The 144179-nt window shown below is 42.1% G+C and overlaps 3 protein-coding genes across 5 annotated transcripts; 2 read left to right on the top strand and 1 right to left on the bottom strand.

The window, feature by feature from the left end:
- Positions 1 to 1561: 1561 nt before the first annotated feature.
- On the bottom strand, positions 1562 to 40481 carry slc25a23b (solute carrier family 25 member 23b). 3 transcript variants are annotated; one of them, XM_063471088.1, is made up of 10 exons: positions 39777 to 40481; positions 35031 to 35154; positions 34825 to 34912; positions 31825 to 31936; positions 31380 to 31538; positions 9283 to 9435; positions 8971 to 9084; positions 6307 to 6474; positions 5286 to 5436; positions 1562 to 5158 (listed from the first exon to the last, which is right to left on the bottom strand). In XM_063471088.1, the coding sequence occupies exons 1-10, from the start codon at positions 39987 to 39989 to the stop codon at positions 4977 to 4979; spliced, it is 1464 nt and encodes a 487-aa protein (XP_063327158.1). In that variant the 5' UTR covers positions 39990 to 40481; the 3' UTR covers positions 1562 to 4976. The 3 variants fall into 3 exon arrangements, with proteins under 3 accessions (XP_063327158.1, XP_065326570.1, XP_063327159.1); XM_065470498.1 differs by having other exon boundaries at positions 39889 to 39994; XM_063471089.1 differs by lacking the exons at positions 31825 to 31936; positions 39777 to 40481 and having other exon boundaries at positions 35031 to 35053.
- Positions 40482 to 53040: 12559 nt separating this feature from the next.
- Positions 53041 to 65828, top strand: gps1 (G protein pathway suppressor 1). The gene is made up of 14 exons (XM_063471090.1): positions 53041 to 53179; positions 57014 to 57106; positions 57360 to 57541; positions 57874 to 58038; positions 58289 to 58424; positions 58963 to 59040; positions 59162 to 59222; positions 59351 to 59436; positions 59704 to 59798; positions 59897 to 60002; positions 63376 to 63456; positions 64206 to 64343; positions 64429 to 64563; positions 65299 to 65828. Exons 1-14 carry the CDS (start codon positions 53147 to 53149, stop codon positions 65371 to 65373), a joined length of 1464 nt encoding a protein of 487 aa, XP_063327160.1. The 5' UTR covers positions 53041 to 53146; the 3' UTR covers positions 65374 to 65828.
- An 8643-nt stretch (positions 65829 to 74471) lies between these two features.
- On the top strand, positions 74472 to 115997 carry LOC134625796 (TANK-binding kinase 1-binding protein 1-like). Its single transcript, XM_063471091.1, has 13 exons — positions 74472 to 74563; positions 100145 to 100385; positions 100497 to 100628; positions 102916 to 103020; positions 103140 to 103290; positions 105470 to 105663; positions 106030 to 106097; positions 106189 to 106295; positions 107344 to 107516; positions 107617 to 107898; positions 108512 to 108592; positions 108686 to 108913; positions 113119 to 115997. Exons 2-13 carry the CDS (start codon positions 100152 to 100154, stop codon positions 113245 to 113247), a joined length of 1884 nt encoding a protein of 627 aa, XP_063327161.1. The 5' UTR covers positions 74472 to 74563; positions 100145 to 100151; the 3' UTR covers positions 113248 to 115997.
- The last annotated feature ends 28182 nt before the right edge of the window (positions 115998 to 144179 follow it).

Consider the following 144179-nt stretch of genomic DNA (forward strand, 5'->3'; position numbering starts at 1 on the left):
TTATTTGAAGAATTTCAGTCAGGTTTAAGAACTCATCACAACACAGAAACAGCTTTAGTGAAGGTGATGTTCTTAAGGCCTTTGTCATTAGGTCATTTGATTGTTGGGGTTTCCTCTCTGTTATTGTAGGGTCTTTACCATGTAATATAAAGTGTCTTAAGGGAACTGTTGTTATGATTTGGTGCTATACAAAGAAAACTGAATTAACTAGTTCAATAACCAACAAAGCCCAGTACATTGCAAAATATGTAAGAAAACTGTTCTCCCTAATAGTGGAAACAAACTTGTTTTACCACTTGAGTCAATAACATGGTTGAGTACAAAAACAGATGTGTACTACAACGTGATATTCATATCTCAGTGAGCTGCGTCAAGCTTAAAACCTGCATTTTCTGTTTCACGACAGTGGCTCTCTTAGCTAAACCACCGTGGTAACTAACTAACCATAACATGGTTGAGAGCAAGTAAAGTTTTATTTGTATAGCACATTTCAAGATAAGCATCTCTAAGTGTTTCACACTAAAATGCTAGAAGATAAAAGCAAAAGTTAACAAAAAGCAAGTGAAAAAAGATGACTTTTTGGGTGTTTTTATGAAAGAGACCACAAGATCCACAGATCTCAAGCTCAGAAGGAGAAAGTTCCAAAGTCTGGGGGCCACTGTTGCAAAAGCTCTGTCTCCTTTAGTTTTCAGCCTCATGTGATGCACAGTCAGCAGGCCCTGATGCCTCAGGGACCTGTATGTGACAAGAAGGATTTAAAATTTGAGTCTAAATTTACCAGGAAGCAAATAAAGAGAAGACAATATAAATCTTAAAGCTTTTAGATCATCCCGATAATAAAGAATAGCAGTAGTCCAGCCTAGAAGTAATAAATACATAAACTAGGAGCCTCATTTCACTTCTCACTTCTGCTTAGCCCTAGGTGCCCAGGTGAGGCCGTCTTCTGGCTATTAACCACAGGCTAATGGACAAACAGGGTCAGTCAGGAGCGGAAGCAGCACTTCAGTGTGTAATAGCCACTAACCCTGCTTCTTAGTGCAGTGTGCAGGTAATTCTTTGATATGATCAGGTTATAAACCACAGTGGTTTTAGTTTATTCAACTCACAAAACCCTGACAGAAAAAAATGTAACCGTTGGCTGGATACACACTTAATAAAACCTAGCCAAAAAATCCAAATAGCCACTCAAAGATGCCCTTACTGAGGGAACAATTAGTTTTCTTAACCAGCTTGTTGGCTGTGGGGCAATAACAATAGCGAAGTCTTACAGCCAGATGACTGAGGTGGAGGATTCCTGAAACAAACCTAACTTGTGACAGTAAAGATGGGGATGTCCTGGAAGAAAGGAACTTGGAGGACTTAACCTCGTAATATTCAACACTATACCAGCCAATCACTTAGGGCCAAGGTTACGGTTAGAATGCATCACAGTCAGACATCAAGACTCTGAATCATGACTGTAAAGATATACTGTTTTTTGATTAATCTGATATGCCTTAAAAAACCCTAATTCCAAAAAAGTTGGGATGCTGTAAAATGTAAATAAATCAGAATGCAAGGATTTTCAAAACTAATGAACCCATTTTTATTCACATATAGAAAATCTATTTATTCAAAACAGAAACTGAAAACATTAAATGTTATAACTGAGAAAATGCACCATATTAAGAAAAATATTAGCTCATTTTAAATTTGATGTCAGAACACATCTCAAATGTTGGGACAGATCTGGGAACTGATGGAAGAAGTTTCTGGACTTTTGGGAAAGTCCAGCAACTTTTAAAATGTATTCCACTACAGATTACAGATTACATGCCCCAAAATGTATTTTGTAACGTATTCCGTTACGTTACTCAATGGAGAGTAATATATTATCATGCTTTTTACAACTACATGAATGTACTATTGCTGTGTGATTTATTACTATTACTGAAGGTTACTCTCCATACCAATACCAACTAGATGTTTAAACCTTAATATAAATGAGTAACAGTAGGTGGACATTAGGTAAGGCTGCACTTTTTGCAGCGATCTCGTATAGAAAACTATTCCGCGCCTATGTAAAACAGGTCCGCAGCTCCGAACCGTAGTAAAGGGACCTCTGGCTAATACGTCGGGTTCGTGTCGGGCTCGTAGCTGAAAACTAGCTTTACTTTGTTGTCTGGGTCAACTTTGCTAGCGAGAGACAGAGAGAGGCGTTGAAAGGCTGCTCCAACGGAACTTATTGTTTCGGAGGAAAACACGAACACGGTGTACAGTCGAGTCTTAATAGCTTACATACAACTGGGCTACACTGCCCATCAGGCTACATTCTTTAGAGATATGCCTGAAACACTCTTCCTATTGCCTTCATATTAAATCATTTTTTGAACAATAATTTTTAAAAATATTTCTTCACGTCATTATGCGGGCCACAAGCAGAGGTAACATGGGCCGTGAGATTGAGACACAGGCATTAGAGCCTCTTAATGCCTGTTTTGTTTGGGTTTCCACCGGCGTGGAATTACCAAAAATAGAGAGGGCATAACATATGAAACAGGAAAAGACCGCCGTGTAATCCATTTATTTCAACAAAGTAACTGTATTCTGAATATCACCTTTTTAAATGGTAACTGTAATGGAATACAGTTACTCATATTTTGTATTTTAAATAAGTAACGCCAGTACATGTATTCCGTTACTCCCCAACACTGCCTTTATATACCTTTTGCAATTGATGACGCCTTTCCAGATATGCAAGCTACCAAATCCACAGGTGCTAATATACCTCCATGCTATCAGATATGCATGCTTTTGACATGTGTGCTGATAACAATCTGTATGATCCATCTCCTCTTTGGTCTGGAGGATGCTTTCTCCATGTTTTCCAAAAAGAATTTCAGATTTTGATTTGTCTGACTACAGAATGGTTTTCTGGTTTGTCAGTCTATTTAGTCCATTTTAAATGAATTTGGTCCAGAAGATGATGCTCATATATGGGGGCTTCTTTACATGACAACATTTTAATCTGCACAACAGACGGTCTTCACAAACAATGATTTCTGAAAGCACTCCCGAACCCCTATCAGTTTTCCATTACAGAATCAGTTTTTGTTTGTTTTTTATAGGCCTGAATATCACAAGCATTCAATATAGATTTTTGGTCTTGTTCCTTGTATACAGAGATTTCTCAAGATTTCTAGACTCTTCTGATGTTATTATGTACTGTAGATGACGAGATATTTCAACTCATTTTATGTCCTGCAACAAAATGTTTCCATGAAATCTTTCCACAATTTGTAGTCATAGTGTTTTTGCAGACTGGTGAACCTCTTCCCAACATTGCTTTATGTTTTATATTATTTATATTTTATATTTTTTAAAAGTCATGTTGCAGACCTGTTGCTAGTTTGTCAAGCTATTACTTTTTAGTACCACTTACATTTTCAGCCATCTGTTGTCCCCACCCAAATCTTTTGAGATGTGTTGCTTATATTAAATTTAAAATAAGCTAATATTTTCTTAAAATGGTACATTTCCTAAGTTCAGACATTTCATAGGTTTTCTATTTTGAAGCATATCCCGTCTGTCATAGGTCAAGAGATGGCCTATAGTCCTTTTAAGATTACAGCCAGGTTTGTTTAAGCTAAGATTTTTTTTCCTCATCCTGTTCCTTTTGGAAACTTGCAGGAAGGTACACTGTTGAAAAAAATGGAGCATAAACTCTTCATATCAAGCCAAGTTTTGTGTTCACATCCACATTTTCACTACATGCAAGAAATCCATCTTCTCCATTTATTTCAATGTAGTTTCCAGCAATAGCTAGCAGCAAAACAGTTAAAGGTTTCAAAGGTTTACAGCAATGCACAGCTAAGTCATGCTGCAGCTCACATGCACACACTGCTTCTATATTATTTTATAACTTGAACAAGCAAACCCAGCTGTTTACCTCACGTTTGTTTCGACAAAATTATGAGAAGTCCTCCTTTTTGGAATCTGATAACCTGTTGTTGGAATCTCATGTATTTTGTGACCTTTCCTAAATCATTATCAGATATTGATATACTACATATTGATACCTTTAAACCAACCCAAAATGTCGCTTACATCAGCGGTCCCCAACCTTTTTTGCGCCACGGACCGGTTTATGCCCGACAATATTTTCACGGACCGGCCTTTAAGGTGTCGCGGATAAATACAACAAAATAAAACTAGTACCGGTACCGAAAAAAAGAAGATTTATTCATAACACACGTGAAAAGACCCAGGAAAACCGAGTTAACGATAAAAACGACAACAAAATAACGCTGAAAACCGATAAAAACCCTGAAAACCATACATTTCACACCTGAGCCTCAACTCTCGCGGCCCGGTACCAAACGACTCATGGACCGGTACCGGTCCGAGGCCCGGGGGTTGGGGAACGCTGGCTTACATGACAAAAATTCTGGGATTCAACTCTTGCTTGTATGAGACGTTATCCAAACATTCTGGAAAAAGGGCCATGGAAAAAAGTGAGAAACAAGATCAGGAGAATCCTTGTCCTTTTTTTGTGACATGTACTGTGCACTATAAATTTATGACAATGTAAATGTGGAGTTCTACTGAAATGTGCTGAGACATTGGATGGAGAAGGAGAACACAAAAAATAGCAGCCGCAAGTGAGTCCATCTGGATAAGGGTGAGGAGAATAGGGTAAGAATTTTCATTCCTAAGAACTTTTTGATGATTCCTCAAGCATAACATATTAGTGTTAGAGTGGGCATCATTAGCCTCATTCTCCTCTCCAAGATCAATAAATTTATCCTGCTGACCTAGTACCTGCACTTTAAAAAGGTTGGAAGTTGATGGTGTCCACAGATGTTTTATGGCATCGGTGCACTGATCCTTCATCTTCTCTCTTCAGAGGCCCGAGAAGCTTAATTCTCCACTTCTGCTTCTTCTAACAAGCAAAATGTGTTTCTGCCTCCACAGTTCTTTGTGTTTGTCGCATCAGTCTAGTAAACCACTCCAAGGACCTTCTTCATGTGCTCGTAGACCACATAGGAGATGCTGACAGCAGGAATAACTTTGAGGAAGTTGGGCGTGATGCCTCGGTACAGACCTGGCACACCTTCATGAGATATGATGTATTTGAACTGACCCACCATGGTCAGCTTGGGTTTACCCTCAGTAATGGCTGAAAGTAAAAATGAGAACAATGTAAGCTACAGAGAGTAATCTATGGGACAGACTTATTGCTAAATCGTTCCAATGTTTTGGTTAATGTAAACTGCCTACAATCTATCATTTACATCATATCGCACCCTGTGCCTGCATGCGAGTCCGGATGAGAGCGAGGGGATATGACGCTAGCTGGCCACAGGTGCTGGAGACAGTACCACAGCCCAGCAGGACCAAAACTCCTGGGTCTGCTGAGTTGACACAGTACCTCTGGAGCCAGGCATTCTTCAGGGTCTTAAAGCATGAGCAGTGAAAAATGTTAACACACTAATAAAGGAGAGCAGTTAAAAGTTAAAAGAAAGAGGAAGAGAAAAAGGAAGGGGAAAGAAATGAACTGAAACGTATACACTGACAACCACTTTGTTAGATAGTCTGTTTAGCTGCTCAATAATGCAAATATGTAATCAGCCAAATATATGTCAGGAACACATGGTCAAGATGACCTGTTGAAATTCAGAATGGGGCAGAATGGTGAATTAAGTACTGAATGTGGCATGGTTGTTAGTGCAAGATGGGATGGGATGGGTTTTTTTAGAACCTACTGGGATTTTTCTGCACAAACAATCTCTAGGGTTTACAGAGAAGTAAAGTGAGTAAGTGTTACTTCTCTGGGCAAAAATACAATCTGTCTGCCAGAAGTCAAACAAGAATGAGTAGATCAGAAGACAACAATAACTCAAATGACCACCTGTTATATCTACATTATGCGTGCGTGGGAGTACAGTGTTCAGGTGTGGAGGTAATCCAAATGCAAGTGGTGCGTATGAGAGATCGAATGGAAAATATTAGGAGTAGAAGGAGAACACGGGTTAGCAATGCATGAAAACAGCAAAACATAGACAACTGAGGTGGCCTGTACTAACAGAGGTTAGCAGAAGAACCGGGTAAGGACAGCTGACAATGCTGGCTTTAAACCACTGGCTGATTGCTTCAAATCACGAACAGGTGCGGATGTCAGGTGAGCTGATGAGGAATCTGCCCAGAGGCGGTGCCATAACCACACATGGCGAGACTCAGCTGGCCCATGAAAGGAACAAACATGCTAATGCTTCTGATCTGAAGTAACTCTTTATACACAGAGAGTGTACAGAAAGCAGTACATACCTCATACACAGCCAAGTCAATGCCAGCATATGGAATGATGCCCATTGTATTGGGCAGGTATCCTCTGTAGAATGCTCGGATACCCTCAGTCTTCAGAATCTGTCTGGCACAGTCAGCCATACCTGAGTACTGTCCGGTCTTCCTTAATGTAAGGCGAGTTTTCAGCACCTATCCAGCATAGGGAATAGAAGAAAAAAACACATACAAATCCAAAATTAACACAGGAGTGAGTAGAAACAGTAGCAAGAGGTTCTTCTTCAATGAGTCAAAGAAGGTAGAACTGGTCTATGGTTTCTTTAAACGCCTATTTTCTAATTCTTCCACTAATACAGTTGTGCTTTACGGTAGCATTTCTTCAGTTTAACTAAAGAAGCCTCTTAAATGAGAGGTGAAACGTCTTTTACCAAACATTTTTCTTCTTACTCTGAGCAGAAGCCAGATTTCCTATGCCATGCCTCCCCAGCTGCAAACAAAATACAGAGCTAGCCACCGCTACCACCTTTAAGAGGGTTTGACTCCTTTTAACTACTTATGTCCAAACAATAATTTATAAGGGCTAAATGTGTGCTCTCTCCATTAGCCAGGATCAACCATGGCAAACCCTCCTCGCAGTCTCCCACATTTGATTGCATTTAGTGGGAGTTCCGTGTTTGATGGAAACACCCCGAAGCTCCCCTGACTTTGAGCATGATAGGCTGAAGCCCTGTTAAGCTTGATGTTAAGTTGTTTAAGAATTTGGGAGAACAGATTAAAGAAAAAGTTTGAACGATTTTTGGTATATTAAAAATGGAAATAAACTGAGTAAGCCCACACATGTGCCCCTGCAGCACCATTACTCCAAATTCATGTAATGCCCTAAACTGTCAAATTTGGATGGACTACAACCTTTAATTGACCCTGAAAGAGGCTTCATGCCTATCCCTAAGACAGGGCCAGAGGATCCTGTGAAACTCTCCTGTGACTAAACTGAAGCTCAAAGGAAACATTAATGTTGATATCACTTGATAGTACATCAGGCATCTGAGACTGAAGGGCTTCAAAAACAAAAAACGTCTTCAAAGGCCTCCTTAAATACCCACAGAACTGACCATTTGGACTTTGCAACAGAGCACCAAACATGGGACCAGTGGTGGTTTTTGATATGGGCAACACGGGCAGCTGCCCAGGGCAGCATCGTGGTGGGGGCGGCATCATGGCATTGGGGAAAAAAAGATTGCTCGCACTCATGCTGCCCCAACATCATGCTAGCGAATTTTAGGGATTGCATAGGCACCGAATGGTTTTCTATTGCCCATTTGCGAGGAGTAAGGGCACCTCGTAAATGGAGGAGAGGGGCGGGACAGCAGGGGATTCTCTGGCTGGCTGGAGCAGCATCTAATAACAAGCTCACAAAATAAAAATAAATAAATATTTAAAAAAATAATAATAATAATCATTCGTAATATTGTCAATCCAAGCCCACTATGTATGAATTATTTTTCCTGGGTTGTGTGAAATCCAAAAAAAACCCCTATAGAAACTGAATCTGTGCATAAGGTGTCTATTAGTGTATGTTGTGGGGTTGGTTGTTGATACTGGAGTGCAAAATTACTGATGGAAGATTGACAAGAAAAGGTCAGAGCCATCAGGTCCTCAGTTTAGAAAAAAAGAGAAAAGAAGAGGAGAAACAAACAAAAGACAATGGCAGGTATTATGTATCCTGAAACAAGATAACATTCATTAGTAGGTATTGGGAAAACTTCTGGTTGCCTTTGTTAGCCACTTGGCTATGATAGTAAACAGACAGTAGACACTGATGTGGCTTACTCAATCTTTTGGACCGTGTTCAGTACAATATTAATTAGCCATTAACTGGAAGAGCTGTATTGTTGATTTGTCTGCTATTCTCAATGTAAAATTCAGGATGGTTCTGACAACAGTTTTCACAATAAAATATGTTAAGTTACAATCTTTAATATGTTTAGTGTGTGTGACTCTGTGTCGGGTGGGGTGGGGGAAGAAAGTTTTATTCTGTGATGAGAAAAAATGTAACCTTGATGGTCCTGATGGTTTCCAATGTTACCGGCATAACAAGCAGATCCCACCTGAGATGTTCTCCACGCTCCACAGTGGAGGGGGCGCCATAATGGTCTGGGGTGCTACAATGCTACAGTACACAATGCCTGCAGGACAAGGGACTTCTTCCAGGAGAATAACATCACTCTTCTGGACCATCCTGCGTGTTCCCCTGATCTAAATCCAACTGAGAACCTTTGGGGATGGATGGCAAGGGAAGTTTACAAAAATGGACAACAGATCCAGACAGTAGATTCCTTTCAGGTGGCCGTCTTTACCACTTGGAGAAATGTTCCCACTCACCTCATGGAAAAGCTTCCATCAAGCATGCCGCAACGAAATTTTGAAGTGATCAACAATAATAGTGGAGCTACTCATTACTGAGCTCATGTTTGGGACATTGAACCTCTATCTATCTATCTATCTATCTATCTATCTATCTATCTATCTATCTATCTATCTATGTATCTATCTATCTATCTATCTATCTATCTATCTATCTATCTATCTATCTATCTATCTATCTATCTATCTATCTATCTATCTATCTATCTATCTAAAAAAAACATATCTTCAAGAGGAAATGACTGACACAAATTTTAAACTCACCTCCATGGGATAGATGATAGTCTGGGCAGTAGCTCCTGCAAGCGACCCAGCAATGAACCTCTCTTGTACCCTTAAACTGCCCCCCTCTTTATTACCTCGGATCAGCCACTTGATCTGGAGTAGGAAGAGTGAGGAGCAGGAGGAGGGGAAACCACAAGCAATGAAAGATTTCAAAAGGACACAGTAGAGTGGACTATTATTTTTTTCCCACTGTAAACTAATATACAGTTACTACTTTTTCTACCACGAGTTAAGTAAACACTTAAGAGAACAGAAGACATAGTTCCACTTCCTCACTGTTTGTCCACTGACCTGTTCGTAGGCCATAAACTTAATGGCGGATTCAGGGGCAATTTTGAGGACGTTGATGCCATTTCCCCTCCAGAGTGAAAGCACACCTCCCTCCTGGACCATCCCCCTCAGGCCAAACCACAGATTAATCTCTCGAGCTGTGGAGCCATGTACCTAAAAATCCAAATAATGACAGTAAAGCTGATTTTTCTTTTTTACAATCTGTACTATGTTTTAAAAATACACTGTTGGACACCAACCAAATATGTTAGCGTGCTAATCCAACCCTAGTTGGGTATATGCGAAAAAGCAGAATACAAAGGTAAATATCTTCCTTATTAAGGCCATATAGATGTAAATGTTGCACACCAAAGATTCATTTTTGTTTGGATCACAGTCAGCAGACGGAAAAAACAGCTTTCTCCACTTAGGATGGTTTGTACCAATTTGTCACACTTTTAATCAGCTTGTTTGGAGCCCCTGTCACTTTCCAGCACTTCATGGACTGGGTGCTGAGTCCACATCCTGTCAGAGTGGGAAGCCTGGTACAGTGCTGTTGAGAAGAAGCACCTGGCAATCAGGTGGGCGGTTGACTCTCCCCGTGACTACGAAAGAGGAGAGCGGTATGTGTGGTGTGCTGAGCAGCTAAGATAGCTGGAAAGCTGCACAGACAAAAAGCACAAAGAAACCTTGCAAATAAACATTTGCAACACCAGGCGCATCACGTCCTTTTGTGTCACACAGACATGTACCATACCATACCATTTGGCAATCACCAAACCCAGACTAGTCCATCGGAATGCCCAGACGGATACCCTGTTATTCAACTAATCTAAAGGTCATATGAAGTTTGGAACTCTGTACCAATTGCAGACAGTTGGCAAGCTCTGCGGATGATGTGACTCAGCATCTACTGACCCAGCTCTGTGATTTTATATTGCCTACCAGTTGCTGTCGTTCCCAATTGATTTCACTTTCTTATAATACCGTGAATCGCTACCTTATCGTGGTGGAGGGGTTTGTGTGTCCCAGGGATCCCAGGGGCTATGTTGTCTGGGGGCTTTTGCCCCCTGGTAGGGTCTCCCATGGCAAATTGGTCCTGGGTGAGGGACCAGACAAAGAGCGATTCAGACGACCCTTATGAGAAAAACATCGAGGGAACAGTTTACCCTGCCCGGGATAAGGTTACCGGGGTCCCGCCCTGGAGCCAGGCCCGGGGAGGGTGCCCAAGGGCGAGCGTCTGGTGGCCGGGCCTTAGTCCATGGGGCCCGGCCGGGCTTAGCCCGAAAAGGAGACATGGGCCCATCCTCCCGCAGGCCCACCACCCGCAGGAGGCGCTGTAGGGGTCGGGTGCATTGTGTGCCGGGTGGCGGCCAGGAGCGGAGGCCCTGGCGGACTGATCCCCGGCTACCAAGACTGGCAATTGGGACATGGAATGTCACCTCTCTGGTAGGGAAGGAGCCTGAGTTAGTGCGTGAGGTTGAGAGGTACCGGCTAGATATAGTCGGGCTCACCTCTACGCATGGCTTGGGCTCTGGAACCAGTCTCCTGGAGAGGGGCTGGACTCTGTCTCAGTCTGGAGTTGCCCATGGTGAGAGGCGGCGGGCTGGGGTGGGTATTCTAATATCCCCTCGGCTTGCTGCCGGTACGTTGGGGTTCTTCCCGGTGGATGAGAGGGTTTGTTCCCTGTGCCTTAGGGTCGGGGAACGGGTCCTGACTGTCATCTGCGCTTATGCGCTGAGTGGCAGTTCAGAGTACCCAGCCTTCTTAGAGTCCCTGGGTGGGGTGCTGGAAGGTGCTCCACCTGGAGACTCTGTAGTCCTACTGGGAGACTCCAATGCTCATGTGGGTAACGACAGCGAGACCAGGAGGGGCGTGATTGGGAGGAACGGCCTCCCTGATCTGAACCCGAGCGGTGTTTTGTTATTGGACTTCTGTGCAAATCACAGTTTGGCCATAACAAACACCTTGTTCAAACATAAGAGTGTCCATAGGTGCACGTGGCACCAGGACGCTCTAGGACGCAGGTCGATGATCGATTTTGTAATCGTATCACCAGACCTGCGACCATATGTTCTGGACACTCGGGTAAAGAGAGGGGCTGAGCTGTCAACTGATCACCACCTGGTGGTGAGTTGGATCAGGTGGCGGGGGAGGACGCTGGACAGACCCGGTGCACCTAAACGCGTAGTGAGGGTGTGCTGGGAACGCCTAGCAGAGGCCCCAGTCCGCGAGATCTTCAACGCACACCTCCGGCAGAGCTTCAACAGCATTCCGAGGGAGACTGGGGACACTGAGTACGAATGGACCATGTTAAGCATCTCCATTGCCGAAGCTGCTGCATTGAGCTATGGCCGCAAGGTGGTTGGTGCCTGCCGTGGTGGTAATCCCCGAACCAAATGGTGGACACCAGAGGTGAAGGGAGCCACCAGGCTGAAGAAGGAGTCCTATCGGGCTTGGTTAGCCTGTGGGACTTCGGAGGCAGCCGACAGGTACCGACAGGCCAAGCGGAATGCTGCTCGGGCAGTGGCTGAAGCAAAAACCCGGGTGTGGGAGGAGTTCGGAGAGGCCATGGAAAAAGACTTTCGGACTGCCTCGAAGAGATTCTGGCAAACTGTCAGGCGTCTCAGGAGGGGAAAGTGGTGCTCTACCTGCACTGTGTATAGTGCTGGCGGAGCGCTGCTGACTTCGACTGAGAAAATTGTCGGACGGTGGAAGGAATACTTCAAGGACCTCCTTAATCCCACTGACACGTCTTCTGAGGAGGAAGCAGAGTCTGGGGATGACGGGGGTGACCCGCCAATTTCCGGGGGCGAGGTCACTGAGGCAGTTAAACAACTCCTTGGTGGCAGAGCCCCTGGTGTGGATGAGGTCCGCCCCGAGTTCCTGAAGGCTCTGGATGTTGTAGGGCTGTCCTGGTTGACACGCCTCTACAATGTTGCGTGGAGAAGGGAGGCAGTACCCCTGGACTGGCAGACCGGGGTGGTGGTCCCCATCTTTAAGAAGGGGTGTGTTCCAACTATAGGGGGATCACACTCCTCAGCCAGTCTATGCCAGGGTGCTGGAAAGGAGAGTTCGTCCGCTAGTTGAGCCTCAGATACAGGAGGAACAATGCGGTTTTCGTCCTGGTCGTGGAACACTGGACCAGCTCTTTATCCTCTCAAGGATACTTGAGGGTGCATGGGAGTTTGCCCAACCAGTCTATATGTGTTTTGTGGACTTGGAGAAGGCATTCGACCGTGTCCCTCGGGGTGTCCTGTGGGAGGTGCTGCGGGAGTATGGGGTGTCTGGCCCATTCGATCCCTGTACAACCGTTGCAAGAGCTTGGTTCGCATTGCCGGCAATAAGTCGGACTCGTTCCCGGTGGGTGATGGGCTCCACCAGGGCTGCCCTTTGTCACCGATTCTGTTCATAATTTTTATGGACAGGATTTCTAGGCTGTTAGATTTGTGTTCTCACGAGTAAATATATTAATTTATCTTATGTTGTAAAAGACATTTTCTGATTGTCATTTTATTTTGGAAATGATTTTATTTTGGTGATTATAGGTGACTTCACGTCCTGTTCCGTATGTTGTTGTGAAGCGCGAACTGCTAAAATGAATGTATGGTTTTCCCTCCGGTGTTGCTGTCAATAAAAGAAACGGGAAAAGTAAGCAACAAACAAAGGGTGTGCATTATTGAGAGAACATGGCCGAAGAAGAAGAAAACTCTTCGAGCTCAACAGGTTATGGGCCCAGACGTGACACAACAGGAGGAAGATGGCAGAGGTTAGTGTTCAACGGAGACGAAAACAGTTACGAACTTTGGGAGGCAAAGTTTCTCGGCCACATGCGGATCATTGGTCTAAAGGACACTATATTATCAGCCACTAACCCAGATGCAGAGAAGAATGCTGAATGCTACGCTGAACTGATTCAGTTTCTCGATGATAAAAGCCTTTCACTGGTAATGAGAGATGCGACTGACGACGGAAGAAAAGCTTTAAAAATACTATGTGACCACTACGATAGTAAAGGAAAGCCCAGAATCATCGCACTGTACACAGAGCTGACGTCTTTACAGAAGAAACCAGATGAGACAGTGACAGATTATATTATCCGGGCTGAAAAAGCAGTGACCTCCCTAAGAAATGCAAAAGAAGTCATCAGTGATGGACTTATTATCGCTATGATTTTAAAGGGGCTTCCTGAAGCTTACAAGCCATTTGCTATTCACACAACTCAAAGCAGTGAAGATTTAACATTCACACAATTCAAAAGCAACCTACGAAGTTACGAGGAAACAGAGAAATTTGATAACAAAGTAAAAGCGGATAATGTGATGAAGGTTGATTTAACATCAATCACCTGTCATGGATGCGGAAACCGAGGACATTTTGTAAAAGATTGTCGTCAAAAGGGAACACCTAAGTGGTGTAGCTACCATAGAAGCTCGACACACAGTGATGAGACATGTAGAAGAAAAACCAAGTACAGAGATGATGCGAAACTAACTGTAGAAAAACAAGAGGACAAGAAAGAAGAGCAGACTTTTGTAGTCAGTTAGTCAAAGTTAGTCAAAGACTTCTGCCTACTGACATAATAAGAGAAGGACTAATGGTGGACTGTGGTGCTACTTCACACATCACTACAGAGAAGAACAAGTTCATAAAGTTTGATGAGACTTTTGATCCTGAGAAACACTACATGGAGCTCGCTGATGGATCCAGGACAAACAACGTCGCACTCAAGAGGGGAGATGCCAACGTCTCTCTACGGGACATACAAGGACACTGTACCACCATCACACTGAGAGATGCTCTGTTCATCCCTTCCTACCCTCAGAGCATATTCTCAGTGAAGGCAGCTATAACCTATGGAGCACAGGTGGTCTTCAAGAAGGGACAGAATGAACTAGTGAACAAAGATGGGACAGTCTTCTCCATCGAAGAATACAACAGACTCTACTATTTGAAAACGGTAAACAATGAAACATCATTCAATGACATGATGTCCTGTGTCACTGTTAATCTCACTTGTGATGTGAAAACATGGCACGAAATTTTAGGACATTGTAATGTTAGCGATGTGTTAAAGCTACCTGATGTTGTAGATGGCATGAAAATCACAGGCTGTTAGATTGTAATGTGTGCACAGAAGGGAAATTCACTAACAACAGAAACAGACAAAGCGACCCAAAAGCGAGTGAGCCATTACAGTTGGTGCACACTGATCTAGCCGGCCCCATTGAACCAAGTGGCCAAAGTGGTCATAAATACGCTATATTATTTACGGATGATTTTTCAGGGGCAGTATCAGTTTACTTTCTAAAACAGAAAAGTGACACCACAGAGGCCACAGCAAAGTTTCTAGCTGACTGTGCACCATACGGCAGTGTTAAGTGCATTAGATAAGACAATGGCACCGAGTTCACAAGCAGTTCCTTCCAGTCTCTTTTACGGGAAAAGGGCATAAAGCATGAGACATCTGCACCATATTCTCCCCATCAGAATGGCACAGCTGAGAGGCAATGGAGAACTCTCTTTGAAATGGGGAGGTGTCTTTTACTAGAAAAAGGGCTGCCAAAAGAATTATGGCCTTATGCCATTCAAAATGCAGCACACACCCGCAACAGATGCTACAGTAACAGGACTAAAAGTACACCATATCAGATGTTAACAGGGAAAAGACCAGATCTCTCAAAACTGTGGATATTTGGGTCACACTGTTATGCATACATACATGATCACAAGAAACTTGATCCCAGATGTGAAAAAGGAATATTTGTGGGTTATAGTAAAAATAGCCCAGCATACCTGGTTTATAACGCCCACACAGGAAAAGTGTCAAAACACAGACTCGTGAGATTTATCAAAAAGAACACTGTTGAACAACAAACACAGACTGATGAATATGACACAGAAATTCAGACTTATGAGCATGTAGTGCCTTCAAAAGAAAGTACAGAACAACAAAATGAAAATGCAGCAGAGAACAGACCTCCTAGGGAAGAGGAAACCAACACAAATGAACCAAACCCTGACTTAGAAAGAAATGAGGGTGATGAGCAAAACCAAACTGAACGCTACCCTAACAGAGAAAGGAAACCTCCTAAATATTTAGAGGATTACACATCTAACTGCAAAGAGGTAGCTAATGTAACCTCTGTAAGTGTTGATTATTGTTACAAAGCAACCTGTGGAATTCCCCAAACCTATAAAGAGGCGCTGATGTCACCAGAGGCACCAAGGTGGAAACAGGCAATGGCAGAAGAAATCAACTCTCTGAAAGAGAATGACACATTCGAACTGGCTACTTTACCTACTGGTAGAAATACCATTGGAGGAAAATGGGTCTACGCCCTCAAAGAAAATGAACAAGGACAAATATTCAAAGCCAGGTTTGTAGCAAAAGGTTACAACCAGACACAAGGAATAGACTACCAAGAGACATTTGCACCAACAGCAAACACGACATCTGTGCGAACCCTAATGCAAATAGCATTCCAGAATGATCTTATTATCCACCAAATGGATGTTAAAAATGCATATTTGCATGCTCCCATTGAGGAAGAAATATACATGGACTAACCAGAAGGTTTTGAGCAAACAGAGTCAGGAGAAAATTTGGTGTACAAATTAAAGAAATCCCTTTACGGGTTAAAACAATCAGGTAGAAACTGGTACAAACTCTTGAACGACTACGTTGAACAAAATGACTTTGAAAGAAACCTTTCTGATCACTGTGTATACAGGAAGGACATTGAACATGAAACTCTACTGGTTATCATCTGGGTAGATGACTTGATCATTGCGGCTAGCAATACTAACTTGTTAAATACATTCAAAGAAACAATGAGGTCAAAGTTTAACATGAAAGACCTGGGGAAAATATCCAGTTTTCTTGGGATACAGTTTATACAAAAACAGAGTGAAATCAGGATGAATCAGAAGAGGTACATTCAAAGAATGTTGGAACGCTTTGGGATGTCAGAATGCAAACCCAGATCCACACCGTGTGAACTAAAAACTGATACTACTACATGTGGAGGAAGTGATGCAAATGAGACAGTTAACTCAAGAGAGTACAGAGAAATAGTGGGCAGTCTGATATATGCCATGACGTGTACAAGACCAGATATAAGCTGGGTTGTTAGCAGACTATCTCAAACACTAGCTCAACCCACGACAGAGGACTTAGTAACGGCAAAACAAGTCCTCAGGTACCTAAAAGGCACAAATGACTTTGAACTGATCTTTAGGAAAAGCAGTGAGGATCTAGATCTAATCGCTTACAGTGACTCTGACTGGGCATCCTCTGTAAAAGACAGACGCAGTACAACAGGCTACTGTTTTGCACTTACTAAAGAGGGACCAGTAATATCTTGGAAAACAAAGAAACAGCCTACAGTGGCACTCTCAACATGCGAAGCTGAATACATTGGTCTTGCAACCACTACTCAGGAAAGCATGTATTTAAGCCAACTGTTAAATGGCATGGACAGAAAAAGGTACACCTGTACTAAACTGTTTGGGGATAACCAAGGGGCCATTGCTTTGAGTAAAAACCCAGTGAACAGACAGAGGTCAAAGCATATTGATGTGAAATATCACTTCATTCGTGAAGCGGTAAATGAAAGGAAAATCCATATTGAACACTGTCCATCAGAAGAAATGGCTGCAGACATACTGACAAAACCAGTTGCAAGAGGGAGACTCAGAAAGTTTCAAAAATGGTTCTTTGGAAATGCATAAGATGCTATGGGTTAACAGCATGAGAACGGGGGGGGGGGGGGGGGGGGTGTTAGATTTGTGTTCTCACGAGTAAATATATTAATTTATCTTATGTTGTAAAAGACGTTTTCTGATTGTCATTTTATTTTGGAAATGATTTTATTTTGGTGATTATAGGTGACTTCACTTCCTGTTCCGTATGTTGTTGTGAAGCGCGAACTGCTAAAATGAATGTATGGTTTTCCCTCCGGTGTTGCTGTCAATAAAAGAAACGGGAAAAGTAAGCAACAAACAAAGGGTGTGTATTATTGAGAGAACATGGCCGAAGAAGAAGAAAACTCTTCGAGCTCAACATAGGCGTAGCCAAGTGGCGGAGGGCTTTCACTTCGGTGGCCTCAGAATCTCATCTCTGCTCTTTGCGGATGATGTGGTTCTGTTGGCTTCATCGGGTGATGGCCTCCAGCTCGCACTGGAACGGTTCGCAGCCGAGTGTGAAGCAGCGGGAATGAGGATCAGCACCTCCAAATCTGAGGCCATGGTTCTCAGTCGGAAAAGGGTGGAGTGCCCACTCCGGGTCGGGGATGAGTTCCTGCCCAAAGTGGAAGAGTTCAAGTATCTCGGGGTCTTGTTCGCGAGTGATGGGAGAAGGGAGCCGGAGATCGACAGACGGATTGGTGAAGTCATGGTGAAGAGGGAGCTGAGTGTAAAAGCGAAGCTCTCAATTTACCGGTCGATCTACGTCCCTACCCTCACCTATGGCCACGAGCTGTGGGTAGTGGCCAAAAGAACGAGATCGAGGATACAAGCGGCGGAAATGAGCTTTCTCCGAAGGGTGGCTGGCCTCTCCCTTAGAGATAGGGTGAGAAGCTCAGCCATCCGGGAGGGGCTCAGAGTAGAGCCGCTGCTCCTCCACATCGAAAGGAGCCAGCTGAGGTGGTTCGGGCATCTGACAAGGATGCCTCCTGGGCCACACCCCTGCCACATTGTGGTTACAGTGATTGCCATAATCAAGCAGCTCATGCATCTGCTACAAATCTGCAGATTGTAGTCACTGTGACTGGACTCACAGTGAAATAATGCTTACATGAAGACATGAGGGCAACGAGGACAGATTTAAACCTGGATAAATACCCACTGTTACCTAAGTGACTAAAATATTTCCAGCTCTCACCACATACTTGGCTCTGTGTCTTTTTTGCTGTGAACAGCCCAACCACCCACTCAAACTACCCACCATGTGGTTTGCTTCATTTCTGTTAGTGAATATCAGTGCAGCCTATGGATGTTAGTGTGCTATTCACTTAACAGCCATTAATAATCAAGAGCATTTCTTGCTATCAATAAACAGTATATTTTTGCCATATTTAATAGATTATATGGTAGAGCTGTTCACAGCCTTTTTGATACTTTTCCTCTTTCCATCATTCTGGCACAAGGAAATCTTTCTTATGTCCAAATATTGTTTTCTTTTTCACAATTGAGAAGGCTCTTTTCGATGCTTTTCTGGAACAGTCTACTCTGCTCTACCTGTTCTTGAGTCCTTGTTTGGACCTTTTGTATTTACATTCATGAACGAGGCTCTTGATTGCAAACTCTGACAATGATATGCCTCGAGTGTGTTCTCGGCAGAGCCAGATGTTATGAAAGTATAACCTCTCTTTCGGTGTTCTTCTACATGTTTGTTGGGGTCTTTCAGGCCTTTTGGTGTTGCTGAGCTAGCCAGTGCATTACTTCTCTTTAAGAATATGCTGCTTTGTTGATTTTTGTCTCCTTTTCACTTTGTTTCTCTTCTTTTCTCTCTCTCTCTGGTTTTCTTGTCATCTTTGTCTTATCTTTAAGGTTCTACACCCCAGTGTTGCTTTGTTTTGCTGTTCTGTTTTGTTTTATTGTGTATCTGACTCAGAGGAAACTCTGCTCACTACAACAGACTCTTCAAATCGCTTAGAAATAACTTCAAATGTTATTAATGTAGACATAGATACACTGGTGCTGCACTGAGCAGGTTGGTGATATGTCAGCACATTAATCACTTTAAACTAATATTAATAAACTGGCTGAAATTCATAGTGCTTTTCTTGCAAATTTAATGCATCTCAATTACACATTCACTGATATGTATAGGAAAACTGATAAGCACCAAAATGAACTTTCTCTGATAATTATAAATATAAAAATATTTTTAGTGATTTATATAAATTTATGAATTATATGAATTTAACTTCTAACAGCAACATTTGAGCAAAAAAAGAAAGTTGTAGATTCTTGTTTTATTGCATATTATAAAATTTGATGGTTAAAAAGGTAAAACAAAAAAAGCCTGTGATCCTTAACCTGCTGAGATAATAAGCTGGCCAAAGGAAGTGATAGAAACCACTGACATCAAGACAAGGAAGCTCCTGAGCATGCATGGAGGGTTTCACCCTAAGTCCAGCACCCTGAGGCTGTATGCTAAGTGGAAGGAGGCCGGGGACTGGTGTGAGCATCAGCACCATAGTCCAGGATGAGACAACGAACATCCACGAATACATCAGGAAGATGGCCCCAATCAACCGGGTCCTCAGTGAATACCTCAGGCAACAGAAACCCAAGAAAGAGGAGAAAGAGGAAGAACCATCATGGAAGGACAGGCCCCAGCACGGTATGTACCACCGGCAGATAGCAGAGGTCGCTGACATCCAGAAATCCTACCAGTGGCTGGATAAAGCTGGACTGAAAGACAGCACAGAGGCACTAATCATGGCCGCACAGGAACAAACTCTGAGCACAAGATCTATAGAGGCTGGGGTCTATAACACCAGGCAAGACCCCAGGTGCAGGCTGTGTAAAGATGCCCCTGAGACAATCCAGCACATAACAGCAGGGTGCAAGATGCTAGCAGGCAGGGCAGACATGGAACGCCCCCAAGGGTGGTGGAGAATGACCGAGCTAAGATCCTGTGGGACTTCCAGATACAGACGGACAAAATGGTGATGGCTAACCAACCAGACACTGTAGTGGTGGACAACCAGAGGAATAAAGTCACTAAAAGACCAAACAAAGTGTTCTTTGCCCTTCACATTTCTCTTCTTGCTTTCAAGACTCTCCACGCCATCTATAAATCTGAATCTGACTCTCAGATTGTCAGGTGACAAAGGCAGGGCATAAGAATTTAATATTTGTCCATTTTCAGCATAGTGTGACATTGACTAAAAACTCCTCCCCTTTGAAGATGAGAAGACTAAAGAAATAGCTCCATATCTCATACTGACTGAAATTATGAAAAGTTCATTGGCAGCATGGATGATGGGCTACCGGAAAACTCTTACCCTTTAGAGCTACTTCCCACTGCTTTTGCAGCCCTTTATCTTTGGGAAACTTATGTAGTATCAGAACTAAGCAAGGAAGTTAACTAAGCAACTAACAACAATCAGAGTAACTTGATCAGGGAAATTTAGTCAAAGACTGACTTTGCCATTGTTCAGAGGCTTGCTTCAACGTGGGAATTCATAATACCATGCAAAGGACTTCATAGCATTATGCACTTCAGCAAATGTTGTTTTGAAAATGTTAAAATGACCACATACACAAAAAAAACGACTGCTCAGTCGTCCCTGTGAAAGGTAATCCCATGTGATCTGGTCTTGACAGTAAAACAGTTCGAACAACTCCACGAAGCACAACAGTGAGGCATCACTACAGTGGCACAGGTACGGTGGCCCTGAGAGGCCAAACGGACTGCAACTTCAGAAAACACTTGCAAAAAGAAAAATGCTACAAAAAGAAAAACGCTGCAAAAAGAAAAACGCTGCACTGCAACTTCAGAAAACACCTGCAAAAAGAAAAATGCTGCAAAAAGAAAAACGCTGCAAAAAGAAAAACACTGCAAAAAGAAAAACACCTGCAAAAAGAAAAACGCTGCAAAAAGAAAAACACCTGCAAAAAGAAAAACACCTGCAAAAAGAAAAACGCTGCCAAAAGAAAAACGCTGCAAAAAGAAAACACCTGCAAAAAGAAAACACCTGCAAAAAGAAAAACGCTGCAAAAGCACACAAAACACAACGGAAATGTTTCTGGGGAGACAATAACCCAATGGACCAGTTGCACAAACCAAAACATGCTAACAAGTGCACTGGGACTGGGAGACACTTCAAAGAAGTGGAGGAGAGATCATTTTGCCGAAAAAACGGTGGAAGCGGGGCAGCCAAAGAGTAAACTTTCAAAAGTAAGTACTGAATATTATGTCACTTATGTATGTGCAAATGTTTAATAATGAGGAACATTAAAACATACTGTTGGCCACATGTCGGCAAAGTTATTTGCCATTAGCGATGTTTGTACTTTCAGCGTTTACTTGGTTTTAAAGCCTTTAAAATATAATAATACAATAGCTGACTTTAATCTTACAGAGAATGTGATGATTTTATGGATAATAAAGTCAGTCATATATCCACAAACACAACAAGCTGAAAGTCAGTGATGCTGCTCGGTTTGCAGTCCTGAATATCACGGCACAAGCAGGATTCACTGCACTGTTAATGTTAGCTATGTTATATTGCTGCCTCTGTTCGGTGGTGTCGAGCCAAACGGACTTTAACGTGTGTTTGAACGAGCTGACGGTTCACTCGTTAAGCTGAAAGAAAGATGCTTTAATCACAGGAGTCACACATGTGTCCACTGTACCATCTGGGAACTCTTCTTGTTTAGCACTCGTAATAACACAAACACTAAATCCTCCTTCTCTTGTGCTGTTTTGTAGCAGTGTGTACACCTGAGACTGTCACCTGTCTGTCTGTCCTGCACTCTCTCTCTGTTTCTTTCTCTCTGATTGTGGAATAAAAGTATGAACATGTGTTTATAAGTTACACTTGTGTTTGAATCCTGCAGCTTATCACACATTTGATTTCCATGTGTGACGACTGCAAGTGTCCAGAGTGAGGACAGACTGAGGGACCCACTGCTGCACATCATCTGTGAGGCTTTGCACCCCTGATGATCCACCAGGACAAACTCAGCAGTGTGTGAGGAAGAGGAGGAGGAAGAGCCAGCAGCAGCTGACAGATGGAGAGAATAGACAGACTGTTCCCTGTTTGTGAAGGACTGCTAGGAAAGTTTAAAATCACTAATTGTCTGTCCTGAATCAGTCTTATTAGGTAATGTTCAAATAATGTTATCATTCCAGTGTTTTCAGTGTGGGAGAAAGTACTCAGGGCCTTCAAGTTACACACTATGAAAGGCAGCAACAAGTTTAATATTCAGAAACCTAAAGTATGTATCAGCAGCAGAATGGAGCTAAAAATAAATGTTTGTTTCAGTTCTATGAAGCTTTGAGTATTTTGGATTAGTAGCACTGCTGTGTTTGTTGCATCACATTGCTGTAATTGTTTATATGCTTTATATATTCTGAGGTAAGTTGATCTATAGTGTTACATCATATTCTATAAGGATGTTATGTGTTTGTTTACTTTCTGCCCAGTTTGACCCATTTAGCAGAAGTCAGCCTGTTTAAGGCTCTGATATCTATTCTGTATGACTTAAAGCAGTTATGACATGGTCTGATTTTCTCACCCAATAAAGGAATATTTAATATATCAGTCTACTCTTCATTCTATCAGAAACAGTTATCACAGCTCGTACATTTTCTTTTTACACATATATGTAAGCATTGAGCCAAATTTAGTAATGTCAACATATTAAAAGAACAATATTAGTCTCTTATATATAATACATCTATATATACACTGTCAAAGATACTTGTCTTTGAGTGAAGATTTAAGGTGATAGGAAATATAAATAAATGCAACTTGAATCTTTACTGAAGCTCGGTATTTGACACGGAGTTCAAACTCACTGCTGTAATTACTAATAATGATTAATATAATACTAACTTTAATATTGGCCATATTATATTTACATTACCAAAGTGAGATGACTTTAGTTTCATGAACAACATTAACTAATTGTTATTTACTAGCTAATCTTAAAATGACTGTTCAGTACAGAAATGAAGCCCAACAATCATGTTTTACAGTCCTGTGGTCTCAGCCTCAGATACTCAATTAATCACACAGAGCTCGTGTAGAAACAAATGAACAAAATATGTTCTCCTTCATTTCTGTCAAACAAAGCTGTATGAAACGTTTCCAGCTGTTAGTATCATGGTTGCTAGGCAACCTGGGCAGCGCGACGGCGGCTAGACCGTCCCATTTCACAAGCCTACAAGCCTCGCACTTCCGGCCTTAGCGGTCTTTGAGTACGCGGCCCTTGAGGACCATTAAGGCTGCGTACTTTAAGGCTGCAGACCCTGAATTGGGATACAGCCATACATACATGTTTTGGTTTGTGCAACTGGTCCGTCGGGTTATTGTCTCCCCAGAAACATTTCCGTTGTGTTTTGTGTGCTTTTACAGCGTTTTTCTTTTTGCAGCGTTTTTCTTTTTGCAGCATTTTTCTTTTTGCAGCGTTTTTCTTTTTGCAGGTGTTTTTCTTTTTGCAGCGTTTTTCTTTTTGCAGGTGTTTTTCTTTTTGCAGGTGTTTTCTGAAGTTGCAGTGCAGCGTTTTTCTTGAAGTTGCAGTGCAGCGTTTTTCTTTTTGCAGCGTTTTTCTTTTTGCAGCATTTTTCTTTTTGCAAGTGTTCTGAAGTTGCAGTCCGTTTGGCCTCTCAGGGCCACCGTACACAGGCATCTCTATGTCTATATTTGTCACATCAGGTATGGTGGTAACACTGATGTACAGTTTAGCTCCAAATGTGGCACATACATATTTATGTCTATGGCTATGAATGTTAGCTTTTTTTTTTTTTTTTAAACCTGTCCCGTTTGGTTCTTTTGCCATCAGAATTATTGTCTAAAGGCGAAGAAAGATGCCCAACGGATTTAGTTTACCAAATGGACCATCCCAGCCTTGCCGTAATGGTCCATTTGATTTACCTTTTATTGTTTATTTCATTTTATTTTATTTTATTTTATTTTTTTTACTTGCTAGATACGGGACAGGGGAAAAGAAAAGGGAGAAAGAAAGAGGGGGGAAAAAACAAAACAAAACAAAACAAAAAAGAAACAGCGGGGAAGAGGGACGGGGATAAAGGGCAAAAAACAAAAACCAACAAAATAAGCAGACAAAAAATACATATATCGATCACCTGGATCACCTGTTGAGAAAGAAATGAATGTTAGCTTAAAACATAATACCATATTGCGTTCAAACAAAATCATTGTTGATTTAAAAATGCTACAGCTTGCTACATTATATAATAATCTTAGTACCTTAGCTAAGCTAACATGTAAAAACTGGACTGGAACTAGTAACTTCATCACATCCAAGTCAACTTTGTTGTCATTATGATACTCAAGCATACACTATATGTGCCCTTCTCTCAGCTGTTATAAAAGATATGTGACATATGTATAACTAGGGGTGGATTATTTAGCCCATAGCCTCAAAATTATATCCAGATCGTTCTATTAAAATATGATGCATGCAGCTTGCAGGCAGCAGCATTTATAAGTAACTAAATAAATCCTGTTCCGATGAGCTATTGTCATAATGACAGACTTTGTAGTGTGAAGTATGTACAACATATAACAGTATAACAATAGTGCAGGACAGTCTCATGTTGTGTCATCACTGCTTTGGCTGATGCTCAGCTGCCACACAGTACAAGCATAAGATATGTGCATACAAGAGCAATACAATCCTGACTACTGTTTACCTGAATGTCTCAATAAATACCACTTCCAGACAAATAAATGATAGTCATAAGTTAATGTATATTTAAAGTTTCAGCCCAAAATACCACACAGATCATTTTTTGTACTATTAATGTTAACCCCTAGTTTGGACCTCTTTTTCTAAATCAAATTAGAATGTCTGCATCTCTGTCTTTCAGGAAGAGCCCTGTGACTGACGGAGAGGTATTTCTCTTAAACCCACCAGATTCAACTTACAGGAACAAAAACGAAACCAAACTCTAACTTTATCTTGGAGGACACAAGGTTACTGTGTGACTGTTTAACAAAGCCGATTTTAGAATTACTGTGTTAAAACATCAGTCACCCAAAAAATGATCGAGGCAACAACAGGTTATTTGCATCGCAGGTAAAATTGTCATTTTTTCCAGTGGAGTCTGGTGGCTTTGACTAAAAGTGTCTTCAGTTTCTTAACACAAGCAGCTGTCCAACAGCAGCTTAAGCCTATCTATAGCAGGACGAATGGGATGTGCAGCAGGCTATGACACTCTGCAAAGCACACAGGCAGAGTTGAGCAGCAATGTGGTGTGATATGGTTAAATCTTTTATTGAACCAGAACCAGAATCCATAAAACAATGCTGGGAAAATACTGGGAGCTAGGAAACTAAGGTGAACACAGGAAACGTACACAACAATAAACAGGATGATAAATATATAATAAACTATAGAAGATGAGGGCTATAAACACACACAAGGTAATTAGGGAGATGGGAACACCAGGGAACTGCAACTAATTAGGAAAACTAGATAACAAATCCAAATACAATATACATTAGATTAGATAAGATATTAAAAAATGAAACAGGAAGAACTTCTTAAGGGAACATCAGGAGCATAGAAGTAAGTGGAATAAATGCACAAAGCTGCAAAACACAAGGGCAAACTAAGGAAAAAATTCAGATAACCAGTAGTCAACAGAACTTAGAAGTGCCCCCCAAAAATGTCCAGAACCATAACAGTGAGTACATTATTACAATGCAATATTAAATATCAAGTAAAACTTCACCTTTTATAAGTGTGTATGCAGTGCTATGAGATTTAATAATATAAACTGAAACATGTAATTGAAAAAGACTTCAGTGACTGAAGTGGCTGATGGAGTCTCACACACATGAATTTGAACTTGAAATACATTTATACTGGATGCGGAAAAGGCCTTTGACCGGGTAGATTGGGACTTCCTGCCACAGACTCTCAGGCACATGGGCATCAATGACACTTTTATTTCATGGGTCCAAACATTATATAAAAATCCCAAGTCTCGGGTAAGGGTTAATGGCCACTGACTTCTTCTCTCTAGGCCATGGCACTAGGCAGGGTGAAATGTTATCGCCGTCCTTATTTGCTCTCAGTATTGAACCGTTAGCTGAACTGATCAGATCCAACCCTCTCATACAAGGAATTAGAGATGAAACCAATACACAATATAAGCTGTCACTTTTCGCAGATGATATTTTGCTATTTTTAGAGAATCCGGTCACCTCTGTCCCAGCCCTTCTGAGCAACCTTAAAGATTATGGTACAGTGTCAGGTTATAAAATAAATACAAACAAATCTGAGGCGTTAATGATTGTTGGAAACTGGCCCACACAGCTAGATCATCTTGTATCTTTTAGACACTCTAAACAGGGTTTCAGATACTTGGGGGTAATTATTACTCCTAAAACCAATCAGTTACTTGCGCTCAATTATGATCGGTTATTCAAGGAGGGACTTGGACAGATGGAACCTACTCCCACTCACTCTTATGGGGAGGATTGAATGTATAAGGATGAATATTCTTCCACGCCTATTATTCCTATTTCAGAACCTACCCATTTTGATCCCACAGTCTGCATTCAAATTATTAGAAAGCATTACATCTAAATTTATCTGGCAGAATAAACAACCAAGGGTCAGACTCAACCATGTCTCGAGCTGTTCCCGTAAATGGAAATGTTGAGTTCCTTCCATCATTGTCAGATCGGAGTTTTGAGAGGTGGGCGGAGAAAGGTTAAATTAAGATTTTAGAACTCCACTGAAAACCTTTCTTTCCAAAAGTAGTGTCAGTGATAAGCAGTGTTGGTCAAGTTACTTGAAAAAAGTAATTAGTAACTAATTACTGATTACTTCCCCCAAAAGTAATCCCGTTACTTTACTGATTACTTATTTCCAAAAGTAATTAGTTACTTAGTTACTTTTTAAAAACATGATTTACAACCTGAATAGGTAATAAAGCAATAGATCTTTCAGCCCAATTCTATTTTTTCTGCATAATCCATCATACAAAATGTAATCAAATGGAAAAAGTCTCTTTTTAAAACTTGTTTTATTAGTTTTAATCTTTTAACTTTATGCATCAAGCAAAAATTTAATTATATGCAACATTCTCTGACTGGAAGAAATTTGTTTAACATTTAAACCTATTTTCTGCACATTGCAGCACATAAAATAAAATATTTTTTTGTGTTTACACTCACTCTTTCAAATAAATGTGTCAGGGTTTCTGGGTCGTTGACCCAGCAGTTTCAGTTCACGTTCACTGTTTATCTACTACCTGTTCCACTTCCTGTTTTATTGTGTTAACCTTGGTCTGTGTGCATTATGTTCAGTCCTCTTCCCATTTATCATTAGTTCATTATGTTCAGCTGTTCACTCACCTGTCACCTATCAGTCATTATTCAGCCAGTATACTTAAGTCCTCAGCTCTCTCCTGGTCTTTGTCGTGTCATTGATGTTATGTTGTCGTTCCCGTTAGTGCTCAGTTATTCAGCCAGCCTCTCAGTCTTTCAGTCAGCTAGTCAGTCCTACCATTCCTGCTTTGTTCATTCACCCGCTCCAATAAAGCCTCATCATTTCTGCACCGTGAGTCCTGCGTTTGGGTCATCTCTTCCACGCCTCCACACACAACCCCTGACAGAATGACACGACCTGCTTTTGACCCAGCGGACTCGGACCTTTTCGAGCGGCAGGAGGCAGCGCTCTCCATTTGGGCGGAGAAGCTTAAGGAGAAACAGCGGCTCTTCGCGGAGCGAGAGCACATCTTTGAGGGAACTCGCCTGGCTCTGGGCGGGCCTCGGAGACACCACGTTCTCCCACCTGCTGCCCCACCTGCACCGGAGCATCTGCCGCGGAGAGTGGGCGTTTCGCGCCGCGCTTCGGCGGCTCCCTCTCTCGCGGGTCCGCTCCTCGCTCACACGCCATCTGCCTCATTCACCGGACCTTCAACCTCGCCACGGCACAGCGGCTCCGCCTCCCACCTCGGCTCAACAGAGGCTCCCGCGCCAGAGGCTCGGATGTGTACCCCGCCCGCTTCCTCTTCCCGGAGAAAGCGGCGCACACGCCGCCATAAAATGGACTATTTCCAGCAATTCCCGGTGGTGAGTTCCAGTGACTGTTTTCCACCCTCATTTGATTCTCCACTTAAAACCACTAATAAACCCATCTCTGATTCATGGGATGTTTCCCTCCTGGAGGATTCTGTGGACTGGGAAGATTTGTTCTGCCCTGCTCCCCCAAAGACTGTAAATAGTGGTGGCAGAAAGACCAGAACAATTCCTGATAAACCCGCCAGTATCACACACCCAGTCACTATTTCCACACCCATCACTCAGCCATTTCCTGCCAGCATGGCGGCCCAGATTCAGCCTTGCTCTTCCACCGTTTCACCTTCTCAGGTGAAGACAGCTAAGGCTCAGCCTGTCCCTAGAACACCACCTCAGATGGCTAGGGCCCAGCCAGCAACCACTCCTGTTCCAGCTCCCAGGACGAGGGCAGCTGTGACCCAGTCTACCCCCACACCCACTCCTGTTTCTCAGGTGGGGGTGACTGGTGTCCAGCCACCTCCCGTGCCTGTCCCAGCGCCCAGGCTGAGGGCAGCCAGAACCCAGCCTGACCTCCCTAGAGGCGCGGAAGAGCTAGCCTCTCCACCTGTCAGTTCACCTCTTCATCCACCTCCTGATCCAGCCTTTCACGCCCTCGCACTATCCCTGGTTAGGCTAGCTGAGGTGTCCCCTGCTCAGGCACCAGCTTTACTAGCCCAGGCTGTAGCTCTATCTCCTTCACTAGCTCAGTCGGTAGCTCAGCCATCAGCCACACCAACCTCAGCTCACTCCTTAGCCTCGCCAACCTCTGTTCATCCCTTAGCATCCCCAGTCCAGTCAGTTCACTCACCGGCTGTTCAGCTTCCACTCCAGTCAGTTAATTTGTCCGCTGTTCAGCCTCCACTCCAGTCAGTTAATTCGCTTGCTGTTCAGCCTCCAGTCCAGTCTCCTCCAGCCCAGTCTCCTGTAGCTCAGTCACCTGCTCTCCAGTCTGCTCCTGTCCAGTCAGTCCAGTCTGCTCCAGTCCAGTCAGTCCAGTCTGCTCCAGTCCAGCCGCCTCTCGTCCAGTCTGCTCCAGTCCAGCCGCCTCTCGTCCAGTCTGTGGTCCAGCCGCCTCCTGTCCAGTCAGTCCAGCCGCCTCCTGTCCAGTCAGTCCAGCCGCCTCCTGTCCAGTCAGTCCAGCCGCCTCCTGTCCAGTCAGTCCAGCCGCCTCCTGTCCAGTCAGTCCAGCCGCTTCCTGTCCAGTCAGTCCAGCCGCTTCCTGTCCAGTCAGTCCAGTCGCCTCCTGTCCAGTCAGTCCAGTCCCCTCCTGTCCAGTCCCCTGTAGCCCAGTCTCCTCCTGTCCTCCAGTTCCCTGTAGCCCAGTGTCCTGTTCCTCAGGCCCCTATAGCTCAGTCTCCTGTCCTCCAGTCTCGTCCTCTCCAGTCTTCTCCTGTCCCCCAGTCGCCCGTCCTCCAGCCTGTCCAGTCTGTCATCCAGTCTTCTGTAGTCCAGTCAGTTCAGTCTGTCATCCAGCATCCTGTAGTTCAGTCGCCCGTTGTCCAATCTCCTAATCAGTCTCTGGCCCAGTCACTCATCCACCATCCTGCTCAGTTCCCGGACCTGCAGCCACAGCATCCAGAGCCAGCTGTGAGCTCTCCCGCTCCTCAGCCAGGGGTTTCCGCGCCCGCTGGCCCGGCCGCTCCTCAGCCAGGGGTTTCCGCGCCCGCTGGCCCGGCCGCTCCTCAGCCAGGGGTTTCCGCGCCCGCTGGCCCGACCGCTCCTCAGCCAGGGGTTTCCGCGCCCGCTGGCCCTGCCTGTCTCCAGCCAGAGGCTTCCGCGCCCGCTGGCGGACCTGCTCAGTGGCCGCCGCCGTCTTCCTCGCGGCCGCCCACCGGACCTGCTCAGTGGTCGCCGCCGTCTTCCTTGCGGCCGCCCACCGGACCTTCTCAGTGGCCGCCGCCGTCTTCCTCGCGGCCGCCCACCAGAACTGTCTCGTCTCGGCCACCGGCCACGTGGCCGCCCACCAGAACTGTCTCGGCTCGGCCACCGGCCACGTGGCCGCCCACCAGAACTGTCTCGGCTCGGCCACCGGCCACGTGGCCGCCCACCAGAACTGTTTCGGCTCGGCCACTGGCCACGTGGCCGCCCACCTGAACTGTCTTTGTTTTGGACTCCGTCCCTCTGTCCTGGACCCCCTCCGCCCACCCTGTCTTGGTTTTTCTTTCTTTCGGCCATCGGGTGCCGGCCTTTGAAGGGGGGGGGGTACTGTCAGGGTTTCTGGGTCGTTGACCCAGCAGTTTCAGTTCACATTCACTGTTTATCTACTACCTGTTCCACTTCCTGTTTTATTGTGTTAACCTTGGTCTGTGTGCACGTTCTTTGATTTAGTGTTTCTATTATTTAGTTTTGTATTTCTAGCTCCCCTAGTTATATTTAGTATTCCTGATGTGTAGTTCTTAGTTTTGTTATGGTGCCTTCCCTGTGTTCTTGTGTCTCGTTGTCTCACTTATGTTTTCACGTCTGTTATTTTCCGGTCTCGTCTGTGTGTGTGTATGTCAGTTTGTGTTCCCATTACTTCCATGTGGGCCATGTTCTGTTTTGCTTCACTTACTTTGAAGGTTCCTCGTCTCACGTCTCAAGCTCAGCTTTGCGTCCTCTGTCTCATTGTGTGTTGTTAGCCCCAGCTGTGTTCCCCGTGTATTTAAGCCCTTTGTTTCGTCTATCCTCCGTTGCGTTCTCCCTCATACCTCACTGTGTGTTCTGTCTGTCTAGGTTATTTTGTACTCCTCAGTTTAGTTAGTTTTCCTTGTGTCCAGCAATAAAGCTGTTTTGGAGTTCACTTTTTGCCTCAGAGAGACTGTATTTGGGTCGTCCATTCCTGCCTGCCGCACACAGCCAATGACAAAAGTGACCAATCTTGGTGTTCATATGGGTCAGCCTCTCCAAAGAACACTCCTTTGCACCTTCGCTGTATCGTATTTTGGTCTTTTGAACTTCTAGTGGATCATCTAGTGTTTTTTTTCTCAATGTTTATTAATGTTTTTCTTCCTTCTTACCTGTTGGCATCTGTCTTTGTTTTAGTTTTGTGTGAACAACCACATGGAGGCATCTACTCAGAATGCACATACAAAGACGGGGAAGTAATTGCTAGAAGGTAATCTTGTTGCTGAAGGGGCTGTAAGAAGGCTTCAAATGTTCAAAACTCATACTTTGGAAAAAAAACCTCTTCACAGAGGTGGAGTTTCACAATATGTGTCCGTTAAGGACTGGGTGTAGCAATAACAACAATCACTGGAAATTACACAGAGCATGAAGTCGACTGTCTTTGGCTCTTTTCAGGTCAGTATATAGTAAACTAAATGTGTGTATCAGTGGCAGGACAGTGTGAATACCCACTTGCAGGAAGACCTTGAGACGGTCCAGTGGAGCCGTTCCTGTCCGGGACACTGCCCCTGCCATGGCTCCAGCAACCAGCTGCCTCCATACCAAACCTGATTGCCGCTCCCGCTCTGAAAACTCATCAGGCACTGTCAGGTGTTCCCCGATGTCAAACATCTAAAACAACATTAGAAAGGTAGAAACTGTGTTTGTGTTTGCTCGTTCTTCGCCACTGCATCTTGCCAACACATGCTAACTGTTACATAATCTACATCTGTATGAGGTATGAATGTGTAGTGTAGTTCACAGTTCAACTTGATTATGTTTTGCCAAATACTACCAAATATTTTCATCCTAATAACCCATTAGCATGAAAATATAAATACTGTCAGGATGTTAACATTTATTAATCATTTATAACATTTATTAAAAGTGAAAAACAAAACAAAAAAAACACTCCTACATGGGAGTGCTTCCAGTGGTGGACAATTTCCTCCATGTTGTGCAAAGGGTTGAACAGGAAGTGATCGCGCCATTCATTCCAGTCAATAGTCATAGTCCCATCTCTGTCCATACTGGGAGAAAGAGAGAAGGTTAGGGCCGGTTTACGCTCACTGTTTCTCGCCCTCATTAACTGGATGACAAAGTGACATCACATCTTCTGACATTTGTATAACAGATGTATTCAGGAGCACAAGGGTCCCAGATGGCCATGGACAAAAGCGCCATACGGGCAAGCATGCAGTGCTGTGAAAGAGTATTTGCCCCCTTTATGCCATCTCCCTTGATGCCGGGTTTAAAAAATAGCAGTTTTGATTTTGGCGAATAAGACGCTCTCGTGACTCGTGGCCAATTGGTGCCATGCATTTTAGTACGTGCTCAAATTGCTTTAAAACCCCTTCTGAGCACATACTATTTTAGTACCTGGTACCAGGTATTATTACAGTATCACCTAATGGAAAACCCTGAAAACTGTGGTGAGTCGATCTGAGTAGGTACTAATGGAAAAGGGGTTTAAATTAAAGCTCCAGACCCTTGGCTGCATCAGTTCCAGGGTCCTGAAGTCCTGTGATGCCCAACCATCTGCCCCCTGCAGTATCTCTTCAACCTAAGTTTGTTGCTGTAAAAGGTGAAGACATTATACTATGGAAGACGTTATGTTTAGTACTGGTACCGAAGAAAGCCATCCCTTCTGGCCTTAATGACTTCAGACCAGTTGCCTTGATGTCACATGTCATGAAGGTGCTAGAGAGTGGTTCTTGCCCATCATATCTTGCAGGTGAAACATGCCCTTGACCCCTTTCAGTTTGCTTACCACCCTCTTGTGGAGGTGATTATCTACCTGTTTCAGTATGCTCACTCTTAACAGGATGGTACTGGTGGCATTTTTAGAATCATGTTTTTTTTTTCCAGTGCCTTTAATACCATCCACCCACTTCTGCTAAATAATCAGCTGCTCAGGATGGGCCTCACCACTTCTATTGTCTCCTGGATTGCTGACTATCTGTCAGAGAGCCCTTAATTTGTAACACAATTTGTACCACTGTTTGATGTGGTGGTTAGTAATACTAGGGCACCACAGGGGACAGTCCTGTCTCCATTCCTGTCCACCTCAAATTTCCATTACAAGACTGAAACATGCCACCTGCAGAAGTTCTCTTATGACACTGCAGTGCTTGGATGTATTAAGAAGAAAGAAGAAATCACCTCCTTCTGAATTGAAAATGAAATGACATGTTGGCTGACTTTCGGAGGAAAAAAACACTGCGACTAGGCCCATCAACATGGTGGGTGAAGAGTTGGAAAACGGGGACGGCTACAGGTACTTCACCTGACTGGAGGAACCAACAGTGTACGAGATGCTGTACAAGATGAGGATGAGCAGACTTTACTTTCTAAGGATGCTCAGATCCAATAACGTGAGGCAAGTTGTTGGAGGTGCCATCTGTTTGACATCATTCCCTCTCACCTGTTTAAAACAAGTCTTTCATGTAATTCGGCCATCAGGATTATAAATACTTGTTTCAAGACGGGGACTGTGCCACCCTACATTAAGCAGGCTATGGGCAGAAGACCGGGAGTCATCTGCCTTTGGTTCCACCTTCTCCTTCTTTCAGGAGAAAAAAGGCCTCCCGCTGCCGCCACGTCTCCTAGCCAGAGGCAGCTTCTCTGCCCACATCTGCGAATGGCAGATGGACTGGTTCCTATATGGTGGTTTTCTACTCTGAGCACTCAAAGCGCTCCAAAGCAATCCAAGGCTTGCCAAATTACACCTTCACTCCGGTGGTATAGGAGGCCAGTTGACCCTGATCAACCCGAGCCTTTCAGTTCAACACAGGCCTCTTTTTAATAGATTTTTCCCATGGCTTTCCACACTTTCAGATGACACTGTGAAAAACAGGCCAGCCCCAAGCCTCAGGTGAATCTGACTGGCAGCAGCCCAGGAGTGAAGCTCCCAAAGACCTGCTTCTCTCCAAAGCCGACAAAGTAGTACAAAGAAACCAGGTCTTTTCCCCCGCTTCCTCTGACGAAGCCTCCTAAGCAAAGGCGAAGTGCTCAAGCAGCGCTGGAAAAACAACCTCGTTTTGTTGACTCTGAAAATTATCCATAGCAGATTTTATCGGATGCATCATATATTCAAAGGGAGATGACACCGGGCAAAACTGTACCAAAAATACTTGCACAATATGTAAAATAAACAAACACATAGACAGAGGCAGCGGCACAGCCAAACACAGGTGCCATCTTGCAACCCAAGTCCATTAATATTATTTTCTTTTATTGTGCACTTCTTTTTCACTGTTAGTAATATTTTGATATTAACACTTCATCATCCTCTGATTACAGCAGTCAAGTAGCTGCTTTTCTAAATCCTTACTATTACGTGCACTTCTTGTGTCCTAAATCCCCTCACGTGCTAACCAGCTGTATGCCAGCCTTGTCCCTGGGCCCTTCTCCAGTTGGAAACTCACCTGAAAGTTCAGTTCTATCACTAACTGCTACTGATTGTTTAAGATGCGGCCTTCACAAATCCCACTGCCACAAAATCTTTGGCTTTGTAAATAAACTCCCTTAATCCTTTAGTGCCTCAAAGCTAATCCTCCGACTTAGCCAGTTGAGTTTAAATCATTTATGTAGTTTTAACCTTTTTTAGACTGGAAAGTAGGGTGAGCACAAGGGAGATAGAATCAAACCCAGGCACCTGTAGACTTTTGGCATATGGATCACCTGCTCAACCAAGTCAGCTACAATGGCACATGGTGTAAAATCTGACTCATATTTGAACTATGTGCTAGGAAATGTATTAAATTAAAGATCAAATTAAATTAGATCAAATAATTAAGATTTTTTTGTTTTGAATATTTTATACATTGTAGCACATTTGTTTTATTTCCTTGAGTGTAATAGATCACTGTGTAAAAAAAATACAAACAAAATCAAATTTCCATTTCAGACATGGTACCTCTGCAGTATTTTGGAGGCCTGTTCCATGGTAACCTCCACTCCAAGCTTTTGTAGTGAGTGCTGGATCTCCCCCACATCAATTTGCCCTACCAAACACATCAGTACAAACAGCATTGAAAATTGGGGCCAGTAAAGATGATATTTATGGGCGGGGTAACTGACAGAATAACTGGCGCATTTACTGTGTGTTAAGCATGCACACACCGTCATTGTTGCGGTCCAGTCTGTGGAACATGAGCCAGAGTCTTTTCTCGTGAGTCTGGAGGTACTGAGAGAACTCCTGGAAATCCAGCAGACCATCATGGTTGGTGTCGCTCTCAAGGACTATCTGTAAGTCCAGAGAAAGAGAGAAAGCACAGAATAAACAGGGAATTAAAGCCAAAAAAAGGTTCAAATTAGGATGTGTTCACAATGTAAATGACATGGGGCAAACGGTGGGATGAGGGAGTGTAAATAGTGAGGAGAAGAGAGTTGAAGTCAGCCAGTCCATTTCCATTGTCCTGTCTACCATGCTGGATTCACAACCACAGAGCACAGGGAGCCACGGTGAGTTTATTTCAAAACTTTGTTCAGTACATTAACAAAATCAATGCAGACACAGAAATTCCTCATTAGGAGCAGCAGCAAGAATCAGAGTGAATGACCATTTTAGCTAACGTAGCTAACCGTAAAAGTGCTAGCTAACTAGCTATCCAGGAAATACACACTAATCAGTGTACTGCCCTGACATTAGTGCTGGTAACTAGCAAATTTCACTACTGGACTAAATCAGCAAAAATGATTTAAACACAAAAAAAGACAAAGAAAGAACAACATATTATTCTCAACTGCAACAAGTAAAACAGTAAAATCTAGATTATTAAACCTTAAATCTCTCTTTTCTAAGCGCCTGTTAGCACATCAATTAATAATTGATTAACAAATCTTACAGAAACCTGGTTACAGCATGATGATTATGTTAGTTTAAATGAATCAGCACCCCTGAGTTATACTAAATGCCAGAATCTATAAACCACAGGCAAAGGGAGGATATGGTAGCAAGCTTTGAACCTCAGCTTTTTAATCAACCACAGACCCAGGGAGTTTCAATTCATTTGAAAGCCTGATGCTTAGCCTTGTCCACCCAAGAAAACTCAAAAATAGTTTTATTTGTTGATATCTGTTGTCCACCATGCCTTACTCAAGGTTTCTGTCTGATTTCTCACTCTTATCAAATTTAGTGCTCAACACAAATAAAATAAGTATTGTGGGTGATTTTAACGTCAATGTAGATGCTAAAAATGGTGGCTGTGGCTCAGGTGGTAGAGCAGATCAGCCACTGATTGGAAGGTTGGTGGTTTGATTCCTGGCTCCCCAAGTCTGCATGCCAAATATCCTTGGGCAAGATATTAACCCCAAATTGCCCTCCGACGCGTTCATCGGAGTGTGAATGTATATGAATGTTTATTAGTTGCACTTGAGTTTAGAAGTGCTTGTATGAATGGGTGAGTGAGGCATGTTGTATACAGCGCTTTGAGTACTCCGGGAGAGTAGAAAAGCGCTATATAAGAATCAGTCCATTTACCATTTAAAAATACTTAACACGGCATTGTTATGATTTATTATTAGACTCAATTAACTTCTTTCAAAATGTAGAAGAACCCACCCACTACTTTTCTCACACTCTAGATCTTGCTCTGACATATGGCCTAGAAACTGAACATTTCACAGTGTTTCCTGAAAACTTTCCTGAAAACAAATTTAAAATGCTGCTCCTCACATACAAGGTCCCATCTTATCTTAATGACCCTTGTAGTACCATATCACCTATTAGAGCACTTCGCTCTCACACTGCAGGCTTACTTGTTGTTCCTAGAGTATTTAAAAGTAGAATGGGAGGCAGAGCCTTCAGTTTTCAGGCCCCTCTTCTGTGGAACCAGTTGCTATCAGTGTGTGAAGAGTGGGAGAAGAGGGTTGCATTGACAATCCAACACAATGGGCAGCACATTGAACACATTTTATAAGTGGTCAGAAACTTGTAAATAACTCATGAAAGAATAAAGTTACGTTGAAACCAAGCACACCATTGTTTTTCTTGTGACATTACCAATAAGTTTGATGTGTCACATGGCCCTCTTCCTATTGAAAAAACAAAAGTTGTATCCAAGATGACCGACTTCTAAATGGCCACCATGGTCACCACCCATCTTGAGGAGTTTGCCCCCTCACATATACTAATGTGCCACAAACAGGACTTTAATATCACCAACCATTCCCATGTTATTACGGTGTATCCATATAAATGGCCCACCCTGTAGTTAGGGCTGGACCAGGTGACCCTGAATCCTCCCTTAGTTATGCTGCAATAGGTAAAGGCTGCTGCGGGATTTTCCATGATGCACTGAGTATTTCTTCTTCAGTCACTTTTCTCACTCAGTATGTTTAGACACCTCTCTGCATTTAATTATTAGTTATCATAAATTTCTGGCTCTCTTTCACAGCGTGTCTTTATCCTTCACCACCAACTGGTCGCGGCAGATGGCCACACCTCCCTGAGCCTGGTTCTGCTGAAGGCTTCCTCGTGTTAAAAGGGACTTTTTCCTTCCCACTGTCATCAAAGCTCATAGTAGGTCATATAATTGTTGGGATTTTCTTTCTTTTCTTTGTACTTTTGGTCTTCACTTTAAAATATAAAGCGCCTTGAGGCGACAAGAAGCAAAGAAAACTAACTCAGGAGCACTGAGAAATAATACCACACTCAAAGGACTAAATATAACAATTGAACATAAATCATGTCTCAAAACCCCAAAAATACATCATGATCCAGGAAAAAGATCAAAACCCTGTGTCCAAGACCCAGGGACCATGACAAAAATATATTTTACCTTTACGATCTGTAATGTAAATATCTAAATAATTTGTAAAATTACACTGAACTTAACTGAACGTCTCCCATGTTTAAGTTCAAGTTATTTTTAGTTATATAGCACATTTTATTACAACAGAAACATTGACCAAAGTGCTGTACAGAAGTACAAAATAGCTCGTACCAAATAACTTGTAACTTATAACATTAGTACCAAATAATTTTCATACTGTGTTAAAAAGATAATTTTATTTAAGAGATCTAGAGGGTGCATAAGGCTGCAAGAGGTTAGACAAATACCCAGGATCCTGTCCATTCCAGGGTTTGTAAGTCAACAATAAAATTTTAAAATCAATCAACCAATTCAGAAGTGAACAGAGAGCCAGTGACAAGAGGCAAGCACCGGGGAAATATGTTCACGTGGAGCCGCCACTCCACCACCACGCCGTCATCCTCGGCACGTTAAAATATTCACAGTCAGAAGGTAAAGGTTCAGTAAAACAGCTGGACTCACTGGCAGTCTACAGTGCAGAGTACAGAGGTACAGTAAGTAAGGTAAGTAAAGCCCAGCTTCAGTACCTGAGCTATGTCTTGAGGCAAACATAACTAAACTTTCTTAAAGAGTAAGAAAATGTGTGCATGCTCTCTTGTTTCTTGTTGTAACATTACTTGGCAATAAATCTTATACTGGAAAGCCTGTTATTTCCCTTTAAATGGTGCCACATTTGTAAGGAAAATATATCTGTGGGTTGAACAGCAGAGTTGAGTATGTGGGATGAGTCCATGAAAAACTTACCAAATCTTCTCTGCCAATACTAAAAACCTTAGTCTGCTATTGACTCTTGCTTTGACAACATGTTCACTGGAAGCTGAAAATGTGAAGGAACCTTATGTGAGTCCAGATTCTGCCTATGGCAGTTGGATCATAGGATCACAGCGTGGAGAAGATGCAGAGAATGCTATGTTAATTGGTAACAGCTTTTGCTGGAGACAGTGTGATTGTGTTCAGCGGCATCTCCCTCACTGTAAAAACAAGATATATCATCATTGGAGGCCATCTCTATGGCAATCCCATATCTCAACAGTCTGGGACTGAACTGTGACAATGCTCACCCCCACAGAGTGGAGTTTATTAGACACTACCACCAGAATTTGGAGAGGATGCTATCGCTTACCTGCAGTCCTGATCTCAACCACATTGAACACTTGTGGGATCAGCTTGGACATGTTGCTCAAGCCAGAATGACTAACACAATCACACAGGCTGACTTGCAAAAAAGCTGGTTGAAGAATGGAATGCCATCCCACAGCAGTGTGTGACCAAGCTGGTGACCAGCATGAGGGGGAGGTGGCAGGCTGTATAGTTCTTCCACATGATACCGAGGCCCTTGCTTATTAAATTAACAAATTCTTTATTTGCCAATATGTCTTCAATTATCCAACTCAATAAACAGCACCCAACAAGAGTCAGTAGCAGAATAAGTTTTGGCACTGGCAGAGAAGATTGGCAAGGTTTTCATGGGTATAACCCACATGCATTTTGTAGATCTTCAGAAGTCCATATATAAAGCGTATAGCATCCCCTGTATTATTTGAATGGCTAATGAAGCAAAAGTTCATTTACTGAGTCAAAGAAAAACTGAGCGATGTCATTAAACTTGGACTTACTGCTAAATGTGTGACAAAGTTGATTTATTTCAACAGACTGTTGCCATTTCTGACATTGGTTTAAAATGGGGATGCAGCTGTTAGACTCCCCAGCATAAAGTAGCTCAATCCCTTATATTATTTTTCTTTAAGTACTCCACGATCAGGATTTTTTAAGTTAGTTCTTTTCTTCTATTCATTCTTCTGTTCAGAGACATAACTGGAGGACACACCATGTTGACGTCGAGTGCACTCCTCAGTAAGACATCACAAACACACAAAGATAAACTTGATTAAATAAAAACCTAAAATATAGAAGAAACCATTTCCACACTTTTTACCCTTAAGATAAGTTTACAATTTTTTCTGTCATTTTTTACAAACACTATAAACTAGTTCACGTACGGCGTGCGCGTGCGTCTGCCTCAACCTGTGCCGCATTAAAAACACCTGCTCACCTTCTCAGCCTCTCGGAGTTGTATACCACGAGTTGCCAGTCCGGTCTTCAGTTCATTGATGTCAACCCTGCCATCTTTATTCAAGTCCAGTTGCTCGAACAGCTCCGCATACCTCTTTTCTCTTTCTGGGTCCAGAGCGGCTCCGCTCTTTCCGTTCTCTGCATTTCCTCCGCGGCGTGAAGGGGCGCTGGAGCACTCCTCGTCTTCGCCCATATGAAATGGAGAAAACCGGGTTTTGTTGCTGATCGACTGATTGTTTCACAGCCAAGCATCAGAAACTAAGCAACCGCGCGTGTTTCTGCAGAGGAACTGGTACCACTGTCTTACATAGTAACGGATGAATGGAGGAGAACGGAGTCTGCAGAGACTAACGTTCCTTCCAGATGGATGGATGCTGTTTGGACGAGCTTCGTTAATCCCTGTGTCAGTTACATAGCCAGTCCTCCCCAGCACGCGCTAATCCATAAAGTCATTCAGCTGAATTTAAGTTTCCGTCATAGTAGAAGGTCGTAAATGAGTCGCTCATTCTACCGCAGTGTAGGCTTTTAGAAACACATCTGTGTGCGCGCCAGGAGCTTAACATCACCTCCTACTTGCACTTAAAAAATGGTACGAAAACCTCAAACCCACTTGAAGGGAGAGTGAGTAAAACGCAGTCTACCTCCGCAAATTCATCGTCCCCTGGGACTGACGGCACGCGCTCCTACTGCCTCAGCGTACGCGCGCGCTAACAGCAGTGCACGAGAGAAGTTCACCGAGTTCACGCATTGTATTAGGTTTGCGATATTTTACAGGGAGCCAAATCAAATCAACAGCCAGCTTTCTTACAGTCTAGCGCGCTTCCATGTTTTACTGGGTGGTACAGAGGACCACGCTGTAACGGGAAGGATATATACAGGAGAGCCGCACTAAAGCACAAAATATAGTCTGGTTTTGACTGCTGTTTAGCACTACCAATCAGCACAATAAAACATGATTATAATATTCAACACATCCTTTAAGTTTTAGGGAACACTGGGGATGGTTGTAAAAAGGGAGATGGCAGAAAAAGCATCACTGTCACTAAGAAGGAATTACATAAGAATCATGTAATCAGCTCAGTGTTCATTACAGGTTTATTCCAGACTATGCATATGACAATGTGTGAAGAAGCATTCAAAATCTCTAACTTTCATCTAGGATAGTTGTTTGTTTGTTTTTTTAAATATTAGGTGTTTTAATAAGTACTGATTATTAAGAGGTTTGTATTCAAGGAAAATGAGAGGTAACGAATGAGCTTTTATTGCCTGCGACATGCAGTTACTAGCATTGTAACCCTCTACTGCAAAAAAAACATCACGGAGGATCCCCTGCCCCTCCTCACATACCAACAAATTGATTATACATACTAACATAAGGATTGTTGTGGTATCAAAGTGGCACTACTGAAGTAGAACCATTTTGATTTTTTTTTTTTCAAACCAAGAATAAATTCTTATTTACACATGATTTATTTACAGGTCCACTCTCCATGGTTTGAAAACTGCTCAGCCTGATCTACACTGTGGACCCCAGTGTAATAAACTGGTGTACAGCTCAGTGTAAGTGTGTTGAATGTTCACACACTACAGTCCCTGTCACTTTGGTGCTGGTCAACCACATCTGTTTCCCAGGTGGATGGTAGCAGAGCTCATGCATATGCTGGCACTTATTGACTCATTTCTGATTTGCATTCCTGCTCTCTTTCTGACTTGCACTGACAGCAGCACTGTCAGGAAACGATAGGTTGAGCAGAGATTGTAAGGTTGGCACAGTGGAATGAAGCGGGTGCCCCATAAAGAATTGACCTGGGCTGAAGCCATTCTGAAGGGTATCCCAACAAGGCAATAGATCTGTGGCCTTTTTGTGGAGTTTTTTTCTGTACCTGCTCATTTAAGATTAGATAAGATAAGATAACCTTTATTAGTCCCACACGTGGGAGATTTGTTTTGTCACATCAGAAAGTGGACAGTGCAAAGTTATATAGCAAAAACTGGAGAACACTGGAATACAATTAGAATAATATACTGTACACAGCTGTACAGAATAGAATAGAATAAAATAAAATACTATATACAATAGAATAAAATAAAATATACAATAGGATAAAAATAGAATACAAATGCTATATACAACTGAGTAAAAATACAACTTTGTCAGAAAAAGAGTATTGCACTTAGTCTTATTGCACATGTGTGGGTTTGTGTGTGTTTGATCAGCTGCAAAAGTCTTTGTTGTGGAGTCTGACAGCAGTTGGAAGGAAAGACCTGCAGAGTCTCTCCGTCCCACACCGTGGGTGCCGCAGTCTCCCACTGAAGGAGCTGCTCAGTGCTGTCACAGTCTCATGCATGGGGTGGGAGATGTTGTCCAACAGGGATGACAGCTTAGCCACCATTCTCCTGTCACTCACCACCTCCACTGGGTCCAGAGGGCATCCTAGAACAGAGCTGGCCCTGCGGATCAGCCTGTTCAGTCTCTTCCTGTCCCCCGCAGGGATGCTGCCGCCCCAGCAGACCACACCGTAAAAGATGGCTGAGGCCACCACAGAGTCATAGAAGGTCTTCAGGAGTGGGCCCTCCACTCCAAAAGACCTGAGTCTCCGCAGCAGGTACAGCCTGCTCTGCCCTTTCCTGTAGAGGGCGTCTGAGTTATGAGTCCAGTCCAGTTTGTTGTTCAGATGAACACCAAGGTACCTGTAGCTGGTGTTTAGCCTCTTAATGGCCTTGTGTGTCCAGTGGACTGCCTGCTGTATATTTGTTGACAGTGTACCAGAATTGATCCGTTATGACAACAGTGGAAATAAAAGGAAGTTAGCTTGGACAAAAGTGTCTGACAAAGATCTCAGGCAGTACAACTTACTGACGGATAGAAGTCTGAACAATATTAATGTACAAAGGGATGTTCTTTTGTGTCATAAGGTTAATTGTTATGATATATGGTATGAGTTGTGTAACATGTATCGGAAAATTATGAGCTGTTTGGATAATGACAGCAAGTCTTTCTTTCAAAAAGGTCAATGAATCATGTGTCAACATCAGCTTGGTCAGAATATGCCTCTGAATTGCATGCTGAGTCCAGGGCAGCCTATACGGCCCGGGTTGCTGCTGGAACGAGCCATGCCGAGAGTTGGAATTGAATTTGAACATAAAAAAACTGCTAACGCTAAATTTAAGAACAGTGTCTGTTTCATTAAAAGGAATGTTTGCATGATGAGGGCAAATTCTATGGCAAAAAAGAGCTTCAGCACAATAAGGTGTATGCTTTTTGGAAAGAAATAGATTTTACTAACAGTAGTACAGTTGGTTTCAATAATGGCAAAATTATTCAACCTGAAGAAGTACAACTTGTTATTGAGAGGATGCCTCTAAAAAAAGCATGTAGTTTAGACCACTGGGAAGATATCTAGTAGTGTCTGAACAAGGTGGAATATTGTCTCCTGCTCTATTCAGTCTGTATCTTAATGATCTTTCTGTCAAGTTAAATGCATGTAAGACTGGGTGTATTGTGGGTAACGTTATTGTTATTAATGTATGCTGATGATTTGGTCATTTTGTTTCCCTACAGTGCTGGTTTGCAGCACTTACTTGGAGTTTGTGCTAGGTATGGTGCCCAGTATTGCTTTTAATCCTAAAAAGAGTGTTATTGTGATTGCTCCAACTAAGGAGGATCACAAGCTAAATATTCAATTTTTTTATTTAACCGACCAAGTATTGAATGTGGGGAGCAAAGTGAAATACTTGGGTCATATCTTAAGAAATGATCTTTATGTTGATGATGATGTCTGTGAAGGTTCTCAGTCATCCAGGTCATCGTAGTCTAAGGAGCTTGGAAAGAAAAGCGTCTGGACTTCTTAAAGTTGCTTGAAGACGTTTCACCTCTCATCCGAGAAGCTTCTTCAGTTCTAAGGTCAAATGGCCGAGAGTCCCAGATTTAAACCCAGTGGGAGTATCCCCCCAAAGAGGGACAAAGGACCCCCTGGTGATCCTCTAATCACATGAGCCAAGGTGTGAAAGCGGGTGTGGGACCTAATCAGCCAGGGTTTCGGGTGAGCTCATTGTGAAACCTGGCCCCACCCTATCATGTGAATTCCTGAGGTCAGATGGCCCAGGATGTGAGTGGGCGTTAAGGCGTCTGGGAAGGGATCTCAAAACTGGATTATAGATGGCAGACAATTGGTGTCGTAAACCACCGCCTCTGTTCAAAGATGGTCGCTCACAGTGGACATAGATGGCCTCTTTCACTCCTCTTTCAAACCATCTGTCCTCTCTGTCCAAAATGTGAACATTGGCATCCTCGAAAGAGTGACCTTTGACCTTTAGATGCAGATGGACTGCTGAGTCTTGTCCTGTGGAGGTGGCTCTTCTATGTTGTGCCATGCGCTTGTGAAGTGGCTGTTTGGTCTCTCCAATGTAGAGGTCTGGGCATTCCTCGCTGCACTGTACAGCATACACCACGTTGTTAAGTCTGTGTTTTGGAGTTTTGTCTTTCGGGTGAACCAGTTTCTGTCTGAGTGTGTTGCTGGGTCTGAAGTACACTGGGATGTCGTGCTTGGAGAAAACTCTCCTGAGTTTCTCTGATACACCGGCTACATAGGGGATGACAACGTTGTTGCGTCTGTCTTTCTTATCCTCCCTCGCTGGTGTCTGATCTTCTTTTCTGTGCATCTTTGCTGACTTCATGAACGCCCAGTTGGGATAACCGCATGTTTTGAGTGCTTCCTTTACATGTGTGTTTCACATGATAGGGTGGGGCCAGGTTTAACAATGAGCTCACCCGAAACCCTGGCTGATTAGGTCCCACACCCGCTTTCACACCTTGGCTCATGTGATTAGAGGATCACCAGGGGGTCCTTTGTCCCTCTTTGGGGGGATACTCCCACTGGGTTTAAATCTGGGACTCTCGGCCACTTGACCTTAGAACTGAAGAAGCTTCTCGGATGAGAGGTGAAACGTCTTCAAGCAACTTTAAGAAGTCCAGACGCTTTTCTTTCCAAGCTCCTTAGACTGTTGATGATGATGTGAAACGGCAGTGCTGTAAGCTGTACATGCAAGCTAATGTATTGGCACCTTCACAACATCTGCTTTCTGGTCATTCGCCCTGACAAGGACTTCGAGGACATGAAGCGCACGATGTGTGCTTCAGTCGAAGAGAACTGTCCTCTCTGAGATGTTCTCTTTGACTGTCCAGACAGGAAGTCCATTCTTTGCTCCACCTTTGCAGTAGAACTTCACTGAACTATGCAGTTCAGTCTTGTTAGTCGGTCAGGCATTTCTCTGGTTGCTGCTGTCTTGCCTGGGTATGGCTTAACCCCAGTTTCTGGGAAAATGTTACCGAGGAATTTAACTTCCTTTGATGATATCTTACATTTTTCTATGCTTGGGAATACTGTATCCAGGTGAGAATCATGTTGTTTCTGTGAGAACCCCCAGATCAACACATTATCAATATAATAATAATAGATTGCATTTATATAGCGCTTTTTGAGACCCTCAAAGCGCTCTACAGTTCCACTATTCATTCACTCTCACATTCACACACTGGTGGAGGCAGCTACAGTTGTAGCCACAGCTGCCCTGGGACAGGCTGACAGAAGTAAGGCTGCCATATCGCGCCATCGGCCCCTCTGGCCATCACCAGTAGGCAATGGATGAAGTGTCTTGCCCAAGGACACAACGACCGAGACTGTCCGAGCCGGGGCTCGAACCGGCAACCTTCCAATTACAAGATGAACTGCCAACGCTTGAGCCACGATCGCCCCATCTAGACCTTCAACAACAACTATCCTTTTATGGAAATGTGATGGAAAGTTGAAAGGTGATGAATTATCCTGAATGTCAGCCTATAAAAATGATGGTAGCAAAATGGTTGTTAGTTTAGCAGACTCTTCTGCTAAATGGACTGATTCTTATATAGCGCTTAATACAACATGCCACATTCACCCAAGTACTTTCTTGTATGCTTTAAGTGCTTTCTAGCTAACATTCACACACATTCATACTCCAATGCAACTTTGTGGCAACATCTACTAACTTGGGTTAGTATCTTGCCCAAAGCCATTTGGCATGTAGACTGGGGGAGCCAGGGATCAGTAGATCTATAGATGACCTGTTCTACCTCTCGAGCCACCCTTGTGTTATAACCTTAGTTTAAGTTGGACTCAAGCACAGGGCTCTGAAGAAAAGTTCAAAGTTTTATTTACAATGCAGATTAATACAGAGGCTTAAGGCAAAAGACTTCTGTTTAATAAAAGGACTGATTCTTGTGTCACACTTCTCTACTCAATCTACTCATTCATATAAGCTCTTTTTTCTATGCCTAAGTGCTCTCATATAACATTCATACTCAAACAGATGTCTTATTATGAAGCCAAGGAATGTGCAGTCTTGTTCTTCTTGCACCTCATGCACAGCGTTTAAGTAATGATGCTACTCCTCACATCAAAAGGAGCCAGTTGAGGTGTTTTGCCTAACCAGAAGGAGACTCGAGGTAGAGTAAGGATACAATTGAGGCTGGATTCCTCAACTAGGCATTTGCTGGGAAAAAATAGGTCTGAGGATCTCTGCTTTGCCTCTGCCTCTTCAGTGTGTACTATAGAAGTGAGATTAATCATTGAAGCAGCATTTAGTCATGATAAAGAGTAGATTAATCAAAAATAGGGCTGTTTAGTAATTGACTCAATGAAAGAGTTGCTTCTTTAAAAAAAATTACTCAAGAGACAAGTCCAGTGTCTTAGGGCGAGCTAAAATATACCAGCATTTCATAGTGGATAATGGGCAAATAATCCCCTTTACTAATGATTGAAACTGTAGTATATAAACTTAAGATTTTGCTGTTTATGCTTTTGAAATAATAATAATTAAGTGACATTGCTGTACAGTTATGAACACTTGAACCTCTGTGTGTTGTAAAGCATAACTAATGCTTTACAACACACAGCATAATTAATAATCATAATATAGCTAAAATCCATCACTGGTGGTGAAGTTGTGTCAGCAGGCCTATAGATGACTTGTGAATGAACAATTAATAGCTTATTGGCTATTAATAGGGTGCGGATTTTGAGCAGTGACGTACAGCAGAAGATAGTGAAGTGCACTGATCAGCATCCACAGGATTAGACACAGAGAGGGAGAGATTAAAATGGTCAGTGTCACTGTTTCTCTTTGTGATGGACTGCAGCCGTCATGAGCAGATACGATTTGTAATTTCCACCTGTACAGGCACTTTTTTGTCCATCTGTGCTTTAATAGCTTCAGACTCAACAATTCAGAGCAACTCACAAAATAATTGATTAAATAAACAGCCGATCATGCGGCAGCAACTCAGTGCATTTAGGCACGTAGACATGATTGATACAACCTGCTGAAGTTTAATACAAGCATCAGAATGGGAAAGAGAGGTTTTTTAAGTGACTTTTGAATGGTTGCATGGTTGTTGCCACAAAGTTACCAAATCTTCTCTGTCGATGCCAGACCAATACTTACCAATACTGCACTGATAGAGTAACAGCTTTTGATGGAGGCATTGTGATATGTCCAGGGGCATCTTCCTCACTGGAAAAATAAGGCTATAGTGATGCCACTGTGGGCCCCAGACTGGATGAGCCTGGACCCCTGCTCTTGGTGGATTTTGGAGAACAGGGGTGTCCATGGGGGCCAGCAGGGGGAGCTGGATCCAGGTACTTTCCGACTGTCCCAATCATTTCCCCTCCATCCCTAATTGCTTCCCTCTTCCTGCTTCATCACGCCACCACACATGCAGGACCTTGAGGTAAAGGTGCATCACTGAGTTGCAGGGGAGGTATTCCTCCTCTGTCCCTTCCTGGCCACCGATGCCTCAGTTTTATTCCTTAACAGGCACTTCTACATTACTTACAGTCTCATCACATACACAAATAGGGCCTTGGGGTGGGTACACTGAATGGCACCCTGAGGACAGTCTGTTTAAGCAGCCTCCCCTCTGGTGCCAGTGCCCACTTCCCAATTTTAAATCGCATGTGTGTTTCTTGAAACAAAAGCTGTAATGGTCCACTTGGGAAAATAAATCTGTTGGGCATTTTGTTTGACCTTCAGACAATAATTCTGATTGCTACACTGCCAAACAGGACAGGCAAAAAAGAAGGAAAAACAAGGCTTGTGATTATTGGAAGCAATCTCAATACAGAGAGATATGGATAAGATACAAGTGGCAATCCCATATCTCGATAGTCTGGGCCCAAATTCTGTACTCCAAGATGGCAAGACTTGCCCCCACACAGACTACCTCCAGAATTTGGGAATGAAGAGAATGGAATGGCATGCCGGCAGTCCTGACCTCAACCCCACTGAACACTCGTGGGATAAACTTAGATGTGCCAAGCTACCTGGTATTTTCATGCAATAACACAACATCTGAATATTTGTTTTGACTGTTAAAATGATAAACAAATTGATTTTCCAGTTTTATCAAGCATGTAATGGAATTTCAGCCAAATGAGGATTGATAACACCAACATACATAATTTACATTTCTTTTTTAATGCTTTTTAAATTATGCAGTTGACCAGTTTCACATAAAACAAAGTGAAAGGTTACATGAAATTCACATTTTAAACTCATCAACAGGGTAATGTCACAACAACCCTGCAAAGGCAAAGACCTCTTCCTCCCTTAGAAAGTAGATTTTACAATAAATGTTAACTGAAATCTTGTTGCCTTGTATGTAATAATTAATTTCCCTAATGCATTTCTGCGTGGACCTGTGAAAAGAAATATATCTAAAGAGAGATAACTGAAGAAAATGTTCACATTTGCATTTTATTTATAAAGAAGTAGAAATGGATGATTTCCCAACATTAGTATTTTTTCTTCTGGCTGTTCCTCCTGATTTTATTTTACGTAACAATCGTGCATGCAATATAGTATATTTTTACAGATGGAAATGACTTTATCACATCAAAGAGACAATACTTTTTTTTTCTTTTAATATAACATGTTTATACCAACAAATATCAGCAGAGCCAAAGACTGAATTGTGTAAGAAAAACTAATAAAAAACAAACAAACAAAGCATCTACAATCAAGACAGCATGTTGTGCTCGCCTTTGAGTGCATTGTTGCATTGTTAGCTGCAGCGACAACTGCTGGATTTAAACAATGATTGCAGCCAGTGTTTATAAAGAGTGTGGAGAAGGACTGAACTTTGCTCAATCATTCTGATATCTAGACACCAAATGAGTGATGAACGGTCCTGTTTACATAACCAGCTGATGGTAAAGTGCTAACTGAATGAAAGATAACTCTATATTCCAATTAATTTAATTATAACAAAACGATATAATAGACTAATATAGTTTGTCAAATGCAGCATTTACAAAAATACTTTTTACAAGGATGTATAAGTAAAGAACAGGAAATCAAAGTTAATGTTTTGTTTAGTTTTGCTTTAGGATATATACACGCTCATAACAGTCGGAGTGATTGTGCATGTGACGGGTGGAGGCAGTGTTAAATGACCCCAGACTGGAGAAAATTTCCTTTTCCTCGGCGGTTCCGGTGATGATGACCCTAAAACGTAAAGTCACAAACAGCACCAAAGATAGTCTCCTCCTCTTCTACTCTCAGCACGAATTTGCTCTTAAACACAGTTTCATACCTCATCGCTGTACAACCAATGACTTTATAAAAATCGTTGTGTACGAAACGACAGCTGTCACGTGATTTTTTCTTACAGCAATACACATGCTGATACGGGGCTTCACTCGTTGTGCTTTGATACACCCACCGACAGTCCTTTATCGTTTGACCCATCACTAATGAAAGTCAAAGTGCTACAGTTTAGAGCTGCCTGACCACTCTTTATCAACTGTCTCTCAGTCAAATGTGCTGAAAAGAAGCATCATATGGCATATTTTTTACTTAAGTAACGATACATATGGTGCATATTTATATTGTGCGCATATGTGAAACCCAAGGGTTAAGGTGGGCTGGAAAGATCTGGAACAGCATTCAGTACTAATTTCAAACAACAATCACATAAACTATTCCTACACAGTTTCCCAGAAAACGTGTCTGTAAGCTAAACGTACAGTTGTCTTATCCACAGAGTGAAACACATTAATGTACGACACTGAGAAAAACTGTAAAAGAAGAGAAAACTGTAAGGAGGGCCAGGAGTGACAAAATGAATTAATTAAATACATCATTAAATAATTAATTAAATGCCCTTTCATTTCATTTAAAACATTTAATAAATTATTTATTTATTTCCAATTTTATTTAATTAATGACACATTTAATTAATTATTTATTTATTTATTGTTTTTATTTAACTATTGACACATTTAATTAATTATTTAATGATGTATTTATTTCATTAATTTTGGCACTCTTGGCCCTCCGGCTGTTTTCAATTTTATCTGTCAGTCTCACCCATCAAAGTCAGGGGGCGGGGTTAACGCCTGGTGGCCATTCTGTTAGTGAGTGTTTCTCAGCACCAACAATGAAAATGTGGAAACAAACTGAACTGTACTTTGAAATCACCTGTTTCTGTGTCACCAAACACACTTTTAATATTTTTTAGCCAAGGATGTAGTGGTTTAATCTTCAGGTATCTGGTCGGTTTGTCAAGATAGAGCCTATTTGCCAAAGTGCTTTGATGATTTCAGAGATGTCTGCCCACCCTAGTATCACCCTAGTGTTTGCTCTTTATTCAGTGATTTTACTACAGCCGGCTGCACGCTGCTCATATAAAGCATATTCCTCCATCATATCACCACTTAAAACATGCTGTAAATAAAAGACAGAATGAAAACGTGGTGCTTCCAGCTGATTTATAAGTTAAATTGGATAATTAATAGTTTAGAAGTATCTGACTTTATTTTTATTTTATTAAACTCTGAAAAATCTAACAGACAGCTGGTGCTTAGAATACAGTTGAATAAATATTAAAAACACTTAATGTAATCATTTCTGGACAGGCTGGAGTCCTCATGATCAGCATGCTGGTTCAGATGCGTCTCTTCCCAGTGCAAATGCGCCTTCTCTTTCCTCCTTGTATAAAAATGATTTTTAATATTAGTTTTAATTCAAAATGAAAAAAAAAAACAACCAAAAACCCAACACATAAGAACAGCAGATAATAAAGAAAAGCGAATGGTTGAGTCTAACCTGCGCTCCAGTGAGACATTAAACTTCAGTAAAACTACGCAGTTATGAAACGTAACTTTAATCTGAGCCAAACAAATGTGAGCAGCTCTAGGCTGAGGAAACACACTAAATTTACTAATTTTGTGCAGAATATTGCTGTGACATTATGTTATGTTGAGCACCATCTGCTCACCTCCAAAAACATTGGATCACTTCTGTTCTATGTTGACAACCAGACCAGATATGTGAAGATTACGCCACTACATTTGCGGGTAAAACAATATTAAAAGTGTAATTGGTAACGGAAAAACGGGGTATTTTAAAACTTCACTTACAGAGCGCCATCCCCATTGCCGCTTGTGTTTTGAAATGCATTCTGGGATACCTGGCTGCCCCAGGTCTACACTACCACCGGTTGATTATCTGGGATCGACCTGTCTTGACTAACTTTGCACAGGAACCAATCAGATGTTAGACAAGCTGTAGCGGCAGCATTAACGCCGCCCCCTAAATTTGATGGGTGAGGCTGACAGATAAAATTAATTCAAGAACACATCCGCAGGGCCAGGAGTGCCAAAAGGAATTCAATAAAAACATCATAAAATAATTAATTAAATGTGCTAATAATGAATTAAAAGTGAAAATAATGAAATGTTTTAAATGAAATGAATGGGCATTTAATAAATTCTAAGGAGCTTGGAAAGAAAAGCGTCTGGACTTCTTTAAGTTGGTTGAAGACGTTTCACCTCTCATCCGAGAAGCTTCTTCAGTTCTACGGTCGAATCTTAAAACTGGATTATAGATGGCAGACAGTTGGTGTCGTAAACCACCGACTCTGTTCAAAGATGGCCGATATACAGTGGACATAAATGGCTTAGAACAGACACCAGCTAGGGAGGCTAAGAAAGACAAACGTTCACGGGCTATTTAATAAATTATTGATATATTTACTGAATCAATTAATTAAACATTGAATTAATTATTTAATAGTGTATTTAATTAATTCATTTTGTTGTTCAGTTTCACTCCTGGCCCTCCATAGAGCTGTGGACTGCTCAGCATTTGAAATTTTATGGACTCTAAATTTAAAGCTTACGTCTATGCCTTATTTCATTGTAAACATTTAAATCAGATATTGAATCTATAAATCACGTTTTCGTGCTTGTTTTTCTGAAACTTCTTGGAAAACAAGCTGGCATATACAAATGTTGTGTTATTTACAACCAGGCATTTTAGTGCAACATAAACTGGTTCGTTTGCAAAACTTTGATAAAGCTTGGAGTGAGCCATAATGATGGACTGGCTAAATCTAGAGGTTAGTAGACATTTTTTCATCTTAATGATAATGGTTAGATTGACTCACTAATTTCCACCTTTTATAGCAGCTTTATAGAAGGGATTGGAAAATCAGCTATTTAACCCACATAGTATATTTAATTCTTGTTGGTATGGGATCAGAATGATGCCACCTTGAAATGAAACCGAAAAAAATATTGAAACTGAAAAAAATATTGTGACTAAAATAAATGTACTGAAAAATCTTGTATTGAAACTGAAAAAAAATTGATAGTGAAAAACAATTAATTGAAACTGTAAATTTTTTGTTTTCGCTTACAACTTTTTTTTTTTCAGTTTCAATCCATTTTTTCAGCTTCAATCCATTTTTCAGTTTAATTAACTCGTAACATCCATTACAAAGTTGTTCAGTAAAGGTGGTTAGCTAATTGTCTGCTGGATGCAAATTATATGCAAATTACCGTCAAGACTCAGCAGAAGCCCCGCCTTTCGTCCCCTCCCACACTGGCCAAAACATAGACACATGATTGAAAACAGTCATTGATTAAACTGAAAAACAGATAGAAAAAAGCAACAAAAAAAAAAAACAATTGTGAAAGTAAAAAGAAAAAATAACTGCAAATGTAAGACAACAGAAATAAAACACAAATTTGTGTTTATTAAATGTCAGCCTTTCCTTTTTCAGTTTCATTTTTTTTCAATCTCAATATTATTCTATACCAATGTTTTCTTTTTCAGTTTCCTTGTTCTGATTTCATACAATAGCTCTTAATTAATTTGTTACAGTTGCAGTTCCCACCTCCCACCAGTAGTTGGAGATCCAACCCAGTCCGGCTTGGCTGCTGAACTGTCCGCCAGACATTTATGTCTTCATGCTACAATCCCACCTCCCCCTCAAAGACACCAATTCTTAAGTGAGACAAACATAAGATGCCTTTGCCCGTGCAAGTGTTTAACTTTCAGGTGAGTTTAAAATGCTGTTTAAAATGTTTTTTGTTTTTTTATGTAGCAAAGGCTGCTGGAAACTCTGCCACCTTAGCTAGCGTTTAGCAGGCTAGGTTAGCTTTGAATTTGTAGTTACGGTTGTCATGGTTAAAAATCACAATTACAGACCACTTACGCAGTAGTTGTTTATTGTGTTTAATAGGCATGTACTAGGCACCATAAGTGTGTAAAACACAATCCATTTATCTCTTTTACATGTTAAAGGAGTTACAGCGAAGGAACAGCTAATGTGTAAGACATCTAGAGGTAATTTCTGATTAGTGCAATGCCATATGCCGAAATGAGGAGTGGCCCTTAAAATGTCACGAAGCATCTTAAAATGCACATTCCCTGCAGCCATTCTACGTAAAACTGATATGAAGCTTTATGAAGTGGAGCAGAACTCAAGGATTACAATTGACTGAAGGCCTCGGTTAGCTAACAACATTTACAGGGCTGGTGTTAAAGCACCTAAATGATAAAACGACGCGTGACGCTCGCGGTTGGCTTTCAAAGTGAGCCACAGACATGGCAAGTTTCAGTCTTTGTATAACACAGCACTTGGAGTACACTGAAGAACCACTTGTGTTTATGGTCGTAGCCTTAAGCTAACGGAAGTATACCTAATATCCTGTTGTTGGCAGCTTGTCATGCTCGTTCGCTCCGGATAGCAGTTACTAGCACCATAAGTAGACAACACAATTATTACATATGTAAGAAGTATCCGTTGTCAAGAATAGCTTAATTTCAACGTCAATAAACTCCAGAATATACCCTCTTTCAGTGTGTCACTTTGCTAGCGCCAAGCTAATGGTAAATGCCTGTTGTTTACATCAGGAACCCGTCCATGCTAGGCATGATTTTTGTGTCTCGTTCTCTGCCAGGCCCATGTAAGCTTGTTTATGGCAATGGAAAAAACGACAAAACCACAAAACAAATCATTTGCTATTCATAACTCATAATGTTGAACTGGGTATTTCAGAATATTCAGTTAATAAGTCAGGATTTCTAGAAAATGGCACAATTGTAAGAAAATAGCTTAAAATTTTAATTTGGGTATCTCAAATTTTCGAGTTACTAAGTTGAGGTTTAGAGTTAGCTCTGTCAATCAGGAAGCTATATGAAGGTACATTATTTCTTTGCTTACCGGAAAGAGAAGGCATCAGCTGTCCAACAGCTGGACATGAATACATTGTTTCAATAGCTTTTATGCAGTTATCTTTGTGAGAAGGCATTCACAGCTGAAGCTCAATAATAAAAACCTTTTACTGAGCCATAGCCAAACCACTGATGTGCATTGACGTGTTGTAATGTTGTAATGCTCAAAGCTTGTAAAATCAAGTTAAGCTCAGCAAGTGTTTGAGTGGTCACTTGAGAAAGCGTCATGCCAAAAACAAAAGAAAACAGTTTACATTTGAGAAAAATAGTTGTTGGTGCTCACGAAGCAGGAGATGGATATACAACATCATCAGTGTTTTCGAGTGTCAAAAACTTAAGTGAGAAATACCATCAAGTAATTCAAAGTTGGCTACAAAGTTCAGAACAAGAATAGCAGAGGTGGTAGGAAGCCAAAGATTTAAAAGACTGCGGAAAGAAAATGATTGTCTAAGAATATCAGTGAATGATTTAGCCAAGTCCGGAATTGTAGTCTCAAAGAAAACAATCACTAGAACACTCCAAAGAAATGAACTTTAAGGTTGCAGACCAAGAAAAATGTCACTTCTACAGACGAAACATCTTCAAGCCAGATTGAATTATGCTCAACAAAGACTACGCATACTGGAAGCTAGGGGTTGTTGGGATACTAGGATTTTATACTTGATGCTGATATGCAGGAAAATACTTAATCCTCGGTACCATTTTGGTTACCACAGGGAAGATTTTGACCCCACCCTGCAACAATAAAAGTAATCGCAAACAAGTCAAAATCTTGACTTGTTAAATCTCATCTAATTTTCTCTGACTGGCCTGCACAAATTTTTGACTTTAATGTCACTGAAAATCTGCTGGAGGCACTTAAGAGAATTGCCATTGAACAATGGTCTGGGATTGCTTGGGAGGTGTGTTGAAAACAAATGACTGCAGGCTGTTATCCAGCAAAAAGGATTCACAATTAGATGTTAGCATCAGGGAGTTATAAAGTTTGGCCCTACTGTTTTCTGTGAATAATCATGTTTCTGTGTGCAAAGTCAAATACTCTAAGCAGCCAAAGTAAAACTAAGATGTTTGGAAACGTTGCCACGATGATCTTGCTCTGTTTAACAGCACTTAAGAAAAAAGAAAGAAACTCATAGGGAGACTAATAATTGTCCTGTTCTGTAATATAATTTGACAAGCATAAAATTGTAGTTTTGCAAATACAGTGTGTTTCCCAAAGAGTTACTAGCCAAAATTTGGCTTATTTTGGAATGCTGCTTAGACAACAGATATGGCTGGCATAAAAACTACCTACAGGAGATGAACATTGTGTGAAAGTCATGTCCTCAAGAAATGGGAATAAATCCAGCAAAGACCTGATACAGGATTTGAGAGATACAGCTGCTGCATTTCAGTGAGTGGTATTTGATTCGACCAAAGTTGTTATAATTATGAATGCAGAAAGTCAGATTTTCAACCATGCAAGACCTTTTTAGAAAACATAAGATTGGCGAAAAATGTAGCTGTAACTGAAAAATGTACACTTACAAACTGGACTGGTCATACAACATGCAACACCTGTATAAAAAAGGCCAAAGCAGACTGTATTTCCTCAGGAGGCTGATGTTCTACCTGTCGGTGGTTGCCTGTGTACTCTTCTATGCTGTGGTGTGCTGGTGGAGCAGCACAGCAAAGAGGGACTCATCCAGGCTGGACAAACTAATAAGGAAGGCTGGCTCTGTGGTTGGCATGAAGCTGGACACTCTGGTGACAGTGGCAGAGAAGAGGACACTAAAAACACTGCTAAACATTATGGACGGTGTTGGGCATCCTCTGCATGGTCATAAATAACCAAAGGAGTCTGCTCAGCGTCAGGTTGCTTCTCCCCATGTCTAGGACTTAAAAACTCCTTTTTCCCACACGCCATCAAACTGTTTACCTCCGCCTTGGGAGGAGGGGGCGGGAAAACAGGAGGACAAAGGAGGGTGGGGACAAATAAGCAGTAGTGTTTGCACAAATAAACACTAAATAACAACTAATCATTGTTCAATAGACTGACAATAGTCGAAATACTGTGCAATAGGTGTTTTGGCTGCTACATTGCTTATGTATATATATGTTTTATTTATGCTTATGTTTATATTCTTTTTTTCCCTTTAATTTTTATTCTAAATTTTTTTACTATTCAAATTTCTGTCAGTTTAATAATCCGAGTGATTAATAAAGTTCTATTTATCTATCTTACTGCCAATGCAGTAAAATCATACCTTAGTCATCCCACTGTGTTTTCCTGTCATGTAGGGGTTGTCCTCTCCAAAGCTCAACATTATTAAAGCAGTGTGGTATCATCTCGACAGAGAATGGAACAAAAGACGGCTGCCATCCAAGAAAAGCTTATGTTTCCATATGTTTCAAAACATCACTGCGCTTGTTTTCCATTTTCAACATAAAGGCATAAAAGCATTAAGAAACATATTGCGTATCCATTATAGGACATTGTTTCCTGTACAGTTACTCTGACATAGTAAACTACCAGTACGAGTTTAAGCACCAGTGAACTACTGATGAAAAGTCCTTTGAAGAGAGGGCTTCCTGATGTAAATTACGCATTATCTAGTCCCAAGATCAGGTCTGTTGTTGAACCTAACAAAACTATGTATCTGATCTATTTCTAAGGGGTCTGTGGAGCCCATGCAGATTGATGCAGATCCCCAGGAGGACCAGCAGAATGCTCCAGACACCAACTATATTGTGGAGAACCCCACACTGGTATTGTCTCACAAACTGTTACATATATCCCAATATCTCTTATTTTATTTGTAATGTTTCATGTGACGCAGATTCCTGCTGCTAATTGATTCTTGTTTCTGTTAACTGTTCTGGGTGTGAATGAACGAAAAGTTAGCTAAAATCCTTGTACATGCGGAGCTATATCATCCACTGATGAAAGTGTTACCTGACTGTTTAATCGGAGCAGTTCTGACATGTTTTTGAACAGATGTTTCACTCCTTGTCTGTGCAGGATCTGGAGCAGTATGCGACCAGTTATAGTGGATTAATGCGCATTGAGAGACTGCAGTTCATTGCTGAGCACTGCCCTCAGCTCCGAGTGGAGGCCCTGAAGATGGCGCTCACCTTTGTTCAGAGGACCTTCAATGTTGACACTTACGAAGAGATTCACCGCAAACTCACAGAGGCCACACGGTATTCTTTCTAGTCCTCTCCCAGCAATTGGGTGCTTCCTTTTGGACAGAGCTGCTTTTTTTAACAAGACATTCCCAAATCCTTAAATCCTTAAATCCTGCGTTGTAGCACAGGTTGGTGTAGCAAAGAACAGCATGATTCAAACAGTACAAACAAAGACTTAGGTGTTGTATATCACATGTGCTTCGTTATGAATAAGCAAAACAGCATTGCTGCATTTAAAATTAGGCTTGGAAAGTCTTAACTCCCAGCCTGCAAATTGTTCAATTTCCAGATTTGTAAATATTTCTGTGTGATTTTTTTTCTTTCTTTCTCCTGGGCTCCACCTATAGGGAAGTGCAGGGTGTGCCAGACACAGTTCCTGAAGGAGGGGTTGTTCCTCCTCCCCTGGACTCAGCTTGGGCTGAATCGACCAGAAAAAAGGCTCTGCTTAAACTGGAGAAACTAGATACTGATCTTAAGAACTACAAGGGCAACTCCATCAAAGAGAGCATCAGGTGTGGTTGCAGAAGCATTACTGTTAATCTAAAGTTTAAGCTTAAGACCAACTGAACATTGAATAAGATCAGTAATCCAGCTAAGAAGCAGAAGGAGAGGTGCTGTCTCAGTCTTTTTTGCTGGAACAATAATAAATATATACAAAACTAGTGAGGGTCAAAGTTTTTTGATGAGCAGATTGGTCATTTTCAGATAACATTGTTTTTGTGGATGTGTGCCGTCTCCTCACCTTCCATCCCTTCTCCCCAGGAGAGGCCATGATGACCTGGGGGACCATTATCTGGACTGTGGTGACCTCAGTAATGCTCTGAAGTGCTACTCTCGAGCCAGAGACTACTGCACCAGTGCTAAGCATGTCATTAACATGTGTCTGAATGTCATCAAGGTACAGCAGGAAGGAAGCACAGTGCTCTGCTGCTGCAGTCACTGTTTGCATTGACACAATTGTCCAGGGATTATTAGCCTTATCACAATTCTTATTACAATTGAGAGATGAAGTTTATATTGAACTTAGAAACCTGGTTCTGGCAAAACTCTGCACATCAGAAAAGTATATGAGTATTTGCCCAAGATGTTTCACTTTACTGAAATCTGTGTGCACGTCAGCACTTCCAGACTTTCTCCCAGCTATAGTACCCAGTACACAGACCTATATGTACTGGGAACTATATAACTTAGACTGAATTGTGCCAAGACACTTTCAATGTCACTGTAGTGTTCTACAGATAGCACTTCACAGCCAATTAACAGAATTCAAAAACCTGGAAAAGTTGTTACACACAACAGAATCTTTTGGGTTATTTTTGCTTGTTTGTTTGTTGTTTGTTTGTTTGTTTGTTTGTTTGTTTTTTACAGACACTTGAGTTGTCTGATTAAGCATGTGAGTAAACAAAGTCTTTGTGACGTAAATTGTGTGTCCACAGGTTAGTGTTTACCTCCAGAACTGGTCGCACGTGCTGAGCTACGTCAATAAGGCAGAGTCCACACCAGAAATTGCAGAGGTGAACACAGTTTACATCCTTCAGCATCTCTTTTATTCTATATATTGTGTCCAGCCTTTTATGAAGAGTAATAAAATATTTATAGTAAATTTCTTCTTTTTGCTCTCCTCCCCCCTAAAAGCAAAGAGGAGAGCGAGATAGTCAAAATCAAGCTGTCCTCACCAAATTAAAGTGTGCTGCAGGTGAGTGTGTATGTGTGATTTTGAAGAGGTTGCTTTCTGTTAACCAAGATTGGTCTTGTATTTATGAAGTTTGGAAAAATGTGACCTGATTTCCAGTATATTGTTCATCTTGCTTGTTGGTGCATCAGGATTGGCGGAGTTGGCCTCTCGAAAATACAAGCCAGCTGCCAAGTGCTTCCTGCAGGCTTCCTTTGACCACTGTGACTGTCCAGAGGTGAGCTCGTACATGAAAACTGAAGATGTAACATGCAACATTGCACTGGGTGTTGCACTAAAGCATTAGCATCTCAGATTTTAAAAAAAGGAATATCACCCACATGTCTTGTATCCTCTTTCATTTGTAACCATGTATTAGTAACTTACATGGTTACATGTACACCTCAACCAGTGTGTTTGGATCCTAAACATGTAGCACATAATATGAGCATCTATGCATGAGTCTAATTGCTGGGAGAAATATCATTATGTGTATTCCCTGCAGCTCCTGTCGCCCAGTAATGTAGCTGTGTATGGGGGCTTGTGTGCTTTGGCCACGTTTGACAGACAGGAGCTTCAGCGCAACGTCATCTCCAGCAGGTAGGCTGGTGTACAAATATTTCTTGGATAGAAATCAGTTCTAGTGGTGGACAGCAATCCATGCTAATACTTTGTATCTATGTTTTTTTTCTTCCTAGCTCCTTTAAGTTATTTCTAGAGTTGGAACCTCAAATTCGTGACATTATCTTCAAGTTCTACGAGTCTAAATATGCATCCTGTCTCAAGCTACTGGATGAAATGAAGGTTAGTGCATGAAAAGTTTTTAAACTAACAAAAAACTGGCCATTGTTTGGGTCCTGGGCCACATCTGGTCCTTTAGTTGTCCCTTACTGGCCCTTAAGAGGTCAGTGGGTTAGAATTCAAATGTATAAAGGTATACATCATGCAAGTTCTGGTAGCACAAATTACTGCGCTTAAGGATTGAACTTTGAGTCTCCATTACAAGACTAAACATACAGAGAAATACAAGAACTTCACTCACTAGGAATGGAAAGCTGAACCTTTGTTAGCAGGTAGTGTTGTTATGTCTGACACTGAAGCCCTGAGGCCTGTGTAGAGCCGAGGAAGCCTGTGTCATGACCCGTATCTTTCTTCAGAATATCACTTGACCAAAGATAAACGAGGCCCTGTTTGAGCTGATGAAAAGACATGGGAAGTACCTTTTTGTATGAACTGGATCTGAGGTGATTCTGAGGATCATAATGAGCTTGGAAGGAGATTGTAAGCACATTATGGAGCCACCAAAAAGGCGAAAAATATCAGCAGTTTGGGAGCATTTTGATATGCTATTGCTCAATAATAACAGAGATCTTCTCACAGATGGTTAGAGGTGTATGTGTGTATATTATACAGCACTTCATATAGCTATTCTACAACTGACACATCATTAGGTTTGCATATCCACTGGGCCACATCTATTATCACAGCAGGGCTGCTGTACATCAAATGACCAGCAGATGTCAGTACTTCCAAATAAGCAGTTGAATGGTGTGATCTGCCTGTAGGCAAATACCGTATTTTCACGACCATAAGACGCACTGGACTAAAAGGCGCAGTCACAGTTATGTGTGCCATTACTGTATTGAACACACACATAAGGCGCACTGGGTTATAGGGCGCATACAAGTACCGTATGCTCAGGTTTACTCCCGCTTAAAAATAAAGCGGGAGTAAACCTGAGTTTGGTACTCACATTTCTATTACCGGTAATCGTCGTCATCAACAACACACAAGCATACAAGCGTGCATATTTAAAAATAAAGCAGGAGCAAAACTGAGTTTGGTACTCACATTTTTATCATCAATCAAACCCATCGAAGTCCTCATCCTCTGTGTCTGAATTGAACAGCTGCGCTAAATCTCCATCAAACATTCCAGGTTCACTTTCACTTTCACTTTCTTCACTGTCAGAGTCACTTTCCGTGCCGTGCGGCTCCTCGGAAATGATGCCGGCTTTTGCGAAAGCTCGAACAACAGTGCCAGCAGACATGTTAGCCCAAGCATTTACAATCCATTCGCAAATTGTGGCGTAACTCGCCCGGCGCTGCCTTCCACTCTTGGTGAAACTGTGGTCTCCATCGGTTATCCATCACTCCCACGCCGCTCACAGCCTTACTTTGAACGGGCGGTTCACACCGATGTCCAGCGGTTGGAGTTCCTTTGTCAGGCCTCCCGGAATGACAGCAAGCTCACAGTTCATTTGTTTCACTAGTTTTAGTTTCATTTTACTAGCACAACAGTAAAAGAAGACTTTTCATACCCCGTTGTGCGTATCGCTACCGTGCTGGTCCCCTTCTTCTCCACAGTGTGACTCACCGGGATGTCGAAAGTGAGCGGCACCTCGTCCATGTTTGTGATGTGGCTGGGCTGGATGTTTTTGTCGCCGATGTGTTTGCTGCAGTAGGAGCGGAAGATGGCCAGCTTTTCATTATAATCCGCTGGAAGTTGCTGCGCTACCGTAGTCCTGGTCCGGATGGAAAAATGGCACCGTTTCATAAAACGAAAGCACCAAGACGGGCCTCCTTGGAAATGTTCAATTTTCATTTCTTCAGCTAGTGAAACTGCTTTTAGCCGAATGGTGACCGTCGAAACGCTTCTCCCGCTCGTTCTTTGCTCGATGATCCACCGCTCGAGTCTTTCTTCCAACTCGGGCCAACTCAGCTGTGTTTTCTTGACCTGCTGCAGCTCGTTTTTCAGCTTCCTCCACTTGCGAACCATCGATTCATTAATCTTAAATTCTCTCGCGGCTGCTCGATTTCCATGTTCCCCCGCGTAGCTGATGGCCTTCAGTTTAAACTGTGCTTCGTAAGCGTGTCTCTTTGCCATTTTCAGGGTTGTTAAAACAACGATGTTCTGCATATAACTCACATACCTGTTCTTTTATACAGGTATGTGCGATCGTATATACCGCTACAGTCAACGCCCACACTTCACCCTTTAGCGTTCTCATGGTGTTCTCTACTACGTCCTCATTACAACACACAGGGCGCACTGCACTATAGGGCGCGCCGTACTTTTTGAAGAATATCTAAGACTTTAAAGTGCGCCTTATGGTCGTGAAAATACAGTAACTGTCCAGAAAGGTTCAACAGACTGAAAGGGCTTCATCACACTATCACTACAAACACACAACACTAACTCATTCTCTGAATTTATCAAAGTGTGTTTGGAAGAATATGAGAATGGGCCCCTCTCCAAGATAGACTGAGGACAGTGCAGGAAATCTGGAGCTGCGGTTGAAAAACAAAGCAGACCCTAGTTCTGGACGAGAACTGTGATATTTATGCAACAGGCCAGTTACTCAGTTTTGTTAATGAACTTTAAAATGAACTTGGAGCTGAAAATAATTTGAGTTTTGCACTGTATAAAACAACAGGATGTGTTGTGTATATCAGTGCTAAAAATGAACCATGTTGTTGATGAGGAACTGTAGCTCATGAGGTGAAGCAGGTCGTCTAAACATGCTACTAATCCTGTAATCACTGGTTGCTTCTGTCTGCATACCAAATATCTTTGTACAGGATATTAACCCCCAAGTCGCTCTCCGATGCATCTATCGCACGGTGAATGTTAGAAAGCACTTGAGTGGGTGAATGAGGCATGTGTCATAAAGCGCTTTGAGTACTCAGGTAGGGTAGAAAACCGCTAAGAACCAGTCCATTTCAAATAGTTAACTTTATCAGGGTATAAGCACTGAGTCACAGACATGTAACGCATGGTGATGTAGGCTACTACACAGCTATCAGCTGGCTTTGCCTGTGCAAAGTACTAAAGGGTAGGAACCTAAGAACCAAAATTGAGTCTTCTGAAGAGAGAGGCGAGGATATTTCAGAGCTCTCAGATGCAGAATGGAAGGCTCAGACATTGTACCTGACTTTAATGCATTTGTTCAAGCCCAAAAAAAAAAGAGAAACATAAATTAATAGTGACCAGAACTGAGTTCAGCTTGTTGATGTGGCCTCCTCACTTTCTAATGTGGCCAGTAGAGAAAATGAACTGCCCACCCCTCAAGTAACACTACACATGCATCAAAGGAGAGTGTGTGCTCCCGTTGTCGCATAATGTGAGCGCGCACACACACAGAAAGTGCAGTATATGATTGTGCTGTTTCTTGCAGGATAACCTCCTGTTGGACATGTACCTGGCACCACATGTCAAGACACTGTACAGCCAGATCAGGAACAGAGCCCTGATTCAGGTGAGAGATACTGCATACACACTGACCGTGCATAGCATAATCAAGTTGCTGCTGATTCTTTGGGGGGGAAAACAAAACAGGGTGTATAAATAGTAGCCGTGGCAGGATGAAGCCCCCTCCATAAGATAGATCTGCCCCCTGCATTGGTGTAGTGCTGCCACCTTTATCCAATAGTAACACATTACATCCTACCATCACTGGCTTCAAAAAGACAAAGCAAAAACAAGGGAATATGTATATTTCAGACAACAAATAGTCACATAAAATATTAGGTATTTGAAAGTTTTACTAGTTTCACTTGTCTGTCATAATGACTGTTAATGGATTTACGCAGTTTTTGAATATCTGAGTACTGGATGAATATTAGGGGGAATCTGTTTCATCTGCAGTTATTGTGACTTGATGGTGGCAGTGTTGTCTCACAGTTTGATTGCCTAAATCCAGTCAGCAGTACTGTACTATGCTGTGTGTGTTTGGCTTGTGGTAACACGATGGCACTGCAGCTGCTGACAGGTTTAGTGAAGTGTTGTGATCTGTAAATGAAGATGATAGTGTTGGTTACAAGGAAGCATCTCATATACATGTAATACTGTTCAACATGCACAGGCATTTCTGAGAAAGATGATTGACCAAACTAATGTAAATCACTATAAATCTTTGTACTTTGTACTAACTTTTTCAAATGTCATCTTTTTGAGCACTGATATTTTTCTTGTGTGTGGGTTTTCTGTTTTTTTTCCTCCTCCCAGTATTTCAGCCCCTACGTGTCAGCAGACATGACCAAGATGGCTCAGGCGTTCAACACAACAGTAACAGCTCTGGAGGACGAGCTCACCCAGCTCATACTGGAGGGTCTCATTAATGCACGTATCGACTCCCACAGCAAGGTGAAAACACTGCACACATCAAACTGTTGCCACAGGTACTTTGTTGTTTGAACCCTGACAAACTGGGGCTCTGACCTGCTCGTAGATTCTCTATGCGAGGGACGTCGACCAAAGGAGCACCACATTTGAGAAGTCTCTTCATATGGGCAAAGAGTTCCAGAGACGAGCCAAAGCCATGATTCTCCGAGCTGCTGTGCTGCGCAACCAGATTCACGTCAAGGTAGAGACATTTTCTTCTCTTCACATTGTAATGAATAACTTTTCTTTTCTTTTTCAGCTGTTCATAATGTTCTTTGTGTAGAGATAGAGGTTATTATCAAGTCTGACTACAGTAAATTTCGTGTGATTTGGTGATTGAGCTTCTTTTTAATGGCATATCTAAAATGTATTTGATGGTAAATTAATGAACGATACAGATTACAGTATTAATATTAACAGAGGGGGGTTTCTAAAATTGGATTGGGTGACTCAGGAGGAGAAACCAGTTCTCTACTGGCATGATACATATTGCGGGTGGAGTGCTACTGACTTAAACTAAGGATAGAGGTGGTTGGTGAAGGAATACTTAATCCCACTGACACGCCTTCCACAATGGAATCACTGAGGTAGTTAAACAACTCCTTAATGGCAGGGAACCTGGGGCGGATGGGACTTGCTCTGAGTTCGTTAAGGCCCTTGGAGTATCCTTTTAGGGGGTGCTTCAGGAGTACGGGGTATCTGGCTCATTGCCACCAGCCATTCGGTTCCTCGACAACATTTGCAAGAACTTGGTCAACATTGCTGGCAGTAACTAAGCCTAGCTCCTGATGGTTGTTGGACTCGGGGGTTTTAATATTCTGTTAAAATTTTATAGTCTTCTTTCTTTTTTGAACCTCATCTGTTATTCAAGGTTACAGAGTTTATAGCTATGCTGTTGAACAAGAGTAGTGCCTTACTTGTTTCCTCCTCTTCTCAGTCTCCACCCAGAGAAGGCAGCCAGGGTGAACTCACACCAGCCAACAGTCAGACCAGGATGAGCACCAACATGTGAGGAAGAAGTGAACAGCTGTAGCGCAAAGGGGAAGGTTCACTGTTCTGCAACACACACCACCCCACCCACCGTCTGTGAGCTGAACGCAGAAACGAGATGCAAAATAAAGACAGATATTCTGAAACCATTTCTCTTCTTCTGTCAGGTGACAGGGAGCAAACTTTTTGTTTGTCTGACATGGAGATTCAGACGGAATGAAAATGTGTTTTGAATGAAAGCTCAGCACTTAGGCTGTAAGTTACTGGTAGGAGATGCACTTTGCTCTGCTTACACTTTGAGACCTCATTAATAGAAAGTTTTAAAAATAAAAAAACACCTATCCAAACCCATCCAATCTCTGTTTATTTGTGCCCCTTTCTGTTTTTGTCAAAGAATTATCCAACCAACAGCTGGAGCTAGTATCTGTTTTCCACCAGTACTGTGCTGGTGAGGACACAGTTGTCTTTTGGGCCTTTTTTGGGGTGGGGTGGGGTGGGGGTGGGGGTGGGGGGGTGTAAACCTGGTACATGGGAATATATTTATGTTGGTTTTTACTGCTATTTCAATGACAGTATATGAGCTCTGAATTAGCTTGAGACAGTTTGCTGAAACAAAGTGAAAAAATAAAACAAAAATACAACTTTGGTTCCTGTTTTTTCTAATATGCACACCAGTTTTATCTGAATTTAGTCAGAATTGTGTCTCTTAAGAACTAATTGCCATATGTCCTTGGGCTTCAGTGACAGATGGAGCTGGCGATAGTGTACATAGCAATGAAAATGTATGCTATGTTTTCTAATAGTACTGCCTAAGTGAAACCAAATTGGTCCTAGCACAGAACCCTGTGAAGCTCCACAATTAGTTTTGTGTGTGAAGAGGACTCTGTTTACATGAACAAATTATATTCTGTTAGGTATGGTTCAAATGACTGCAGTGCTGTACCTTTACCTCCCATGGCATGCTCTGATCTCTGTAATAAAATAATACTGTCAACAGTATTCAGTGTTGTACTGAGGTCTACAGGACGAGCACTGTCAGAGGCAACATGAAGATCTTCTGTAACTTTCACTAATGACGTTTCTGTTCTGTGATGAGTTCTGAAACCTGACTGAAACTCTTTGAATAAACCATTCCTCTGCAGATGATCAGTTAGCTGTTTTACCACTACTCTTTCAAGAATTAGAGATAGAAGGAAGGTTAGAGATTGGCCTACAGTTAGCTAAGACTAAGGTTATAGCCATGGTCTTTTAAGCAACGGTCTAAATACTGCCACCTTAAATACCTGTAGCATGCAGCCCATTAATAAGAAATAGACTGCAGTGAAGCCCCACCAACCCTGACTTCACAATCCAAGTTAATGTAAACATTAGTGAAATTTGTAACACAGGTCTGCAAAAAACATTTTTCAGCTGCATGGGATAGTTTTTGTAAATTCTGTGGTTTTTTTTGAGTGCTGAATCCAAAAAAGATCTCCATTTCCCTCCATCACGTACACTTTTTTTTCTTTTTTTGCAAAACATGAGTTTACATTAAAAAAAGCACAACAGCAATGAAGCAAGTCAATATTTTATTACAATTAACTATGCATAATTTTTCTGAGATTCCTTACCTTTCACTATGAGCAAAATAAACCTGTTGGCACATGATCATCTGAGCTCCTCACAGCACCAAACCCAACGTGTGCAAATCTACTGTTTACAGGTTGGGGAAACCTGCAGTCAGCTGAGACTGTAGAAGTCACTTGGATGAGTGACGAAAACGCTGCATCCAGATGAACCAACCTTTTGGGATTTACTTACCTACATGATTAAGCATGCATCCACACACAGAACACAGGGCACACATCAGGAATACCTGTTCAGTCAATCAAATTAATTAATCAACTTGATGCTTCGTTCAGTGCGTGGCTCTGTAGCCCACAGATGTGCTAAATGATATAAATGCAAGCGTTTCACCCACATTTGCGACAACACTCCTAATACAGCAGCAGCAGTGATGATGACTCTGGCACAATTAAATGCACTCGGAGTCTGTTTACACACTGCGAAGAGCAAAGAGGCAGCCAATAAAAATGTACATGGGCCATTAAACTACTAGCCACAGACCTGAGGGTTGTTAGGTTGGACACCGAATTATTAATATTAATTAATGTCTGCTCCATCATAACATTTGTTTTCAGTAGCACTAAAACTCGGCCCCTATTAACACCACAAAGCCTTCGAGGGAGACAGAGGAAAGAGCATTTTATTATGCTATAGATTTCATATATATCTTATTTTATTTAACTTTGACTGTACTTGAGATTATTTATATATTTTTTGCATTTCAGAAATTATTCAAAAAAGAAATTTCAATATGGCATGTAGGGTTTAGTTGGGTTTTTTTGACTGCATGTTTAACTGAATGTTGTATGCAGTTAAACAGTTTTTTTTTCCTTTTTTGAATATTTATTATTTCTCATTAATAAGACAAAATTATTTATATTATTTCTTATTCAATGAATCGTTTGATTACTCAGTTACTAAAATAATCGATAGCTGCAGCTCTACTGTTAAATATTGAATCAGTAAATTTACATTTCAAAATGTAACACTTTGATTAGCGGGCACTGATTCTTATAATAAAAGCACAGCTGCTTAAGACTGAATTTCTTTTGTGTTTGAACTTTAATCGATGAGTTCTGTGAATCATTTATGATTCACTGAACCCGTTTGTCGTTTTTGGGTGCCATAACTGCAAATGACCTCTGGTATGATCTGTCTTTGAGGCTTTGAAGAAGCCTCAAATGCTTCATATGGCTTCATCCACTCATCTCTACATGCATGGGTCACCAGGCAAGTTTTAACAGGTATGCTTGAATCTATAAGACATTTTTATGGTTTTAATTTAGATTTTATTTTATTTTATTTTTTTTTATCTATGAATTGAAATGTTTTCATTTTCAATAATTGGGTCCTTTCATTTGAAATCATCAATTTCTTTGATTATTTTCTATTAAACCTGCCCCAATTTGTAAAATAAATAATGTTTCATTGGTTTAAACATGTATAATGTTTAAATCAATGAAACATGCTAACCAAAGCTGAAATTTCAGCTTTGGTTAGCAAATATTTTCTAGATCTATATTTACAAAAAACCACAGTTGACCCACTTTCAGGGCATTTTCTTTCTGCACACATCGTGCCCCACACATCTATTCTAGTTAAAATTATTTTGTTCAATAGATTTGCTCCTTAATGTAGTTTAACCTGAATTATCAGACTCTTCCAGGGCACTAGGTCTCAGAATGGTAGGCAGAACAGGCCTTAAAGGGGAAAACTAGCACATACAGCAGGTAAAATAAATATCGAAAACATCAGTAACTTTCTAAGTAAATATATTTATATAAGTGCTACTGACGTGAAATTCTCACCAGACGTCATCCAATCCACACATGCAAAGAAATCCAACCATAGATGTCCATGTGTGTGTAATAATCAGAAATGATACAGGGAAAAAGTATTGAACACACTTACTGAAATATATTTACTACTTTGTACAAATACTTTACTTTGTACTTTGTATAAAAGCCTTTGTTGGTGATGACAGCTTCGAGATGCCTCCTGTATGGATAAACTAGTTGCATGTATTACTCACATGAGATTTTGTCCCATTTTTCCACACAAACAATATTCAAATCCTGAAGATTCCCTTCTTTAAATTCAAAGCTTTAGTTCTTTCCACAACATTTCACTTGCATTTAGGTCACGTGATTGGCTGGGCCAGTTTGAACATTGTCTTCATCATCAGAACACTTTTTTAATCCCTGAGAAAATTATGTGCTCAATGTTGCTCTAAGGTAGTAAGAACAGTAACTAACTAAAACAAATGAAATAATGGAACACATTACAAAGTTACAAAATATAATGAAATAGCTCTAATAGCTACAAATAGCTCCAGTTATAAATATCCCAGTAGTACACAACTTTGAGGTGGCCCTCTGTATGTGCTGTCCTCGCCCTGAGTTTTCTAGTTTTCACCAGCTAGACAACAAGATAACTATGCTCCACTAAACAGACTTATTTTCCTTTTTCGTGCTGATTTATTGAAGAATGTCCTCGACTGTTGCCTTCTCTTTGACCATCGTAAAACTGAAAGCATACAAAATATTGTATTACCTAACTAACATTGCAAACAAGCTTGTTACAAAATTTCTGGTAGCTGAAAAGATAAAACGTTCATAACTCCCTTAAATGTACAAATCATCATACCATTTTTAAAGAAAACAAAGAGACCCAGACTCTGGAACAGTCTTCCTCTTAATCTTAGATCTGCAAAAACACGTGAACTTTTTAAATCGTTACTAAAGACACATTTTGATGGTCTGGCTTTTAACATACATTGACCTAAACCTTAGTTGTTGTTTTAGTTGTTTTATTGACTTATTTTTGTTTTTCTATATTTTACTGCATCATTGTTTTGCATTTTATTTATTTTAATGGGATTTTACATTGTTAAGCACTTTGTGCAGCATGGACTGTTTGGAAATGTGCTCTGTAAATAAACTTGACCTTGACCTTATCGTCACTCATACTTATGGACAAATCTCGACCAAAGCAACAATATTTTAAGGTCCATATCAGCTTAAAACAGTAATACAAGATGGCATTATGTTCAGCCATCTTGGATTTTCCGCTTCCTTTATTTGTCTTTTTCCAAAGTAATCAAAACAATATTACAAAGCAGCCACCAGAGGGAACTCTGGCAGTTTATAAAACTGTATAGTCCAGTGTAATTTATAAAAGGCAGAACACTGTACTTTGTTATTTTCTCGGTAGAAGATGTGCAGATAGTAAGGGTGTGCAACTACCACACAGTGGAGTACGCGACTCTCAACCTGCTGCCCATGCATTGCACCATCATAGCCACCATCAGCCTCGCCACTCATAGCTCTGTGACACTGTTGCCTCACAGCAAAACATTCCTCAGTTCAAATCCACCATAAGGCCCCATGTTTGTGTGGGTTCTCTCCAGGTTCTCTGGCCTCCTCCCACGTTCCAAAGACATGCAGTTAGTGGAATTAATTGGTGATTTTAAATTACCCATAAGTGTGACTGTGAGTGCAAATGGTTGTCTGTCTCTCTGTGTTAGCCCTGCGATACACTGGCGACCTGTCCAGATTGTTGGATCAATTCAATTAAATTCAGTTTGACTTAACTGCAGTAAATAAGTTGATCCATCATTAACTAATTAAGTTTGTCCAATTCAAGTACATTAAGTTCAAATAACAGAACTGCATAATGCTAAAATAAAGCAATTTATTTTTAACCAATAAAAATCCTTTTCATTATTTCTTTTATGCTCATTTAAATTTTTCAGCGTAGTACCTTATAAATCCCTCCCTGCTAGCTTACTTGTAGTTTGTAGGATATTTAAAAGTAGAATGGGAGGCAGAACCTTCAGAAGCTTTAAGGCCCCTCTTCTGTGGAAACATCTCCCAGTTTGGCTTTGGGAGACACACTGAAAAAAAGGGATTGGCCATCTCTTGGATTTATGTAAGCATCTTGCGTGTATTCAACACAATTGCCTCATGCTTTAAAGTTAAGTGTAACTGTATGTAGAAACTACATGATATGCAGAGAGGGTATATTAAATTGTTCATATCATGTTTGAGGGAATTAAGTCAATAATATACCAATGTTAAATCTCGTGACACTGCACGTGATTTCATTTTGCGAGCTTTGGATCGTGGTTTGAAGAAGGCATCCATCTCAGTTAAGTCGAGTTTTGTCGGTATACCGAAAAAAGGAAATTGAATGGTTGTTACGTTTACAAAAGTCTAACTTGTAATTTGTAAAGTGTAACAAAATAATTTCATGTTTCTATGGTGAACGTAATTAAATCATGTAGTATCTGTATGAAATTCAACAACTTAATTTGTTCTTGTTGAGATGACATGAAATATTCTAGTAAGAGTGGTTAGTTGCTGGACACATGAAACTCACAAGATCACATGAGATTTCAAACTGCAGGTAAATCACTGGAGTTATAAGAGGCAGACAACTACACACACCACGTGTATGCTATTTATTGTGGTCCTGGGTTCAAATGTTAACCAGACTCTGGACATTATGTAATATGTCCAAAAGTTGATTCTGTTCATCTGGACGTACACTGAAAAAAAGGCCATGTTGGATTTACTTGATTCAATAGTGGACATTGGTTGCACACAAATGTTTTGCTTTGGCAGAAACTTAAACAACTGAGTTAAATCAACACAACTTTTTCATATTCAATAAACCTGTGCATTTTGTGTTCATAAAACGTGATTGAAACATGTTTAGATGTTGAGCTCTTGGAATATTTTAATCCTTCACAATTTTGTCATTTTATTTCACCACCATTCAATAACTTTTACCCCAATACTACTTGGACACTTAAATACTACATGTTGTCTTCATATTACATAATGTTCAACAAAGTCTAGAGTCTGGTTAACATAAAAATTGAATGGATCTACAACAACTACCATCCTCCTATCTTTATCCTGGTTGCAGGGAAATAACCCTGAAGTGATAGGTTGCAAGGCAGGGTACACCCTGGACAGCTCACAAGTCTATCACAAACAACCATTTGCACTTACATTGACAGGTAATTTAGAATCACCAATTAACCTAACTCCAACAACTACATGACTTTTAACTGTGGGAAGAAACCAGAATACCCAGAGAGAAACCAGTGCAAACTAGCCAGATTGTGGATTTGAACCCAGGAGCTTCTTACTGTGAAGCAACAGCACTAACCACCATGCCAACAATCCAGACTTAACAAAAGTAGGAAAGCTATGATTTCAAGGCTTGATGCAGAATTTTTTGTACGTTTTTGTCCTTGACAGGTTAAACCACAATAAATAGCAATAGCATACACGTGGTGTGTGTGTAGTTATCTGCCTCTTATAACTCCAGTGATTTTCCTACAGTTTGACATCTCGTGCGATCTTGTGAATTTTATGAGTTCAGCAACTAACCACTCTTACTAGATTGTATCATGTCATCTCAACAAGGACAAATTAAGTTGTTGAATTTCGTACAGATCCTTCATGATTTACTTACGTTCAAGATAGAAACATGAAATTATTGTGTTTAAATTACAAGTTAGACTTTTTTAATGTAACAACCACCCAATTTACTTTTTTCGGTATACCAAAAAAAGCAGAGGCGGCTACTCGATTTGACTGAGATGGATGCCTTCCTGAAACCACGATCCAAAGCGTACAAGACTGAAAGTTATTGACTTACTTCACTCGAACATGATATGAACAATTTAATCTAGCCTCTCTGCATATCATGTAATTTCTACACTATATAGTTACACTTAATTTTAAAGCATGAGGCACTTGTGTTAAATACACGCAAGATGCTTACGTAAATCCAAGAGCTGGCCAATCCCTTTTTTTCAGTGTAGCATTTTGTGGGAGAAACGTTTTGTCACTCATCCAAGTGACTTCTTCAGGCACTTGGATGATAAGATTGTGGAAACCTGCAGTCAGCTGAGACTGAAGAAGTCACCTGGATGAGTGACGAAACGTTTCTCCCACAAAATGCTACGTCCAGATGAACAGAATCAACTTTTGGAGATTTACTTACCTGGATGATTGAGCATGCATCAAGACATTATGTAATATGAAGACAACATGTAGTATTTAAGTGACCAAGTAGTACTGGGGTAAAAGTTATTGAATAGTGTTGGAATAAAATGACAAAATTGTGAAGGATTAAAATATTCCAAGAGCTCAACTTACTTCATCTAAACATTTTTCAATCACGTTTCATCAACACAAAATGCACAGGTTATTGAATATGAATAAGTTGTGTTGATTTAACTAAGTTGTTTAAGTTTCCGCCAAAGCAAAACAATTGTGTGCAACCAATGTCCACTATTGAATTAAGTAAATCCAACATGTTCTTTTTTTCAGTGCAGGGGCCCTCTCTAGTTTTAAGATTAGGCTTAAAACATTGCTTTTTGATAAAGCATATATAGTAAGAACTGGATCAGGTGACCCTGAATCCTCCCTTAATTACACTGCTGTTGGCCTAGGCTGTGGCTTCCCTTTGATGCACTTAATATTTCTTCTTTACTCATCTTTTTTCACTATGTGTTTATACACCTCTCTGAATTTAATCTTTAGTTATTATTAATCTCTGTCTGTCTTTCACAGTGTGTCTTTTATCTAGTCTTCCTCCCATCACCTCCACCTGGTCGCAGCAGATAGCTGCCCCTCCCTGAATGTGGTGCTGGCGGAGATTTCTTCCTGTAAAAAGTTTTCCTTCCTACTGTTGTCAAATGCTTGCTCAAAGGACTCCTTTGACTGTTAGGCTTGTATCCTTATTATTGAAGGGTCTTTACCTTACAATATTAGGCACCTTGAGATGACTGTTGTTTTGATTTGGCATTTTATAAATAAAATTGAAAATTAAACATCATCAGGGAAGGAATGAAAGGGGGGAGGGTAGATTGTTTTTTGTCTGAATACAATGGGATGGTTAGCACTGTTGCCTCCAGGTCCTGACTTCAATTCCAGCGTCAGGGAAAGGATGGAGTTTGCACGCGCTCCTCGTGTCTATGTGGGGTCTTTCTGGGTACTCGGCTTCCTCCCACAGTCACCATATGTGCAGTTAGTGGGGTTAGATAAATGGTCATTCTAAAGTGGCTGCACCATAGGTGTGAGTGAATGGTTGTCTGTCTCTCTGTGTTTGCCTGCCTCTCGTCCTCTGCCATCTGGGACAGGCTTGCTAAGTTGTGTAGGAGGAAGAAGGTGGATGAATGGATATTGTGTTGTGTGTAGATGAAGATCAGATCACACAGATTATTGCATGTCCAAAATGATTTTGTTAACCCGTGTATATGCAATCCATCCATCCATCCATCCTTCTCCTTCCCCATACCCAATTCAGGGTTTTCGTGAGGCTGGTCATAGAATGTGAGACAGACTACACCTTGGGCAAAAGTGTTTCTTTATGAATAACTCCCCTTTAGACAGTTTAGTAAAAAAGTTTTGCGAGCTGGTTTTCCTCAGTATTCATCTTTTCGCTTACCCTCCCCATGTTGTTAAAAGGGGGAGGGGGAAGTACACTCAACCCCGCGCACATACACTGCTGATGTCAGACTCCAGTCATGTCGACCCTCCTCAGGATCAACGATACCATCATGTTCATGGCGTTTCTTCAGAGCCGTGAGTAAAAGTAGCTTTAGAGCCGCATGTGTCCTCTCTTCTCTCTAATTTCCGACATTGTGCGTGTTGCTGCAATCTGCTGTATCTGCTGTCCTGTTATGTTACCGGCTAAAACATGTCTGCATTTCGAAACGGGTCAAGATGACATGCTTTAGTGGCGCAACGGAGGATGCTCTCGGGGAAAAGCATCAGCAACACCGTTGTAGCGATTTTTTTTTTTTTTAAACACACATTAATTTATTGTTACATCACAGAAAGATTATTTTCTTTTTTCAATAGCGCTTTGTATAGATTGCAATATCCCCCTGCAATATAAGCATGGATAGAGAAAGATAATGACATACACTTGACACAGTGAGGCTGTGTGCTTTTGCGTGTGTGACTATTTGCAGTTATGACTAAAGGAACAATGGAGATGCGAGGCTTTATCAATCGCATTGGACGTGTTGCCTTCATGTGCTGTCGGGTTTTGGACACTTTGTCAATACCTTAGCTAATTTCCTCTTAGAGTGTAAGGGGGGGGCAGCCCCTTTTCGGCATTCATTCTCCAGTGAATACATCAGAGAGCAACTTGGTGTTCAGTGTGTTGAATGAGGATACTTAGACATGCAGACTGGAGCAGTGAGGATGGACCACTAACCTTCTTATTAGAAGATCACCTGTGCTACAGCCAAAATAGTGTAATACTGTTCTTCCCCAAAACTAATGATCCACTGCATATGAGCACTGTAATAGCTTACTGAATAGAATACATTTAAGCTTAAATTAATATAAAATTTCAGAAAAAGATTAAATGTGCTCTCACTGACGGCCAGCATTGAGTGTGCATCTATTACTGAATGTATAAAATTACTGGACTAAAATCATTAATCACATTATAGCTAATAATCAAACTGTTTTGTTGTGACACTTGCATGATCAGTTCTTGAATTGTCTGCATAATGATGCATAGCAAAACATTACTTAAATGTGCCTTTTCTGTGCACACTTGGATGGCCATGCTTTAAAAAAGAGAATGGTCTAAAATAGAGACCTAGTTATATGAGCAGTGCTTACATAACCTAGAGATGGTTATGTGAGAAAATCCCAGTAGATCAGCAGTTTCTGAAATACTCACTAATGCCAGACTAGCCCGTTTTTCACCAATGACCATGCCACATGCAATTTCACTTAAATCACCTTTTTTTTCCCTGTTCTGATACTAAGGCTGGACTTTAGTCATTATGATCACATCTACATGCCTAATTTGCAATAAGCAGTTCAACAGGTATACCTAATACATTGTCTGGTGAGTGCATACAGTGGGTAAAATAATTATTGAACACGTCACCAATTTTTTTAAGAAAATATATTTCTAAAAGTGCTACTGGCACGAAATTCTCACCAAATGTCTCAACCCATCAAATCCACACATGCAAATAAATCAAACCATAGAAGTACATAATTAAATTATGTGTACTAATGATGCAGAAATGACACAGGGAAACGTTTTCAGGATTCAGGTCAGGTGATTGGCTGGGCTAGTCTAGGAGGTTTACGTTCTTTCTCTATAAGCAAATGAGCGTTTCCTTGGCTGTGTGTTTGGGATTGTTGTTTTGCTGACACGTCCCTCGTTTCACCTTCATCATCCTGGTAGGTGGCAGTGGATTTTTTATCAAAAATGTCTCAGTACGTCTTTCCATTCATCTTTCCTTAAATTTTATGACGCCTCCCAATGCTGAATGCCAAAAAACAGCCACATACCATGCTGTTCCTACCTCCAAACTTCACTGTTGATATGGTGTTTTTGGGGCGATATGCAGTCCGTTTTTACCTCCAAACGTAGTGCGTATTATGGTATCCAAATACTTTAGTTTTGGTCTTAATTAATCAGGCTATATCCTGGCAGTATTTCACAGGCTTGTCTAAATGTTGGTCAGCAAACTGTAAACGCGGTGTGGTGAGCGTCCATACATGGTTGAGCGCATTACTTATTGCTTTCTTTCAACCAATTCTACCTGCTGATTTCAGGTCTTTCTGTAGCTCTCCGCAACTGGTCCTTGGCTCTTGGACAACTCTTCTGATAATTCTTTTCACTGCCTTCCTGAAATCTTGCGGGGATCACCTGGTCGTGGCCTGCTTATGGTAAAATGATGTTCTTACCAGTTCTGGATTATGGCTCCAACAGTGCTCACTGGCACATTCAGTAGTTTAGGAATTCTTCTGTGACAAATCCCATCAAGATGTTTTGCAACAATAAGGTTGCAATGGTCTTGAGAGAGCTCATTGGTTTTTACCCATCATGAGATGTTTCTTGATAATGAGACACATTTTTTAAAATAGGTCAGTTGGGACTGAATCAGCTGACATTAATTCCTGTTTTATTTTGACAGTCTCTGTGTACTGTGTGTTCAATTTTGCTTTCCCTGTCCTGTTAGTTCATCGTTTAATTATCCTGTGTGTATTTTAGTCTCCCCCTGCTTGTTGTTGCGTCATCCCTGTTTGCTGTGTGGTTCCCTGTACCCTGTACTTTCCATGTTTTCTAGTTCCCAGTTCCTAATTTCTCCCTCATTAGAGTTTTTTAGTGATGTTCCGTTTGAAGCTGAGGCTCCGGCGCAAAAATCCAAAAACAACACAGTGCTTCTGAAGCAGTGTCGAGGCTTGGTTCGGCTAACCCGAGTCACATGATCAGTGACGTGTGAAGCTTCATTTGGTACGTCACTGCTTCAGTACCTGTTTCCATGGTTTATAATGAAGGGAATCATTGGCAGGATTTGTTGTTGTGATTTTGTGTGAGAGAGCGAAGTGTGTGACATATTGAGAGACATGGAGCCAGCGAAGAAGAGAGGACATTCTGCCTATTCCTAAAGAAAAAATAAATAGAACAGTCTTATGTGTTGTTTTTATTTTATTAGTTTTTAAAAAATTCTACCCCAAGGTAAAAAAGTACCCAAAATACATTATACATATAAGTTATAATATATTATATACAAGTGTAGCTGCGCATTGGTTAATTACATAACCATGTAGAAATGGGGACCTTACAGCACAAGCATACTCCCAACCTATTATAAGAGCGTGTTGTATATTATTATAAAGAATGTTTTGCCTTCAAATGTCAAGAAGTCAAACAAAAGGAGACCATAACACAGCACGTTTAAGCAAAAGTTTATTTCTCAAAAGTATTTGTTAATCAAATAATCATTCCCCCCCCCCCATAAATACGTACATAAATTCATACATACATACATAAAAACATGTTCAAAGCACCTCAGTCACATGATATTAAACAGAAACTGTCAACTCAGCTCTGTAGGAAGCAGTTCATTTCAAGCTGTTGATTCAAGCTGCTCTTCATACTTTTGGCCACAAGATGGCACAAAAGAAGACTGTTGAAAAGCTTCGAGTAATGAAACCTTTTTCAATACAAGCTTCAATGTTTCAGAAAGCTTAATTTGGCCATCATAGCTGCCACCTTAAAACTAATTCCCTTGTCTTCGAGTCCTGTGTTTGGGTTCTGCCTTGCCTGTCACACAGCCACATATGACATTCAATCTGTACAGGGATTACAAATACAGAGTACAATACAGACAGTTTTACTAGTTCTCCTACTTTAAATGCTACTTAAACCTTTACAAGCCAACCAATAACAGAGGAATATAACGACACAGACGGCATAACATTATGACCACTTGCCTTATATTCTGTTGGTCCCCCTTTTACTGCCAAAAGAAACATGGGGAGTCATGGACTATGCTAGACGCTTGAAGATGTACTGTAGTATCTGACAACAAGATGTTAGCAAAGAGTCTTTGAGTTCTGTAAGTTGTGAGGTAGGACCTCCTGGATTGGAATTGCTTATCCAGCTGTGTGTGTGATATTCTCTGTTTGACTTGGTTTGTTGAAGTATTCAGTTTTGAGTTGTGCAATATTATATTTTTACTTAGGTTGTGTTTTTGTTCATATTTGGTATTTATAGTTATCATTTTTAGATTTTCTTCAAGGTTGTTTTTTCTGTCCTCCTGTCAAGTCTGCCTTTCTCTTAGATCTTCCGTGCTTAGTCAGTCTTGTCTTCATGTTTATTTATCTTTTGTCTATGTCACGTTCTTTTGTCTTAGTCCCTGTCTGTGTTTATGCATTTTTATTCTTTATATGTCTTTACATGTGCTCTGAAGCCTCGGCACAGTACCTCCCATCACTGTGTTCCCTTTGTGTTTTCGCATTTCCCCATTAGTGTCCTGAGTTTAGTGTCTGTCTCTGAGTTCTGCATATTGGGTCTCAACCTGCCTGCTACACAGCAACGCATGACACCAGCACATCAGAAAACAGAGACAGACTCTTTAGCGGAGATATCATCTGAATTTCAGGAGCGGGACCACTCCTCCTTCACGCCCCCGCCGGCCTCAGGCTATAAACCCCCCCCTTCTCCAATAGCTGCTGTTCTCATTTTCATGCAAACACCCCTTGTCGTCAGATGCCTCGCAATTCTAAGAGCTTGATTCCTACTCACCCTTTGACCCATTACCATGGATTCCTCGTCTCTCAGCCCATCGGACCACGGAGAAAGACCTCACTCTTTCTCCACCTGATTTTTCCCGGGCAGTTCGGGATCTGCAAACTGATCTCCCTAGTGGAGCTGCCGCGGAGTGCCCTATTACAGCCGGCCCGTCCCGAGCGCCTTTCAGCAGCCGTCAGGTCTGCCATTCGCATTCCCGGAATTCCTCTCTCCGCTCCATTCAACAATACAGCGGCTCTGGTCACTCCCCTTCCCCGCAAAGCTACAACCTCCGATCTGCTACTAGAGGACGATCCCCTCCCAGTAAAAGTTCTCGGCAGAGCTCCACTCCGGATCACCCTGAGGCACGTCTCAGGCCCCGCGGAGCTTCCCGGAAACACGATCGCTCTCAGCCTTCAACTCCGAGGTCGCGCCGCCGTTCCCACGCTCCGGTGAGGTCTCCCGAAGATTCTCTGCCCACGAAAATCTCCGACTGGACCGTCACCCGTCTCCAACGTGTTCTGAAACAGAGAGGCATCCGCTTTCGTCTATCCGATAACAAGGCTACATTATTCCGTTTCTTCTTAACATCTCAGCGCTCCCGCTCTCATTCGCCGAACAGAGTTTATCCTCTTCCGGGCACACATGAAGCTAGCACCTCCATTAACAATGCTTCCTCGCTCCTTTCAGCCTCACCCAGCCAGCTGCAGTCGCAGCTCGCCACCACTCCGCATGCTCCCTCCTCGGCTGCTCCTCCCACTCAGCGTGACACTCGTCCAGGGTTGCCAGGTCCTCTCACCTTCGCTCCTACCCAGCAGCCTTTCCTCCTCCCATCGGAGAAGTTCAGAGCTGCACCTGGCCTAGCCTTTTTGCCCAGGCTCCATTTCTTCAAGCTAACTCTCTGCCCAGTTTTCGCTGGCCACGGCAATTCCTCCTCCCAACCCACCGGCCCCAAAGCCTTCTCCTGTATCTGCTAACCTTCGCCAACAAATCATCGCCGGTAAATATGTAGATTTAGCTGAGCTCATTCTTCCTCCTCTCATGCAACCTGCTCTTCCTAGGGTGATTGATGGCCACGACGGTTCCATTATTATACGTGGTGCGGCCCCTTCTCGGTCAAAAGAGCTCACTCCGGTTGAGTTTGCTCTAGCCTTCTTGTTATACAGAGACGTCCTCTGCACCACTTTTCCCTCCCGAAGACAAGAGTTCGACTCCCATCTGACCATTATTCTCGTCCTCGCGTTACGATTTGGCGGATTCTATCAGTACCACGTCCAGTTTGATTCTCAGGCAGCTGCTCGCCTTCAGCAGTTTAACCAAGACACCTTCTGGGGCAGTCTCGATCAGGAAATCTACTGCTGCGTCTTCGCCGCCCGTTCTTCTCTCTCCTGCAAGTCATGCGGCGCCTCGTCACATCCCGCTTCCGCCTGCATAGTCCCAGCCCAAAACGATCCACAGCCCTTGCGCCGTCCTTCTGTTCTCTCCCGCTTGACCCCAGCTCCCGTGCCAGAACCTTCTAAACCCACAATCTCCACCCCCAGCATGCCTTTGCCTCACGGTTCAGACAAGCGGGGCAGGCCCATCATGCACCTCGGAGGCCATACCATTCGCAATAACTTCAATGACTCCGGCTGTTCCTTGCCTCAATGCCGCTATCTTCACTGCTGCTCCTTTTGCGGCGGCGGCCATTCCCGCCCCGCATGCCCCCCACAACCCCACCAAGCCATGACTAGCTCTGTCAGCCTCCACACCCATCCACATTTCGGCACTAAAAGACGCCTTAAAAATCACCCTAACCCAGACTTCTTTAACTTCTTAGTAAAAGGTTTCTCGGAAGGCTTCCACCCAGGGATCGTCTCTCAGCCTGAACATTTCCAGGCCTCCCTGCCCATCGAAAAGCTCAATCGCATCACCCTTCTCCTCCAAAACTTTCTCCTCGCTCCCACTTGCTCCAAATGACAGCTGCTCTCCCTGTTGGGACACTTAAACTTTGCTCTACGCATAATCCCTCAAGGCCGCTCCTTTATCTCTCACTTGCTTCCTCTCGCTGCATCTAAACCGTCACTCCTTGACTCCATCACGCTGGATAGCTCTTCCAGGGCCGAACTGCGTCTCTGGCAACTTCTGCTCACTAACTGGAACGGCATCACCTTCTTCTACGACGATCAGCTGTCCCACCCCGATGACGTTCAGCTCTTCACAGATGCCGCCCCTTCTGCCGGCTTTGGGGGCTATTACGGCCGAAGGTGGTTCTCTTCAGCTTGGCTTCCCGAGTTCCGTAAATATATCCACGATCGGTTCCTGCCTTCATCAGCCGTTTACGAAATCTACCCAGTAGTCATCGCAGGCTTACTGTGGGGCCACGAATGGTAAAAAAAAATCCATCCTCATTTGGTCTGACAACTTCGCCGTAGTCGACATTATCAACAAAGGCCGAAGCAATTCTCCTTCCATCATGCCCTTCATCAGCATCTCCCAAGAAGCGATTATAAATAGCCTTGCAGCAAGCACATTGTCCTCCTATTGGACCGCTTGGAACACGTTCCGTTCATTCCATCATAACTTCAACCTGCCCTTCCCGTCATTCGACATTGCAACAGTTTCCAGCTTCATATCTCATGCCTTCTGGTTCCTGAGCATCAAAATTCCCACCATAAAGACATACCTCAGCGGCATCAATTTCTTTGCCAAACTGCTTACAGGTTCACCATGCCTAACCATTACGTCATCCCAGATATCACTACTTATCAAAGGTCTCCAGTGTCAGTTACCTGCCACGACCCTACACCGCTTACCCCTAACTTCAGATCTTCTACATCGCTGCATCTGTACCCTCCGGCTGAAGTATAGCGACTACTTCCTGGCACGCACACTCAAAGCCATGTTCCTGCTCGCCTTCTTCGGCTTCTTACGCTGTTCCGAGTTCACCTCCTCATCTTCGAAGTTCCATCCGACTCTTCACCCGTGCTTGAGTGACATCCACCCAGTCTCCGAAGACTGCCTCATTTTCTCCCTCAAATGAAGCAAAACCAATCAATCGGGGAGCCCCACACCTATATACTACTTCAAAATAAACTCACCTTTAAGTCCTTTTGAATCACTAACCCTTACCTTCAGATCCTCTGTTCATCATTGAATCTGGCCACGCCCCAACCAGGACATGGTTCCTCTCACACTTTCGTCAAGTGCTCCTGTAGGGGATGCCTTCTTGGGGGATCTGCCTGGCCCGAGAGCCATCGCCAGTCCCCTTCAAGGCCTTCCCCAAACCGCAGCACTATTCACACTTCCTCATCCCTCATCGCCCATCTTTACCAAGGAAGTGGTCCCTGCTAGTGAATTGTCATTGTAGCAATGAAACATTAAACAACGAAACTGAGGTGCAATTCTCTCAGTGCAAAAAGAAGAAAAAATAAAGTAAACAAAAGAGAATGCACATTCAAATCCACTTCCAAATCCAGTCCCAGCTGAAGTTGATGAGACCCCAGCTTGCATCCCAGCAGCAACCGTCCATGGATCATGGATATGGATGTTTTAGCAATGTGCTGGGGGAACTTCAATTGCTTCCCCAGATCAGGTTGCAGCTTCCAGGCTGTGTAGAGAAGACCTGACCTTGTCCTTTGCTGTTGGCAGGACTTCTCTCCAGCTTTGACAAAGGCAATTCTCCTCTTCGTGGCAAGATGTTATTTCCCAGAGATGATTGCATTGCCTATGCTTTCTGCCACTGCTTTCAGCACTTGGTTGTTGCGCCAGTGGTAGCATCCTTCTGCAGAGCCTTTAGACATCTACTCTGTAGATGTTCTAAGTATCCCCTTTTTGAGCATAGCTGACAGATTGGTGTCTCATGCTTGCCCCACATAATAGAGATTGGCTGGGCTTGGTAGGGCATGGATGAGGAATCAGACACAATGGACATCTGCTTGCATGATGTTCCTCAGGTGATTTTCCACTGTAGCTTACGCTCCCATTTTGTCCAGGCCACCTGCTGCCTGAGCCCCACTGTCCTGCACATTTGCTCTTCCTTCACATCTGCTCAGTCCTCTTCTTGGATTACGTGGTCTCTCTCATTTTCTCGAGCCTTGTCCATGTGAGGCTTTTGGGGGGAAAAAAACAAACAAGCTCTCTTGGATGCCAGTGCAGTGTACCCAGCAAATCCTTCTGACTGAAGAATGACTTGGCCACCTCCACAGCTGTCTCTGCCTGTTCAGTGATACAACTTTTCAAACTTTTCACTAGCTGCCCTGCGATGGAGGGGATGCCAATCCTATCTAAGAAAGATGGAATTTGTCAGCCGCTTTCCCCCTTTTTAGCACCATAGAGTTTGATTTGTTGGGCTTAGTGCTCATCCTTGCCCAGGTGAAGGTGAAGTTTCTCAAGGCCTTGCAAGATGTCCTAACCTCCTGGATATTACAACAACATCAGTTAACTCCTGGAACTGATGTTGTTGTAACAGTGAGGTCATCCATAAATGCTCTTATCGGATGACTGAGATGGTACATCTGGTTATAATCCCTTTTTCCAGCCGATGACAATCTGATGTTTCTGCCCTAGAAGTGACGGTCAACATGAAGATCCTTGCTTCTCTGCTCTCCGAAGGGTCCCCAACCTTCTACCTCCTTAGGATCTCTTGAAGGTCAGCTAGTGCTTGTTTCTTCTTTCTTCTCACTACACCTTATATCTTTTTTGAAGGTATGGAGCTCTTGCCTCAGCTGGATCTTGATGGCTCTGGTGTAAGTGGTTCTGGTGTAAGTGGGCTTGGTATCTACTTTCTTGACAACACTGAATCTTTCTGCTGCATAGCCGCAAATTATGCTAGTCATTGTATGGAGTCGGCGGTGTCAAGGCACCTGAAGGCCAGTACTTATGAGTGGATTCAAGCGCAGACACAATACATTGTGTCTGCGCTCTGTAGAGCAGCGTTAAGGGTTTTACAAGTTTTATTGTAAACAAAATGATGAATAAACATGCCGAGATGTGAGAACTTGGCAGGGAATATGTTTAAGAATCTAAGTGTAGGTAGAATGGTAACTGGTGAGATGCCGGTTTCTGATTTTGTAGCTAAAGACACAAAGAAACCAAGGTAAGTACATAGCATGAACATAGAAACAAGAAGTTATGAGGCCTGGTTACCACCATGAGGTAGCTGATGAACTGGCGGAGAACAGATGGCAATGCTGGTCTTAGGTACCATCCTGCTGATTGCCACTGATTGACGACAGGTGGAGAGATACAGGTAAAAACTGTACAATATAAAGCGCCTTGAGGCGACTGTTGTTGTGATTTGGCGCTATATAAATAAAATTGAATTGAATTGAATTAAAATTACTGGACATTCCCACGATCATGACAGGCAGTCTGGATCTCCTTTCGCTATAGCTTGGATGATGTTCATCACGTTGCTATTGATGGACACTTTCTACCCTGAATGCCATCTTTCTGTGCTATCAGCTGCCTTTCCAAGGGAGGGTGAGAGAACATGAGACACAGGGCTGCATTCTCAGATCCAGGCCCAGCAGCGGCTGCACTTTCTCCATGTTCTGAGAAAGAATAACCTGGACCAGAAGCTGCTGCTGACTGTCTACCGCACCTCATTGGAGAGCATGGTTTCCTATTGCCTGGATGTCTGGTCCACAGATGAGAACAGGAAGCATGCACAGAGGCCAACACTGCTAAAAAAAATCTTTATTTTTTATTTATTTTAGCTGTCCTCCGCCACCCCTGGAGGCCATCAATTGCTCCTCCTGTCTCAGGAAAACAAGGGCCATCACAGGTGGCCTCTTGCATCTTGCCTGCCACCTGTTTGACCCGCTGCCCTCCAGACGGTACCTTAGGTTTATAAGGGTCTCACACCTCCAGACTCACAAACAGCTTTTTCCCCTGGGTTATCTGGATTGTAAAAAAGAGATCATTTATCCTTCAGATGCAGATGTACAGCTGAGTCTAAAGGTCTCTTTTTCAAGGATGCCAATGTTAAAATTTTGAATAGAGAAAACAGATGGATTGAAAGAGGAGTGAAAGAGGAGGTGGCTACGACACCAACAGTCTGATGTCTATAATCCAGTTTTTGAGATCCCTTCCCAGACACCTTAACATATAGCACTCACATCCTGGGCCATTTGACCTCAATAAATAATATAAATCACATGATAGGGTGGGGCTAGGTTTCACTATGGGTTCACCTGAAACCTTGGCTGATTGTGCCCCACACCTTTTTCACACCTTGGCTCGTGTGATTAGGTAGAGGATCAATACGGGGTCCATGACCAGATTTTAAGCCCTATGGGAGTGTCCGCACTCTTGCGGACACTCCCATAGGGCCCAGGGGGCCGGTCACGCAGAAGACAGTGGCGGCGCGTTAACAGTTCAGGAGGCCGAAGCTGAAGCTGGACCAGGCGAGGCGAGGCTGATGCTCAGGCTGGACCAGGCGTGGATGAGGCTGCTGACGCTGCAGTAGTGGATGAGGATGCTGACGCTGCAGGCGTGGATGAGGATGCTGACGCTGCAGGCGTGGATGAGGATGCTGACGCTGCAGGCGTGGATGAGGATTTCTGCTGCAGGCGAAGCCGAAGCCGATGCTGAAGCTGGACCAGGCGAGGCTGATGCTGGACCAGGCATGGATGAGGATGCTGACGCTGCAGGCTTGGATGAGGATGCTGCTGCAGGCGAAGCCGAAGCTGATGCTGAAGCTGCAGGCGAGGCTGAAGCTGCAGGCGAGGATGATGTCGATGCTGCAAGCGAGGATGATGAAGATGCTGCAGATGACGGCGTGGGTGTCGCAGGTGGCAACGCTGCAGGCGACGGCGTGGAAGCTGCAGGCGGTGGCGCTGCAGGCAATGGCACTGCAGACGACGGCGTGGAAGCTGCAGGCGGTGGCGCTGCAGGCGGTGGCGCTGCAGGCGGTGGCGCTGCAGGCGACGGTGATGGCCGGACGGGCTCCCCGGCCCCCCCACCCGAAGCAGCAAGCTGAAGCGACTCCTCGGACCTCCCAGCGAAAGCAGGACGCTGGAGCAGTTCCCCGGACCCCCCAGCAGAAGCTGCCGGTGATGGTTATGGCTGGACGGGCTCCTCGGACCCCCCAGCAAAACCAGCAGGCACGGGGGCCTCTGGCACACATGAGGCAAAACCAGCAGGCGTAGGAGCAGACACACACTATAAATACACACAAGGTAATGAGGGAATGACACACAGGAGGGGAGCACAGCTGAACCTAATTCACAAGACGAGACACAGACCTACAATTGCCCTAGAGCACGCTGTAGGTATTACTGCGCTTCAGTGGTTTGTATCATATCTATCTAATAGACTCCAATTTGTGCATGTAAATGGAGAGTCCTCTTCACACACTGAGGTGAATTATGGAGTTCCACAGGGTTCAGTGCTAGGACCAATTCTGTTTACATTATACATGCTTCCCTTAGGCAGTATCATTAGAAGACATAGCATACATTTTCACTGCTATGCAGATGACACCCAGTTCTATCTATCTATGAAGACAGATAACACACACCAATTAGTTAAACTGCAATTAGTTAAAGACATAAAGACCTGGATGGTCTGGTTTCTAACTTTCTGCTTCTTAATTTAGATAAAACTGAGGTTATTGTACTCGGCCCTGAAAATCATAGAAATATGGTATCTAACCAGATTCTTACTAACAGTATTACTAAAACCATTTAACTCAGTTACATCACTGCCACATTAATCCTAGAAGCACTTCGGTATAAGATGAAATTCCACAGATACAAAGAAAAAGAAGAATGGAAGCCAAAATCAGGAAGGATGTTAGTTAACTAATGATAAAGAGGTACAACAGGGTTTCCATAACAGAGGGTCTGGAATATGCCATACAGAGACTCACAGCTCTGGTCACTTAGCTGAAGAGATATACCAGAGAAGCAGAGGCCAAAAGAATAAATGGCCTCTGCTTCTCCAAAGATCCATCCATGGTGTATTGTCAGCTACAAGGGCAGACCTACCCAGAAATGAAAATAAGCAATATTAGAAGAACATCTGAGAGAAAAAGGTGCCCCACTACACCAATGCCAAGTGGCTGGTGGGCCTAAGAGTAGGATAAAAGCAACCTCCAAGAGATCAACATCACAAAGGAAGGTATCCAACAACAGCATGAAGAGTTGGAGAGCACCAGGACCAGACATTATCCCACACCTACTGAATGAAGAAGCTAATAGCAATCTATGGATTGCAGTACAAATAAAATGTCTGCTAACAGTATGTGCTCATTCACACTGTCCAACACAGGACAGAACAATAGCTATCAAAGAGGATCCCTAAAAGGGGTAAAACAACATCAAGCTATTGGCCAATTATCTGCCTCTCCACAACATGGAAGCTCCTCTCAGATATCATAACACCCAAGTTGAATAACCACATGAGTCAATATATGAGCACACTTCAGAGACATATTGCAAAAAAAACAAACAAAAAACAACAACAACAGAGGGTAAAGCCACAGTTATTGGTTCACAGAGCAGTTGACCAGACAGACCCAAGCATTGTCTGTATTGGCTACAAGGCACTCTGTGACTCAATGCACAGCACATGGATACTGAAGTCCTTAGCACTATACAAGGTTAATAATGCACTTATAACATTCATCAGGAACTCAGTGTTGAACGTGGAAGACAACACTGAAGGCCAACTCCAAGGCACTATCTACCTTCAAGTGCGGAATATACCAAGGTAATGCACGGTCCCTGCAGCTATTCCGCATAGGTCTCAACCCCCTAAGCCAGCTCATCACGAAGAGTGGAAGAGACTGGAATATACATTCAGGACTGGAATGACCATCAGATACCTTCAAGCTTCAAGCTGTATACTGTATAGCAGGCTTGATTACTGTAACAGCATCTTTACAGGTCTACCTAAAAAATCAGTCAGACAACTACAGCTCATTCAGAACTCTGCTGCTAGAGTCCTCACTAAGACCAAAAAAGTGGACCACATCAGTCCAGCTCTGAGGTCTTTACACTGGCTGCCTGTCCGTCAGAGGATAGACTTTAAAGTTCTGATGCTGGTTTATAAAGCTCTGAATGGTTTAGGACCAAAATACATCAGTGACCTCCTGACCCAGTATGAACCTTCCAGATCCCTCAGGTCATCTGGATCCGGTTTTTTATCAGTTCCCAGAGTCAGAACCAGACACGGAGAAGCTGCATTCAGCTTTTATGCTCCATATATCTGGAACAAACTCCCAGAAAGCCTCAGATCAGCTGAAACACTCAGTTTATTTAAATCCAGGTTGAAGACTCACCTATTCTCAGCTGCTTTTGAATAAAGCACCAAATCCACACTTTTAAGCTTAAATTTCAAAACTTACATTTTAACTTGCCTTGCCTTGCCTTACTTCAAGTAAGACATTAACTCACCTTCAATACATACGCCCCACTAGTCATCAGATGCCCAGCTGAAATAATAAGTTGGCCAATAGAGGAGATAAATCCCACTGAAGCCAGACCAAGAAAAAAAACCCAATGACATTTATTTTCTTTGTATTTCTACTTATTTGGGGCAAGAGTAACAATAATCTTTGTATTTTTATTCAAAGAACCCCATAGATTTTTAATTTAAAGGCCTCTACCAAATTGTTGATATAAAATATACATTTAATCATACTTCGGAGGTAATTTTAGCATTAACTTCATGTAGTAGAATTAAAGGTGTCTGTAACAGAACCTTTAAACCTAGTTCACACTTTAAACCTGGCGAGGCATGATTACAGATGTCGCTCAGGTGCATCTGTGGTCCATGCAGCGGCACTGCAGACCACGCGCCTCTACAGTATCATATAAACTCCAATAAATAATCAGAAGAGTTTTTGCGGCGGCATCCTTCCATGTCAAGAAGTGATGTTGTAACATTCAGACAGGTGTTCTTTTAGGTATGCCAGCATCAGTGTGCATGACTGAGAAGTCCTGTCCATGAGTGGCAGTCTCAATCGCATGCGTCGCAGACACAAGGAGACGTCTGATGAGGCTGGTGTTTGGCTGCCTCCCTTCTGGCTCTCTTTTCAGAGATGTGTGCAGTCCTGTTTTCCTCTGCCTTTTCCACTCCCCTCCTGACAGCGAGGCGCCAGACTGAGCGATCAAGTGTGCCGGGTTTTCATGTTATGGTATTTATGCTGCACAGTTTCATGTCTTTTTTACAGACATCTTTAAAGTGCAGCCATGGGTGCTTGGTCTTGGTGGAAGTTTTCTCTCATGCCTCATGTAGTTGGTTGAGGCTTCACTGCTATAAAGAATGATTGTAGGTTGTACCCATCTATGGCGATGTTTTGGGGGGTGATCTTTACCCCGTGCCATGACTTGCATCTTCTTTAAACTTACAGCAAGCCTGAATTTCTTGTAAGCATAGAAGAGACAAGTAACAAGCTGTTTCAGGTGTCTTCCTTGTGGGATGTTAAGCCTGTGTCATCAGCAAAGAGCAACTCAAGTATAGAGTAGAAACTGTGTGGATAACATGTAGAATCCACTGTGTTTGTGTTTTAGTGAAGGGGTAACGATGTGATGAATACATATGGGCTTGCTCTGGTCTGTCCTTGGCTGATGCTGATTGTGCTTCTGTAAAAATCCCTTAATAATACAGCTGAGTGAATTGATTTGAAAATTTAGAGCCAAAATGGGGAAAACGACAACAAACACAGGCAGTATGTGGGCTGAATATGTGTGAGAGAGGCAGAGACTTTGATGTGAGGGGTGGGGTGGTAGGGGGTGCATTGGAATTATGTTTTTTGTTACATTCAGCATGAACAAAAACCTCTGTCTTGTGTGTTTTTAACCATGGTCACATGTTTGAGTGACTCTCCGCTGCCAACCATTCCTTTTTCTTTCCTTTTTTTATTTGAAAATGTTAATTTCAAGTAAATCGATATGAATCAGTATGCATGAGGACAGTATCCAGAATCACAAGCAATAGATTACATGTTGTTTCTGTTCCACAAACTGTCCTGAGCTGTTGTTGGTCTGTTAAAGATCCATATGCAAACTTTATACCACTAAAGGATATTTGGAATGGATATTTGCAGTTAATCAATCAATCAATAAAATATACAGTACTGTGAAAACAGTGGGGAGCCACCCCTCATTACATTTTGCTTCCAAGGAGATGTTCTGGTGGAGTTGCTCTCCGAGGTTTTTGAAGACCTTTCAAACCATAACAAAGTCTCTTGTTTGTTAGGCAACTGTTCGGCCACCCTGATATATAAATCAGTTAAGCATAAAAAGGCACACACCACAAGAGACAAAACAGTACTGTATCTACATATAACAAATAATAGAACAGACAGACAGAATTGGAGACACTGACACACTAGATGAGAGATGGATCTGGCTGATCACTTGATCTACTACTACTACTTGCTGAAGAAATAGTCTCAGTGGCATTCAAGAAGCCATTCCTAATAAAGGGAAATAGGGACAAAAGGATAAGTAACCAAAATTACACACAAACTGGACTGGAAGTTAGTTGGAGCAGGTGGAGTGATGAATCCAAATTCTATTTCTTTTGACTCAAATATTTAATATCTGTTTGTTAACAGGTATGGACTGTACAGAGAGTACCAAAAGGCATTGTCATGGCTGCATTTCTGACAATAGTGTTGGATGTTTTAACTCAAAGTTTTGGATGTCAAAACTGATGATAATAATGGATCACGATGGAATAATATATCACCATTCAGCAGTATTTCTGGTTAGCTCCCATCAATTAGTTTTAGGCCCCACTTCTATGTATCAAATTACAGGTAGTGATCTTTTTCTACTCTCCAACCTCATTGAAACATATAAACTCTGGCTGCACACACACTGACTCTAGCTTTAACTTCTGTCAGGATGTAGGCTTTTATACATTTATTGCTGCTAGTGCTCCTGTTGTGTGAAATGGGTGTGGAGGAGCATGGTGAGGTCACATGGCTACTAGTTTTTCTGTCTGTTCACCCATTCCAGTTTGTTGCAGTAATCAGAATCAGAATGCTTTATTGATCCCTAGGGGAAATTATTTTGGTTACAGCGCTCAAACCTATGGGCATTTTAGATTAATCAATTAACCTATCCCCAATAAGTGCATGTCTTTGTACAGTGGGAGGAAGCCGGAGTACCCGGAGAGAACCCACGCAAGCATGGGGAGAACATGCAAACTCCACACAGAAAGCCCCTGGCCTGATGGTGGAAACCACCGTTATATAACAAACACCCAGCTCGCCCCAGCTCGTCTCCCATTTTGACCTCCCCATACATACATATATATATATATATATATATATATATGTATATATATATATTGTGGCGGACCACCAGGTGGCTCCACTCACACCCAAGTTGAAGGGAAGTGCTGGGGTGGAGATTTTGGCGCTTACTGTATGTGAAGTTCTTGTGAGAGTCAGTTAATGAAGTTGGAGTGAGACACTGAGACCTCTCCTGTCGTTATTACATACCTCCACATTGGTGACCCCTGTGGCGAACATGCTAAGGCTCGACAACGAGGCCAGCTCCGGCCTGGAAGCATCGGCTGCTGCCGGACTTCCACCTCCGCCGATGGCTGCGTTTGCTGTGGCGCTTAAATTGCCGGATTGTTGGCTTCACGACCCTCCTTCATGGTTCGTGCACGTAGAAGCTCAGTTTGCTCTTCGTGGAGTTTCAGCTGACGATACTAAATACCACCATGTGGTGGCCTCACTTGACCCGCTGTCAACCCACCGCGTGATGACTCTCCTCCGGGACCCCCCAGCCCAAGCCAAGTACACCGCCCTCAAGGCGCTGCTGCTGCGGCGTTACTCCCTCTCTGATGCTGAGCGGGCCGAGAAACTCCTTTCCCTCGCGGGCCTGGGCGACGGCACCGCTCTCGAGCTCATGGAGAGCATGCTGTCCTTACTGGGCGCAGATGACGGAGGATTCCTCTTCACCCACCTCTTTCTCCGACAGCTGCCGGCTCCAGTGCGCGCTGGCCTTGCCAACTCCCCGCTATTGGCCACGAAGGATTACCGCTCCCTTGCGGAAGAGGCGGATCGCATCTTCCTGGCTACCAGGAGTTTCGGCGTCCAGGCGATTATCCCGGACTCACCAGCGGTTTCCCCCGCCCCCTCACCGATGCTCCAGGGGCCCTCCGACTCGTCCACGGTGGCTGGAATCGCTGCACGGCGGCACGGCGGCACCGCGGAAAAGGGCTTTGTTTTTATCACCAGCGTTTTGGAGCGAAGGCACGGCGCTGTCTCCCGCCTTGCAGTTTCCAGACCCAGGGAAACGGGCACACCAGCGCTCTGTAGCAGCCGCGACCACTGGCAACAAGGAAAGGCTGCTTTTCATAGAGGACTCACGCACGGGGAGGCGTTTCCTGGTGGACTCCGGCTCACAGAAGAGCCTTCTTCCCCCGGCTGGCTCGGACAGGCTAGCTGAGGGCTGCGGGCCGTTGCTAACTGCAGCTAATGGCTCCCCCATCAAAACCTTCGGTGAAAGGTTGGTGACTGTTTGCTTTCATGACCGTGACTTTCAGTGGAACTTTGTTGTTGCTGCTAGCTCTGTGCCTATAATAGGCGTTGATTTTCTTTGTGCTCACGGACTGCTGGTTGATGTTGCTAACAGACGTTTAATTGATGCTGTGTCGTTTTCCTCATTACCCTGTTTGACTCGGGGTGCTCAGCCCGTGGTGCATGCTAACTCAGTAGATTCGGGTGACGCTTTTCAGTGTTTGCTTTGTGAGTTTCCCTCACTCACTGTCCCCACTTCCTCGAGCACTGTGACGAAGCACGAGGTGGAGCATTACATAACTACAGTAGGGCCCCCGGTGTTCGCGTGCGCGCGCCGCCTCGAACCTGCCAAACTGGCTGTCGCTCGCGAAGAGTTTGCCACCATGGAGCGCCTGGGCATCGTGCAGTGTTCGAATAGTGCCTGGGCTTCCCCGTTACACATGGTGCCCAAATCTGACGGTCGGTGGCTACCTTGTGGGGATTTCCGCCGTCTCAATAATGTCACAGAGAATGATCGTTATCCCATTCCCCACATCCAAGATTTTTCCGCCCATCTTGCGGGGACCTCGGTTTTTTCGAAGATCGATTTGGTGCGGGGATATCACCAGGTTCCTGTGCGCGCGGAGGATGTCCCTAAAACCGCTGTCATTACACCTTTCGGCCTTTTCGAGTTTCTGCGCATGCCTTTTGGCCTGAAAGGTGCCGCCCAAACCTTCCAGTGGTTGATGGACTCGGTCTTGCGCGGGCTGCCCTTTGTTTTTGTATATCTTGATGATATACTGGTGGCCAGCGGCTCGGAGGAGCAACACATGTTCCATCTGCGTCAGGTTTTTCGGCGTTTGGCGGAGCATGGACTGATCATTAATCCCTCTAAATGCCAGTTTGGGTTGCCAGTTCTCGGGCACCGTATTTCCGCCGAGGGCGCGGTTCCGTTGCCTGACAAAGTCCGAGCTGTTTCAGATTTTCCGCGTCCCACGAATGTTAAGGCACTGCAGTAATTTTTGGGGATGGTGAATTTTTACAACCGTTTTCTCCCCAGAGCGGCGCATCTGCTGAAGCCCCTTTATGGGGCGTTAAAAGGTAAGAAGGCTAATGACTCCGTTGACTGGTTTCCAGAAAGCATCCAAGCGTTTTCTGATGCTAAGTCGGCGTTAGCTAATGCTGCCCTTCTGGCCCACCCATCCCCGTCGGCGCCGATTGCGTTGACCACTGATGCGTCGGACATAGCGGTGGGTGCGGTGCTGGAACAGCGAATCTCGGGTGTCTGGCAACCGCTCGCCTTTTTCAGCCGTACGCTACATGACAGCGAGCGCAATTACAGTGTTTTTGACAGGGAGCTACTGGCTCTCCACCTGGCGACTCGTCATTTCCGTTTTTTTCTTGAGGGTCGTCACTTTACCGCATACGTGGACCACAAACCCTTGACGTTTGCAATGTCCAAGGTTTCTGATCCATGGAGTGCACAACAGCAGCGCCAGTTGGCAGCCATTTCTGAGTTTACCACGGACATTCAGCACGTGGCTGGTAAATCCAATCATGTGGCTGACTGTTTGTCCCGTGCGCTGGTTTCTCCCGTCTTTCTCGGTGTAGACTACTCCGCCATGGCTGCCGATCAGAGCAGTGACCCAGACGGGCCTCATACTGGAGGACAGACCCGTGCAGGACGGCGGTCCCCTCCTGGCCGCCCCCGCCCGGTGGTTCCCGTTTCCTGGCGTCGTCAAGTTTTTGACTCGGTACATGCTCTCTCTCATCCGGGGGTCCGGGCCTCTGTTAAACTGGTCAGCTCTAAATTTGTTTGGCCGGGCCTTCGCAAATCGGTTAAGGAATGGGCGGCGGCGTGCATTCCTTGCCAGCGTGCGAAGGTTCATAAACACACCAAGGCGCCCCTGGAGCAGTTCTCCATACCCGGCAAACGTTTCGATCATGTGCATGTCGATCTGGTGGTTCCTCTGCCGCAGTCACAAGGTTTTACGCACCTTTTGACTATTGTTGACTGCACCACCCAGTGGCCGGAGGCGGTCCCCCTGGCGTCCACTACCGCAGCAGTGGTGGCCAAGGCGTTTTTGTCAACCTGGGTCTCGCGTTTCGGCCCCCCCCGCGGACATTACCTCAGACAGAGGCCCCCAGTTCATTTCCGAGCTTTGGTCGGCCATGGCTGATGGGCTGGGGGCCAAGGTCCACCGCACAACCACATACAACCCGCAAGCTAATGGGATGTGTGAACGGTTCCACCGGTCGCTTAAGGCTGCTTTTCGCGCCTCCTTAAAGGATGGCAGTCAAAGGAGTTTGCAAAGAAAAGCGTCTGGACTTCTTTAAGTTGCTTGAAGACGTTTCACCTCTCATCCGAGAAGCTTCTTCAGTTCTAAGGTCAAATGGCCGAGAGTCCCAGATTTAAACCCAGTGGGAGTATCCCCCCAAAGAGGGACAAAGGACCCCCTGGTGATCCTCTAATCACATGAGCCAAGGTGTGAAAGCGGGTGTGGGACCTAATCAGCCAGGGTTTCGGGTGAGCTCATTGTGAAACCTGGCCCCACCCTGTCATGTGAATTCCTGAGGTCAGATGGCCCAGGATGTGAGTGGGCATTAAGGCGTCTGGGGAGGGAACTCAAAACTGGATTATAGATGGCAGACAGTTGGTGTCGTAAACCACCGCCTCTGTTCAAAGATGGTCGCTCACAGTGGACATAGATGGCCTCTTTCACTCCTCTTTCAAACCATCTGTCCTCTCTGTCCAAAATGTGAACATTGGCATCCTCGAAAGAGTGACCTTTGACCTTAAGATGCAGATGGACTGCTGAGTCTTGTCCTGTGGAGGTGGCTCTTCTATGTTGTGCCATGCGCTTGTGAAGTGGCTGTTTGGTCTCTCCAATGTAGAGGTCTGGGCATTCCTCGCTGCACTGTACAGCATACACCACGTTGTTAAGTCTGTGTTTTGGAGTTTTGTACCACACAAAGATCACTACTCTCCTCAGTGACAACAACACCTACCAAGCTTTAAAGCGAGACCCCACAAGCAGCTACAAAAAGAAAGTTATAGCTTGCCTTCAAGACCTTGAAAAGGACAAAATCACTGACCGCATTACATATCACCGCCTTTATCCAGGGGATGCCATACCCTGTATTTATGGACTTCCTAAAATCCACAAGGAAGGGGTCCCACTCAGACCCATAGTCAGTAGCATAAACTCAGCCACTTATAATATTGCGAAACACCTTGCTACCATCCTTGCACCTCTCGTGGGGAACACCCCACACCACATCAAGAACTCCACCGACTTCACCGACAAGGTCCAGAAACTTACCCTGGGTCCAGATGAAACCATGGTGTCGTTTGATGTAGTCTCTCTCTTCACTTGCATACCTACCACGGAAGCAGTGGAGACTGTCAGAAAACGACTACAAGAAGACAGCTCCTTGGAAGACAGGACCAACTTCACACCCGATCAGATTTGGACACTGTTAGACCTCTGCCTCACCACTACATATTTCAAATACAACGAGGGTTTCTACAGACAAAAACATGGCTGTGCCATGGGCTCCCCCGTGTCACCTATTGTAGCCAACCTTTACATGGAGGAAGTGGAAAGAAAGGCTCTTGGCTCTTTTAAAGGGAGAGTACCCAGCCACTGGTACAGATATGTAGACGACATATCCTTCACTGCGCACATTAACGCCGTGGATAAAAACATCAAGTTCACCAGGGAAGACACAAAGGACAACTGTTTGCCTTTCCTGGACTGCGCTGTGCACATTGAAGAGAATGGCAACCTCAACATCGAAGTTTACCGGAAGCCCACACACACGGACCAGTACCTCCTCTTTGACTCCCATCACCCTCTGGAACACAAACTTGGAGTAATCAGGACCCTACACCACCGGGCAGAACAGGTTCCCTCTAAGCCTGAGGGAAAAAAGAAGGAACACACACACGTAAAGGAAGCACTCAAAACATGTGGTTATCCTAACTGGGTGTTCATAAAGTCAGCAAAGAGGCACAGAAAAGAAGATCTGACACCAGCGAGGGAGGATAAGAAAGACAACAACAACGTTGTCATCCCCTATGTAGCCGGTGTATCAGAGAAACTCAGGAGAGTTTTCTCCAAGCACGACATCCCAGTGTACTTCAGACCCAGCAACACACTCAGACAGAAACTGGTTCACCCAAAAGACAAAACTCCAAAACACAGACTTAACAACGTGGTGTATGCTGTACAGTGCAGCGAGGAATGCCCAGACCTCTACATTGGAGAGACCAAACAGCCACTTCACAAGCGCATGGCACAACATAGAAGAGCCACCTCCACAGGACAAGACTCAGCAGTCCATCTGCATCTTAAGGATAAAGGTCACTCTTTGAGGATGCCAATGTTCACATTTTGGACAGAGAGGACAGATGGTTTGAAAGAGGAGTGAAAGAGGCCATCTATGTCCACTGTGAGCGACCATCTTTGAACAGAGGCGGTGGTTTACGACACCAACTGTCTGCCATCTATAATCCAGTTTTGAGTTCCCTCCCCAGACGCCTTAATGCCCACTCACATCCTGGGCCATCTGACCTCAGGAATTCACATGATAGGGTGGGGCCAGGTTTCACAATGAGCTCACCCGAAACCCTGGCTGATTAGGTCCCACACCCGCTTTCACACCTTGGCTCATGTGATTAGAGGATCACCAGGGGGTCCTTTGTCCCTCTTTGGGGGGATACTCCCACTGGGTTTAAATCTGGGACTCTCGGCCATTTGACCTTAGAACTGAAGAAGCTTCTCGGATGAGAGGTGAAACGTCTTCAAGCAACTTAAAGAAGTCCAGACGCTTTTCTTTGCAAACTCCTTTGACTACGATGACCTGGATGACTGAGAACCTTCACAGACTTAAAGGATGGCAATTGGGTTGACCGCCTCCCGTGGGTTTTGCTTGGGCTGCGCTCTGCGGTTAAGGAGGATCTCGGCGCTTCCCCAGCTGAGCTGGTGTTTGGTCAGCCCCTCCGCGTGCCTGGAGAATTCTTGCCCGAGAACCCTCCCCCCTGCTTCGATCCCTCGGTGCTATCTCTCAACCCGCTTTTGCACTCACTTCGGGTTCCTGGTCCAGTGCATCATTGCCTGCCTGACACTTTTGTTCCAAAGACTTTAGAGACTGCTAAGTTTGTTTTTGTCAGGCACGATGCCCACAGGACACCGCTGCGGCCGCTGTATGACGGCCCATTCAGGGTTATCGAACCGGGCCAGAAACATTTTGTTTTTGGATTTTGGGGGTCGTAGGGAGACTGTGTGTGTTGACAGACTTAAACCTGCACATGTTCTTCCGGACAGTCATGTAGTGCCGGCCCAGGCCCCTCGCCGTGGCCGCCCTCCTTCGACGGGGTTAACAGGCTCTGGTTTTCCCCCCAGGATTACCCCCCGACCACCCGCGTTTGTGCCTCCTCCTGCCTTTCCTGCTCGCCTTCACCAGCCTCGTTCACAGGATGGACCTTCCTCTGCCTGTTCTCTCCCTCCCAGGTTCAGTCGTTCGGGCCGTTTGCTTAGGCCCAGGGTCCTGGACTGAATAGAGACCTAACTGTGTGTTCAGGGGGGGGTATGTGTGGCGGACCACCAGGTGGCTCCACTCACACCCAAGTTGAAGGGAAGTGCTGGGGTGGAGATTTTGGCGCTTACTGTATGTGAAGTTCTTGTGAGAGTCAGTTAATAAAGTTGGAGTGAGACACTGAGACCTCTCCTGTCGTTATTACATACCTCCACAATATATATATATATGTATATACATATATATATATATATATATATATATATATATATATATATATATTAGGGGTGCAACGATACTCGTATCGATATTGAACCGTTCGATACAGTGCTTTCGGTTCGGTACGCATGTGTATCAAACAATACAAAATTTTTAATTTATTTTATCAACTTTTCTTCTGACGATGCTGTCTGTGTTGAGAGCTCAGTGGATCTGCGTTCGACTACTCCGCCTAGGCTGCACTGTCGAGCGCAGATCCACTGAGCGCAGCGCAAGCTAGCAAGACAGAAGTTAAGCTCGCTGCACCATGGCAAATTGAACCTCCCCCACCCTCATTCAGATCCAGCCTTTGGAACTATTTTGGTCTTCATGTGAAGTATGACCCTGATGGTAAGCGCGTCATGGACAAAAGTAAAACAGTATGTCGGATGTGCCAAGCAATGCTCAATTACATGGATGGGAACTACTGCGTTAGCGCAGTTAGCTCGTTAAGGTGTTGACGCCGTCCAGCCCCACGCACGGGGCGATCCGCGGAAGCTCGTTAACGGAGATTTGCTGTGTTGTGGCGTTAACGTCATTTCAGATTAACGCTGACAGCACTAGTGGAAACACAATGAATATGACTGCACATTTACTCCGACATCATCCTAGTGCAAAGACAAGTGGAAGCAGACAAAAACAACAAGCACGCATGCTACAAACTTTACCCGAGTCATTTAGACAGCCGTTAGCACATGATTCTCCTTATGGGGACCTGATATGTTTAATATGCTGCTGAGAGTATACCCCAGAAGAAGCCTATAGTATAGCTTTTATTTTGGAAAGAGCCATTTCTCTGTAATAAACTCTCTTTTCCAAAGATGAGGGATTTCTCCATCAGATATTTATTTTTTTATTACTTTGTCGTTTCAGCAACATTAAATTTAAAAACTGTACTTTTGAGTTAAAATATAAATTTATAATTTTAATAAATGACAAATTAAAAAGGCATGAACATTTTTTTGTATCGAAAAAATATCGAACCGTGACACCAAAGAACCGTGAATTTTGTGTATCGTTGCACCCCTAATATATATATACATATATATATATGTATATATATATCACACCAGGCAAGACCCCAGGTGTGTAAAGATGCCCCTGACACAATCCAGCACATAACAGCAGGGTGCAAGATGCTAGCAGGCAGGGCATACATTGAACGCCATAACCAAGTAGCCGGCATAGTGTACAGGAACATCTGTGCCGTGTATAACCTGGAAGTTCCGAGGTCAAAATGGGAGATGCCCCCAAGGGTGGTGGAGAATGACCAAGCTAAGATCCTGTGGGACTTCCAGATACAGACGGACAAAATGGTGGTGGCTAACCAACCGGACATAGTGGTGGTAGACAAACAGAAGAAGACGGCCGTAGTGATCGATGTAGCGGTTCCGAATGACAGCAATATCAGGAAGAAGGAACACGAGAAGCTGGAGAAATACCAAGGGCTCAGAGAAGAGCTCGAGAGGATGTGGAGGGTGAAGGTAACGGTGGTCCCCGTGGTAATCAGAGCACTAGGTGCGGTGACTCCCAAGCTAGGCGAGTGGCTCCAGCAGATCCTGGGAACAACATCAGAGATCTCTGTCCAGAAGAGCGCAGTCCTGGGAACAGTTAAGATAGTGCGCAGGACCTTCAAGCTCTCAGGCCTCTGGTAGAGGACCCGAGCTTGAAGGATAAACCGCCCACAGGGATGTGCTGGGTGTTTTATATATATATATATATATATATGTATATATATGTATGACACTCCAGCTCCATCCCCACAACATTACTGGCCTAACGGATCAGTTTATTGTAACTTAACAGAGCAAAGAATTTCTACAATTCTCCCCCATTCTGTCTCTTTCCCTTGTAGCTAACTGATGATGGATCTGTTCAGCAGAGGAGAGCTGGGGCTGCTGGGAGGAGGAGAGGGCCTCAGAGATGATGTGGCTGCGCATGGCATCCGCTGGTCACCCAGTCGTCTGCCAGAAGACATGTATCCGCCGTCTGGATTGGCCCTGGCTGCTGCCTACCATGACATCAAGGTCCGACTAGCCAGTCTGGAGAGGGAGAACAGTAGCATTAAAAGGAAACTCGAACACTACGAAGTCAAGGTGGAGAGCAGCAGGCACACACACATATCCACACATCTTAGACACATACACAAAACAGCATACAGTAACATTTCTGTGTTGGGAATGCTTTGTTTGTGCCCTGTCCCCCAGTTCCCTATGATTACTGAGTTTGGAGAGGAGACAATACTGTGTTGTTCCTGTGAGCCTATCATCAAAGATACCAGCACTATCCAGTCACAGACCACCAACCTACAACAGAGGATCAACTCCCTCACTCAGGAGGTAAAAATTAACATGCAGTACTCTTCAACTTATATGAGTGGGTTGTCTTAGTCATTTTATATGACACCAGTTAGAAGTGTGTACCTGCATTTGCACTTCCATTCTCCCCCTCCAGTACAAACATGTTCCACTCTGCACTACAGTGGCTTGCAAAAGTATTCGGCCCCCTTGAACTTTTCCACATTTTGTCACATTACAGCCACAAACATGAATCAATTTTATTGGAATTCCATGTGAAAGACCAATACAAAGTGGTGTACACGTGAGAAGTGGAACGAAAATCATACATGATTCCAAACATTTTTTACAAATAAATAACTGCAAAGTGGGGTGTGCGTAATTATTCAGCCCCCTGAGTCAATACTTTGTAGAACCACCTTTTGCTGCAATTACAGCTGCCAGTCTTTTAGGGTATGTCTCTACCAGCTTTGCACATCTAGAGACTGAAATCCTTGCCCATTCTTCTTTGCAAAACAGCTCCACAACTGCCCTGTGATGGCCTCAGAGGTTGTCTAAGAGAATATTGGGAGCAACAACACCATGAAGTCCAAAGAACACACCAGACAGGTCAGGGATAAAGTTATTGAGAAATTTAAAGCAGGCTTAGGCTACAAAAAGATTTCCCAAGCCTTGAACATCCCACGGAGCACTGTTCAAGCCATCATTCAGAAATGGAAGGAGTATGGCACAACTGTAAACCTACCAAGACAAGGCCGTCCACCTAAACTCACAGGCCGAACAAGGAGAGCGCTGATCAGAAATGCAGCCAAGAGGCCCATGGTGACTCTGGACGAGCTGCAGAGATCTACAGCTCAGGTGGGGGAATCTGTCCATAGGACAACTATTAGTCGTGCACTGCACAAAGTTGACCTTTATGGAAGAGTGGCAAGAAGAAAGCCATTGTTAACAGAAAACCATAAGAAGTCCCGTTTGCAGTTTGCCACAAGCCATGTGGGGGACACAGCAAACATGTGGAAGAAGGTGCTCTGGTCAGATGAGACCAAAATGCAAAACGCTATGTGTGGCGGAAAACTAACACTGCACATCACTCTGAACACACCATCCCCACTGTCAAATATGGTGGTGGCAGCATCATGCTCTGGGGGTGCTTCTCTTCAGCAGGGACAGGGAAGCTGGTCAGAGTTGATGGGACGATGGATGGAGCCAAATACAGGGCAATCTTGGAAGAAAACCTCTTGGAGTCTGCAAAAGACTTGAGACTGGGGCGGAGGTTCACCTTCCAGCAGGACAACGACCCTAAACATAAAGCCAGGGCAACAATGGAATGGTTTCAAACAAAACATATCCATGTGTTAGAATGGCCCAGTCAAAGTCCAGATCTAAATCCAATCCAGAATCTGTGGCAAGATCTGAAAACTGCTGTTCACAAACGCTGTCCATCTAATCTGACTGAGCTGGAGCTGTTTTGCGAAGAAGAATGGGCAAAGCTGGTAGAGACATACCCTAAAAGACTGGCAGCTGGAATTGCAGCAAAAGGTGGTTCTACAAAGTATTGACTCAGGGGGCTGAATAATTACGCACACCCCACTTTTCAGTTATTTATTTTTAAAAAATGTTTGGAATCATGTATGATTTTCGTTCCACTTCTCACGTGTACACCACTTTGTATTGGTCTTTCACGTGGAATTCCAATAAAATTGATTCATGTTTGTGGCTGTAATGTGACAAAATGTGGAAAAGTTCAAGAGGGCCAAATACTTTTGCAAGCCACTGTATTTGAATCAAGTCTCTTATGTGAATCATGTTGAGGGTTTTTCTCTGTCAGCCTTGTTTGGATTTTTTGTAATCTGACAAATAGTGAACACACAGCTGAGCATCAGGCAAAACAGTGATGAGACATATACAAGACTGTCCTGTTATGATGTTGCACAGCAGTCAGGACCACAAGCACTGTACTTGCACAATGAAGCTCTAATTCAAGGAGTTTAAGAGAAATATTACATTAACAGTTCAGGAAGTCTCTCATTTTCAGATTTGATTAACTATCATGCCCTCATTGACATACTTCAGATCCTCAGACTGAAAAAAGACTGAAAAAAAGGCTAAAAATAGTCCTAGGGGTTACTGCTTGGAACAGCAAAGCAATAACACACATTTGAGCCATGACAAATGTCCCAATAACTAGGAGGCCTTCATAATGGGAGAACCTTTTCTCCTTTTAAAATGTAAAATTATATCACAACATATCTTCCTGAAATTTAGATACCTGCAGTATATTGTATTTCATTTGGAATTAATTGAAATTGCTAGAAATAATTTTTCTCAGCTCCAAAAGAGCAAAGAGAGAGAAGAGAGACTGGAAGAAGTCATCCAAGCTTACGAGAAGATTCACCTGGAGAAAAGCAATGTCCAGAGAGACCTAGACAAAATGGTAAATACATACAAACATAATAATATGTTTTGTACTGTTAAATGCATTTTGTGCTGAGGTATTTCCTAGCAGATTGGGTTTCAGTTGCAATTTGCTGTGTTTCCATTTGTGTGAGACAGACAACTCTAGTGGAGCAGCACGTGGACAGGATCCGCATCCTCGAATCAGCTCTCAGGCAGAGAGATAGTTCCCTGCAGAAACTCAGCACTGAGCTGCACAGCAAAGACTTACATAAGTCTCAACTCCATGCCAGTCTAGACATACCGAGAGGTGGGTTCTTTATATATCAGGGGCACATCTGCTTAAATAAATATCTATGGTAGCAGTAGGAGAAATATCCTAATCCATAAAGTGCAAGTAGAAACTACTGTTTGTAACTGTCATAGTTATAGTTCAGGATTTCCATTTATTTAAAATCTGTCACATTCAAAAATTCATTGCTTTACATATTCTATTCCCACTATTGTTCTGTACCAACAGCAGGGCGGGGCATTCCTTTTTTTTTTTTTTTTTTTTTTTTGTCTGTCCCATTTGGTTCTTTAGCCGTCAGAATTGTTGTCTGAAGACCAACAAGGATACCAAATGGATTACAAGGATACCAAATGGATTACAAGGATACCAAATGGATTACAAGGATACCAAATGGATTAGGGCGGGGCATTCCTGATGAATGCTATAGAGCACTATTAGCCTTGTACAGTGTGTGTGGCATTGGGTCATAGTCTGTCTTGTAGTCAATCCAAGCAATGCTGTCTGGTCTTCTCCACTATCGGAGGGCGATGGCCCTCTAGTATGCACTCTGCGCTCATGTGTTTACTCATGTGCCTATTCAGCTTGGTTGCTATGCCTTAGTGGTGCTTCTATGTTGTGGAGATGCAGGTAATTAGCAGGTTTGATGGTATTGGACCGTTTTGAGGATCCTTCATGATTACGATTGTTCTTCCATTCGTTAGTCAAACACCTTAGTAGTGCTGCCAAGCATCCATGGTCTGGCTGTCATAGTGTGGATGTTCGGGCAGTTTGAGACCTGTTTTTTCCAACCTTGGAGGACACGTTTTACTTTTCTCCTGCATTCGGGGCGGAGCTGGTCTCTGCTGTGGTCTAGGTACACCTGCTCATCATAGGGCTGCAATAAAGTGAGGGTATTTAAGGACCAGCTTGAACCTTCATTCTCGGAATTAACTCTGCTCTCTTCCCCCATAGTGCCATTCCTTCATGTGACCACGGATTCCTGTTTGGTCCTTTCCTTCATTAGTTGGATTTTCAAAGACATAATTCAACAAAGGAATCCTTTCTTGCAATGGAACAATTGCTCTAGGGCATGATCCAGACAGAGGTTGAATAAGCAGGAGGTAACAGCGAACAGAGTTGACCACCCACAAAGTTCTGGGACACACTTTCGGGTGAGGTCAGAAGCTGGTCAGCTAAGCAAAGTTTAAAAGAGCCTGCAGTAATAACAAGCCAGCCCCAAGTACCGCTTCATCTCCTTTTTGGTTTTGGGACACAGTGTCACGGCGGGGTGCGCCGGTATGTTTGTTGGAGCGGACCCAAAAGCAGACACTGGAGGCAAGGAGCAGGTTTGCAAACTGAAGGCGAGCCTTTATTTCGGCTGAAAACATGAAGCTATGAAACACCAAGCATAACTATGATAAACTATGTCGAACCTATGACTGACCATGATAACAAAAGGTAAAACTATGACTGTGACAGGAACTATTACTGTGACTAGATGACATGAGGGAAATTGGCAGACGTCCTGGCAATGAACAGTAAGAGACAAAGGACTTAAATACACACATGAGGTGATCAGGGGAAGTGGAGACACATGAGGAAACAGCTGACTAGGATGAACATAATGATGCACAGGAAATGTAAACTAAAACACAACAACATGAAAACTGGACTTTCAAAATAAACAGGAAAACATGACACCACACAGGCATGACAGCATTAACCAGGCAGACCAGAAACATAACACATAAGACACAATAAACAACAATGGGAACTTTAATCTGTGTGGCTCCACTCCGCTCCAACAGCACCACTTCATAGTCAATGTGTTGGTAACACTTGTCGTGTGACCAAGAATGGCCCTTGCCACTTGGTGAGCTGGATGAAGGGAGCAATACAAGCAATTTATCTCCCAGCAAAAATTATCTTAGGTGCTGCTGATGTTCCTCGGCCTAGAGCAAATTTTCCCATGATAACCTCCCCAGTGTGTGTAGCTTTGCTTTTAGGTCCAGAACATATTGAATTTCATTCTTACCTGAGCTTGGACCTTGCTCCCAGCTTTCTTTAATGAGGTCCAGCACCCCCTGTGGCTTCCTGCCGAACAGCATTTCCTTGCTAACGCTGCTCAAACTGGGTTACACTGCGAAATCCAGAGCAGGGAGATATATGTGAAGCTGTCATTTCTTTTTTTCATTTTCATTTTTGTTTTTTTTTCCAGATGGTCCAGGGCCGACACTGCAGAGCTCCTGCAGTCTGGATGCCCTTTTGGACCTGAAGGTGCAGCAGCTGGAGGCTGAGCTGGAGGGTGCGCAGAACCAGGCTGAGGGGGCTTTTCAGAGAGAGAAGGCAATGAGGGCTGAGGTCCAGAGGCTGCAGCACGAGGTAGCAAAGCTGCGGGAAACACAAAGACAGGTACCTCTCAATTGCTTTAAATTCTTACCTGGCCATGATCGAGTACAGATGGACTGCAGGACATTGTGATCTCACAATTGCTGTGGGTCAACAAAGCACACTTAGGCAGCCATGACTAAGTGTGCTGCCATGCAGCCACGCTTTAACGTTAAAGCTTAAAAGCTGCAGCTATTGTCAATTATATGTCAGGTTATTTTTCAACAAATTCAACAAACAAACTACAGTCCTGGACTGCCACTTGCTGCAGGCTTTCAGAGTTATAGTGGTAAAAAAAAAACCTTCAATTAAAATAAATGAATAAATCTTCTCATGTTTTCCTTCAGTGGTTGGTAGTTCTAACCACAGATCCTTGTGTGTCTGTGTCAGTCACAGGACCTGTCTTCTCACTGTGAACACTGTGACGTAGAATGGATAAAGAAAGCCGGCGATGAACAGTAAGTCTAATTACAAAGAATATTTAAATAGAAGTCTATAGTTCATTGTCTTATGCGTGTGTGTGAATGTGTCTGTGTGTGTGTGCTCCAGGGTTAACCTGGCATTAGCTTACACGGAGCTCACAGAGGAGCTGGGTCATGTTCGCTGTCTGGCTGCAAAGCAGAGTGACCTTCTGCAGCATGTCTCACAGGAGCCTGGTAAGCAACCTGAAAGAGTGGCTAATTTGTGGATTTTATGGTAGAATATTTGTCAGAGAGACTTGTCCTGTAGATATGCTAAAAGTCTCTACCAGCTTGAAAGTTTTTCAATTTAATTGCATGTACTGTACCCACTTACTGGAACAGTTTTTGTACCGAGGCTCAAGTGTTACCGTGAAACAGTAATAAACATCTACTTTCTTTCATCTTAGTTGATAGCTGATAGTTTATAGCAACTCATGTTAGCTGTGGAGTTGTTGGATCATGATGGAAGAGTTCAAACATCCTCTGAGTCACATCAGACTGCAGGAGGTATAATCAGCCATCTGTATAGATGACCATACCATGGCCACTGCAACTTCTACTTGGATTCTACTTGATTGGAAGCTATGCAGTAACTTGTTGGACACATGTCAGCACCCACAGTAAACTTAAGTAAACTATCTATGGGACAAACCCTACAGCCACTAATTTAGCTATTGATTTTGCCTGCTGATAGTCTTCGCAATTCTTACACATTTAAAAAAAATACAGTAATGAAATTGAAAAGAAAGGTAATAAGGGTAAATGAAGGTAATCAAGAACCAAGCAAAACTATGATTTTAGTTCATATCTATCTGCACATATCAAGGTAGGCTAAATCAGTGTACGTCAGCAACATAATATGATTTGGTACTCTTCCATTGGTATATGTATATGCTCTCTTGTTGCTAGAAGTGCAATGTAAATGGACTCTGTAAAAATGAAAAATTCTCTCTTGTGTGTCCTATGTACAAGAATTTCTACATGTAACATTTTTCTATCTGCACCAGCCTACTTTAGCAATCAGCATTACACTAACTTACAGCAACATGAAATTACACTGAATCTCCACCTCCAGCCTTACTTCCTCACTTAGCCGCTCTCTAGTCATCTAGTCTTTAAACTCAGAACTATGTAGTAATGTGTAATTTTGTGTAATGACTGGTGTTATATTTAGACAAAGCAGAAGTTGTTTTCAGGTCTGTTATTTCCTTTCTTCATTCATCTTTCTCTTGCTCTTGCACAGCTCCTCAGCATCTCTCTCCAACCTCTTCCCAGCGTGCCTCACTCTCCCCTGACAGACTCCTCCCCACTCCCCCATCTCCTATGTCCTCAACTGAAGGGTCCATCTCCTATTCTCATCAGCAGACTAGCAGCCGCCTACGAGCTAAGTTCCAGGGTCGCCGAAGTTACTCAGAGGTTAGGCTACACATTTTAGTAAAACATGAAAATGACAACTATATTGTGACATATTTTTATGTATTTTATTTTGTACTGATCCATGCCTCCTGTTTCCAAGGTATCTGACACATCAGTCAACCAAAAGCCCCCAGTTCACCTGTTAAGGGACCCAGTATCTACGCTTCCCAAACCCAGGCACGTCCATGGGGACATGCAGGCTTACAGCCAAACCAAAAGTCAGCTCTGTACCTCACTGGTGGGTTTGGTCAGACCAGCATCAGCTCATGGAGCTGGAGTGGAGAGAGGAGGAGGAAGGGGCGTAGAAAGGTGTGGTGACAGCAGCCTGAGCAGCAGTCCTCGTCACTGTGTTCTCGACCTGGACTTTCCTGTGGCTGCTGAGGTGAGAAGTAGAACTTGTATTCACTTAGTTCTTGTTTTTCAGATGTTATGATGAAACAACGGTTTGTAACCCATTTTAGCAGTGGGTGCTGGGTGCTCTGGCCATTGCCAGTCCATAGTCCATAGTTTGTTTGAAGATTTTATGAAGCTTGAGCATGCTGAGTTAGACAAATCAAGATGAGGTATTTTAGTGTCAAATTTTCTCTTTTTTTCTTTTTTTTCTTTTTTTTCCCTTGATATTTTAGATGTAGTGGGCTTCTAAGTAGTCTTCCACTGAATGCCATATTCCTATTTGGCTTCACTAGATAAAACTCGCTGACCTATTCCTAGTGTTTGTTAGCACTAACATTCTTGGTAATGCAGACAAATGGCTTGATGCACAATGTAGCAGCTAGCTAATGGAGTCTGTGTTGTGCTAGGAGTTGGTTGTTTGTTCAACTTAGTAAATAGTGGATTAGTTTCTAAGCTGCCTTTGGCTAGTGGATTGTCAGAGAAAAGTAATCACTCTGATAATCATTTAGTCATTTTTGATGTAACATGATAGTTACATCAAAAATGACTACTATTCTGCCAAACTACAGTATCTACTTAACCCTACTTTTCTTCTCATGAAGGTTCACCACTTCTGTCACACTGACGAGCCAACTGAACCCACGCCACTGGTAACACCACCTCAGTCTTCAGATGATGAAGAGGTGATGATAATGATTCTGATGTTTGCTGATTTTCATCTAGAGTTAGAGGTCATATTGAAGATGTGTGGGGTTGTGTGCTATGTAAATTTACAGGACGTATGCACATATCCATCGCCCGCTGCCAGCCCACCTCATACTCTTGGTGCTGTTGGGACTGGTTCATCGTCACCTAGGGAACAGCCCATTCACTCCTCTTTCCAGTCTCCAAGGAAACAGCCCCACCATCCCTCTTTCTCAGCCCTTGAGGGCCCTACCATGCTCTCATGCCATCTGCCTCCCTACGTGAACACTGAGCATGCTCAGTCATGGCCATCTATTAATGTGAGTAGAAAACAATATTGGGGATTACATGAAGCTATTAAGAGATTTCCTGCAGACCCAACAGACTCACTGCTGCAGCTCAAAAGAAGTCCCACTGAAGCACAAAACCCCTCTGTTACCTCTGTTAATTTAATTTGTTTAACATGCTGAAGATTATGTTTGTATAATTTGTGTATGGGAAAAAAATGTAAGTTGCTTTAAAAAGACATTCCTGTATTCCTTTTAGCTGATGCCACAGATAAATAAATCTACCTGTTTAGTTTGTGCAGTAAAGATGAGACACTGAAATATTCTTTTAAACTTGGTTTAGAAAAACGCTCTCACAGACACTTGCACAAACTCTTAAGACTCTTAAGATTCTGTAATACGGCAGAAAGTAATATTTAAACCCTGAAATAAGTTAGCAACTTGTATTTCCAGTTCTCCTGCTTGGGCATAGATGGGCTTTCTTCATGAGGTTTTGTTAGATGCTAGAATAGAGTCTCTGGTTAACACAAACTTTACCAAGCTCTGGTTCTGATGCAGCCAATGGAGCAGATTGTGCCCATTCAAGACAATGATCCATCCATCATCTTCTTGCTCTTATTCAGTTCAGGGTTGCAGGAAGCTGGGGTCCTACCCCAGCTGTCTAGTGCAAGAGTCAGGATAGACCCTGGACAGGCAGCCTACAGTGATTCAAACTTCACCAACTGTGTCATTTCAGAAGCATCCCAAAAGCAGCTTTCCACTCTGCAACACTGCACAGAGCTGACAAGGAAGGCAGAAAAATCAAACTTTGCATGTGAAAAATTCCCAATGTAATTTGAAGCTCTGCAAAAGATTAGTAATTAGTAGCATCTTCTCAGAAATTTAATGTCACAGATACACACCATTTCTGATAAATATCTGTGACATTGACTCTTTGGCAATGTTGAATATTTTCATTATATTGTTCTAAATGTTGAAGTAAGTAAATAGCCACCCCATTCATGAATTACATTTTGGTTTGCTCACAAGCGGCTAAATAAGACACTGAATGTCATCACATTAAACACAGGGGATTAGTTCTGGTGACAGTCTTGTGACTTTGTTAGTGTCCAAACATCATCGTTTTACTTCTTTTGATTATGTTTGCTCTTCTAAAATCATATAACTGTTATCAGCTTGTTGAGATTAGCTTGCCGAAAGCTTCAGTTCAATTAAATTAAATTTTTTAATTAATGGGATGACTGTGGCTCAGGAAATAGCACAGATCATCTGCCAATCGGAAGGCTGGTGGTTTGATCCTCTGCTGCTCCATTTGGCATACCAAAGTATCCTTGGGCAAGATACTGAAGTTTCCAATGTGCTTATTGGATTGTGAATACGTGTGTGGAAAAGACAAAATAGATAGAGAGGGGGAAAAAAGAGTGAGATATAGGCCTATTTAACAACATATACTGTTTACACGAGCTAATTTTATTTCTTATATGAATGCTAATTATTTAACTGCCATAAACAGCCATAACTGTACTTGACTGAAAAACCCCTCAAGTGACAAAAATAACAAATGTACTGCACTGAAACACTCAGTGAGGCTATGAACTGCTCTGTATCAACTCATTGGTTATTTGCAACTTAGCCTACATACCTAATGAGAGGAATGTGCATGGCTCTGTAAACACAGTTCTGTGATGTCTTGGTCATTTGAGGTCAGCTTCAGCCTCAGGTTTGATTCAGATCCAATCTGCTTCTGTATTTTGTGTAGATACGTGATTGCAAATGGAAGGAGAAAGCACATCGCCTTGTCTGAAAGTGCAGGGTATTCCCTGAACAGCTGTATTCAACAGTCCAAAGTTTCTGCTGTGCTGGTCAAAATATTCAGTACAGTTCTCCTCTGATACTTCCTGTTTGGAGCCAGGATTACAATGCTTTTGAACCATTATTTTTCATTCCTCCACTTGCCATGACGACTTAGTTTGTCAACCCTTTTAGCTGCTTGTTAGGCCGGCCTAGTAAGCTTACCTACTGGCTGATTTAAAAAGGAATATGCCTTTTTCAAAAAAGACAAAACTTAGTTTAAATTCAATTTTTGTGATCTTGCAGTAAAGAATGTTTAATGTTTTTAACATTTTAAATAATCATTTAAATCTTAAAAAAGTCTTTGAGACGTCCCAGCAGTGGTACGTGTACCACAGTTTGAGAATGACTGTTTTAGGACTTCCTGATAACAATAAATTGCAGTAGTCCAGCCTACAAGTAAAAAATGCATGAACTAGTTTTTCAGCGTCACTCTGAGATAGATGTTTCTAATTTTAGAGATATTGCACAAATGGAAGAAAGCAGTCCTTCAGTGTTCATATTAAAAATGTGTTTAATATGAACACTGAAGGATATGTCTTAGTCAGCTCACAGTATTACTGGAGGCCAAGGTAATGCCATCCAGAGTAAGCATGTGGTTAGATAACATATTTCTAAGATTGTCACAGTAAACAAACAGAGTCAAGCACAGGACTGTGAGTTTGGAATTGAAATTTCATGGCTTATTTACAACAACCGCCAAGTGCTATGGAGAGAAGGAGGACACCACTCTCCGCTGCAGTCAGACACTGCCAGAAACACACTCGAACTTCCAAACTCACGCTCAGGGATCCAGGGCAGAAACAGGGACAGGGACAAATAGCATTTCTCTGTGCAATGAAATTCTTCCTTTGCTGTCCATACACAAATGAGATGAGTCTGCTGTCGATGGCCATAAGATCATTTGTAAACTGTAACGCTGTCTCTGTACTGAATTCTGAAATCTGATCGAAACTCTTCAAATAAACCATTTCTCTGCAGGTGATCAGTTAAATCCTTTACAACTAATGTTTGGACACTAACAGGCATATAAGACCTGTTAGTGCTACTTCTAGCCTTCTTTGCATGTAGTATAGGCAGTATAGTTACATTTAACCGCAGTACGAGGACAGAAGGGAAATATGGGCCAGATCAGACAACTTCTAGATTCGTAGGTGCTAAGGGTGTCTGACAACAGAGGACTCTTTCACAGTAGGTGTAGAAAACATATTATCCCCCTACGAGCAAGCACTTTGGCACCAGTGGGAAGGAAAAACTCCCTTTTAACAGGAAAAAACCTCCAGCAGAACAAGGCTCAGATCAGATCATGCCCTGCAAGGATTACCAGCATGGTGATGGTGGCTGCAAAATTGTTGGAGACGAGAAGGGACAGCAAGGAAGGGCAAGAAAAGGAGAACTTTCCCAAATATGACACATATTTTATTTATGATCCATATTTATTTCATTTTATGTCACATAAGTTTCATCAAACTAAATTTTGCTTGGCGCATGCAAAAAGATTTTATGCTGCACATTACTTTGACAAATAAACTTCAACTATATGAAAGAGAAGACAAAGGCTGATGTGCAGTAGTGACATATAAAACAAATGGGAGTGAAAAGAGGTCAGCACAGAAGAAGTGCACAGTGCATTATGGGAAGTCCCCCGGTAGCCTGAGCCAATAGCAGTGTAAGGGATGGTTCAGGGTCACCTGACCCAACCCTAACTATAAGCTTTATCAAAAAGGAAAGTTTTAAGAGCAATTTTAAATAGGTTGTGTATCTTTTGAACCCAAACTAGGAGTTGGCTCTACAGGAAAGGAGCTTGATTGCTGAGACTCTTCCACCCACTTATACTTTTAGAGATTAAGCCTACAGTCTGAGAGTGAGCTGCTCTTTTGGGATAAATCATCTATTCCATCTATTCCAAAGAATAGAATAGAATAGAATATTCTTTATTGTCAGTGTCATAAGTACAATGAAATTGTTAGCCTCTAAGCCACAAGCTTAGAGGCTAACTTTAAAAAAAATATTAAAAGTATTCTCTGTGACACTTGATCTAAACAATTAATAATCCAAGCTATAAGAAGCTTTTCTACTTCATCATATCACAGTTTTCCGTCATCGAGAAACTGTGCTAAAGGACTTGTGTTCTCTTTGATTGAAGCTTTATGAAGACTTTTTTTTGGCACAAACTGGTGCATAAAAAGTTAATAAAAATGAATATCCTATTATGTTTTGCAATAGGGTTTTCATAAAATCATCATGTTTCTGCTCATCATTTAGCTCTGATGGATGCAACTGCAGAGCTTATGTGTAATTTCAGGTGATCAGCTTGTTCGGATTTACCATTATTGATGGTTAAGCAATTTGATACCTATTCTTTTTTTTCTTCCGAATCTCCACAGTTATGGATGGAATCGGAAGAGAATGCTGCTCGGAGCTGCCCTCTGTGCCAGTTGACCTTCCCAACCAGTTACCCTGATGATGCCCTCATCAAACACATTGACTCTCACTTGGAGAACAGCAAGATCTGACCTTTCATTTTTATTTAAAAAATAATTGTAAGCTCACTTTTCACCAGAGATGGACATAAAGGTTATTTTTGATTGATTCTTGGTTTGATCCAGGAACGGTTTGAGTAGCCTGCATGAGTCTTTTGCATCGCTCCAACCTTTGTATGGCCATTACCCATCTCACTGAAGTGGATAGTCCAATCTAATTGTGAAATCAAAGCGTTCACAGCCCACGATTTCCTTTTCAGTAAACACACATGGATTGCATATTATTTTTCATCAAGCACTATAGGTTTTCTTTCATTCAGAACCAAACTAACATTTGTACATTTTAGAAATGATATGTTATAGTTGGAACCACTGCAACTGGCACTCTTTTTGCAGTGCCGCATGTGCTGGTCTGAAAGCAGTCCTGGAAACAGAAGACAATTCAATGACGAGTTTGCAAAGAAAAGTGTCTGGACTTCTTTGAGTTGCTTGAAGACGTTGCACCTCTCATCCGAGAAGCTTCTTCAGTTCTAAGGTCAAATGGCCGAGAGTCCCAGATTTAAACCCAGTGGGAGTTTCCCCCCAAAGAGGGACAAAGGACCCCCTGGTGATCCTCTAATCACATGAGCCAAGGTGTGAAAGCGGGTGTGGGACCTAATCAGCCAGGGTTTCGGGTGAGCTCATTGTTAAACCTGGCCCCACCTTGTCGTGTGAATTCCTGAGGTCAGATGGCCCAGGATGTGAGTGGGCGTTAAGGCGTCTGGGGAGGGAACTCAAAACTGGATTATAGATGGCAGACAGTTGGTGTCGTAAACCACCGCCTCTGTTCAAAGATGGTCGCTCACAGTGGACATAGATGGCCTCTTTCACTCCTCTTTCAAACCATCTGTCCTCTCTGTCCAAAATGTGAACATTGGCATCCTCGAAAGAGTGACCTTTGACCTTTAGATGCAGATGGACTGCTGAGTCTTGTCCTGTGGAGGTGGCTGATTAGGTCCCACACCCGCTTTCACACCTTGGCTCATGTGATTAGAGGATCACCAGGGGGTCCTTTGTCCCTCTTTGGGGGGAAACTCCCACTGGGTTTAAATCTGGGACTCTCGGCCATTTGACCTTAGAACTGAAGAAGCTTCTCGGATGAGAGGTGAAACGTCTTCAAGCAACTCAAAGAAGTCCAGACGCTTTTCTTTGCAAACTCCTTTGACTACGATGACCTGGATGACTGAGAACCTTCACAGACAAGACAATTCAATGTTGTAGAGGATCAAGTCGGCAGTTTGAAAATATACAAACCTTCCTGAGGTCCAGTGTGCAAATTTAGACCCGTAGAACCATGGTAGCCACATTAACCCTTTAAAATTCTCTGTAAGAAAATAATGATAGAACTATTATTTCTTAGCACTTTTTATTTACCATGGGCAATAATAACATTAATCAGTAATTTGTTTTTAAATAAATCTTGCATGTTTTAATATTGGCTTAAAACACACTTAAAAATACAAATAAATACAGATTTTTTTATTAAATGATTCAGGCTTGTGATTTTAGCTCTATTTTATTTTATTTTTTTAACTTTTTAAACTAAAAATGTGATTACAAACCATGTAATGATGTATTGCTAGAAACATGTTTACCAGCATATGTGAGATTGTTAACATGGGACAAACCATCCTCTCCCCGGCCACCTCCTCCAGTTTGTCCGGTTCAACACCAAGGCATTCCCAGGTCAGCCGAGAGATATCTCTCCAGCGTGTTCTGGGCCTCCTCCCGGTGGGACATGCCTGGAACACCTCACCCAGGAGGGGTCCAGGAGGCATCCTTGTCAGATGTCTGAACCACCTCAACTGGCTCCTTTCAATGTGGAGGAGCAGCGGCTCTACTCTGAGCCCCTCCCGGATGGCCGAACTTCTCACCCTATCTCTAAGGGAGAGGCCAGCCACCCTTTGGAGGAAGCTCATTTCTGCTGCTTGTATCCACGATCTCATTCTTTCGGTCACTACCCACAGCTCGTGACAATTGGTGAAGGTAGGGACGTAGATCAACTGTTAAACTGAGAGCTTCGCGTTCACACTCAGCTCTCTTCACCACAACAGACCAGTACAGCGTCCGCATCGCTGTAGCCACAGCACCAATCCATGTGACCATGGGATTACTATTACCTAAACTGTCATGATTTTTACTTATTTGTTTGTTTGTTTTTTTTACCAAACTTAGGATACTTAATTACTTAAAAATAATGTTGATGACATTATTATTACTATTATTATTATTATTATTATTATTATTACAGTTATTATATCCTTGAAATAAGGAGCCTCATATACCATGTATTTATTGGTCCTAAGATAATAATTTTGTTTCAAACTTTCATGAAGGAATTTCAAGTTTTTAAACTTCCGCTTTAAAAAAAAAAAAAAAAAAATCATGCTCTACCAGCTGCTTGGTAGAACTTGAAAAAGTTTTTTTTTCTTTTTTTCTATCAACTTAGATAATTAGGTAGGACCTAAAAAAAAAGTCTACTTGAGTGTCATGCCTGGACTGAGCAACAACGTCTGTGTCGGAAAAGAAAGGCCCAAAACTATAGCCTGTCAGCTGAAGCTTCAAATTGAGGTGTCCAAAAAGCAATGGGTGGCTACATCCGTGTTTTATATGAAGTTTTATATGAAGAGGATGCCCCTGGATATTCAGATAGCACAGATGTCCTTTAAGTGGGGACTGGAGGCTGTCTCCAAAGGCGAGTCAATGTGCATGTTTAAGTGTCCATATCAAGCAAATAAATGTATATGACATTGTACAAACGTTTTGGTCTCTGTAGCTTATTTCCCCTTCATAACAACTGTCATTGGCCATTTATTTATTTATTTATAATGTAACCAATGATGTGAATTTTAACATATGCTGAAGTCTATCTTTTATATGGAGTCTGGACTGAGTTCATGGTAGATACCTTCCTGGTTTAAGCTAAAATGAAAACTTAAACTAAATCAAGACATTTAGTGTTATGTTCAACAATTTTAAAATAGTGTATGGTAATTTAAAATGTCCTTTAGTTTTATTTAAACATTTTCACAAATCTGGTGGAATATTCATAAATGTATGTAAATGATATAAATCTCCACATTAAACTAAACTAAGAAAATATAGAACTCTTATTATGCTCTTTGCACCTTGGCTCCTGTGCAGAAGACGTGGACATGCATCCAGAACTATAAACAAATATTTTGACTCTTGGCTGATATTGTTTTATGGATTACAGACAAACTTAGTTAGCATTAGAGCTGTTACAATGATGAGCAGTAAGGGTTCACTGTCTCGCTCAAGGTCACCAGTACCAGTGCCTGTGAATGAACATACGCTGGCTGCTGGAAGTGGAATGGAAGTTAAATTTAAGCTGATTTACTGAGTGCTGCTGTCACAAAGCTGACAGGAAGGTGCAGGAGAGGTGTGAAGACTCCTGGTTAGCCTCTGTTTGGGTACACCTTCCTTTTATTTCATCGCTGTTTTTTTTTTTGTTTTGTTTTTTTTTACTTTATTTTTATAGCACATTTAATAACAACAAAATGTTGACCTAAGTGCTTTACAAAGATTAAAAAAACCCCCAAAAAACAAAAATTACACAGTAACAAAAAACATCAATAACAAATACCTGGTAACAGATGACTAGGTGGATAGATAGGTAACTCTCATGCGGTCTTGAAAGCCAATGAGTAAAAATGTGTTTTAAGATGGGATTTGAAAAGACTGACGGTTGGGGCCTTTCTAATGTGGTAAATCAGTCCACATTTTCAGCGCCACAACCGCAAATGCCCGGTGACCTCTGTGAACCAGCTTCGACTTAGAAGTGGCCAAGAGCGAGAGATCACTTGATCTTAGAGCTCTAGGGGGTATATATGGCTGCAGTAAGTCAGACAGATATTCTGGAGCCTGACCGTTCAGCGCTTTATAAGTCATCAACAAAATTTTGTATTTAATTCTAAAGCAGACTGGGAGCCAGTGAAGGAGCATCGGGGAAATATGCGTGTGTCTCTTTGAACGTGTCAGGAAACGAGCTGCAGCATTCTGGACCAGCTGGAGCCGTGCTAGACAAGACTGGCTAACACCTACATATAGAGAATTACACTAGTCCAGTTGAGATAAGATAAAAATAAGATTGCTGTAGTTAGAGAAGCATTGTGGCAAGCTGAGCTACATCATCCTATGCTCCTCCCACTTTTTTTGCATTCACTAATTGTACTCTCTAAATGTAGGGTTATAAAATGTCTGTAATGTAGTTTGTGTACCTCCACTTGTGTAGGGTAAATGCTGTGTAGCTTAACATTAACTGTGACACATACATGGTTTCACATGTCTTGATCCATGCTCAATCATCCAGGTAAGTAAATCCCAAAAAGTTGATTCTGTTCATCTGGACGTTTTCAGTGGGAGAAACATTTCATCATCATCCAGGTGACTTCTTCAGTCTCAGCAGACTGCAGGTTTGCCCAACCTTATAAACAGTACAATGACTTAAACTAGCTCACTGAATGATCAGGGGGCTGTGAGGTGAAGCTCAGGATTTATCCAAAGGAGAGCTGCATCATTACAATCTCTTCCACTCTATAAACCTGAAATCTGTGTGGAACAGCTAACCAATCATATATGCAGAACAGCGCAAACATTATTTACTGTCGTGTAAAACAACAGGCATAAAGCCTGATTTTTTTCCCCCCGTGGCATCAGATTTTGTACAAATTATATGTGACTCAGTTACAGTGGTAATTATTGCACACTTTTTGTAAATCCTAAAAACTTGATTTCACTTGTCAAATATCATTGTGGTCGTCTGCTGATATATTTAAATGAAATTGCTGATGTAAAGAACCAATGATTTCTAAAGGAAAATCGTGAAGATTATCAGGGGTGCCCAGTGCTTTGCATACAACTGTATAAAGTCTCCTCCTGGAAGTGAAAAGCTTACAAATCCATATCCCATTAAGCAAGCTGCAAAGATAGTCCTGTTCACAACTGTCAGTCACAAATTGACTCTGAGGCTCTTTAGTAATTCCAGCAGCTTTTTAAGATCAGACGATGGTTTCATGCAACTGCAGACATTAGTAAACGTTCCTTCTTTAGAACACCAGCCTTAGCAATGAAGATATTTTTCACAGGCTTTTCATGACCTCCATAACACACCGGGTTTAGAACACATTGTAGTGAAGTAGATTTTGGGTTAGGATGTTACATGATGTCCATAAACGCACCACTGACATCCACACCTTTCAGCTGACAATTACCCGGCTATAAGAAACAGCTGCGCTTCACTACTGAGAGAAGGCATTTGGCAGTTGTGGCAATCCATGGTGGCTGCGAGCATTAGGCAGTCAAACACTGCATATCTCTTAAGGAAAAGCTACTTAGAATTGCCCTTTAGAGAGTGGTAAGTGCGACCTTGGTGTTTATCATACTGTGGCATAGTAGGGTGGACTCTGACTACTGTTTCCCTCTCTTGTTGCAGGTGTGCATTATACTGCTGCTGTCTTGTCAGATGCTGTTTTGTTTGTTTTGCACTACTTTTATAAAGTATAGTGATTTGGGATGTGTTTTTATGTAGATCTTTTATTGATTGTTTAACGTTTTATCTTTTCTTTTATTGCTTTAGTGGAGGTGCGGCCGCTTGTTCAGAGGCTAGGCACGTGAGGTGTAATCCCCTCCCCGATGCATGCGAGTGTACACACCGGGCATAGGCAGATTGCACCATTTAGAGCTTAGTGTGAGTGAGGTTTGCTGTGAAATCACACGGGTGAGTAATTGGTGGCACCCTTGGGCACTCCTCCCTGTAGGTTGCCTCCTCAAGTGGCCGGTCTCCACCATTTTGTTTAGTTGCTTCTTTTTAATATATTGTGCTTGTTTTAGGGTAGCATTGTGGCAGGGAGTATGTTGTTTTAATCATTGTTTGGTAATAAAGGGTTTTAATTTATTTTACTCTCTTACCCCTGCTACCCTGGGTGCCTTTTTAATCTTTTAGTTATGTTTTAGTAGTTTCTCTTAATAAACTTTGCATTATAAACTTCCTTTGTCTCACCTCTGCCTTTAAATAACGAGTCTGTGGGCTTTGGTAGCCAATGCAATCTTCTCATTGGCTAGAGAAATCTTTCCTGGGGTTGTAGCGCCCTCCCCCAGGTGGCGTTGTCACTATTTTAGTAACCGTCTCTGGTTATATCTCTCCTTCGCGACACCACAACATCATAGCAAAGTAAGGTAGTCCATCTTCTGTAGTTTCAATACGGTGGACATCTGGCATCACATTGTTAAGGAGAGACAAGTGTAGGGCTGTTCCAATTCTCAGCAAATAGCTCTTCTCATTTCGTAAGTCCTTAGCAATTCTTTTACCGAGGAATAGGAGAGAGGTACTGCATGTGCGTGGAGCACACCCCGTGTTTCCATCATTTCAGGGTTAACAAACATGGAGTTGTTATCTAAACCTGCTTCCTGGAATACCCCTGTGGGCTCTACACTACGAGTTCAACATATCCAGGATATCTTTGTTCACTGACCCTAACATTGTCTATTAGAATAAGTGGTGACACAAACCTTAACGCTTTAAGTTGATCCAGGGTTTCCCTTGGATGTTTACATGAAAAGGGGTAGTGTTGGTAGCATCTGACTATTAAATTCAATTTTATATGACTTTCATATGACTATTTATATGACTTTTCTTCTAAATATTATCCCTATGAGTGCCACCTACTCCAGAGACATTATCTAATGGTGCTAAAAATAGTTAAAAATCATAAACCTATACCAGTAAAACAACACGCAAAGGGATGAGCAGTGATGGGAATAACGGCGTTACAAGTAACGGCGTTACTTTTTTCAGTAACAAGTATAATCTAACTAATTACTATTTCTATCGTTACAACGCCGTTACCGTTACTAAGAAGAAAATAAACATGACCGCACCACATTATTTTTTAGTAAACAGACGGTTGAAGCTGTGTTCAGGTTACCGCATCTTATATCAGTTGCACGGAAGTAGCTGTAAGTAATCTGGACGCTACAGCTTTAAGCAGCTGCGCGCTCCCGCGGACGGCAATCACTGGCTGTATCCCAATTCAGGGTCTGCACGCTTGAAGTACGCGCACTACGCGCACTACGCGTACTACGTACGGTGCGTACTATGGCTGTGTCCCAATTAAGAGACCGCACGCTTCCTTTTTTTTTTTTTTTTTAAACTTTATTTATCACATTTTAGTCATACAGTTAAGTAAAACAGGAATCACATAAAAGATAACATTGTGGTATTACAATGAGTGACAGAGACAGTGAGACAAAAGTGAGTACAAAAATAAAATAAATTAAGGGGAACATAAATAAGTTTGCAAGAGCCAAAATCAAGTTAGCAGTTTCAAACGGTTACAGATGTTAACAGTCTTGAGAGCCTTAGTGTTTTTTGATGAGGAGATTGTCCTTATATATTGTGCGAGTTCCATTTTTAATACAACAAGTTCAGGCTTTCTGCCGAGGACTTTGCTTTTGTGTATGTGAAATTTTGCCAAAAATAAAACCAAATTTATAAAGAAGAAAACATCATTGTCCTTGTCTTTAAAATTATAATAGCCAAAGATAACATCCTTGTAGTATAGTTGAAAATTAGGGAGAACAGAGTCAGTAATAAATTTGTGGAAGTCCTTCCAGAATTTACATGTAAATTTACATGACCAAAACAAATGAGTAACTGTTTCAGGTTGCTCTTGACAGAAGGTACAATTTACATTTATTTCAGCCATAAATTTGGACAAATATTGTTTGGTGGGGTAAAACTTATGAATCAATTTAAAGGAAATCTCTTTAATTTTGTTCGTTAAAAGAAACCTTTGTGGTAAAGTCCAAGTTTTTTTCCATTCAATATCGGTTACAAAATTGGCCCAATAAAATATGGCTGATGGAACGGAGACCATTGCATCCTGAAAGAGAGATCTTATTTTGGTATTTATAGACTTATGAGAGGAGAAGCAAACATTGCCAAGGGAAGAATGTAACACATCCGGGGGAGTGACCTGTAGTGGAGCACTGTGGGAGCATCTGAGTAACATGGACAAACCAGATGGGATGGCATCGAACACTATTGAGAATTCTTTAGGTGTTATCGGTACATTGTATCTCCTGAGGAATTCAGAGTAATTATTTGGATGGAATTCAGAGTCCATCTTCTTTATATAACTGACTAACCAAGATTATTCCATTATTAAACCAGTTATTAAAAAAAAGAGTTTTATTTTTATAAATAATATTGCAGTTATTCCAAATAAAACAGTTTTGTGGAGAGAAATTGTGTTTGTAAATCAGTGCCCATGCCAAAAGAATTTGTTGATGAAAGTGAGAAAGTTTCAGTGGTATTTTTGGAATATTATAATTGCAGAGCAGTAGGAAGTTAAGGCCGCCTAAATTAGAGAACACATGATGTGAGATAAAGTTCCAGATAGAAGTGGGATTTTTTTAAAATACTTTTTAATCCAGTTTATTTTAAAGGTGTTAAGAGCACCGAAATCAATAAAATTTATACCTCCTTTATCATATGAATTTAAAGCAACTGATTTACGCAAGTAGTGAGTTTTATTTTTAAAAAAATTTATAATAATTTGTTAATTGACTTGCAGGTTGTATTATCAACATGTAGTGACTGGGCAGCATAGGTTAGACGGGAGATACCTTCAGCCTTCGAAAGCAGAACTCTTCCCTTCAACGACAGGTCTCGCTGTAGCCAATGATTAAAGATTTTTTGGGTTTTATCTATAATAGGAGTAAAGTTTGTGGAGCATCTGGAGAATCTTGGGGAAGTACCAGTGGCAAGCTTTATGGAGCTGTTACTGTTGGAATACAGTGTCCGAACGGCATTACAGAAGGATTGACCAAACCCAAATTTATTTAAAGCAGTAAAAATAAACTCATGCTCTGAGGAGTCGAACGCCTTGTAGAAATCTAAAAAAAGAATAAGACTATCATCCTGTACAAGTTCTGGGTAATCTATTATGTCTATTATGGTATGAATGTGTGTGGATGTAGGCATGTGACTGGACTGTGATGGACTGACTTGATACTGAGACAAAAACTGTACTGACTTTAGGATTAGTAAATGTCGACAAACAATTCACCCAGCCTGTAAGAGAAGGGTGGATGTTTTGTCTTGCTTTGTTTTGCAGGAGGATGAGAGAGACCGGGGGGGAGACTGTAGCTTCACATGAGAGTGTGGAACTGCAGACTTAACCCTTTGGTTGCTAATTTTGAGTTACTGATGTTTGCATTAAGAAAATTGTGTTTTATTAGCTGTGTTTCGATTAATGTATCACGTTATATTGTTGGGAATGTCAAATGCTACAGTGGAGAAAACGTTTGATTTCACTCATGACTGGAATATGTTACTATTAACCATAGTAGGCCACTGTAAAAAGTCAATTAACTTTTATAGAGGAAAAAGCCAAAACTTTAACAATATCTATGAATAACAGGGGAATGGTAGTCTTGTCACATTCAAACTAGAGATATGTAATAACAAACACTGGTCCACGTCATTTAGGTTCTTTCTTGAAATAGTCAGTAATTTAAAAGTAGAATATAACCGACAGGGACATGTGATAGGATGTGGTATTGCACAAGAACAAGAGCAAGCTAAAGAAAGAGAAAACTATTGTGTTTAGTTCTGATAAATTCAAATTAAAGTGTACCATTACACTCAGAGGATCAATATGAAATCAAATATATGCAAATTTTGTATGAAGTACATGACTGATAATTGTTCTGTCCTGAGCTTTTGTTTATACAGCACCCACTTGACCACACCAACAGTTTTTCTCCACCAAAGGGGGGTACTTGCAAATATTCAAGGGAGGAGTATCGCCAAAAGTGGGAAAGGTAAGCCCCGATGGGGGTGATAACACCATAAATTTTACCTATGGTCAAATTCTTCAAATTTGACACCAAACATAAAATTCTCCAAAACTTAGAGACAGAAAGGAGTTCTGGATAAACATAATGTAGCAAACCACATGAGGATGGAGCGTTGGAATCGATAAGATGGTAAAATAACATGCAGTAAAATGTTGACCATGTTGATTATGTTTATTCCAGTGTGCAGAGATTGGCTAATCTGACCAGGGAATGCAGTAAACAGGATTGTCGGAACAGTCGGCGTTAAAGTCACCTTTGACAGTCCAGACTGGGATGGCGTTGGACATCCTCAGGGTGGAGAAAGGGTTGGTGTGACCAAGATGTGGTTTGGCTTGTTGTATGTATATTTCAAAATGATATAGCTCTGGATGGGCCAGTTACCAGGGCATGGAAGGAGGACAGACATTATTGAATGAGGAGAAGAAATTTTCTGGGATTGAAGGTCCTCTGGTTGAGTGGTTGACTAAAGTATGCATAAGATAATAATTTTTGTTATTGAATGATTGATAACTGGCCACATTTACAGCTGTATTGACTTGTTGTGGACGCAGTCTAATTAATGTTTAAGGATTCTAATTAAGAGATTGAGAATAGTGACATTAAGGGAATGTGCAGTGCCACACTATCAGATGCCAGTGGCGGTTGGGCTCAGTGATGAATCCGGGGGAGCTGGATTCATGGCTGAATCAAGACATAGATTCCCCTGCTGTGGTCAGTGAGGGAAAAACAGGGAGAAATAAAAAATTTATAAAAGGCGTTTTTATATGTGAAGTACATATTAATACGGGTTTTGTTTCTAGGCAATTCTGCGGACGCAGGCTCTGGGCGGAGCCAGAAGTTTAACAGATCTAATATAATAACTAAACTGATTTCATTCCCCAACACAGGATTACTTTCAAGCTCGGGTGAATTGACAGATGGGAGTGTGTCAAAGAGGGGGAAGTTGGGTTTTAACATCAAACAATGGTTTTATGAACATTTTATGACTTGTGTGTTTAATAAACTTAAGCTTATAATGTGTTAGAATTAAAAATGGTTAATTTGTTTTTGATGTCTTTTACTAAAATGAGTGGTTATAATTATTTTCATACACACATTGCAAATGTGCTCATAATGAATCAGTCTTTTGAAGGTCATAAGCAGGGCTGGACTGGGACAAAAAATCGGCCCCGGCATTTTGACTAGAGACCGGCCCACCAGGTATTATAGGAAAAACCATAAAGCCTTTGAATGAAAACAAACGTCGTTGTGACAGTGATGTACACTGTCTTGTTGGTACATATGTATCAATCTAATAAACTTAAACCTACACCATCCTCCCTATTCTGGTATTCTAAACAATACTTAGCCAAAACCCAAAGACTGCTTGGTTGAGTTAACCTTCTGAACTATCTACAACATATGGTGGAAACTTGAAATTAAGACAGAGAAGACTAGAGGTGAGACATGATCATTACTGAATATTAAAAATAATAAATGACAGATTTAGAGATATTTTCATAAACCATTCATTTACCACATCAATAAATAGCATGGCAGGGTAAAATATTTTTTCTAACATGGCAACCTTTAAAAAGTGGAAGGAGACAGAAAGACAGGTGAGAAAGAAAAACTTAATTGACTTTTTGATGGCATTTTACACACAGTACTGGTACAGAATCTAGAAAATGTGGGAAAATACTGGCATCATATACAGTACTTACTTCTGAAGAAATTATGATGGGACCCTGAAAAAAATTACTATGTACAATAATGGATTTCTATACATCTGACATCAGATGAAAACTTTGGTTGTAAGATTCGGATAATTATTTGTTAAAAGCAGTTAAAGAAAATTTAAATGAGAATAAGAAAGTATTTTTGTATTTTCATCTTCATGTTTCCCTCTCGCCACATATCCAAACCGATATGACCAGCAGCTTTTACAGCTGTGGCTCCAGCAAACATCAGCTGATACTAGAAAGTAATATTAAATAAATTCTAACAACAGCTGATCGAGTTTAAAGGTGCTTCTGCTGTTTAACGCGACCTCCGCTAGTTTCCTCTTTCTGGCGCAAAGTGGGAGATAAACAAGCAAGAGAGACGGGACTTGCGGCAGAAACGCCGATCAGCTGATCATTGATCAGTTTTGTGATTGAAGTAGCAGCAGGAGAGGGAGGGGGGAGAATGAGACATTTAAATGTAGAGAAGAAGAAAGCTCAGCTCTTTTACGAGAACATACAGATGTAGAAAAGGGAAAGTCCCGCTGCCTTGAGTGATGTTGTTATTTATGTAACACACACACACACACACACACACACACACACACACACACACACACACACACACACACAGATCAATCTTGTATAAATAAAGAACGCAGACGGTGACAAAGCGCGAGTCCATGAGTGTCTCCTGTGCGAGCGCTCTGTGACCGTCCTCGCGAGTAAAGAACTGCAGTGTGTTAGTGTTTTCCAACTCAGACGTCTCAGCTGAAGAACGGCAGGGTGATTTAAAGAAATCTCCTGTCATTTAAATTGGTCCTTCGAGCCTAGCGATGGAAAAAGCAGACACGTTTCTGTGACTCCAATGTAAGGTCTGACTTCTGCATCCTGACGCCGTGGGTAAACCAGCACCGAAGTCTGTCGACAGCCCTCTCCAGGTAGAGGTGAAAGTCCTGGAACGTTGAATTCGGGTCCAGGCCGGTGGTTTAGTTCTGGTCCACGACGTTGGGATCCAGATGACCTGAACAACCAGCAAAAGACGACTGAGGGTGAGAAAACACTTTTTGGTCTTAAACCACCGGAAGGGTTTAGAAGAATGCGCAAAATAGGTTAGAAGTAGCCGGAATTACTTCAGGAAATGCGCAAAGGTTGGAAGTAGCCGGAATTACTTCGGGATACGCGTAAAGTAGGTTAGAAGTAGCCGGAATTACTTCGAAAAAACACGTGAAATAGGTTGAGTTCGCCGGAAGGAACTAAATTTAGGCTGGTTTTAGAGGTAGCCGCAATTACCTCGTAATAAATTATATTTAGAGTGGTTTCAGAAGTAGCCGGAAATACTTCGTGACAAATTAGCGCGCAAATGTCTATCTGTGTGTATGTATATGTGTTTTGTGTATGTGTTTTGGAAGTAAGTTGATTTTACAGCACAATACGCTGCTGAACTACTTCCATTGTTTGTTTTTTTTTTTTATTGTTTTCTTTGTGTATCCTGCAAAAGCTCAAGTACTGGTGATAAAGGGGAAAGGTAGAAGGGCGTGTCAGCAACCACCCCCGAGTCTAGTACCAGAGAAAGCTTTGCAGTTCTGTGATAATGGGGAATCAGCCCACAAAACTCACTGCTGACGAGCAGTGGCTAGAAAAGAAATGTCCAGGCGCCGGACAAATCAGTGCTTGTAGATGAAGAAATCCTACGAAAAAAAAAAATGTCCCAATATACATTCACCCATATCAGGAGGAACATAGTAATCCCTTATCAAGTGAAAAATTAGAGATAAAAGTAGAAGTTTAAAAAGGGTTGGATACAGACCCAACTGCATATATATAAATACTCTTAGGAATAAAGTGGAATAAACAAAAGGTTAAATCAAATTAGAGCTTATCTCTACTATATTCAAACTAATAATAGGGAGCATAGCAACCTGTAAATTGGCATTACCAAATGAAACAAAATTGGTTAAATAACCATGCCCAGAATGAATAGAATGAATGAAAGTAAATTCACACGAAAACATCTTAAAATAAAATAGAGAGATGCATAAGGTATATTAAGGCTGCGTCATTGTTCAGCCAAGGAAAGAGTGTGAAAAGGTAGATGTCTCCAGCTTGGGAGGGGTGAAACTGCAGATCACCCTAAGCCCTCGATGGATACATAATAAAATATAAAATAATAAACTATTGTATATTAGTAGTATAGTAGTATATTCTAATATACTAATAAATATTGTAATGTACTATTGCTGTTATAAAAAAAACCCCAGTAATAACATTAATAATATTAATAATAAGGGGCACATCAGTCAGTTATGATGTGAGGTGGATAATTGTTAAAAGTAGTCTGATTCAAGCTTAAGGTTTGCTCAAATTCAGTACAATGATATATGAGATGAAGAAAATAAGGAAAATACCTAAGCTAATCAAGTGCATAGAGACACTTGAACTGATTGAAAACCTGTCATCCTAGATGAGACATTGTTGAGATGAAGAGCAAACCTATACTAACAACTAATACGCCAAAACCCTGTATACAACAACTAAAGCTACAGGTTTGAAAAGCTGAATTAAATATGTGGACACTACTAAGCTAATGAGCAAGTTACACACCTTTTTATTTTTATTTCATTTGTCTTTTAGAGCAGAAGCTGCATATTAAAAGCTCACACATGCAGCTGTGAGCTCAGTTTTTTCCTCACACTTCTGCTTTGCAGCAACTTTTTTTCTTTTTGTGTCCTGACTTATGTGTGTAAAGTGTTCATGCCATTTGTTTTTTGTTTTTGTTTGTTTGTTTTGTTGGTTTGAAAAATAAATTTGTGATCATACTTGTGGATCACAGTGACACAATGATTAGGCATATGACTTACTAATGCCTAGTTTTAGAGCTGTGAGCTATGAGCTGTAAGCAATGCAAAGTTTTTTCCTAAGTTAAAGGTTTGACATATGTAACATGTGTGAGATGTATGAATTCTTTGATAAAAATAGAAATGACCTAAATGCCTTAAGTCAAATTGTAGTCTTGCATCTACAAAGAAAAAAAGCAGAAGAAGCATTCAGTAACTTGAAAATAGCCTTTCTACTTACATGTAGATGGAGGTGCAGGTTACATGAAAGCAGTTTTAACACAGGCATTTGGTGAAAAACAACGTCCGCTTGCATTTTACTCCTGCAAATTAGACTCTGTTGTTTGCAGGCCTGTGCAGCTGCAGCAGAGGCAGTAAAAAAGTCAGCTGACATTGTTTTAGGCCACACTTTGATCATCCAAGTACCCCACGCAGTGACTTCAATTTAAAAAAAAAAAAAAAGCAAATTTGTCTTGTCTCACACATGTGAGACAACTCTCAAATGCTGGACACTTATTGTCGCTATATGGAAAGTTCGACAAAGAGTTCGATTAGTCTGCAAAAACAGGAAATATGTGTGCCTGTGGTGTGTCTGTGACAGGAAATTGTATGAATCCAAAACCTTTGAATTAGAACAGGAACTACATGCCCATAAAAGGAGCTGACTGTGTCTAAGAAGCAGACAGAGAGACGCACAGAAAGTCAGTATGTTTTTTTTAGCAGTACATCATTTTGCATTTGGCAGCATAGAGGAATGATTAAATCTACTGGAAACCCAGTACAACATGGAGATATTCTAAAGACACTATTAGAAGTGATTACATTGCCAAAACAGTTAGCATTGTGTAAATGTGCTGCACATCAGAAAGATAAATCAGAAATAACTAAAGGCAATAACTTTGCAGATCAAGCAGCAACGTTAGCCGAACAACAAACTGTAGACGCGTTAATGTCTGCATCCTCTGTGCAAATACTACTTGATGTACTTAAAGATGAACAAAAAGCCGCACCAACTACAGAACAAAAGAAATGGTTAAAGTGTGGAGCGCAGCTAGAAAATGATCTTATGACTTGTGAAGGTAAACCGATGCTCCCCAAGTCCCTGTGCAGAACAGCAGCATTAGTGACACATGGGGGTGACCCATGTGTCCTCAAGAAAACAAGGATATTGTTTTGAACAATAAACTGCCGTAAGACTCTCCAGTCTCTTGCAGGTTGAAACCGAGTGTTATTGACAACACCCACAGCCTGTAAAATTGCAGAGAGACCATCTTGGATACATCAGAGCCACTGCAAAAAGGTTGAGGTCCCGGGAAGCCCCGACACCAAGGAGGAAGCGCCTATGCTTGGTTGTTTCGGGGGTGAGGGTGGTAAGTGCGATTCTTGGGCCCCCGTGGGGTAAGCCCGCACTCCAATCTCTATCCGATCAACTTTAGGCAGCCAGGTGTAGGTGTGAAGGGGAACCCTGATGGTTACCTTGACTACAAAGCTCACCCTTAGAGGACCCCAGCCGATGCCAACAGCAGCCGAGCCACGAGGCAGACAGAGAAGATGGACGTACGACAACTTACACCTAATGGACATGACACAAGATCACATCCATCCTTGGATGAAAAATGCCTGATACAGATATGTGTTTAACAAAACCACAGAGAAAGACTGTTACGTCTGCTCGCACATGCCGAGCACATTAACACAACCATATATGGGAAACACCCTGGGACAGGTGCACTAATTCTGATCTCCGACCACCTTCAGAGTGACTTTTGTAAAGTGCACAACAACAACAACAACATCGTCATCCTCATCCAGGAAGAAACGCTCAACTTCAACAGTCAGACTACATGACTCAATCTGGGAAACCGACGTACCTGAAGAATTCAAACTTTGGACAACTGGACAAAAGGTACTCAACTCACTCTTCCTGTGGGCAGGAGTTGGAAAACATGCTCTCAGAAGTGAGATACTGGACTATAGATTCGGCTTGTTCCTCAAAGCATCCTGCAAGGTCAACGAGGGACAAAACCAAGAAATAGACGCTCTCAGAATTGCTGTAATGCAACATCGTGTAGCACTGCACATGATCTGTCAGTGTTAAGACATTATGAAAACACATTGAAAGAATACAAAGACAGTCAGAGTTAGTTCGCAGCGCTACGTGCACGGGTGAGTGATCGGATGATACTCACACCCTGCAGCAGTTGTCAGCCTTTATTTATACTCAAGCATGTTTGCGTCACAAACACATGTAAGAAGAACATACAACTCCTTACAAGGTGATAAGCATAAAACATATACGTTCAACTGTCACAACAGGAACTGGTCAAGCCTATCTTAAGGGAAACAGAAGCCAGTTGGTTCCTGTTTCCAACGGCAGAATAGGGTTACGTGTTTTTCTTAGAAGTCAGCAAGGGCTCACGTGCATGTGTAAGTGACAAGATACATGTAGTATAAAATATGTGAACATCATTGACAAAACATTAAGCAGTTGATTAAATAAAATCTCTTAACATTCCCTGCTGTTGTTCAAATATTTTCTACCTACTTCAACTTCCAGTCACTTGTGTATACATTTTCAACCAGAGTATCATTTAGCAAAATTAATATGATCAACATTTAGGTTTGTTTTCACTTTGTTGACAATAATTAAAATTGTCTTCTTCTTCAGAGTCTGTGTTTCGGTCCTGATGTGTAAGCAACCTCATCGTCTCTTGGTGGAACGTAACATGTGGTGTGATGGCAGTGGCTATGAGTCTGTTGATTAATGCTCTAATGCAGGGAATACAACAACATCCACACAGAGCGAGTATTGCTGCAAATACAGCCATGGACACCAGAATTGATGACACCAGAGTACGGTACTTCCCGAACATGTCCATCCAGCTGTCCTACATCGAAGTGTCGACTCCCGAATGTTCTTTCATTTTTTCATTTAGGGTCTTTAAACCCTCCAGGGCTCTGGTGAGGCTTCCATCCGCCGCTGTATTGTTGGGTATGAATGTACAGCATTGTTCTCCAAACACTGAACATACCCCATTCTTTTCACTCAGGAGCATGTCCAGTGCGATCCTTTTCTGGAACGACATTAGGGATGTGGCTCTCAGTTGCTCAGCTACTGCGTGGAGGCCGTTTCGTTACAGGGGTTCAATCCTTTCACCTGGCTCTTGATGGCCACCAACCACAAGAGTGTACATAGTACTGTGATGACAGGTGTCATTGTAGCACTTTTATTGTCTTTAAATATTCTTTTGTTTTGTGAGTGAGTTTCTTCTTGACCCCTTGTCACTCCCAGGGCCCCTGGTGAGTAGACCTCAGCCAGAGGAGTGGGATCCCAAGTGTTGCCACTGATCACCCTACTCCCCACCGAGCGAACACCAGAGGTTAGGGAGGACTGGAATCTAGGCTGTTGCTCACTTTAGTCTGACGTCGATGAATCCTGGAGTAGTTCGACCTTCTTCGTGTGGCTTTGGTGGATCCAGGAGGACTTGGTAGGGTCCTTCCCACCTCGGGGAACTCCAATTTTTCTTCTGGAGCACTTTTATCAGGATCCAATCACCTGCCTTCAACCTGGAAGATACTGGAGAAGAGTCACACAGCAGTTTGTTGTTCAACACAGTTTCAGTATTTTCTAGCAACTTTGCCATCCACTCTGCTAGAGTAGTCTCTCTAGCTGATTTGTTTACTGGTTCACTCAGTATTAGTGGTGGGAAAAGGTCTTCCATGAATTATTTCAAATGGCGTCAATTTTTGTAAGCCTGCCATTCAGGCCATGGTCTCCCTGTTACTTCCATGCATTTCCTCAGTCTCTGTTTTATCGTGCCGTTAGTTCTTTCCACTAGTCCGGCACTTTGTGGGTGGTAAGCACAGTGGTGTTTGATGCTGAATCCTAGTGCTTCAGAGACCTTGCTGATTACTTCATTAACAAAATGTGTTCCATTGTCTCATCTTATTAGGGACGGTATGCCATATGTTGGAACAAAATGGTTGCATAGGCATTTTGCTACAGAGATTGCATCTGCCTTTTTCACAGGATAAATTTCCTGGCCATTTTGAGAACACATCTATAATCACTAGAGCGTCTTTTGAACCTTGGCTTTCATTTAGCTCAATAAAATCCATGTGAATGGTATGAAATGGGTGAGGTGGTGTGGGAAAGGATGTGGCGGCGTTGGGAAATGGCCTCTCTTTGGCCTTAAATTTCCCTGTGCATTATGTTTTTGGCATATCATGCATGTACTTATATATGCTTTGGCTGAGTTTTCAAAATTTTTTTAGTAGAATTGAATTGTTTAGAAAGAATATCTATCTACCATCCCTGCTGTTGACAAATGGCAATGCCCATGTGTCACTAATGCTGCTGTTTTATGTAGGGATTTAGGTAGAATAGGTTTCCCATTACATGTCATGATATCCTCTTTCAAAATTGCGCCATCTTTTAACCACGAGGATTTTTCATTTTGTGGGGCCGCCTTTTGTTCGTCTTTGAGGACTTCTATTGGTATCAGGGAGCACGAGGTTAATGTAAGAACATTTGTTTTTTGCTGTGCAGCCTCTTTTTCCTTTGTAGATGCAGCACTACATATTACTTAAGGCATTTTGGACAACTTCTATTTTGTTTTAAAAGAATTCATGTATCTCACATATGTTACATATGTCAAACCTCTAAGTTGGGAAAAACTTGGCATTGCTTACAGCTCATAGCTCACAGCTCTAAAACTAGGCATTAGCAAATCATATGCTTAATCATTATGTGTCACTGTGATCCAGAGGCATGATCACAAATTTGTTTCCAAAAAAACAAAATAATCAAACCAAAACAAAACATACATGAGTCAGGACACATAAAAAAGAAAAAGCTGCTGTCAGAAACAAAGCAGAAGTGTAAGGAAAAAACTGAGCTCACAGACAGCTGCATGTATAAGCTTTAATATCATGCAGCTTCTGCTCTTGCAACAACAATTAAATAAAAAATATGTAACTTGCTCATTAGCTTGGTAGTGTCCACATATTTAATTCAACTTCTCAAACCTGTAGCTTTAGCTTTTGTATACAGGGTTTGGCTTATTAGTTGTTAGTATAGGTTTGCTCTTCATCTTAACAAAATCTCATCTAGGATGACAGGTTTACAAGCAGGTCAAGTGTCTCTATGCACTCTTCTCATTAATATTATGTCATTATTAATATTATTATTAATAATTATTTTCTCTTATTTCTATATAACATCAATAGTATATTACAATATACTACTATACTACAAATATACAATAGTCTATTATAATATTTCATATATATTTTATTATGTATCCATCGAGGGCTGGGGGTGATCTGCAGTTTCACCCCCACCCAAGCTGGAGACATTTACCTTTTCACACTTTCCTTGGCTGAAAAATGACACAGCCTCAATATACCTTATGCATCTCTCTTTTTTATTTGATATATTTTCGTGTGAATTATCTGGATTTATGCATTCTATTCATTCTAGGCACGTTCGTCATGCCAACTATATTTCATTGTTAATACCAGTACACAGGTTGTTATCCTTCCTATTATTAGTTGGAATACATTAGATAAGCTCTAATTTAATTTAACCTTTTGTTTATTCCACTACATTCCTCTTTACAAATTTTAAAATATTGCAATTCTTAAATACGTTTTGTTTTCCTTTTAGGATTATTTTTTATTTATTTCTGCTTGGGGGGTTTCTTTTAATTTAGTCAATACGGGGGGCTACATTTTCCCTCCCATGTGGGACATTTAGTTTTCTTTTGGATTTCTCCATCTACATGCACTAATTTGTCCGGCGCCTGGACATTTTTTCTCTAACCACTGCTCGTCAGCAGTGAGTTTTGAAGCTTCGTTACCCATTTTAATTTTATTTAGTCGATGCAATATTTATATTTTTTATTTATTAATACTACCAACACACACACTGTGGGACGTTCTGGTACTAGAGTCAGAGGAGGTTATTAAGTCAGCCTTCTACCCTGAACTAAATTCAGGGCGGACTTAATTTTATGCGTTGAAAGCGCAACCTCTTCTCCTTCTCACCATTCAGTACTCACAGGAAAACAATAGGAGTAGTGCAGGAGCCTAGAGTTCCTATTCAATGAAGCACTTACTCCTCAACAAACATACAGCGCGCTTAGAAAAATCCTATTTTTATTTGACACTCTCGTTATTTTCACTCCCAGAGTGAAATAAACCACTAGCTACCAACCTTTACTTTTGTTGCGGAATGGGCCCACACAGGGCGAATTATCCCGTCTTACACAGGCGAGCGTTTACGTGCGGGTCCACACAGGGCCCGGTCCACACAGGACATTTTTTATTGAGACCTTTTGCCCACACAGGACACGTCTATTCTAAACAGTGTCAAACTAAAATCGATTATTCAACGCAAAGTGTTTCTGGCTGCTTTATATTCACCTTCAATGTTGCGCTGTGTTCTTTTTTCCGGCGTCACCGAGTCCTGGCGTCGTGAACCTGTATAAGACACTGGCCAGTAGGCGAATTTATGACTCTGGGCTTTTCCTCGCTTCGCTGGAAGCGGTGGTTGCAGTGCAGGTACTCACGACGTCAGGATCCGGTGGCTCCGTCTGTGAATAGTTAGATGATATAATAATATCAATCAACAATCCGGCTCGAAGGACCAATTAAATGTCAGTGTTAAGACATTATGAAAACACATTGAAAGAATACAAAGACAGTCAGAGTTAGTTCGCAGCGCTACGTGCACGGGTGAGTGATCGGATGATACTCACACCCTGCAGCAGTTGTCAGCCTTTATTTATACTCAAGCATGTTTGCGTCACAAACACATGTAAGAAGAACATACAACTCCTTACAAGGTGATAAGCATAAAACATATACGTTCAACTGTCACAACAGGAACTGGTCAAGCCTATCTTAAGGGAAACAGAAGCCAGTTGGTTCCTGTTTCCAACGGCAGAATAGGGTTACGTGTTTTTCTTAGAAGTCAGCAAGGGCTCACGAGCATGTGTAAGTGACAAGATACATGTAGTATAAAATATGTGAACATCATTGACAAAACATTAAGCAGTTGATTAAATAAAATCTCTTAACATGATCCTAGCTGAGAGAGGAGGATTGTGTGTCTTATTCAACACCACATGCTGCACCTACGTACCAGATGTAATGTACATTCTTTAAACATGGCTTCAGATGCTGCAGAGACTGTTGATCGTCGTTGGACTTTTCCTGATTTTATTTTGTTTTCTTTATTTGAGTTATTCCTTGTTTAAAAGCTGTAATTTCACAGGTGATAAGTTTGTCATTTACAGCATACGCAGATGCATCACAAACTGATGAAGATCATGAAGACTTCTTTTTCTGTTTGTTTCATGAAGATGAAGTGCTAATGATGTAGTAACTAAGAATGTGAAAGACAAGTAGTTGCTTATTGTACATTTCATTCTTCTGATAAACAGGGCGGAATGTCAAGAGAAAATTGTATATATGTGATCAGCTACATGAAGTGTATCCTTTCATTATTTGCCATTAAGCATATTTCTACATGACTTTTCACCTAGTAATTTGTGTGCTGAACTTATGCAGATACTAACCGCTTCCTGTTGTTCTGAACATTTAAATGTAGAGAAGAAGAAAGCTCAGCTCTTTTACGAGAACATACAGATGTAGAAAAGGGAAAGTCCCGCTGCCTTGAGTGATGTTGTTATTTATGTAACACACACACACACACACATACACAGATCAATCTTGTATAAATAAAGAACGCAGACGGTGACAAAGCGCGAGTCCATGAGTGTCTCCTGTGCGAGCGCTCTGTGACCGTCCTCGCAAGTAAAGAACTGCAGTGTGTTAGTGTTTTCCAACTCAGACGTCTCAGCTGAAGAACGGCAGGGTGATTTAAAGAAATCCCCTGTCACTGTGAAAGCTCCACCATAGCCACTACCAAACAATTGAGTTATTTTTACACATCTGTCAGCATCTGTCCAATCCGCCACCTTTCACTGTTTACACCGTTACGGGGAAAAAAAACAACAACAAAAAAACATCGGCCCATAAAAACGAAAAATGGCCATCGGCCCACCGGGCAAATGCCCAGTATGCTCGATGGCCAGTCCAGCTATGGTCATAAGCTTCGTTCGGCGTGATGTCCGGACTGATATGTTGTAGGTATTGACTTTGAGTGCAGAGGATGCAAACATGCTTACACACACATAGATTATGATTAGAATAAGTCCCTGGGTCAGAGAGTCCCGAATTATTGTAGATCAAATTTGCATTACTGGAAGAACAATGGACAATAACATTAGATTATCAAGGCTAGGCAGAGAGGTGTTTTGGTTTTCTGTCTCTTACAGAGAAAGGAACAGGCACCAGACGAGGTCACGGAGATACGAGGATCCTTCGCAGCACAGACAGACACAGAGACTGCCAAGACAGCAACTGGGGTGAAGTGTCATGGCGTTTGGGCTCCGACTAGTCACCTCGAGAGGATGGATCCCATAAACACAGCAATAACCGTGAAAGGGTTGGCGAAAATCCAGGATCACCAGACCAACGAGGTTTGAGAGGCTCTTGGTAAAAAGGGGGACACGGCGGTGACCCCAGAATACACAGATCTTTGTTTGAAATCGAGGCAGAATAATCCCTTGATCTGTGCAACGACTGAAGGGTGGTCTAACCCCTGAGGTCGAAGAAAGAAGAGCAGAGAATCACCCGACTGGAAGACACTGGTAGCTGCAGCAATAAAATAAAGGTTAAAAGCTGCTTAGACAGAGGTTCTAGTCTCAGTACATTTGAAAGGTATAAGGTGGCACCAAAATGGGGGTGGGAAACTGGAGTACCAAAATAAAGCTGTGGGAGAACTGGAGAATGATGGGGGTGTCATCAGGACCTACTATTGTTGTTGTAATCATAGTTTTTCTTGCATCTGAACTGTGCAAACACAGAGGTCATCCCACATATGGTCCACCCGTTAAAGGGGGACAGAGGGCCTTAGGACTAAGAAGAAGAAATGGACCTCGCAAACCTGGATTCTAGGGTGTAAATGATCTCTTTAAAAAGAGATCAAAGGGGGAATTGTGAGATTGTGATATTATCTTATGCCATGTTATACCCCTGATCAATGTTCCCTCTAAGCTGCGCACGTGCGCAATTGCGCACTGCTGGCACGGTCTCTGCGCACAGAAAATCTGTGTTGCGCACAAAAAAATCTAACCTGATTTGAAATTAAAATGAATACTTTAACAATTTAATGCAGTGTTAGTCAATAAGTGACTGGCTGCTCCTGTATGGGATTAGAACAATGCCACCTTATCCCATAGTCCAGCCAATGATGCGATTTACATTCGTATATACGCAGCTAATCAACGTGGTTGACAGGCTATGACAGCGTCCTTATGCGCCGACATTGGTGTTTTAGCGAGCAAAGCCGCGTGGCTGATGTGGAGTGAAGCCACGTTAATAACAACGTGTACAACCATTGGAGATGTGAGCAGGACAGACGGAACAATTGACGGAAAAAGTGTGGACTTTATACCAGTTTTTAAATTGTGTTGATCGGCCACGTAAAACCAGAGTTATGATAAAAATATCTGCAATGTTTGGTTTTCTTCCTGAATACTGTCGTTGTTTATATTTACTGCGGGAAGAAATGGTAAAAACTGCATTTTATAAGGAAAACGCTCGAAAGCACTCTCCACCTGTGAGCAAAAACAAACTCCACCCCCCTTTCCTATTCGTCCAAAAAAGTACTATGTCGACCAATCAAAAAAATGATATGGCAACGTGGCATCTAGTTGTTAAGAAACGGGGGGAAGTTTTAGGAGTGACGGCGGTGTTTTAGCGCAAATCTTGTGTAGTTAGTGTGTAGTGTAGTTTTTGTTGTGTGTGTCAGAACAATGAGGCGACTGCTGAATGTTACAGGTGTTACAGGAGTGATACATCTCCTGTTGTCAGGCCTGCAGGTATCAGGCTGTTGTTCTCCTTTATCTCATAGTGGACAGAAATTATTTTTTGGAGTGGCACAAATAATTTGTGTGGCATCAGACTTGATGCAGAACAGCTGATTGTTCTGTAAATAGTTTGAAATGTTTATTTAAAAACACCTTGGCTGCATTTAAAAAAATAGCTGCAAAAAACTTTGTTGTTTGCAAAACTCAGTTACTTTTTTTAAAGAAGTAACTATATAATTAATTGCCCAGCATTGGTCTTTATATACTGTATTTTGCAGACAGAGTTACAGGACTCTCTCCCAGACCACAGACTCATAATACAAGTCAGAGCTTTATATAAAAAAAAAAAAAAAAGAAAGTTGTGTTTTCAAAATTGGTGTTCAAGTAAATTTTTACTTCCAATAGTGTTAACATACTACACAGGTCATGAACAAGATTTTTTTTTACATTTTCATTGTAAGTGGGCTAAAGCAGTTAATTAAAAGTAGTCTAACATAAATGTAAATGCTGTAACTTGATTATTTTAATAAACCATGTAACTTGGATGGATTCAATGCTGGCGTGACCACATTGCACACGTCTGATGTCGCTCACAGTGGTCCAAGGGATCGCTCAGGGAGTTTGTGTGTTCGCTCAGACACATGAAAAATTAGAGGGAACATTGCCCCTGATTAATGATTGTGAAATTATTATGTAGTTTTAGTTTGCATTATTTTCCTGAATTAGAAGAAGGTGATAATTATTACACTTATTAGACTGATTTGTATTACATTAGGCTGCTGATTCAGTGTGAATGAATGATATTGTTTATGATGCATTATACTGCTGAGTTATAAGAAATACTGTTTTCAGAGAGTCAGGACCTTGCTTTTTCTGATAGTAGAGGAGACAGAGAGCACATTCCACGGGAGCTTCACTCCCACCGTTGTTGAAGGCAGATGAAATAGGGAGCCAAGGCCATAAGTCAGGCTCGCTTTTGCTTAGAGAGTCCCAAACATGATAGCTTGAACCAAGTTTGAATAATTAAGAGACCAATTGAGGAACATATTAAGTGAGGGAGGCGTAGTAGGGAAAGGTGTTAGTTTCCTTTGCCGGAAATTTCGGGACCACAGCGACCACAGGGGTGGTGAGGATCCTGGAGGCCCCAGACCGAATGGAGCCATCAGAAGAGGGGGACCCAGAAAAGAAGTACAGACCACTAGAGATTCACAAGTGTAAGGGGTATCTCACCGGGGTCAGTGGGTTCAGTGGTGAGAGAGGAGTGCTGATTGAGCTCAGCTCGCACTCTCATTCTCTCCAGCCACTGACCAACTTTAGGCTCACTGATACTTTTGTGTGTGACCAACCTCAAGCATGAAGTGTTCTCAAGTGGGAGCTGGCGTCTTACTACTCGACCACCTCGAATACCTGAGGTTGTTGTCTCATTCCCTGGGCCAGAGGACGGCTAGAGAGGGTCAGAGCGAGGGCAGTGGACCTGGGAACGGTGACCCGTGGCCCATGATGCCATTGATGGACATGGAAGCAGCTGAGTGGGTCGAGGAGTGACACAACGCAACGTATGGTGACCTCTTGTGGTCAAGAGGTCAAGAGAGGGAGTGTGGAGACCAGGGAAATATTTTACTGCTACTATTCATAACCATCATCATTACCATTGCATTAATTATCATTTCATCAAAGCATTTATTGAAGCTGTTGGCCTTACGTTAAAACTGGTATTACAGGTGCAGCTATAATCATTTTCTACACACCTTGCATTTGTGCTTATTTAAAGAGTTGAAGCTCAGTCAGTTAATTGAGGGTCGTAAGCTTTGTTTGGCGCTATGTCCAGACAATCTATTGTGTAAGTGACTTTGAGCTGTGAGAGGAATGGCCTGCATGCTTACAAAACACATATACCACGTTATTCATTATTATGGTTTATTCATTTATATCCTTTTTATTAAGCTTTGAGTAGTGGCATTTGATTAAAACATTTATCATATATTATTCTGTCTGTAAGGTTGTCGGCGACTGGGTGAGACAGAGTGCATTTTTAGGTCGAGACATACACACAAACAGTAGTTGGGCTCATGTTTAGGTAAGAGTTCAAATAATAGTTTGCAAAAGCTTGTGACTGCAAAATTGTGTCTGCATAAGGGACAGTTTGTTCCAGGAGATAAGCGAGAGTTAGAAGATTAATAGGAAGCACCTGGCCTCGAGACGGAGAAGATGTTCTTTTTAAATGTGTCAAAAGTCATCAACATTTATTGTATTGTACCTGCTTGACGCATGAGAGGGCGTTCTAATACCCTGATGGTATAAAACAACTGCTTGTGTATTATTGGGCGAAGATCGATGCTGGTGTGTGCAGTGTTCATTAAAAATCATTGTTTGACCGACTCTTGTGGACCATTGTTGTTTTTGTGCCCATCCTCAATATTTGAACCCGCAACAACTGCTAATCCAAAATACTCAAAGCTTCATAGAACTGAAACAAACATTTATTTTTAGCTCCATTCTGCTGCTGATACATACTTTAGGTTTCTGAATATTAAACTTGTTGCTGCCTTTCATAGTGTGTAACCTGAAGGCCCTGAGTACTTTCTCCCACACTGAAAACACTGGAATGATAACATTATTTGAACATTACCTAATAAGACTGATTCAGGACAGACAATTAGTTATTTTAAACTTTCCTAGCAGTCCTTCACAAACAGGGAACAGTCTGTCTATTCTCTCCATCTGTCAGCTGCTGCTCTTCCTCCTCCTCTTCCTCACACACTGCTGAGTTTGTCCTGGTGGATCATCAGGGGTGCAAAGCCTCACAGATGATGTGCAGCAGTGGGTCGCTCAGTCTGTCCTCACTCTGGACACTTGCAGTTGTCACACATGGAAATCAAATGTGTGATAAGCTGCAGGATTCAAACACAAGTGTAACTTATAAACACATGTTCATACTTTTATTCCACAATCAGAGAGAAAGAAACAGAGAGAGAGTGCAGGACAGACAGACAGGTGACAGTCTCAGGTGTATACACTGCTACAAAACAGCACAAGAGAAGGAGGATTTAGTGTTTGTGTTATTACGAGTGCTAAACAAGAAGAGTTCCCAGATGGTCCAGTGGACACATGTGTGACTCCTGTGATTAAAGCATCTTTCTTTCAGCTTAACGAGTGAACCGTCAGCTCGTTCAAACACACGTTAAAGTCCGTTTGGCTCGACACCACCGAACAGAGGCAGCAATATAACATAGCTAACATTAACAGTGCAGTGAATCCTGCTTGTGCCGTGATATTCAGGACTGCAAACCGAGCAGCATCACTGACTTTCAGCTTGTTGTGTTTGTGGATATATGACTGACTTTAATTATCCATAAAATCATCACATTCTCTGTAAGATTAAGGTCAACTATTGAACAGCGTATATTTTACAGTAAAAGCTTTAACCCTAGAACACTATCGCTATAAATAGTAACACAATCACTAACGCCGGGTGATTTTTACCCGATATAATATGACCAACTAAAAGTACTTGTCATCACAATATATCAAACACATGACAAATCAGAGTGGTCAGCTTTTACTTTCAACTGTGCCATGTTTAACAAAATGAAAAAAAGTGTCATGGGGGATGCTAAAATAATGCTCCAAAATTACAGAAAAATCTGACGCTGGAAAGCTGGTCTTTGATACACCCATTCCTGGGACATTTGAGACTTCCCTGGTGAAGGCACAATCTCCTCGACACACTAACAGCTGCAGGAGAGAGAAATCATGTAAATGTATTTGCTCGGGTGAAAATCACCCAGCGATAGTGTTCTAGGGTTAAAACCAAGTAAATGCTGAAAGTACAAACATTGCTAATGTCACATAACTTTGCTGACATGTGGCCAACAGTAATGTTTTAATGTTCTTCATTATTCAACATTTGCACATAAATAAGTTACATAATATTCAGTACTTACTTTTAAAAGTTCACTCTTTGGCCGCTCCGCTTTCACCGTTTTTTTCGGCACAATTATCCACACCCACCGCCGCGCCATGAAGTCTTGGATATGTTGGGCCACGAAGTGTACACCGCCACATCCTTAAAATTCAGGGAAATGAAGGATGCATTTGAGGGCCGCATTTCGAGCAGCCTTCGAATTGGGACAGCCTTGACCTAACTATAGAAGAATTTGATTTTGCTATTAAGAGCATGGCATCTGATCGCTCACCGGGACCAGATGGAATAACAACTAATTTCTATAAGCACTTTTGGGAAGATCTAAAATTACTATTATTCAGTGCGTTAAATGAATGTATAAATCAAAAGGAGCTTATGGCAACAATGAAACAAGGAGTTATAAAATTAATTCCAAAACCGGGGAAAGATAAGAAAAAACTAAGTAATCTAAGACCTATAACACTTTTAAATACAGACTACAAAATTTTTACAAAAGTTTTAGCAACAAGACTAAAAACGGGTATTTCTGAAATAATTAGCCCAACACAATCAGGATTTCTCAAAGGACGGTTGATCCAAAATAATATCCGCTTGGTTTTGGACCTTATCGATTACAATTACCTAATTAAGGATGATGGTTTTATGTGTTAGGATGCCTGGGTCGTTGACCCAGGGTTTTTGAGTTTATTATATTATTTATCATTTCTAGTCTTTGGTTTCTTTGTTAGAGTTATGTCTTATGGTTTATGTCTCTGTGTTCTCTAGTTGCTGTCTCCCTGTGTCCAGTCAGTCTGTGTCTGTAGTTCAGTCTGTGTTATGTTTCCTGTTTTATTTTGAAGGTCCATGTCTGATGTTAATGTGTCTGGTTTTGCTTCCCCTGTTTCGTTAGGCCTGATTTGCCCCAGCTGTGTTTCCCTCCTGTTGCCCATTCCCTGATTGCTCCCTCTATGTATTTAAGCCCTGTGTTTCAGTTTTGTCGTTGTTGTGATCTACCCTTATCTAGCTGTGTGTTTTGTCTGCGTAAGTGTATTTTGTATTCCTTGTTTTGTTACCCTTTTGAGTTCAGCATTGAAGCTGTTTTAAGTTACTTTCTGTCTCCGGAGTCTGCACTTTGGGTCCTTTTCCTGCCAACACACAGCCATCACCTAACATTATGTTGTTCTTGGACTTCCATAAAGCATTTGATTCTATCGAACACACTTTTATTATTAAGACATTTAAACATTTTGGGTTTGGAGATGCATTTCTGGATATGATCACTATGTTATACACTGATATTAATAGTTGTGTTTCTCTTTCAGAAGGCACATGTCCCAGGTTCAGGGTGGAGAGAGGTATCAGGCAGGGCTGTCTCACCTCTTTTATTCATTGTAGCCACTGAACTACTTGCTATTACTGTCATAAACTCAAACATCAAAGGATTAGACATAAATAACCACAAATTAATAATAAGTCAGCTTGCCGATGATACAACAATCTTTCTAAAAAATAAAGAACAAATTCCATTGGCCTTAGATACAATAAAGATCTTTTCTGATGCTTCTGGACTACGCCTGAACCTGGACAAATGTGAACTCATGAGTATCCAGAATTGTTCTCACTCTTCTTTGTACAATATACCTGTCAAAAATGAAATCAGATATCTTGGAATTTGGCTAACTAAATGCATGGCTGATAGTGAAGAAAAGAAAATTCAGAATACAATTGACAAATGAAAAGCTCTAAACCATTGGCTACAGAGAGATTTAACGTTGTTCGGCAGGATAATGTTAACCAAGGTTGAATCTTTGTCCAGATTAATCTATCCAGCTTATTCCCTAGCCATCCCACCAAGGATTATAAAAGACATCAATAAGGTGAATTTTAATTTCATATGGAAAAATAAACATCATTATATCAGTAACAGGGACTTGATAAAAGACTATGAAGAGGGGGGTTTAAAAGCAATCGATTTTGAAATAATGAATGGCATGTTAAAGATTAATTGGCTCCGATCTTTCTTAAAAAATGATAATGAGATCTGGTTCTTGATACCATCTCTTATTTTCAACAAAGTTGAGGGGATCCAATTCCTTTTAGTATGTGATTTTGAAATTTCTAAACTGCCCATAAAACTCTCCAAATTTCATCAAAAAGTTTTGTTAAATTGGAAATTAATGTTTAAACATAACTTTAGTCCCCACAACGTTCCCTTGTGGAATAATAGGGTGATACTGAATCGGGAGAAATCTATGTTTGTGGAAGAATGGATGACAAAACAAATTTGGTCTGTGACACATATAATGGATGAAAATGGAGATATACTTGAATTAAACAGGCTTAATGAGAAATATGACATGAGTTGCTCGTTCGAGCTCTGCAAAAAGGTTTCACAGAATATCCCAATAGTCCTTGTCAATACGATAAAGAACAATTTTTCAAATATACCGATTCCAAATTTACATCAAATTAAATTAGATGGTCTTGACTTGGTTAATGAAAAATGCAATAATCAGTTTTTGGGGAGGTATTTGGTTAACATCTTATATCCAGGTAGGACAAAACATTCACTCATCTTTAAAGATTATAACAAATCTGAGATCTCGTTGATCAGAACCAAATATTTAAAATTTCCAATTCCCCCCAAATTTAAAGAAGT

The sequence above is a fragment of the Pelmatolapia mariae genome, linkage group LG4 (genome assembly GCF_036321145.2).
Source record: "Pelmatolapia mariae isolate MD_Pm_ZW linkage group LG4, Pm_UMD_F_2, whole genome shotgun sequence".
NCBI classification, from domain to species: domain Eukaryota; kingdom Metazoa; phylum Chordata; class Actinopteri; order Cichliformes; family Cichlidae; genus Pelmatolapia; species Pelmatolapia mariae.

Coding starts and splice junctions, on each gene's coding strand:
- slc25a23b (XM_063471088.1), bottom strand. CDS start 39,989: ATGGGCGAAGACGAGGAGTGCTCCAGCGCCCCTTCACGCCGCGGAGGA. Junction 34,913..35,030: donor ACTGGACCGCAACAATGACG/GTGTGTGCATGC, acceptor TGTGTTTGGTAG/GGCAAATTGATGTGGGGGAG. Junction 9,436..31,379: donor GTCTCAAGGTCTTCCTGCAA/GTGGGTATTCAC, acceptor TTGGATTTTTAG/GTACATGGCTCCACAGCTCG.
- LOC134625796 (XM_063471091.1), top strand. CDS start 100,152: ATGATGGATCTGTTCAGCAGAGGAGAGCTGGGGCTGCTGGGAGGAGGA. Junction 105,664..106,029: donor TGCGGGAAACACAAAGACAG/GTACCTCTCAAT, acceptor TGTCTGTGTCAG/TCACAGGACCTGTCTTCTCA. Junction 106,098..106,188: donor AAGAAAGCCGGCGATGAACA/GTAAGTCTAATT, acceptor TGTGTGCTCCAG/GGTTAACCTGGCATTAGCTT.
- gps1 (XM_063471090.1), top strand. CDS start 53,147: ATGCCTTTGCCCGTGCAAGTGTTTAACTTTCAG. Junction 59,437..59,703: donor ACCACTGTGACTGTCCAGAG/GTGAGCTCGTAC, acceptor TATTCCCTGCAG/CTCCTGTCGCCCAGTAATGT. Junction 64,564..65,298: donor GCAACCAGATTCACGTCAAG/GTAGAGACATTT, acceptor TCCTCTTCTCAG/TCTCCACCCAGAGAAGGCAG.